Consider the following 144,179-nt stretch of genomic DNA (forward strand, 5'->3'; position numbering starts at 1 on the left):
ATATCCACTGCTTGTCACTTCTACTGTATTAGACTACCACTGCTTGTTACTTCCACAACTTCTGCAACTGTTACTCCTCCTACCTTAGCCTGTGGTGGTGCCTCTTCTTCTCTATCATTTTTCTCTGCTACTTTACACCTTACTTCCACAAATTATCCATTTCTTGTCGCTTCGACTGTATCAGACTATCACTGCTTGTTACTTCTACAACTTCTGCAAATGTTTCTCCTCTAAAGAGATCTTACCACTATTTTATTAGGGTAAGGCTCATGTGGTAGAGTCGACTCAGTTGGAGTTTGTTTTAGTCATAAATCGTAATATATCATGAGTACATTAGGTTTTATGGGTAGCAGAAGCTCACAAACTTAGCTCTCTGACTTGGCTTTATGTCATGAGGAGTGACTTCAATTCTCCTTAGGTCCATGAGGTTCAAGCTTGTGTGATGTTTGTCCCATCTAGAAATGTTAAGAATAAAAAATAGAATATATATATATATATATATATATATATATATATATATATATATATATATATATATATATAATGAATGCAATAAAAGTTATCTTCTAATTTAATCTCCCAGCCTCATCTTAAGAAAAAACATGCATGTTTTATAATAAAAGGCCTTTCTTCATATTTAAAAAGATTATTCCAATTATTTTATGTTATTATCATTAATAATTTTACATTATTAAAAATTATATTTGAATATATAAATTAATTTAATATGTTTGTAATTTTTTAAATATTTCAAGTATACAATATTAATAACTAAAATTTACAATTCCAAAATTTAAGACTACAATTTAAATAAAATTACAGACATAAAATGTTTCGAATTCTGTTATTATTGTTGTTCCTAGTAGGATATAACACATTCAATAATACATTTATCTTCAATTAAGTTTTATTTGACCAAAAATCATACGAAAAAATATAATGTTAACATTACATAAAAAAAACAATTTATTTATTTAATTATTTTTATTTTATTTTTATGGTTCTGATTGGTTAAAGAGGTTTGACTCTTATTGTGGATTGATGTTTCTATCGTCATTTGTTGTTGTACCATCATATTTTAGTACTGGTTGTTATTTGCGAATGCCATAAATGGATGTTCCATTTTTGTTCGATTGGGTAAACTTTAATGTGTTGAGGCAAGCGCGTGGTTAAATTTTTCTTTATCATTATGAGGGAATGATATATTGATGTAAATGCCTTCTTACGTCACACTCTGTTGACAAGGTTAATCCTCTCTGCAGACAAAGACGATCCCTCTAGTCCAATGGGTGGGTCTAGCAACTGAAGTGAAAATCAACTAGACATCTTCCTAGATTATAATTGAAAAGTGGAACAAGAGATATGGCCTACCTTGCTCTGATGCTATTCCAGTTTCCTTTGTTGAGATCCTCGAACCACTTTTGTCACAGACTTGTTCCTTCTTCTTTTAGCACTTATGTACCTGCACAAGTGACTAAGAGACAACAAAGCATGCCAAAACCAATAGCAAATCCAATAATAACCTACTTAGCTGATCAAGGAATGCGAAGCCAATACATACATGAACATATATATTTTGGGAAGATGAACTAGAAGTTGTATTATTATTTGAAGAATGAAGGGAAGCTTACAACCATAGACTTGATGTTGAAAGGCTCTCCTTGAGTGGTAATCCAAGTCCAAGCCAGGAAACTCTCCAAACACTCCTTCTCCAATTCTAATAAATAGCCTCTAAGCACAAGCTCAGTATAGGAGTGGAAATGGACATAGATCAACCATTTGGGAATGGGAGAGGAGGAATTTATAGGCTGGGAGAGGGAGCTAGGACTCCTCCAAAGATAGGATTAGGCCCACATCTCAAGGAGGTAGCTCATAGGGATGAGACCAAGAGGTGAAATTAAGAGGATTCAACCTCATCTATGTGAAACCACCAACAGCTCGCCGCTCTGGAAGCTTCTAGATCATGAAGCTTCTCATCCTCTTTGGGAAAACTTCCTTTTCAGTACCATTGCGAGTATGAAAGGGAACAGAGTGATGCCATTCTTGGCTTAGCACAGTGCAATAGGTGATCATCACATTTTGAGCTTCATAAGGGTGATGACCCTCATTTTAGGGTTTCAAGAGCCATTTCTTTAGGGAAAGCTCCAAAGGTTTTCCAAGCAAATTTAAAGGAGGCATATGAGCTGTATACATGGATCAGTATTATATATAATGATTATGTTTTGAGCACTTCAGGGTATGTCACAAGGAAGTGCAGGAGGCGTGACAAAATACTTTGTAACAAATGCCCCCTAAATCATGAAGGTAGAACGAGGAGTGATGGCTGAGATGATTTATGAGCTTTTGGAAAGGACGAGGACACACACTGTCAGGAGACCTACAAATCAAGGATGCATATACATATACATATCTGAGATCAAGACATGAATCCACGACATGGACGCAACCATCTGAATGATGAAGACTATATGAAAAGATCCATGGTATGGGCACAACCATCCAGATAACAAGGATCATCATAAATATTAAGTCTCACGGTAGGGTCACATCCATCCGTATAGTAGAAACATGTGTACAATCATGAATGATATATAATTCCATGCAGCCCGAGTCATAACAGACAAGACTTAGGGTTTTTCACTCCATCCCGACCTAATTAATGTACGAATCCTAGCATGCGAATAAATGTGTTGAAGTCAAACATGTAGAAAACCACATGATTACCAGTTGATGATGTGGACCATTAACATGTACGAGAGAAACCATCAATAATGAAAATGGATCTCAAGGTACAATAGTACAATCCGTGAATTTGATAATGAAGTTGAGGTCAAACACTCGTGGAATCACCTGATCGAAAGCCAATAATGAAGACCTGTCATTGGATGCGAAGAACTGGCAGTTAAGGCATGCCAACTCTGAGGTACTGAAAGGGAGTTCCTAAGTCATCTTCCTCGATAATGAGCTAAAGTCGATAGGAAGTGACCTGTCGAAGGAGGGCAATGATGAAACCCCCATCATAGACACGAAGTAAGGAATAAAGTGGAATAATATTCAGACCCATAGTAATGACTCAAACAATGTATAGGTAAATAACTACAGATTGGACTTCTCTTGAACATATTGGCGACACAACTCCAGAGTGTGACAACATCTGACTCATCATAGGACTAAAGTTCATGATGACAATGTAGAGTAGTCAAATGAGAGGCAAAATGGATCACCCAAACCTGGGAGGACAAGTGACTGAATGAGGATATCCCAAACCCGAAATGAAAGCAGAAGAGTGTCATGTTCAAGAGCGACATGTTGCCTATACAAAGGATGTCTCATATTCATTTTTCCTTGCTATTTCTAATGAGTACCCCAATTACTTTTATCATAAGCTTGAAGGAGATAGCATATGCTTGTCATGTAAGTTCATTCTTTGAATGAATCCATCCTAGTAAGTTTTATGAGCCCCAGGAAGGAGAAGCTTCGTCTCATCATGGTGACGAGCCATTCCTCGCAAAGTTTTAACGAGATCGACGTAAGAATAACTCGATATCTTTTTCATATTTAGAGAGTTTGAAAAAGAAACAAAAACAAAAAACTCCATCATGTCCCTTTTTGTAATTTGTCCCTATAATCCTAAATGATACAAAACAATATCGGAGGGAACCTCTTGATCATGTTGACCAAGGTGTACCTTTTCCTAAATAGTCAATCTCAGCCTGAACTGAGGTGATGTCGATTCATTTACTTTAACGAGTTCAAAACAACAAGTACTTGACAATCTTTTCAATTTTAGAGAGTTAAAAAAGAGTTGAAAGATGACTCCAGGGGGGTTCCTTTTTCATTTATTTAATGAGTCCGAAAAAGAGATAAAATAAAACTCCCAAAATCGATCAATAATAATCACAGTTCACATTGAAGGCACTTGTAACTGCACAAGAAAAACACCCATCATCGATATGGAGAGAAAATATTAAAATATTATGAAAATATTTGACAGAATGACTTTCAAAAATTATAAATAGGTAAAAGTAATTTCATTTTACCATTTTACCAAACTAGCTTTGAAAGTGCTTTTTGTGCCCTAATTCTCTTTATTTTCTAGTTTCTGCTGTGGGGGATCCAGGGTACCGTTTCATGATCCATCTATGACAGGTAAGAGCCTCATCCCTGCTCTTGCATTTCATTACTTTTTCGTGCATTTTAAACTATAAATTTTATGCTAGAAAGGAGGATTTCAAAATTTTAGGGCGCCAACGACCATCGCAGGTATGGTCATGAGACCCGTGATGGTTGCGCTCGAGCCTAAAGAGTTGCATGATGCCATCGCATTGTTTATAAAAATAGGCACGATGGCGTCGAGAGCGATTTTTTGAGATATAAAAAACTCTTTTAAGCAAAAAAAAGTTGATTTTGATTCATGTAAAAAGCATTAATAAGTGTTTAAATGTTGTTTTGTAGGAGAATATGGTATTGGAGTGGAAATAAAGAGGCCATGATGCCGAAGACTTACAAGCAGCTCAGGATCTGGCATTTATAAATGCTCTGAGGGATTGTGGACTACTAAAATTCTTCAAGACCACAGGGCTAAGGGATCAGATGGAGTTTTTTCCCTATCTGATCAACCTTTTGGATGTAGATCGAGAGATCTTCATCATAAAAGGGCAAGAACTGGAACTTGAGGAGATGGACATCTATTTCATCATGGGATTATCCTGTCAAGGGGAATCAGTTCAACTCTTTGGATCTCATGAAGGAGGTGAGAGTACTAGGAGTCTATTCCAAAGATATTGTCCTGGTGCCAAAATAACCAATGGGGGTAAGGTTAAGATATCAAAAACCACCAACAACCTCATCTTGAGAACAATTTTGTTCACCATGGCACGCGTACCTGGCACGCAATCCTTGCACGAGGCTTCAAAGTCTTAGTTCTAATATGCTATCGCATGTTTGATCCCCACCATCTTCAACTCGTGTGGAGGCCTTTTGGTGAACATGAAGCGACAACTGGAAAAGGGTAAGCATGGACACCTGAAGAAATTCGGGTTTGGTTGTACAATAGTGACCTTCTTTTTGGAGCGAGTGTCCCTCTTCTGGTATCAGTGGGTAGAAGTACCACATCCTTCCGCCCCAAAATCCGAGACTCATTAAATGGAGCCAACTCATGCCTCGAGGAGGCACAGGTCAGTGTATGCATTATCCACCACAGTTCTTCGTTTGGCTTCAATGCCAGCTACTTGTGGTAGATGACTATGCTTAAGCTGGCACAGATTTCAGGTGGGATCTAGATCTACCTCTGCCACTAGGTGCAAAGTGGACCGATGCAGGTAAAAACTTCTTTTTTGGATTTTTTCAAGTTTTATGATTTTTAAAAATTGTAAACTGAGACTCAACTTATGATAAATGCGTAGATGTGGGACCAGAAATACCACTAGGCATGGCGCCAATAACATGGCGAGCTGCGCATCCGATAGTGGGTGCAGACTACGAGGAAGGGGCTAACCACTTAGATGAGATGGAGCGCAATCTGGAGGAAATAACTCTAGGGGTTCCAGATTATGCTGCTATTAATGATGTTCCACTCCGTTGGTAGAGACATACTGTGGGAGTCTCTGCGAGACTGCGTCGGCTGCTAGGCTGAGTGATCAAGGCGGTCTCGTGCTATCATGAACACTGTGCAATTTGATATATATATATATATATATATATATATATATATATATATATATATATATATATATATATGATAGATATATGTTTTACTTCTACTTATGTGTTCATAACATGATTTAGTTTTATAAATGACGCAAATGTCTATCAAGAATAAAATTTGCTAATGCATCGGTTAATGTATTTAAATTACGTGGGATATGTTGATATGTAATGTAATCAAAATTTCTTTCCAGCAATCTAACATGTAGATACATATGCAATATTTGTGGATTTCTCACTGAGTAATGATTGTTAAATTGTAACACAATGAGCTACAAATCCAACTTGAAAACTAAATCACTAATGGCAAGAGCAAATGCTTCTGACAAGAGTTCAATAACTGCACTATATTCAACAATATTATTGGTTGTTTGGCCAAGGTAAATACCTTGTAAGTTAATCACCTCTCCATTAGGGTCATAGAGTACCCATGCTATAGAAGAGAGGTTCCATGGGCTACGACAAGCACCACCATAAAAATCAATGTAATGACCTAATGACATATGCAAATCGAGTGGAACACAAGGTAAGCAGAAAAACATATGTTTGCAAAGCAAACAAACACACAAAAAGTAAAAAACACACACTAATGAATTAACAAACTAATGTACAAAAGTAAATTTACAAGGATGACCTAGTGTAAAAGTTCAGATGGAATCCATTGTTGGACTCGGGTAATCAATCAACAGAGAATAAAACTAGAGTTTTAGGATTGACATGACGTGAAAGCATCGACTCAGCTAAACAATAGAGTAAAAATCATAAAAGTCTCTGATCCCATGCCCCCCGAGAAAGTGAGGGTTATGATTCATAAGATGAAAACCCCATTGCGATAATGGAAAAATGGTAAAGACTCATTGAAAAAATGTCATGGAATGAGGCATGAAAAACTTGATCTCATGACGAGGAAAAAGTGCCCCCAGTTGAAAGATTTGGACAATTTCAGGGTAAACTGAAATGTCAACAGGTAGGGTTGTAGTGATGTCTCCCATATTACCCTCTGATAAGACTTCATCTACTAGGATAGTTGTCTAAAATGGAGGTGTGGGAAAATGAGAAACAGATGCTTCAAGATAGGAAGGCATCTCATCAAGGCTAGGGAGAAAAGAAGAACGATGATGTAGACGGTTCCATGGAATTTCATCGAGAGACATGACCTCCACAATACTCTTGTCGGTGGGGAATGTCTCTTTCAAAGTATCCAAAAAATCCCAAGAACCCAGCCTGGGAGATGGCACGTAGGTGTCTAGGTTCATACTGAAGACAATATGACTTTTTGAAGTGGCCATTGAAGCTAGGACAATTTCTTGATAATTTATCTCCAATGGAATTAAAGGCATAGCATCGCTAAATGATTCAATTTGGTCATCGGTAGGGATAATCCAAGGATCCATAGAATCCGAGATCATATTAACCGAATGAACATTCGGATGTGGGAGAGAAAAAGTACCCATTAAAGAATAGTCTTTGAAGAGACCTTCTCCCATGCTCTCATAAGGAATCTCAGTATTTCCCACGTAAGGAACATTACCATTGGACGAACTAGGAGAAAATAAGAATAGTTGATCAATCATGACAATTCTTCGTTCATGAGGAAAACGAAGTACGTGGAACAAAGAAGACACCACACAAAAAATGGTGTGATTCCAACTTCGCCCGAGAAGAAGGTTGTAGTTGACATTGGCATCTAAAACTTCTACTTCTAATTCAACAATCTTTCCTTCTAATTTAATCGGCAAGTTCGTGAGAATACCATATGGTTTTGAACCTCTGCCATCAAAATCTTCCAATGTATTCGGAGACTGGTTAAGAAGAGGACAGCCAATGGCTTTCCAAGAGGAAACTGATGTCATGCAGGTAGAAGCACCTTCATCAATAATTGTTCGACATATCGTATTTCCTTCAATAAGGACCTGGATCAGAAATGCAATCTAATCAGGAAGACGAGGCACATGATTCTCCAGATCCAAAGTAATCAAATTCCAATCAGAAGGATTGATAGCACCTATAGCAAACAACAATGACTTCCGCTGCATTGGACTAGATTGAAGAACCTCCAAGGCAGACATCACCAAAGGTGCTTGAGCTAAATCCTCAACAATATTATAATGTTGCGCAGATCTAGCATTCAGATTAAAGGATGACTTCCGAAGAACACCTTTGGGAGGTGGTCGGATGACGGACTCACTGTTAAGGTGCTCAATATGGAGCGAACCAGAACTAGATGGAGTAGAAGTAGAAGGAGTATCAATGACTTCTTTCTCCATTGTCTGCTTAGATGTGTCTTGATAGTCCTTAGTTCAAGTACCGATCGACATAGGGGATGAACCTTGCATCATGAACACTTGGGAACCTGAGGAAGCAGAAGACTAAGGTTGTTCTACCCACTGGGTCTGCTGTGATGGAAAGGGCTCTTTTAAGACAACCGGAGTCCCTTTCAACAAGTGACTAACTTCATATCTTCGGGGACAATCCTTAGTGTAATGATCCTCCTCACATATGAGGCAAGGATATTTCGTCTTTCTTCGAGAAGAATCATCAACAGAATATTTAGGAGGGTCCTATTTTGGGGCATTGGCTTAAGCCTTACCTTTGCCCTTATTTTTACCTTGATAGGTCTTATCTACTGTGGTAGACTGGACAACATGTACCTCAGAGTTTTTACCAGGACTAGATGAATTTTTGGAGGGATTATTGGTACCAGTGTTGGAGAGAGATTTCTGCTTCAAGGAAGCTTTCGTGAGACTCTGAGACATGGAACCAATCACACCGTCAACAGGTGGTGTATCCGGGGACTTCGAAACTATCAGATCTTATGATGGTCTTAGAGCATTAGGTAACATCTCATACAAAGTGCCATATTGTGAATAGACCAATTGAGTACGAGTTTCATAGCAAACTAGAAATTGGAAATGAGTGAGGAAAGCCATAGTGAGAGAATTGAAGTCACTGTAGGTACCTCGAGGCAATTCGATGTACCATTTAGCGGCAACAATCATGAGATTTCTTTGAAAGATTCAAAGAAGGATAGAATCATCGACATAAAAACTAGAGGAGAACTAGAGGTAATATGTGATCACGTGGGCTTGTGGATCCTCCTTCACTTTTCCCTCGAATTTGGGGCAATTTCTTGGAATTTTCATTGGAACTAGAGGTGAGTAAGGTAAGTGAAAAATGGGATCATTCCTGAGCCTCAAGATATTGGGCAACTCCAGCGTAGCCAAGAAAGGAAATTAAATGTTAAAGGGCATATAGGGCCTTTGAGGAGACCCAAACTACAGATTCCATCCTTGTTGTTAAGGATTTCCCCCCCATAGTGGAGGAATTTGTCCATATGGAATCTGGTTTTGTCCCCACTGAGGGTTACCTTTCCTGTAAGGAGGATTCGGTGCAGAGTAGTTTTGATACTTCCCTGCCATAGGCCGCTGATAAGCATTGTACGCGGAATACAGGTTATAGGGATGTTGAACCTGTTGACCCTTGACGCAAGGAGAGTGACCCTTGTGATGAAAGGGTTGACCTTGACCTTACAAAGGTTTACCTTGTTGATACACATATAAATTTTGCTACTGCCAAGGATGACCTTGCTGCTATAAAGGCTGATTTCGCTGCTATAAAGGTTGACCTTGCTGTTGCAAAGGTTGGCCCTACGAGGACAAAGGTTACGAGGAATGTTGAACAAATTTATTTTGTGGATACAAAGGTTTCCGCGACTGTGGAAAAGGTTTCCCTTGCTGTTGTAGCAGTTGTCCTTGCTGTTGGAATGATTGCCCTTGCTATTGCAAAGATTTCCCTTGCTACTGCGAAGGTTTCCCTTGCTGCTGCAAAGGTTGTTCTTGTTGTTGCAAGGGTAGCTAGACAGTTCCTAGGGTTATGCCCTGAGGATATTGATAGTTCCCGAATTGGATCTAGCCATATCCACCAGGAATAACATATTGACCAAGCTGAACATAAGGTCCAACTTGAGGAATGTAAGGCGGATTAACCAAGGCTTGCGAACCATATGGTACATAAACCTGATGGAATGGGACCTAATCCATATATGGATGCTGGTATTAAACGTTACCTGACCTAAATGGACCAACAGGGTTAGGAATGATGCCATAAAAGGGTTGATTCATTCTAACCATGTGATTTTGTAATCCACTCACATTGGTTTCGCCTGACATGAGAGGAATATTCAGATCTTGCCCCCCAAGCGGTGGCATGGTCTGCCCACTCGATGGAGGGATAAAAGAACTTACCGAGACCTGACCTGAGATAGTCGATTGAACCAGAAGAGGCGGTTGAAATGATGAAACAGGTTGAGACAGAATGGTAAGTTGAACTGGAATTGAAACTACTATAGTTTGTACAATTGGTCGAGAGGTCGTGTTCGATATGAACAAACCTGATGTAGGCATAACATTGTAAGACCATATGGGGTTCTGATACAATGACGAGGCACTAGGAGTATCCTAGACTAATTGAGATAAAGTGGTATAACCATGTGGCAACATGGGTCCACTAGTTTCAGGATAGGAGAGAGATCAGACTCTTCCTATATAAGGAAAGCCTTCTAGAGGGCACTCATATCCTTGCTCATCATCTACGTGAGGAGTATGGGTAGTGGAAACTTCTGAATGACCCAGAGAGGAGACTGGGATCTTGCCTTCTAACTCCATAGATGGAAACAATTGGTGACAAGGAACCTGCAATTTACGAGGAGATAACTCCAAAGGAATACCAGGCCGATCATACAAATTGTAAGGACGCTGAGGAAATATCACAACAGGATCGAACAATGGGTCCGTTGGATAGACAACCAGCCTTTGTTGACTTCCAGGAGACTGTGGACTCTCGAGGGTCTGAATAGGATTATCAGAGGAATATGGATCAAATTCTTGAGGTGACCAAGAATCTAATGGAGGCAGACAAGAAGACAAATTTTGGATACTCATAACAATTCCAAGCTCAAAAACTTAATCCTCAAGCGACTGAGGAAGTTTCGGATGAACTCCTTGGGAGGATCCTTCAGTATAAGACAATGAAGGGGAACTATGAGATGGACTCAATGGTTCAACCATGATGGCTTCCCCTGAACTGCATGAAAGAAAAGGAAAGATTCATTTAGGGCTTTACCAATCTTGAAATTAAAAGGAAATTACTCAATTTGGTCCAAGAAGCAACTGCTTGGGATCGACATGTTTATCATGGGTAGTTATATTTTAGAAACAAAAACGTTTCCTTTTCATCTTTTAATAGCCGAGAAAAGGGCAAAAAGGTGACTCTAGTCAATTTCAATAGTTTTACGAGCTTGAAAGGACAATTTGCTCGATGATCTTTTCCAATTTAAAGAGTCAGAAAAGATCAAATGACTGCTCAGGTGAATCTAGGTAAAAGGAGTACCAAGTAACCGTGTTCTGTAATATACACCTCAACAAATAAATTTACCAAGGACTTGATGTACGTGCAGGAAATCTCCCTGAATGTTGTGTTTAGTGTATCACGTTTATAGGGCGCCATACTCAGCTTCCTATGGATAAAGGTTTGCAACCTATGGGGGTCTCTCTTTATATATGCGATGGTATGGGGAGCACAAGTCCTTGCTAGCGTTGTCTAATTCTGAAGAAAACGACAACTGCTAAGTTTTTAAGACGTCAGAACACGTCTCTAACCTAGAACAATAGATATGATCCTTAATGTTTCAAATGCTCCTTACGTTAATTGATAGATTTTGAAGTTGATCTTTTAACTATGTTTCAATTTCAAGGCCTTAACAATGTTACCTTTTCCTAAATGAAAACTAGACGATGAAAGGAAATCCTTCAATTCGAAGAAAGCTATCTATGTAGGGAAGAAGATCTCTCAAATAATGCATCAAACCAAACGAAAAAATGCATCCATAACAATCTTCAAATGCTAAATGAAAAATATGAAATCTAATCTTTCATATGATAAGGAAATACAATGCCAAAACAAATCTTAAAGAAAAATTTCCTTAAGATATGATGATGGTTTTTTCTCTTTTTCAAAATGCAACTAATGTAATCTAGTGCAAAGTAAAAGAGAATGCAAGAAAGCCAAGAAATATGGAAATCTCTTTCAAATCAATGATTTCAATGCAACTCAAAATGCTTCAAAAACTATGAAAAGAATATCACTTTCACTTTCACTTTGAAACATGAAAAACTTCAAAGCAAACACTTCCTCCGATTCCAATGAGACAATCGATTTACAATCTATCATTCGTCAAATGAAGTTTAAGTAAATTTCACGATATCCACTAATGAAAACAACTTAAGGCACAAGAACCAAAAAGTGATCTGCAAAGTATGTCTGAATACACAAAGACTCTTTAACACAGGCAATTGATCTCTGATTTCTGATGGGAAGACCAACAAGTGGACGAAGGTTGACCTAGAAGACCTAGAACCCTAAAAGGCTAATTAAACTTCAAGAACAATCAAGCCAAGTTAAAGGACAATTGCAATCAGACAATGAGAGAGTTAATGAAGAACACACTGGTAAATCACAAGAAGAAAGCAAATAGAACTGAAAATAAGAGAGAAACCCTAAACTTCTTAATTTTCTGCAATCATCACACCTTGAGGAGTAAAGTAGCGATCATCACTACTGCAACTAGAAAACGCGCGATATCATTGCAACTGTCAGGGTCAAATTGTGATGGTCGAGGAAAGCAAACAAGAAATCCAAAATCTTCAAAAACAACTCAAGTTAACAACCTTCAGGCATTTACCAAAAAGTGACACTGACTACAAATAAGCAATGAAGTCTAAAAGTCAATGGTTGATCAAACTCGTCAAAATACAAGGTGAAGGAAGGGAAGGAAAGGGTAATAGGTTCCCCAGCAGATTCACCATTTCGTTGACAAGGCTAGTCCTCTCTGTGAATAGAGACAATCCCTCTAGCCCAATGATTGTGTCTAACTACTGAAGTTACAATCAACTAGACATCTTCCTAGATTATAATTGAAAAGTGGAACAAGAGAGATGACCTACCTTGCTTTGATGTTATTCTGATTTCGTTTGTTGAGATCCTAGAACTGCTTATGTCAAGACTTGTTCCTGCTTCTTTCAGTGCTTACATATGTGCACAAGTGACCAAGAGACAACAAATCATGCCAAAACCAATAAAAAATCCATTAATAACCTACTTAGATGATCAAGGAATGCCAAGCCAACACATGAACATATATATTTTGGGAAGATGAACCAACAGTTGTATTATTATTTGAAGAATGAAAAGAAACTTACAACCATAGCCTTGATGTTGAAAGGCTCTCCTTGAGGGGTAATCCAAGTCCAAGCCAAGAAAGTCTCGAAACACTGTTTCTCCAAGTCTAATGAATAGCCTAAATGCATAAGCTCGGTATAGGGGTGAAAATGGGCATAGATAACTCATCTGGGAATGGGAGAGGAAGAATTTATAGGCTGGGAGAGGGAGTTAGGACTCCTCCAAAGATAGGATTAGGCCCACATATTAAGGAGGTAGCTCATAGGGGTGAGACCATGAGGTCAAATTTAGAGGATTCAACCTCATCTATGCGCAACCACCTCCAGCTCGCTGCTCTAGAAGCTTCTAGATCACAAAGGTTCTCATCCTCTTTGGGAAACTTCCTTTTCGAGACCATCGCAAGTATGAAAGGGAACAGAGCGATGCCATTGCTGGCTTAACATGGTGCAACAAGCGATCATCGCGGTTTTGAGATTCATAAGGGCGATGACCCTCATTTTAGGGTTTCAAGAGACATTTCTTCATGGAATGCTCGAGAGGTTTTCCAAGGAAAGTTATTAGGTGCCTAAGCTATATACATAGATGAGTATACTGTATAATGATCATGTTTCAGGAACTTCACGGTATGTCAAAGGGAAGTGCAGGATGCGTGACAAAATACTGTGTAACACACTCTCCCACATAATATCCATATGCATGATGATCTTTTTGAAAATGATGGTTTGAATATTGTTTATGTCAGGCTAACGTATAGACATAAATGGCAATTAGAAAAACATATTATTAATTGTATGATTTATTTCATTTTCTTGTAACATCACAAGAAACCTTCTCAATAATTATTGAGATTGTTCACCACAGACCTCTCTCCCTTGGATATGTTAAAGTTTACCAACCTAATTCGAATGGAAAGGAGTCAGTAGGTGTTGAATAATTTCTTTGTCGAGATATGTGAATAGTTGTACCATAGTTACATGGTTATAAGTGTTGTATTTAGGCCTTCATAAGTGTCAAACATCATGGTACTTTATTATTAATGCTGTGAACAAACTCTTCAACAATCACTCCATCCACTTAGAAGCTCGTTATAATAACATACAACAACACATAATTATGATCTACATTTTCTATTGTACTCATGTGAGATATTATTTTCCTTAATATATGTTATAAAATTAACATCTTTATATCATCCATTGTTACAAATGTTCACCTAGAGATGGAAAAATGACAATAGGCCCTTCTTTGTTGCCTTTATGTAGAAATAGTTTATTTATATCCTTTTATCACATGCCTTCGTGCTCCATTAACAACCCTTATTGAAAAATCACATTCTTGTTCATAATCCCTAGCCAGTCCAGTTTGATTTTTTTTCCATATCAATTAAAGGACCCTCATCCCTTCTCTCCTCTAGGTGTATGCACCAACCTATTGCCTTCCTATAAATGAGGGACTCCTTCCCCTATTAGCATGCAAAAATCCATTGAATATGATCTTCATCTCCTTTTATATTTTTTTTCCAGAGTTACATATAAATAAATCATGGCTCTCTGTAGCTTCCATACCACTAGATCCAATGTAATTATTCGTGGCCCTCTTGTTCCTTTTATAAAATATTCACAATGATTAAGTTTATGTGGGTATGATTTCTTACCAGAGCCAATCAAAGAAGTTGAAACTCTCATCATGGTTCCATTTTAATTTGGTGTCCAATGGTCTGACCTCTGACTACTCGGGTCGGGTTCCTCACTTATTGTTAGTCCACACACACGCTTCCTCACTGCCGACTAACCGTTGGGCCCACAATGTGAGGTCAGGAGGTCGACCCGACTAGAATTTGAGGTTCTTTCCTTACAGCTCTTTCCACACACCTGACTTCTCCTCAAGTCCGACAATGTCAATGATCGGGTCCAATTGGAATTGAGTCTCGGCGTTGTCACTAATTTTCCCTTTTGTTGATGTACTTACTATTTCAAAGCGCAAAGGGGACTTGAGATGTTTAACTAAAATTATTGAAATTTGTTGTTGAATCCCTATTCGAATGTGGAATAGGTTATAACACACAACTACAGTAGTATTACTCACTCTATTACACATACTTGATTTATTCATATTTTTCTTCAAGACGTAGGGACCTCATTCATAATAGAAAGTAGAGACTCAATCTAGGACAAAATTGAACTCTTCTCGACCCTCTCCGGATCTTCTAGAGAATTTCATTCCATGCTCTCTCTTTGACTTGTGCTCGGTCCTCGTATCTACTAAAATCCCCTTCTCTCTCTCCACTCACGACATACAGGCACTAGTGTAGAATGGCTGTCAAATTCTCGTACCTCTTCAAGGGTTTTCCTATGAGTACGTTTCGAGCCAATACTCTCTATAACTACTAATGAGACAAAACTAAGATTCCTCGATTCTATCTTTCTCATTTACAAGACTCCTTTCTAACTCGAGACCTTCTAATTTCTTCCCTCTACTTTTCTTACATACCTTCTATTGTGCTGAATAGTGGTGTGTGTAGGGGCAGTGGTGATTCCTACACAAACTTTCCTCAAATCGAGCCCTCTCTTCTAACCCTCCCCAGTTAATATTAACACAAACTATTCCTTCTCAGTTGCTATTGTCCCTCTCTGGAAATAACAGAGACATGTCCTTGCTCTGAAGAAGATTCTTTTTCTTCAATGCATGCAAATTCAAACACGTTATGGACCTAGAAAATCATCTCAATTTCATCAACATATAAGAGTTATTTACAAAAGAAGTGCCAAAGCTCATTTCCCAATCTTTCCTTTTCTTTTAGGCTTCTCTTCTCCGTCATCCCTTACTCTATATAGAAATCCTTCCTAGCACATACAATTGCATTGACATAAACAAATATCTACACAGTTACATAGAAATTAGACATATGTCCCACACTGCCTACCACCTAAGCTAGATACTAGTACATATTTACAAAAACCCACTTCAAAATATCCCAACATATTGATGATCCAGATTCCTCTAGAATAAAGACAGTTGGCTCCACAATAAAATCCCTTTAATTCTAATTTATACAAATAAATTGTAGAACATAAGCCTACATCTCAAATTTACATGATTCAATTAGAATCTTACACAAAGTAAATTTCCCTAAAATGATTTTTTAAAATCTTACACAAAGTAAATTTCCCTACAATGATTTTTTTTTATAGTATGTATATTATATATGGCAATAACCACAATATAAAATTCATACCATTAAGAACATTGTATTTAAATAAATAAAGTGGATATTATATATGATAATTATAATTATATCAAATTCATGTTTTAAAAAATATATTATAATTATATGAAATTCATATTTTTTAAAAGATTATATATGTTTAGAAAAATTAAAGAAATGATTTTTCTAATATTTAAATTTAAATAATTAGAACTTAAATTTATATTGTTAAATTGAATAATTTTATTTATAAATCTAATATTTTAGTGAATATTTTTTTTAAGTTAATGTGTGGAAATAGATGTTTTGATTTCTTTTCCATAGAGACAAATATTTATAAAAATGAAGATGCAAATAAAATTTTTGAATTAGTGAATTTAAATAATTATTTATTTATTTTGAAGTAAAATATTTTTCCTATATTAGGATTATTAAAATCCTTAATTTTTAGTGTCCTTTTATGTGCATTTCTTGATCTTTTAACCAAAAAATCAATACATTATAATCTATAATTCATAAAAATTAAACACCAATTAATACATAAACTTTATCTTCACAGTAAACAATAGAACATCCCTTCCAATCCATCGAAAATGAAAGGCAATCAATTTATTTCTTATGGCCCTGCGTAGCACTATCCTTACCTAAACTTGTTTATAAGCTGTTTTGAAACACTAGCATGAATTGTCCGAACCCATGATTCTTGAGGATAGATCAGGCCATTAAACTCAAGCGTACTCAAATATCATTGTTGTTAATTTATTATAATAATATATTTTTTTTAAATTATAAGTATAATGTTTTTATTTTTATTTGTAAGATAAATTTAATTAATATAATAAATTTATGAAAAATATTATATTTTATATAACAAATATATATGAGAATTTATTGAAATTTATTAATGCAAAATTATTATATTAAATTTTATTATATTATGAATAGTAAATCCATAAAAATTATTATATTTCTTATAATTCTGCGAACCCATGATTCTTGAGGATAGATCAGGCCATTAAACTCAACCGTACTCAAATATCACTGTTGTTAAATTATTATAATAATAATAACTTTTTAAAATTATAAATATAATGACTTTATTTTTATTTGTGAGATAAATTTAATTAATATAATAAATTTATAAAAAATATTATATTTTATATAAGAAATATATATGAGAATTTATTGAAATTTATTAATGAAAAATTATTATATTAAATTTTATTATATTATGAATAGTAAATCCAAAAAAAATATTATATTTTATATAAGAAATATATATGAAAATTATTGAAATTTATTAATGCAAAATTATTATATTAAATTTTATTATATTATGAATATTAAACTTAAAATTAATATAAAATATTTTAAATAGAAAATTATTTAAAATTTAACTTAAAAGTAATTGTATTTAAAATAATTAAATTGGTATGGTGTATATATATAGATGGATGGGAAAACAATCTTTGTTTCAATTTTTTTCTTTTTCAAATAATTTATATACTTTTATTTTTATAATATTATTTTTATATATCTTTATGCACGTGGAAAATGTATATGTTAAACTAAATTGATGATATATTATAACAACATAGTTTTATAAATTATACAACATTTAAAATATAATTATTGAAAATGAAAAGAAAACTAATTTTAATAACTTTACCAATAAATTATATAACATATCTCAATATAACATATCTCAATTCTATTTTTTTAATAATTTAGTAGTCAATTTTTACAAAAATATTTGAACATTTTCACTATAATTATTGAAAGTGAAAGATAAAATAATTTTAATAGTTGTTAATAAATTTCATGATTATATGAAAAAGAAATAACACGAAAATCTATTGAAAAATGGATATGTTATGATTATGGATGAAAATACCCTTTAATTCTCCCCTTGAATAATTTAGTAAGAAACTTTCATCACAAAATAAAATGAAGAAATATGATATCAAAGTTTATAAAAACAACCATCCACACATAGAGTTCTTATTATCTCTGCCTAGAAATAGTGCAATCATGAATTATCTTTCTATTTTAATTATATTTTTATCTTTTGAACATAAACGAGGACGACCTTCCATTATATCTAGGCTATACAATTGTCATATTTTTTTTTAATTCCATCGACATGACTTTTCATCTTCAACTCCAAATTATAATATGTGTTCATGCATATCACTAATACTAATTTTAAAGAGATTATTCTAAGGAGGCCACAATTTTGCTATGAAAATAATGGAAATTTCTGTAAGATTTTAACAAAATTTGGCTAAAAATTTTGGAGATTGGGGTTATAGGTGTCAATCTTAGGATTTTTTTTGCCTCAAGGTTCTTGATTTTTGTTGCCTCAAGGTTCTTAATGGTGCTGAATCCATTTCCACAATAGAAAAAATGATTCAAACACACAAGTAATCATATTTTTTGAAAATTTTATTTAAGAATTCTCACAAGAAATTATTGAGCTAAATTGTCGTAGTTTGGGTAGACAACATTTTCAATCTAATTATTTAAAATGAAAATCAAATTAATTTTAATAGCATTAGCAATAAATTATATAACATATATCAATACTCTTTTATAATAATTTAGTAGTCAACTCTCACAAAAATAATGGAACATTTTCACTATTATTATTGAAAGTGAAAGATAAAATAATTTCAATGGTTGTTAATAAATCTCAAGATTATCTGAAAAAGAATGACAAAAAATCTTAATGTATATTTAAAAATGGATATGTTATGATAAATGAATGACAATTCCCTTCACTTTCACCCTAAAATAATTTAGTAAGAAAATTTCATCACAAAATAAAATGAACAAATATGATATTAAAGTTGTTGGTATTCTTGCCCAATAAATAAATACATAAGAAAGAAATGCACATGAATTGGAAACTTAAATCACAGAAGAAAACACAAGAATTTACGTGGTAAAACCTGAGAGTTTGTCAAGGAAATCTCCATGGGGAAATGGATTGGAATTCTTATTGCGTCAGGTCCAAAAATGACTCTCCAAATGGACATCAAGCCTCTTGGGCAATCATCAATTTAATATGGACTATTTCATTACGTAACTTCCTATAGTTACAAAACTGATTAAACTGTAACTAAGTTTTACTAATTACATCGATACATTTAATGACAATTATTTTCATTCTAAACAATCTCCACATTGACAAAAATTTTCCTAATCCCTTACACTTGCCCATTCATCATCTCTTCCACAAGCCAAGAGAAGCCAAATGCCATCACAACTTCTCTACTAAAATCGGATTTGTGAATATGTCTACACAATTCTCCTATGTATCGACCTTCTTGAGAGCTAAACTGATTAAACTGTAACTAAGATTTACTAATTACATCGATACATTTAATGACAATTATTTTCATTCTGAACAAACTCCACATTGACAAAAATTTTCCTAATCCCTTACCCTTGCCCATTCATCATCTCTTCCACAAGCCAAGAGAAGCCAAACGCCATCACAACTTCTCTACTAAAATCGGATTTGTGAATATGTCTGCACAATTCTCCTATGTATGGACCTTCTTGAGAGCTACTTTACCACCATCGATCATATGTCTCACAAAATGATACCTTACATCAATGTTCTTAGTCTTGTTGTGATAAGTTGGATTTGTGGCGAAATGAATAAGACTCTGATTGTCACAAAATACATTCACTTTCTCCTACGTCCTCCCAAGATCATCAAGTAGAATTTTCAACCAGATTTCTTCTTTATAAACATCTGAAGCAACTATATATTGTGCTTTAGTAGTGGACAAAGTAATTGTTTCTTGAAGCTTTGACATCCAGTTAATTTCTCCAGCTACAGGAGTGAAGAAATATCATGTAGTGGATCTCCTCTTTTCCAAATCACCTACATAATCAACATCAACATATTCATAGACTACACCTTCACTACCATTAAAGATGATACAATCGTGACTTGTGTCTCTCAAATACTGAAGAACCCATTTCACTGCTCGCCAATGTTCTTCTCCTCGATTTGCCATGATCTTGCTGACAAATCCAAAGGCATATGAAATGCTAGGCCTTGGAGATGCCATTACATACATTAAGTTTCCTACCGCATTTTCATATGGTACACGAGACATATACTTCTTTTCTTCATCATTTCTAGGAATAAAACCCGAAGAAATCTTAAAATGGGAAGGTAATGGAACATTAATAGGTTTCCCATTGTTCATACCGAACTTTTCAAGTATTTTCCCACACTTTTGTTGTGATAACCAGAGCTTTCCATATTTCCTGTCTCTATGTATCTACATGCTGAAGATGTGTTTTCCAGCTCCAAGATCTATCATATCAAATGTCCTAGAAAGCTGAGCCTTTAACCTGTTTATTTCTTCCATGCTTATGCTTGCAATAATGATATCATAAACATATAAGACCAAGATATTGAATATGCTATTGAAACTTTTAAAATATACAAAATGATAATACTCACTTCTAGTAAAGTTTTGGATCACCATGAAGGAGTCAAACTTATTGTACCACTACATGAGAGGCTTCCTCAAGTCATATAATGATTTCTTGAGCTTACAAATTAATCTTATGTTGGGAACTTGTATAAAACCTTCTGGTTGTTCCATATAAATCTCTTCATCCAAATATCCATGAAGAAAAGTTGTTTTGACATCTAACTATTCTAACTGAAGGTCAAGTAATCTAGTTAGTGCTAACACAATTGGAATAGAAATAAGTTTTATGATTGGTGAAAAGATCTCATGAAAGTCAATACCTTCAACCTCAGAATATCATTTTGCTACCAGCCTCGCCTTGTACCTTTTGATACTTCCATCAACATTTCGCTTCAATTTGAAGACCCATTTGCATCCGACAACACTTCTCTCTTCAGGGATTTCTATAAGATCCTAGATTTTGTTCTTAGCTAAGTAATCCATTTATTTTTCCATAACAGTTTTCCATTTATGACTTCCATAGCTAAGTAAGTCTTTTGTCCTTTATCACTTCCATAAAAAGTTTGGGTCTCCAATTGAATTTGTTGATTTGGCAATACTTGTTCTTGTTCAACTTTTCCAACATCGGATTTTAGAAGATAAGATTGATTTTCCTATTTTATTTTCCACCATATCTTTAAACTATTTAAAAACATTAAATACATCAACTTTTCTTTTCAACATATAGACCCAGGCTTTCCTGGAGTAATCATCAATAAATGTTTCGAAGCATAATGCACCTAGTAGGAGATGGTCCACAAAGATCAAAATGAATATACTCCAAAATTCCTTTACTATTATGACTTCCAGTTTTAAATTTATGTTTACATTGTTTTTGATATACACAATGTTTGCAAAAATCCAAACTCAAAGATTTCAAATTAGGAAGTAATTTGTGATTCATCAATACTTGAAGCCTCTTCTCGCTCATGTGACCCAGTTATTGATGCTATAGGCGAGCATCTTCTTCTTCCTTCTCAGATACAATTTTTGCCTCACTGACCCAAGTACTTCCTTTGAGTCTGTAAATATTTCTAATCTTCTTTGCCTTCATAACAACCAGAACAACCTTTGAAACATTCAACACTCCATTTTGACCTATAAACTTGTAACCTTGTGATTCCAATACTCCCAAAGAAATCAAGTTCTTTCTTAACTCAGGTACATGTATAACATCAGTCAATGTTCTAATTGTATCCTCATACATTTTAATTCTGGCATTTCCCATCCAAATAGTTTGACAAGATACATTATTACCCATAAACAAAGAACTACCATTCATAACTTGATATGAAGTGAACCAATTTCTGTGCAAATTATTTCTTAACTCATGTACATGTCTTTGTATCATTATACATTTTAATTCTGACAATTCCCATCCTGACAATTGGACAAGATACATTATTACCCATAAACACAGAACTATCATTCACATTTTTATATGAAGTGAACCAATTTTTTTGTGCAGACTCGTGTGATGAGAAGCACCAGAATCTAATAACCAATTTTCATCATCTTGAGAAACATTGCAAACGGGAAAATATTAATCTACCATACCTAACTCAATAGATAAAACTTCATCAATCATACCTTACTCAACTTGATTTTCTTCCTTCTTTGGGTTTTCAATGGACTCCTTTCTTTTCCAACAATCTTTCTTGAGATTCCTTGTTTTGTTGTAATACCAAAATTTGACTTTATACTTCTTGCCTTTTGAATTTTATTTGGAAGTACTTATTTCTTTCTATCATCTTTCCTTGGACTCACCACTTGCTACCATGGCTTCTGGCGTGGAAGATTCAATGCTAGACTTCCTTCATACTTCTTTAGATAATAGAGCTCCCACAACACAATCAAATTCCAAAAATTCGGTTATGCTCAAACTGATGGAAGTCACAAAGTGATCCCAACACTCGGGCAAGGAACACAACAAGGTAAGCACATTATCTTCTTATTAAAACTTAACATTCATATCTAACAAATGGGAAATAAATGTATTAATTACATTTAAGTGTTATGTTATTTTAGTACCCTCCTTCATCTGGAAGCTATACAACTGCCTCTTCAAATAAATTTTGTTAGTTAAACATTTGGTCATATATAGTGTTTCCAATTTTACCCACAAACCTATTGTTGAGGTTTCTTCAACAATGTTGAAGAGAACTTCATCTGCCAGACACAACTTGATGGTACTGAGAGCTCGGGCATCCAAGTCCTCCCATTCCAAATCTGTCATGCCAACAAGTTTCTTTTTAACCCCATCCAATGCTTTGTGCAACCCTTGTTGCACAATCAAATCCTATACCTTTAGTTCCATAATGAAAAATTGTTCTTATCGGTGAAATTGTCCACCTCAAACTTAGTATTAGTCATTTTAACCATTTCTTCCTATGCAGGCTCTTTAAAAAGAAAATCCTTTATGAATGACTCAATTCTTTTAAAGAAATTTGCTTTCAAATTTTTTAGCTAGGGTTTATCTGTAAAAATTTCTAGATAGGGTTTCACCTTCTGCTTTCAACTAGGGTTCCTTCCGCTTGTTGATTAAAAAAAAAAATCCCTTTGTTTTACAGGAAAAAAATAGAGTTTTTATCTTTTATTTTATTTTTGAAACCCTACTTCAAACTTATTGTCAGAAAACTTTCCTCTGAAAAACGATCTTCATAAACCCCAGAAAATAATTTTCCAACTATTTCTTCCACAGTCAAAAATTTATTCTATAAATTACTGCAACAATTAAAAAAAAAAAATACACGGTGGATCTTTAGGTTTCGACCTTAGTCTGCATACCTAGCTTCAGAACTGCTTCCTCTCAAATTAGCGACTCTGTGTCTCTAGAGCGGCGGCTCCTAATGAACGTCCAACTAACCAAGGTGACTCTATGCCTTAGTGGGCAGACTCCTCCTTCAATGACTTCAATGGATTAAATAAAACCCTTGCATATTTGACTAGACAGTGGATTGGCCTGTTCGGTTCAGTGTAGAGACTTCATACATGTCGCTTTTCTTACTCGTGAACAGGTGGTTGTTCTACAGCTCTGACAATGACTTTTATTAGTCATGAACAAGTTGCGGCTCTACTAATTTGTCTCCATGTTCCAAACAAGACAAGGTCTATTGTTCCTTAAGGAATGTGGCCTCCTTTGTTTCAATCGGTCAACAAGTCAGCTTGTGCTCGACGAACTTCAAAAAAGAAAATTTGACCTCAACAAGTTTTAAAGAAATCGAACTTAGACTGTTGAACTTTTCGATGACTTACCAGTGACTCTCTAATCGCTCGATAACAGATAGGTTTATTGATCGCTTGATGGCAAACAAGCTTCTTACTTACTCAACATCTTACCGATGCTCACAACGCTCACAACTTTAAGCTCTGATACCACATGTTGGTATTCCAGGATGATAAATAAATAAATAAGAAAGAAATGCACAAGATTTGGAAATTTAAATCTCACAACAGAACACAAGGATTTATGTGGTCAAACCTTGACAGTGTGTCAAGGAAACCTCCACAGGACAAGGGATTGGAATTCTTATTGCTCCAGGTCAAAAACAGAGACTCCAAATGTGCATCAAGCCTCTCAAGCAATCACCAATTTAATATGGACTATTTCGTTACGTAACTTCCGATTGTTACAAAACTGAGTGAACAATAACTCGATTTTACTAATTACATCAATACATTTAATGATAATTATTATCATTTCTAACAAAAGTTTATAAAAATAACATTCACAAATAGAATTTTATTGTCTCTATTTAGTCATAAATAATACAATGATGAATTATCTTACTATTTTAGTTATATTTTCTATTAATATAAAATTATATATCTTTCTTACTTTTAAATTTTAATTTAATTATATTTAAATTAAAATAGAATAGTTACTCTATAGCTCTCGTTTAAATATAAAAATTTAATTAATTCATACTTTTCAAAATTAAATAATTAAACTACATGCTACAAGGAGTTATTTAAACCTATCTCGTTCATGCATATCGCCTTCATGAGTTTCCTTCCATCCACAGTTTGAAATGGAAAGCCACCGACAAATTAATATCTTATGTCTAGAAATGCACCGCTCTCGCTAATTGGGCAGAATAAGATGTTCATAGCCACGGCAGTTGCCTTCAAGTAGAGAGTCAACGTTTTGGAGAGCCACATCAATCGAATACTTTATCTTTCGCCTCACCCACTGCCCATCTTTTGATGCAAGTAGGTTTGCTTGTGAGAGGGGGCATATCATTTAATAAATCGGATGTTTTATTTTAAAAATAAATTATTTAATATGAAAAAAATTTTTTTTTTTTTAATAATATAATTTATAATAAATTATCACATAGAAGTTATTTTTAAATTGAGAATAAGTGTAATAAACTTACACGGAGTTTATGAATATTGAAAATAGATTATTTTATTTTCTCTTTACCCATGGTCCATCTATATCTATAGATGCAAATTTATTTGTGATGGGATATAAAGTTACATGTTATATATTAAATGAGATTTTTTATCAATAATTTATTGTAATACCAATTAAGAAAATTAGCAATATAATTTCTTAGTCGTTAAATTGATTTAAATTATTGTTTTCTATAAATTATTAAATGTTTTAGAGTTGTTTTTTAAGATTAAAAGTAAGTGTAATCGAATTGTGCGAGAATATTAATGCGAGGATTGTGAATATTAAAGATTAATTAGAAGAAAATTATTAGAATATAGGAGTTAAGGAAAATTATTAGATAGTTTTTATATATTTTTTAATATAAATTAATAATTTAGAGAGTTGTTGGGAAAAGATAGGTTGTATAAGTATTATAATTTGAATAATAATATATTATTATTATTATATTATTATAATTTTGAAGATATGGTTTTTATAGTAAGAGGTTATTATAATCTCGACAAACAATTAAAAAATGTCAAAGTATTTCTATTTTATCATGGATTTGATTATTAATGTAAGAAAAATAATCAAATATAAAATGGTCATTTATTAATTTTGTGTATGATAAAATAGTTGGGAAGAAGTGACTTCTTACACATATTTAAAAATTAATGTTTATTACAAGTTGCACTAGAATTATTGCATTTAGAAAATGATAAATAATTTGTCACCAACTTATTACGATATTGGAAACAATTGTAAATAATTGGAGCTTTGGCTCTAGGATAAGAAGAAACTCTCCTTTTGAGACACTTTCTACTCTTGTTATTCTATATGTTTTTGAAGTTTATTGTTGCAACATCTCTAAAAAATCACAAAGAATGATAGAATTAAATCAAAATCATTTATAATTTATAATTTATAATTTCAAAATTATAGACAATACACCTTATCATTTCCATCTCATATATAAGATTATTCCCTCATCCAAAATATGGCTATGCCAAGGTACCTAATTTATAAGAATAATATAAAAAACATAGAATATAAGAGGTTTCCTAAGATTATTTTAAAATCTAGCCAAAACCATTTAGAACATAAGTAGGATTCACATAAAGATGTCATATTTTAGCTAAATCATGGGGGAATCAATGAAGAGATCACTTTATAGAATAATCATTATATTTAAATATGATTCATTTAAATTTAAAATTTAAAGAGAAATTGTAGTATGATAAAGAATTATAGGATAAGAGAAAATCAAGATACTATAAGGTAATATAAAAAGTATTTGTTTATTTTAACATAGTCTAAAGAAGAAAACAAACATTCTTAAAGTGTCACAAGCTCCATAGTGAAAAAGGATAAGGGACAATTCTTAAAAAATTATAAGCCAATAGAATTTGTTAGATTTGTGGCACTAGGAAGGTTGAAAATGAAAAGCATGTTCTGTGTGCATTAAGAGGCTCATTCTACAACCTAGTATGAGAGAGATGTGTAATTTCTTCCATGCTCAACCTCAAGTTGACACGTGTCCCTTTTAAAATAAAAATAGATATTATTTAAATAAAAAATAATGTCGGCTATAATTAAAAAAATGAATATAAATGCTTTTTGGTTTTAATTCAAAGCATTATAAAACCTCAATAATCACACTCTCACGTGTGCTCTGTTCTTTTTTATATTACAACACAGTAAGAAGGAAATGTAGTAAAATGTTTCACTCTAAACTATTTTAATATAAATAAAGAGTAATTAAAAGTAGTAAAAAAATTTCATTTATTTCTTAAAAAGTGTCCTTATAGGAAGATGTGTACTTTATTCATTTTTTAATATAAAATAAAATTGTAACATTAAAAAAGAATAATAACAGTCATTCAATGTGGATCATAAATAGACTATTTTAATATGAAAATTTAATTAATATGGACATGTGTTTAAAAATATATTAATAAAATTTAGTAATTTTATCTCAAATCTAGCAAAGATTTGTTTAGTTAGTGAGCTTAAGTCGCTTAGTCTATATAATCCAAGTGGATTTGTTTGATTTATAAATTTAAGTTGTGCAATTTACATAATCCAGGTGTCTAAAAAGATTTTCAAGGCATTGAATCCCTTTATGCCTTTAAAAATTGCAATTTAAACAATGAAGAATTACACATGTTATATATAGATAATGAAAATTATACATGTTATGTATGTTAGATATATAAAGAATGAAATATATATTCATAGTTTAGATGACATGTTTAAACATATAAACGGATTTAATGCCATATGTTTGTGTGTGTGGGGTATTGAATCTATTTATATGTTTAAACATATATAGCTATCTTAACCACTTATTTATCAAAGGAGAGAAGGATCAAATCTTAGTGGTGCAAACCCCTTTTCAAGATTTACATTCTAAAAAAGGTTTGCACCTCGAAATATTTAATCCCTCTAGGAGTTTAATAGATCTATAGCTAGGATGGATCTATAGTCGTATAACATCATGTACACCAACACTAAATCTCAGTTTCAAAATATTTGTTATAATACTAACCTTCTTAATATTTGAACTAATCAAAATTATAGCCAATTTGGAATGATTCTCTTAAAACTTTCTAAACATAGAATAAATAAACAAAAACCTTAAGGAAAAAACAATTCCTTAATATTTCTAAAGTCTCTATTCGTAAACATTAATAAACAATATCATTATCATTATCGAGTTAAAAAGAAAAACACACACACACATCCATATATATAATTATTTTAAAAAATTGATAGAAAATTGAGAGAGATCAGAGAGTGATTGATTGCACACACAAAAGTCACACTTAGATACTTTTATTGATCACCAAAGGTACACATATAGGACATAAATTACTAACTTCGACACATGTAGATCATGACTATGACTCATACATTAGAAAAAACAACTTCTAGATTGACTCCTTATAAATCCTAATGACAACTACACATGACATGGAACCAGTACTTCCAACACTATCCCTTAATGCTTACATGGAAAAAACATATTACAACAGAAATATGATATTTTTCTGACTGGTCTTCATCAATAGTCACATACACTCTGGAATCTCGCAAACACCGCTATTTGTTCACCACATCTTTGAGCTTTCACTTGATATACATTTAAAACATAATTGCTTCAGACCATGTTTCACGTTCTTTGCATACTTTACACTTCTCAACCTCCGGGAGCATGATGGCTCAATATCGATACTAAACCATCCTATGTGTTATAGACATTTTTGGGCACTACAACCCCAAGCATGAAATGTCCATAAACCAAGGGCTCCTAAGTCCCTAAAAGTGTTGTTCTAACCCCTAAAGGAACAAGGTCAACTGATTACAGCTTCTCCCAGAAGTTCTCCATGGAAAACTGCTCAGAACTGGTCAAAACAGGATCATTTCAGCTGCTCCATAGGCAAAGTGCGTTGCATCTCACCTAAATACACTTTGTGGGTGCATTGCATTTCAAAAAGCCCCTTTATGGGGTGCGATGAGCGAGAAGTGACAAATGACAGTGTCATTCCGCGAGGTGGAGAGGCATGGAAACTTCCAGAAACTTCTCCTGTGACACTTGCCTCTCTGAATTTGACCAAGGATGAGTAAGAGATCATCAATCTCCAAGTGGAAGCAAGAAATATCAGATGGAAGACACTAATCAGATCATAGGCTGACTCATCTCCCTTACAGATATCTATATATGGATCCCTCATCCTAGAGATTCCAAGGCTGGAATTTTGCATATTGTAAGGAATTGTTGTTGGTTTCTTGAGACAACATTAGATTGTTGGGTGATCTAAGCTTTGTATGAGGTGAAGAGGGGCTTCCTTGCTGAGAGGATGATGCTGGGTCAGAACAACTGGTTGTAACTCCCTTGGCTCTTTCTTGTTTATCAATAAAAGCTATTCAAGTTTTCCTCCATACTCTTGTGTAATTTATGTTTTATGTATTTGTATGGTCAATTTACATCTGATCCTAGATTATTTATGATTATAGATCCATGTTCTTATATAGTGCTATGCTACTGTGATCTTACAAGTACTCTGTGAAGCTGGGCGTGCAAGGGAACAAGTAGCGAAAGACTATCTAGAGGGAGAGGAATCGAACTAGGAGATTAGCGCAAGACAGAGGTTGGTCTTCTTTGTTCTTCTCTCATCTATACCTCATAAAGGAAAAACGGAAGTAGCTTTACTTTGTTTGTTTCTAAGGTAGCTATCACACCTTAGTGGGATAAGCAGTTCTGTGTAGACACTTTTCCCTTTAACAAAATGGCGACACCACTGGGGACGAATTAGTTTGTTTGTTTATCTTCCTTGTTGTCTATTTTATAAACTTACAGATGGAGCCTGAAGTCGAGCCAGGTAGCTTTCGAACTGCATTTGCTATGCAAATGCAAAGTAGATAAATGCCGCTTCAATCAATCTCTGGGATTTGTTTATAAATTAAACAACTGATTTAAAATCTTTCTGATTGCCCCTTGTGGTAGCTCTTAGATCCTCTTTAGATCTACCCCTGATTGTTGCATTACTGATTACCTTTTGCTTGGCCAAAACCCATGAACTGAACTGAAAACTGTGACCCGGAACCCAAGCAAAGTCTCTTCTCTGGCCCAACGCAGGTACTGTTCTGTGAATCTGAAATTCAGCGCACTTCCTGAGTGTAGTAGGTGTACTGCATTTCAAATTCCCTGTGTTACAGGTGCGCTGATCAGACTAGGCATTGTTCAGTTTTGGTTTCTGTGATTCATTCTTTCCAGTTCTATTCATGAATTTTGCTGCCTGTGATCAGTATATCTCTGTTTGAAACCCCTTTTCCTTGCTGTTATTCCGCCTCCTTTGTACAAAATAACTGTAAATGTTTTTGTGTATTTGTTGAGTCATTTTCAGTTCTCCTTTGCAAAAGTAACGTAATCGTACTGTCGTCCTTTGATTTGAAAGCATCGCAAGTGTCGTTTTCAGCCATAGGAAAAAGTTTGGTTGCTGTAGATAATCGATTATCCTATTACTATTGTATTTGGTCTAAATTTATAATTTTTCTAGTGTCAAAAGCAAGTATTCATTTCCAAATCGTAAAGTGTTTTGATTGTCTCCATTTTTGATTTCGTAAAGAAACTTGTTGGTAATTGTTGCTTGAAAAGTAATTTAGATTTGTGCATTAGCTTTCTTTTTCCATTCACATACTAAGAAAGCCGAAAAGAAATACATGCATGTGCATTTTCATTTAGACTATTTGATTTGTTTGATTTAGGACAGTGCATCTAGAGTGTGCTCTTTGCTCTTTGTGAAAGAATACAGTCTCTCTTTCCTTAGTAGCTAGGATTTTCATTGCGCAAAGAAGATAAAGGACTGTTTATCATCTTAGATTGCATTTTAGGAATTACACATCTACATCTCGTGGTGAACCTGAAAGGCAAACTTCATAAACAAGATCAACTATAAAATAAATTCAATGAATCTAACAACGCTTTGGAACCTAACGCACAACATTTAGAAGTCTAGGCTAGAGACGTATTCTGGCGTCGTAAAGCCTGGTAACTATTTTTCTCACTAATGGTTGGGTGATTCCTCCACTTTGAGACGATAAGTGCCAGTACGGACTTGTGCTCCCACGTACCGTCGAGTATATTTTGGGAGACCACAATAGGCTTAATCCTTTATCCATAGGAAGCCGTGTCTGCCGCCCTATCGATCGCAATGCACTAAACACAACATTCGGGAAGACTGACTGACGTACCGTAAAAAGTATTCTACAGTTTTGCGATTGGTTTGGTAATCCCTCTACCTAGATTTCCAGAGCAGTCCCTTTCATTCCTTTTCAGCCTCCTTAACGGAAAAGGTCCATCTGAGCACTTGTCACTTCCGGCTCATTAAAAATCGAAGGCGACTAGAGTCATATTTTGTTTTTTCTCGACTCTTAAAAATTGAAAAAACAAGTTGTGTCAAAGGTCTAAAATTTATTTTAAACGGAATAATCATCACGCTTTCCTACATTGATCTTAGGATGAGAAAATGGAATCCACCAACCAAGGAATTCCCCTTGGAGGAAATCCTAGTCACTTCTCCTCTTGGGGAGATGTTGGTGCACCCCATATGGCCACATTGTTGCTTCCAGGATTGACAATCGGCTTGCCCGTATGGCTCTTCTCAACCTCTGTCATTCAGAACACTGCAATTCCTGAACAATCGAGTCAGCAACTAGACGAATCCAGAGTTACCCACCAACCTTCTACTTCCTCCAATTCTTCATCTCCTCCTTCTTCTTCGCTTGATGGGGTTGGTAAAGCCAAAAATCAAGTACCTGAGAAGAAGAAGGAAAAGAAGAAGAAAGAGAAGAAGAAGAAGGAGCGAAAAGCGAAAGGGGGCAACCAAGCGTCGTCTAGCGAAAATCCACACACTGCACCGACCAGGCCTAAATCACCATGTGTCATTTGCAAAGGAGACCACTATCATCGAGATTGTCCCTGCATCCCTCGGATCTTAAGGGACTGGTCTCCTCATTTGCACAACCCGGTGTCGTCAATCCCTGATGATCATGTTGAAAACACACCGTCGACTAGTGAAAGTGAAAACCCAGGACAAAAAGGAAAATATAGATTTCCTTGTAAACTATGCGAAGGTGACCATGCCGTCCACTGTTGTCCCTTCTTAGACGAGGCTAAAAGAGTTTTGGACGATCATCCGGTTTCACCGTTACGACTTCCTCCTGGATATAAAAAACTCTTGCCGAGTCCGTCACTAGTTGAAAAGCCGGCTGACTCGCCCAGGTGGTCGGCTGAAGTGTCTATCATTGAAGACAAACCATCTGAACCCATACCAGACGAAAGTCAAAAGGTCGAGGCGGCAGTTGACCTAGTCTTGCCTTCAGAGGTTCCATCTTCAGATGATACAGTCACAGAAGAGAATAAGGATGACACTGTCCAAATTCTTTTCGTAAGCACAGACTCCAATGAACATGGGGGCAATTTACCCATTCCTTTACCACAGGAAGGAAGTTCTTCAGAGTCATACCCGACCATCTATTCGGTCCCACCTCCAAGCAACCTAGTTGTCTCCTTCGACTAGAATCAACTAGGCAGACCCTGTTTACTAGCTAGTGTACCATTCCGAATTATTGCTCAAGTATATAGAATGGTTATGGTTGGTACCATCATAGATGAAGGGACTTCTGTGAGTATCCTTTCCTCGACTACTTGGAAAGCGCTTGGTTCACCATCGCTTTTGCCTGAGATGAGAAATCTAACAGGCTTTGACAAAGGAACCAGTCGACCGTTAGGGATCCTCCCAATGTGCCCATAACATTGAGGGGGAAAACCGTTCAAATGAATGTAATGGTAGTTCAAGGACCCCTGGATTATAATCTACTCCTTGGATGAGACTATATTTATTGCATCGAGCGATTGTCTCCTCACTCTTTAGAGTAATGTGTTTTCCGCACGAAGGAAGAGTGGTCAAGCTCGTAAACCAGCTTTCATTTCCCGGATCACACAGAGCAAATAGTCATATGCCATCCCTCAATGGTCTTTTCACACAAGGAATGTCTCATCAATCTCCAGTCCGTCTGCCTGATGAGCGCGAGTGATTCGGGGGACATGACTGAAACCCAGGGGGCATGCACCCTGGTCTTCTTCGGCAGGAAAACTTCGGGTATAGGATAGGTTTTTGCGAGAGATATATGACTGGTCTGTACTCCTGTCCTTGATTGGAAGAGGGAGTTATTCTAGAACAAGATTCTCTTGTCAAAGTTATGTGAGTGGAGGCGTCTGCACCGCTCACCTTTGTCTACTTCGGTAGACATCGCTGAAGAAATGTTTTGTTTGCGTTGTGAATAGAACAATCTTTGGTAACCTGAAAGAGGATTACCTTTCCTAATAAAACAAATGTTTTGTCGGTAAGAACAAAAGGTAACCTTGAAACTTTATTTTATACCTGGGGGCATGCAAGCCTTTTGGCGTGCAAGCAAAGAGCGATCATTTATCTGTTTTTTGGATTGGTCATTTCCTAACTTGCATAAAGAAAGGATGTGGGGCAAAACTCTAAAAATTTCCATTTTAAATGGGACATTCTTATTATACGACTGGATTAATCGAGCAGTGTTAGCGCAAGGTTCAAGCTCGTTAAAAAATAAACCCACATCGAGCAGTTTTAGTGCATAGTTCAAGCTCGTTAAAAAATAAACATAAGCCATGAGCAAATGTTTCTCCCCGCGTTTAAGCTCATTAAAAAATGAACTATTTCCCGGTAAATAACCATCGTGAATGTAGTACTTCAGCCTTTAAAGCCTTGGTCGTGTTCTCATCATCACCTCCACTCTGTATTGGCCGATCATTCACCTCCATTTGATTGTTTACCCATTTTGAGGAACAGCTGCAAAGAGTGATCTCACTAGCCATCCTTGTAACACTGCCGTGATTGGAACATTCCAAACCTTACCTGGAATCAGCTGCTACCCAATTTTATCACTCGTTCCTCAAAAGACGAGTCTCCTTTAAGCTCTTTTCAACTGACTCGTAAAATATGAAAATATTGCCGAGCCATTGGCCTCTCCAGCTCGTTAAAGGGACTGGAAGTGCTATCCCTCCTTTAGATTTTAATATTTTTGGACCTGAGGGATTATTACACAAAAAGATCGAGCGCTTGTTTTGTTCGGCTCGTTAAATGGATCGAAAATTCATCCCTTCTATATTGTTTTATACTTTTTCGGACTTAAGGGATTAGATGACGAAAAAGGAATTTTGGAGTTTCCTTTACGTTCCTTTTCAGACTCTCTAAAATTGAAAAGGATTGAGTTATCTTTGTCGTTAAACTCGTTAAAACTTAATAGTGACAAACTTGTTCGTGGCAGACAAGAACGAGTTTCACTATCGCTAGGCTCGTTAAAACATAGCGATGGGTTTGCCCGAAGGTAAAATTATAGAACAAGCATATGTTATCCTCCTCAAGATTGACAAAAATAAAGAGGTACTGGTCAGCAATGACTGGGGAAAATTGGGAAGAAAACTTGAAGAAACTTTATTTGTAGCAAGTCGCTCTTGAACATGACACTTTCACTCCGCATCCAAGTCAGGTTGGGTTGTTTCATTCACCGGTCACATCACCATGGTCCCATCACACCATCCACATTTGGGGTAATGCTACGAATCCATCATGTCAGTGTCGCCGATATGTTCAAGAGAAGTCATTCAGAGAATTCACCTGTGTCTCACCCGCTACAATACATTTACACTCCATTCTTTCATGACCGCCACCCTGAACCATATGTCATCAGATCGTTTTCACCTCCATTAAAATCATTTGCTCCGTTCCGTGTCATTGATGTGGGATTCATTAAGGCCCTCCTATGGCAGATCGCTTCTTGTCGACATTAGCTCATTATCCATGAAGTCGATCTAGGAACACCCCGTTCAGTACTTTGAAGCTTGCATGCCTCAATGGCAAGTTTCTCACTTCCGGCGACAGGTTTACATCAATGGCCTTCGACCGAAAGATTTTGCGTGGTGTTCGACGCCAAGTCCTTTATTCACACCACGTGAATTGTACTGCAGTACCTTGAGGGTCATTATCATTATCGGTGATTCCTCTCGCTCCTGTTAACAGCTTACACCATTGGCTGGTAATCAGGCGATGTCTTTCCATGTTCGACTCCAAAACATTTCTCACATGGATAGACTTGTACTTCGAGTGAAGATCGAACGAGATTGAAGACCCCAGATCTAGTTTCATCCATCCGGGCTGCGATATATATTCAGAGAAATAAAGACATCAAATGTACATCATTGCTGCACAGATAATCATCCAATCAAAGGGATGATGACTCTACAAGAATCATCAGTCTACACTCAGACGATTGTCTGTCCTATGTACATGAAAATGAATTTATAATGCTGAGCATGGGAATGCCCGCCTCAGCTAGATCATGAAAATATTATGAAGATAATGTATTGTATTGTATCTTATTACAGGTCTCCTCCTAGCTTGAAAGAACTTCGGATCCTCATAATAAAGCATTTCACCCGACATCAAAAGATTAACGACCTCTTGCTTTAGGGGGCAACTGTTATAGACATTTTTGGGCACTACAACCCCAAGCATGAAATGTCCATAAACCTAGGGCTCCTAAGTCCCTAAAAGTGTTGTTCTAACCCCTAAAGGAACAAGGTCAACTGATTACAGCTTCTCCCAGAAGTTCTCCATGAAAAACTGCTCAGAACTGGTCAAAACAGGATCATTTCGGCTGCTCCATAGGCAAAGTGCATTGCATCTCACCTAAATACACTCTGTGGGTGCATTGCATTTCAAAAAGCCCTTCTATGGGGTGGAATGAGTGAGAAGTGACAAATGGCAGTGTCATTCCGCGAGGTGGAGAGGCATGGAAACTTCCAGAAACTTCTCCTGTGACACTTGCCTCTCTGAATTCGACCAAGGATGAGTAAGAGATCATCAATCTCCAAGTGGAAGCAAGAACTATCAGAGGGAAGACACTAATCATATCACAGGCTGACTCATCTCCCTTACAGATATCTATATATGGATCCCTCATCCCAGAGATCCGGAGGCTGGAATTTTGCATATTGTAAGGAATTGATGTTGGTTTCTTGAGACAACATCAGATTGTTGGGTGATCTAAGCTTTGTATGAGGTGAGGAGGGGCTTCCTTGGTGAGAGGATGATGCTGGGTCAGAACAACTGGTTGTAACTCCCTTGGCTCTTTCTTGTTTATCAATAAAAGCTATTCAAGTTTTGCTCCATACTCTTGTGTAATTTATGTTTTATGTATTTGTATGGTCAATTTACATCTGATCCTAGATTGTTTATGTTTATAGATCCATGTTCTTGTATAGTGCTATGCTACTGTGATCTTAGAGGTACTCTGTGAAGCTGGGTGTGCAAGGGAACAAGTAGCGAAAGACTATCAAGAGGGAGAGGAATCGAACTAGGAGATTAGCGCAAGACAGAGGTTGGTCTTATTTGTTCTTCTCTCATCTATACTTCATAAAGGAAAAATGAAAGTAGCTTTACTTTGTTTGTTTCTAAGGTAGCTATCACACCTTAGTGGGATAAGCAGTTCTGTGTAGACACTTTTCCCTGTAACACTATGGACAGACCTCCATCTCTTGAACACACGGTCTTCCGTTGTATTCCCCAATTATCTAGGAAGGTGATCTGAGTACTGAATGTATTTAGAAGTCAATTATACAATATGACCTCTTAAACATATAATCAAATTAACCTGTAAGTTGATGTTTCTGGCCCCACACAATGCCACCAACTTATAAAAAATCATACATAGTCAAATTAGTGATATGTTCTCGTGTAACCGTATGCATCAAGAACCACCAATTTCAAAATATATTAATATGTTCTATAATTGGTTCTTCATGTGATTACACTTGAACAATAACACACTATACTATAATAAAACTGCAACATACACCACATAATACACTTCACACCTCTAAATATCAAACCCACATAAAATTATTAGTGCTAAGGAAATCAATATCTAAACACCAAATCATCTCCTCCACAGATCTGTTTAGGAAGGAAACAAAAAGTAGTTGGAGTAAGGAAGCAAGATCATCATCAAGGGGAATACAGTTCTAAGAAGTAGGCCCTCTTATTTGATTCTAGCTTAAGGAAGTTTTCCATAGATTGTTTGTTTGTGGCTAGACCCGCTCTCTTGGGCTACAGGAATTGTTTGTGTCTACACTAAGAATTTGCCTGCAGCACAAATTGACAACTTTGTTGGGGATCCAATCCTTATGTTTGATTGATTTTCATTTTATGGTTTTGTGTGAACATTTCTAGTATCACAATTTCCCTTTAGTTTTCTTTTCTTTTCCTGTTTACTGCTCTGAGTCTGAAATTTACAGTGGCAAGTCTCGTTTTAGCGTTTGAAATTTTTTATTTTTAACTTGAATCCTTGGTGAGCGTGTTTATTTTTCTGACAGTCACGTTGATCAGTGTGAGATTCATTAAAACATTTGCATCGACCCCCTTTTGGTTCTTGTTGTCAGTTAGGCAGCCACACTGATTCCTGTAGGTGAAGATCAAGGTTCCCCTATATCATAACCAGTGTCTCTTACCCTCTTGATTTCTGCCTCTTAGCTTGTTTTGACTATGTTCTCCCTGACTGGAAAGATTCATTGGCTTGGTTTATGTGCTTTTTTGGTTTACCTTTTCTTCACTTGGTTTCTTGAGTCCTTGGATGGTTTGTAGCACTAGGGCATCTAGGTCATCATCCGTTCACCTTTTTGTGTTCTCAGAAAGTCAAGTTGTCAGTTAAGTTGCTCCTTGCATTTTGTTTTTAGTCCTTTTGTTGCTTTGATTTCCATTTAAGAAGTCTGAAAAGTTTCTTTTGTTGATTAAGCGTCTCTTTTTAGGCATAGATCACATTGGTCATCTTGTTTTTGGTTGAGTATTTGCATCATTAGTTTTGAAGGAATTCTCTTTTGTGCTTTGCATTTGCTCAAGGTTGATTGTTTTGAAAAAATTTCATTGACATGTTTGTGAAAGATTCATTTTATCATTTCATTGAAAAATACATAATTCTAGTTTGTTGAATCAATGTGTTACAATTAGTTAGCATCATTGAAGACTAGAGTTGCATCGTCATTTGCATTGGAAAAGAAATGAATTCTCTTTACTAGTGAAAGGACTACTTGAAGTGTATTTGATAGGAAAGATAGGAATTGAAAAGCGTTTTTCATCATTTTGTTTTAAAAAGCGAAGTAGTGGAAAGGTTATTTTGCTTTGAATTTCTTGTTTGTTGGATTGAGTGTGTTTTCTACTCTCATTAGTCTAAACAATTCATCAAATTGAAAGGGTCTTGTCTCATTTAGCTGCATATAGGAGTTTTTCAAGACACATTAATAAGGCTTGAAAACCAAGACATAATTTCAAGATAAACTTTAAAATGTATTCAATTAACCTAAGGCACATTTGAAACCTAACGATCACATTTAGAAGGTCTAGGCTAGCGACGTGTTTTAGTGTCTTTAAACCTAGCAGTTGTTGTTCGCTTCGGCACTAGACAACGCTAGTATGGACTTGTACTCCCTAGACCATCGTGTATATAAAGGGATACCCCATTAGGTTTCAATCCGTTATCCATAGGAAGCGAGTCTGCCGCATTGTAAATGTGATACACCGAACAAAACATTCGGGGAGATTGCCTGCCCGTACATCTCGGTTCGACGGGAGGTATTCTGCAATTCACAGTTACCTGGTAATCCTTTTTGCCTAAATTATCCTCAGTAGTCATTTTGATGTTTTTGACTCCCTAAATATAAAATATCATCTGAGCGCTTGTCCTTTTGAGCTCATTTCAAACTGAAAATGATAGAGTCACATTTGCTTCTTTCTCGACTCTTAACACATGAAAGAGCACCAGGTTGTTTTTGTGTCTTAAAAAATTGTTTCCCACGATCATATAACATTCATGTTAGTCTTCTTCTAGAATACATCGTCAGTATACCCTTAAATACATTTTAAAAGCCTTGGAATCAATCTCTCTCTTCTGGTTAATTGAGACAAAGTCATCGTGGTTGAACCATCAGGTTCACCTAGTTCCTTTTCCTCTCCTATATCTGAAAAATCGTCTGAGGAGCTTTTTCCTGAATTACCATAGTCACTTGAGGACCAAGATGTTGAACTTGGAATTTTATGAGCATTCAACCTTTGTCATCTCATCCTCTCCCTCCTCCAGATGCTGGGTCACTTTCTAACATTAGCCCAGAATCTCTGGATAATCCTATCCAGACTCCCAAGAGATCGCTGACTTCAGAAGGTCAGCTTGGACTCATTATTTATCCTCTGAATCCTTTGTTCGATCCTCTTGTGATATCACCAAAGCGTTTGTAAAATCCGTACGATCAGCTGGGTATTCCTTTGGAATTATCCCCTCACACATCTTTGGTAGTTCATTGTCATTCATTTTCACCCATGGAATCTGAACATGAAACCCTAGTCTCCTCTCCAGCTCACTTAGAGGTTTCCACTCCATGCACTGTCAAGAAGCAGGAATATCCTTTCCTTCCTGAAGGTTTCCCTTACACGCGAAGAATTTCAACTAGTGTTCATCCTGAGTTACCACATAATTATGTGACTTTAGCTCAGTTGGTTTCAGGTACGCGTAGTGCCTCATCGCTATATCACCACCCTATCTAGTCGTTTGGCACTATTCCTACCTCAGGTCTGCTCATTCAAAACTTGGCCTCCCAATCGATGGTGCATTCTATAGTTACTTCAGTTCTGGTGCAACCCACCATTCTAAATCCTCTTTTTTTGTCGATCTAAGAGTCATATCTCTATCGGTTATTCGATCCCTCCAGTAAGTGGATAGGTTGTGCCACTGCTTGGGAGGAAAAATCTGAATATTTCTATGATGTCTGGTACAACCAATGTGAGTGGCTCACAAACTCACATGGTTGAGATGAACAGTCCCTCTTCAGGTGCCATTCTAAATCTTGTTAGTCCTGCTGGATCGAGTAATGTCCAGAACCAACAACCGAACCCTATTGGTCCATCTGGGTCAAGTAACCTCCAGTACCAGTAGCTTAATGTGGCTCAGGTTTAGTACCAGCCTCCTTATGTTCCATATGTTTCAAAATTTATGGTTAATCCACCTTACATCCCTCAACCTAGACCTTAGGTCTAGCCTGGTCTGTCCATCGTACCTCGTGGATATGGCCAGATATAGTTTGGGAACTTTCAAGGTGTCATTCCGGGAACTGTTCAAGTACGGTTGCAGACACAAGGACAACTTCTACTACAACAAGGGAAACCCTCGTTGCATCAAGGGCCATCCATACAGTAGCAAGGGCAGATATTGCCACAAAAAGTTCAATTTCAACAACCGCAGGGGAAACCCTTGCAACCATTGTAGCAAACCATGCAGCTGCAAATGCAATATGCTTAGCAAACCCCCCAGCCTATCCCCTTGCAAGGTCAACCTCTGCAGCTGTAGGGATAGCCTTTACAGAAACAAGGTCAGCCCTTGTAGCAACAAGGTCAACCTGGGCAACAACAACCCTTATAATCATTTCAACAGGGTCAACCTTTGCATGGGCAAGGCCGCCGTCAAGTCCTGCAGCAGCAGGCGCAAAATCCTTATGTCAAAAGGAAATAGGTTCAACATCGTTTTGTCCAAGGGCAGCAGGTCCAAAACCCTTTTGTCCAAGGGAAACAGGTTAAAAACCCTTATGCTCAGGGACATCAGGTGCAAAATCCATATGTCCAAGGTCAACAGGCTCAACAACCTTTTAACCCGAATGTTGCTTATCAACAGCCTATGGCTCAACAGTTTCAAGGCTTTCAGGGTCAAAATCCTCCCTATGGTCAAGGGAACCCATAGTGGGGGCAAAATCAAATGTCATATGGACAAAACCATCCACTATGGGGACAAAACCATTACCAGTAGGGATGTGTTCCTCTGGCTGGGTCTGCTTATCGACCTCAAATTCCTTTCAATACCCAATTGTTGTTCTTGGCTACACTGGAATTACCAGATGTTTCTAGGCTCACGAGTGACCCGATTCTTCATTTTCGAAACTGGTCTCCAGCTCCATCCAAGATCCCAAGCTTTTTTCCGAAGTTTGAATGAAAGGCAAAATAGGATCTAGAAGCCCATGTGATGACATATCACCTCTAATGCTCCTCGCATTCCTACATTGATGATTCCATTTGTTTTCGATTTGTTCAACGAACTCTTACAGGTGTTGCAACCAAGTGATATATTGAGCTGCCTTGAAATACCTATCATGACTTTAACTCTCTCGCCATGGCCTTTCTCACACATTTCTAGTTGTCGGTTTGCTATGAAACTAGCACCCATCTGCTAACGTCGCTCAAGAAAGACACTGCAACCCACATCTCTGTTCACATTCATGAATGGAGACATAGGTGTCACCTGATTAAGTTTGAGATTGTTGATTAGTTGTTGACCGAGTGGTTCATCAAATCATTCATCAGCAAAATTGCTGAGGACATATCTATGGCTGTATACGTCACTGAGGAATCTGATACACAACATTTTGTGACTGTCCCTGTACTCCCCATTCCACGATATTGGAGGACCTCTACAACGAACCCTACATGCTTTCATATCATGAAGGAAGTCCCATTATGTCCCTATTCATGAGCAGAATGATTCCCTTTTGCATCATTTCCCAAGAATCTTCCTTTTACCCCAGTTTACAAGACCGACGCTAATGAGCAGTTTCCTCCTCATGCCGATTTGCAGAGATTAAAACTAGGACTAGCGTCGTGAGGCACTAATGAGCCTTTTCTCATTCACACCGATCCTCTTTTGGATTTTTTTTTAAATATGGAGTTGAAGCTTCTAGGTCTAAAAACTTCCTAACGGATGTTTGGTAAATGGTTGGGCTGGATGGAGCTGAGGAAGTCAGTTTGGGCTTCTTTCCCCTATTAGGATGGAACCAATCCAAGAGATAAGTCCTTCTCCCATGATAAGAGGAACCATCTCCCCTCCATCCAAGCTATATAAACCCCTCATTTTACAAGCTACACTAGTTTTCAATCTTAGTATTTTTTGAGTTTGAATAATCAGCAAGACATCTATAGCTTGTAGCTCTCTAGTTTATGTTTGAGGGAGAATAGTGTGTTTGGTTTGGTTTGAGACTAAGGGGAAGAAGCCTTAAAACTTCCATTATTGGGGCTATCGATGAGATGCTAACAGAAGTGTGGGAACTCAGATACCTCTGAGGAGACCAGCAACGTCAAGGCATTGGTTGTAATATCTTTCTAAACTTATATGAATACAACTATTGATTGATTTCCTACATTGAAGTGTTATCTTACATTTGATGGCTTAATGTTACTTGACCTGTTAAGTACGTTGAATGAAATTTTTACGCTATCATGTTTGTTATAGTTTTTTGTTTGCTTGTTTCAAGTATTCAAAGGAAGGAAACGCAAAGTAGATGGAGTAAGGAAGCAGGATCATCATCAAGAGGAATAGAGTTCTAAGAAGTAGGCTCTCTTATTTGATTCTAGCTTAAGGAAGTTTTCCATAGATTGTTTGTTTGTGGCTAGACCTGCTCTCTCATGCTAGAGAAATTGTTTGTGTCCACACTAAGAATTTAACTGCACCACAAATTGGCGACTCCACTAGGGAGCCAATCCTTCTGTTTGATTGATTGTCATTTTATGGTTTTGTGTGAACATTTCTAGTATCACCATTTCCCTTTAGTTTTCTCTGCTTTGCCTGGTTTACTGCTCTAAGTCCGAAATTTATAGTGGCAAGTTTGGTTTTAGCGTTTGAAAAATTTTATTTTTTTTCTGGAATCCTCGATCATCGCGTTGATTTTTGTAACATTCGCATCGATCAGTGCAAGTTTCTTTAAAACAGTCGCGTCGACCACCTTCTAGTGCTTGTTCACTGTGTTCTCCCTGACCAGAAAGCTTCATTGGCTTGGTTTATGCACTTGTTCGGTTTTCCTTTTCTTCATTTGGTTTCTTGGGTCCTTGGATGTGTTTTATCCCTAGGGAATCTAGGTCGTTATCCATTCACCTATTTCTGTGCTCAACAAGTCAAGTTCTTAGTTAAGTTGCTCCTTGCATTTCATTTTTAGTCCTTTTGTTTCTTCGATTTCCATTTAACAAGTTTGAAAAGTTTCATTTGTTGAATGACCGTCTCTTTTCAGGCATATATCACATTTCTCATCGTGTTTTTGGTTGAGTCTTTGCATCATTAGTTTTGAATTCTCTTTTGTGCTTTGTATTTGCTTGAGGTTGATTGTTTGAAAAAATTTCATTGAAGTGTTTGTGAAAGATTCATTTTATCATTTCATTGAAAACTACATAATTCTAGTTTGCTGAATCAATATGTTACATGAGCTAGCATCATTGAAGACTAGAGTTACATCGTCATTTGCATCAGAAAATAAATGAATTCTCTTTACTAGTGAAACGACTACTTGAAGTGCATTTTATAGGAAAGATAGGAATTGGAAAGAGATTTTCATCATTTTGTTTTCAAAAAGCAAAATATTGAAAAGTTCATTTTTCTTTCAATTGCTTGTTTGTTGCATTGAGTGTGTTTTCTACTATCATTAGTGTAAACAATTCATCGAATTGAAAGGGTCTTGTTTCATTTAGCTGCATATAGGAGATTTTCGAGTCACATTTATAAGGCATGAAAACTGAGACATAATTTCAAGATAAACTTTAAAATGTATTCAATTAACCTAAGGCTCATTTGAAACCTAACAATCACATTTAGAAGGTCTAGGCTAGAGACATGTTCTGGCATCTTTGAACCTAGCATCTATCGTTCACCTCGGTAGTATAGAACACTAGTACGGACTTATTCTCCCTGTACCATCATTATATAAAAAAAGACCCCACTAGGTTGCAATCCTTTATCCATAGGAAGCCAACTCTGCTACCTTGTAAACATGATACACCAAACACAATATTTGGGGAGATTGACTGCCCGTCCTTCTCGGTTCGTCGGGAGGTATTATGTTGTTCACAGTTACCTGGTAATCCTTTTTCCCTAGATTATCTTGAGTAGTCATTTTGATCTTTTTGACTCCCTAAATATAAAATATCATTCGAGCATTTGTCCTTTCGAGCTCGTTTCAAACCAAAAGTGATAGATTAAACTTTGCTTCTTTCTCGAATCTTAAAACATGAAAGAGCACCAGTTTGTTTTTATGCCTTTAAAAATTATTTCCCACGATCATATTACATTCATGTTAGTATTTTTTTAGACCACATCGTGAGTATACCTTTAAATACATTTTAAAGCCTTGGAATCAATCTCTCCTTGTTAATTGAGACAAAGTCATCGTGGCTAAACCGTCAGGTTCGCCAAGTTCCTCTTCCTCTCCTCTATCTGAAAGATCATCTGAGGAGCCTTTTCTTGAATTATTGCAGTCACCTGAGGACTAAGGTGTTGAACTTGGAATTGTTTTGAACATTCAACCATTGTCATCTCATCCTCCCCCTCCCTCAGATACTGGGTCACTTCTTGACATTGGCCCAGAATCTCTGGATAATCCTATCCAGACTTCGGAGAGTCCACTAACATCTAAATGTCAGCTAGGACTGGTTGTTTATCATCTAAATCCTTTGTTCGATCATATTGTGATATCACCTCAGCGTTCGTACAATCCGTACGATCAGTCAAGTATTCCTTTGGAATTATATCCTCAAACATCTTCGGTAGTTTGTCATCGTTTGTTTCCACCAATGGAATCAGAAGGTGAAATCCCAGTCTCCTCTCTAGGTCACTAGGAGGTTTCCACTCCACGCACTATCGAGGAGAAGAAATATCATTTCCGTCCTGAAGGTTTCCCTTACACGGGAAGCATTCCGACCAATGTTCATCCTGAGTTACCATGTAATTACGTAACTTTAGCTCAGCTTGTTTCAGGTATGCCTACTACCTCATCACTATATCATAGCCCTATCTAGTGATCTGGCGCTATGCCTACCTCAGATCTATTCATTCAAAGACTGACCTCTGAATCTATGGTGCATTCTACAGTTACTTTAGTTCCGGTGCAACCCACCATTCTGAATCCTCCTATTTCATCGGTCGAAGTAACCCGTCTGCTTCAACCAACAGTCTGGAGTCATGTCTGTGTCAGTTCTTTGATCCCTCGAGTAAGTGGATAGGATATGCCACCACCTGGGTGGGAAATTCTGAATGTTTCTATGATGTTTGGTATAGCCAATGTGATTAGCTCACAAACTCACATGGTTGGGATGAACCAACCCTCTTCGGGTGCCATTCTAAACCCTGTTGGCCCTGTTGGATCGAGTAATGTGCAGTACCAAGAGCTGAACCATGTTGGGCCATATGAATCAAGTAATGTCTAGTTCTAGCAGGCTAATGTGGCTCAGGTTCAGTACCAACCTCCTTATGTTCCATATCATTCACAAGCGATGGTTAATCTGCCTTACATCCCTCAGCTTGAACCATATGTCTAGCCTAGTCCGTCTACCGCACCTGGTGGATATGGCCAGATACAGTTCGGGAACTTTCAAGGTGTCATTCTAGGAACTGTTCAAGCACCCTTACAAGGAACAAGGACAACTTCTGCAACAGAAAGGGAAACTCTCATTGTAGCAAGGGCCATCCATGTAGTAGCGAGGGTAGATAATGTCGCAGCAAGGAAAATTGCAATAACTACGGGGGAAACCCTTTTAACTGTTGCACCAAACCATGCAGCTGCAAATGCAGTATGCTCAGCAAACCTCCCGGCCTATGCCCTCGCAAGTTCAACCTATGCAGCCACAAGGATAGCCTTTAAAGATGCAAGGACAGCCCTTGCAGCAATAAGGTCAACTCGGGCAACAGAAAGCCTTATACTCATATCAACAGGGTCAACCTTTGCAAGGGAAAGGTCAGGGTCAAGTCCTATAGCAGTAGGCAGAAAATCCTTATGTCCAAGGGCAACAGGTTCAACATCCTTTTGTCTAAGGGAAACAGTTCCAAAACCCTTTTGTCTAAGGGCAACAGGTTCAAAACTGTTATGTTCAGGGACATCAGGTGAAAAATCCATATGTCCAAGGTCAATAGGCTCAACAACCTTTTAACCCATATGTTGCTTATCAACAGCCTGTGGCTGGATAGTTTCAAGGTTATAAATGTCACAATCCTCTCGATGGGAAAGGTAACCTACAATGGGGGAAAAATCAAATACCATATGGACAAGACCCTCCACTATGGAAACAAAATCCTTACCAGTAGGGATGGGTCCCACCAGCTGAGTCTGCTTATCAACCTCAAATGCCTTTCATTACCCAATTGTAATTCTTGGCTACACTAGAATTAGCAGATGTGTCTAGGCTCACAAATGACCCAATTCTTCATTCATCATACTGGCCTCTAGTTCCATCCAAGATCTCAAGCGATTGTCTGAAGTTTGAAGGAAAAGCGAAAGAAGATCCACAAGCCCATGTGATGACATATCACCTTTGGTGCTCCTCACATTCCTACGTTGATGATTCCATTTGTCTTCGGCTTTTCCAACAAACTCTTACAACTGTTGCAACCAAGTGGTATATCAAGTTGCCTTGAAATAACTATAATGACTTTAACACTCTCGGCATGGCCTTTCTCACATATTTCTAGTTGTTGGTTCGCTATGAAACTGGCACCCATCTTCTAACGTTGCTCAAGCAAGACACTATGACCCACATCTCCGATCACATTCATGAATGGAGATGTAGGCGTTGCCTAATTAAGTATGAGATTGTTGATCAATTGTTGACAGAGTGGTTCACCAAATCATTCGTCGGAAAAGTTGATGAGGACATTGTTATGGGTGGATGCGTCACTGAGGAACAAGCCATCGCGTGTGCCTAGTATTTAGACCTCATTTATTCATAATATGGCACATTATATGATATGTTACCTGATGCGCCTAGACCATCATCTAATCTGACAACATCTAAGTCTCCGGCTAAACCTCCTGTTCATGGAGTAATTGGTTCATTGACTCATACCCTTGCAAAATCTTCTTCCAAATAGAAGTCGGTCTCCAACAATATTTCTAATGATTCTTCTTGCAATTCATCTGGCCCTGGTAAAACCTCAGAGGTTCACACAATCTAGTCTACTACAGCAAAAAAATCCTCTAAAGGTAAGAAGAAATGCAAAGGCAAGGGTAAAGCCGATGCCCCGAAACAGGGCCCTCCTAATTCATCTGCTAGTGATGCTTCCCAATGGAAACCCAAATATCCATTCCTCATCTATGAGGAGCATCACCATACTAAGGATTGTCCCAGACAATCTGAAGTTAGTCATTTTCTCAAAGGAACCCTAATTATCTTGAAAGATCCATTTCTGTCCCAGCAGACCCAAATGGTAGACCAGTCTTAGTCATCCTCTTCCACAGGTTCACAAGTGTTCATGATGAATACACTGATTAATGTGGCTACCAAGTCAAAATATTATCAAACTCCTACCCCGACAACAAGGAAAGAGAAAGAAGGTACACCTTCATCTTCTACCTCGTCCAGTTCTGGTCCTCTCCATATAGAGCGACCTAATCCTGATTCGGTCATTCGACCACCTTCTCGAGGTGTGCTATGAAAGTTCTCGTACAATCCAAAAGCTCAATCTGATAAACATTATAACATTGTTGAAGATTTGGCTCAAGCGTCATCAGTTATGTCTACTCTCAAGGTCCTTCAAAGCTGTCCTTCTCAACGAAATCATTATTGTCAGCTATTGGGGGCATTGATCCAAATGAATCTAATCTCATTTGTTTTGATATGGAAAACTACGTTCCTTGTTTACCTCATTAGATTTCCTTTCTGATTGAGGTGATCATAAATGACAAAACCATTCATAGGACCATCAGCGATGTAGGTGCTTATACTTGCATCATGTCTATCGCTTTTTGGAAGGCAATTAGTTCTCTTACTCTAAACCAGTCTCCTAACACTTTGGAAGCTTTTAACGGATGCAATTGGAGACTGATTTCCTTCCCAACCTTTCCATTAATTTGGAGGGCAAGACAGTACATGTTGAAGCAGAGATCATTGATGCTAATCCTAACTATAATCTTCTACTCGAACAACGCTACACCCATGCCATGCATGTTGTAGCCTCCTCCCTTTTTCCGTGTGATTGATTTTCCCCATCAAGGGAAGATAGTCACAGTTGACGAACTATCCTTCTTTGCCTCTTCCTCCTTGAATGGTGATGTTCCTTATGTAAAGCACACTGGTGCTCCTTATGAGAGTGTGGGGGCATGACTCTTTAGAGGTCCTACCCTGATGGGTATTTTTCCACTCCCACCTCCTCATGTTTCCTCTTTCAACATGATCTCGGTCAAGTCTGATCCTTGGGTAATTCCTTCACCAAATCTTGTTGATACATGGGGCGAGGTTATGCTGCTAAGTCTTGCCGAAATTAATTATATGGATATTGTTTCGGCTTCACCTTCAGTACCCTCTGATCATTTTGTTTCGAGTTCATCTCTCAACGTGTCTTCTCATTCCCCGTGGCTTGGTTCTGGCCCAACAGTCATGTCTATGTTCCTTGAGAAGTTCTCTTCTCTACTGCCTATTGACATGTCAGTTTCTCCTGACTTTGTTAAGATCTTTCAACTGAGGACACCTTTATCTCTTCATATATTCAAGTTTTTTCTCCCTCCCCGAGGTTTTACCGATTGCCCATTATTGCATTGGGGTTTCCATCTTATGACTCATAACCCTCCCTTGCCTAAGGGGCATGGGGGCACAACCTTATATGAGTTCTACTCTATTATTTGGCCGAGTTGATGCTTACTTGTCATGTCAAAGGCAAAACTCTGGTTTTCATCTGTGTTGATAGATTACCCGAGTCTGCACATGGACTCTCTCACAAAGTACTATGACTAAGTCATCTTGCATGGCTACTTTTGTACAATAGTGTGTTATTCATTTTTGTGAAGTGTGGTTTGGTGTGTTGCTTTTCAAGCAGCTTTCCTGCATATTATGTTTCTACCTGCTTTGCAGATGTCTGTGTCTCCTCACATCGATTTCACTGATGGTGCTTGCCATAGTACCCAGAAGCTATCATTCGCGGCATAAGCCATTTATAACCCACATGGTGAGTTGATTGATCTTCAAGGTATTTCTTTAGGTCGAACAACTAATAACCTTGTTGAGTATAGTGCAATTATCGAATTGTTGTCAGAACCTATCGCTCTTGACATCCGAGAATTGGTTGTCACCCTTGATTCACAACTTGTTGTTCTTCAACTCAACGAGCAATAATCCATGAGAAACCCTCAGATATTGAGAATGTATTTGCGTATTAATCTATTGGAGAGAAATTTTGATTACATTACATATCATCATATTCCTATGAATATGAATACATTGACAGATGCATTAGCTAATTATGTGTTGGATAGACATTTGCAAAACATTTGTACCATAGTAAGCAAGGAAATATAGCATATATATATGTTGATAATGTTTTTCATACATCAAAACCCCAAAAGAAAAAATATGTGTTCAAATACATCCGTGGCTCGCAAGCCTTACACATCTGTGGCTCGCAGGCCTAAGAAGTTCAAAATGCTAGACCTATGAATTACTCGGCATGGTGCTCATGGTAGCATGTAATTGCTCAAACTACACAAGTCAGCAGTCGATGGATCCAGTCTGATACCCACACTATGTGCATCTGATACTGGCATGGGATGTCACCCACCCAGGCATACTCTGGGATACCATGGGTCAATCCCTCAAGGTTCCACATGATCTCCTCATTATCATTTCCTTCCTGATAAGGAGAGATATCGAACTAACGAGTGACGCACCTAGCAATCAGAGGCATCCCGGCAAGATGCTCTAGTCCCACACCTGCATTTACAAAATTGAAATGTCATGAATGCATGTATTTCAAAAACAATAAAAAATCAAAAAATAAAATTGTTTGTTTTTACATCCATCGTCATAATATTCCCCCTATGGAAGCGACATATCTGGATTGTCGTGGAAGTTAGTACCGCTATAGGGCCAATCCTCTATTATGATCATTTGTCATCGTAGCCACAAAAAGAAGGTGAGCTTATATGACATATGTTGGCCCTCGGTGATTCTGGGCATCAATGCACTCCAACAGACCATCCGTGGGTCTCATGGCAATCGCAGTTAAACCTCAGTAAGCTGGTAGTGAAATAGTAGGACCTACTCCAAGAAGAAGGTCACTAGAATGGAACTGTAGCAGATCTAATTCAGGTTTCTTGCCTTGGCTTTTGATAGCTCTCAGTTCATGTTTACCTTCATGGCTTCTGCCCAATTGAAGGTAGTCGGCGCCGTACAATCAATAGCATACTGAAACTTTGACTTGTTGGACTTATGCTATGTCTGAGCCCCAACCACTGTTGATGGTCAACAATAGCACTTTCAGCAAAAGATCATGAACACCCATGATCTTTATCTTTCCGCTCTTCGATTTTAGTGCTTCCGGGCAGTGTTCTGTGAGAAACATGTTCACACATGCCCCAATAGGACTGGACCCATACAAATTCACTGGTTCCCCTCTTTAGGATAGCCTTGTGATGAAATAAATTTCGAAAGTTTTCAACTCCAATTCTTGGTCCCGGATCATAAAGACTTCTAGATTGACATCCCAGAGACTGATCAAACACTGTAGCAATTCAGGTTGAGCCTACAGACTTGGTGTGAGGAAGAATTTTAGGATCCCACAGTTCCTTAGGGTATTCAAGAAATCTGGGTCTGCCATTTCTTGCGTATCAATGTCCTCATGATCACGTTCCCTCCAATCAACCATTTTTCGCAATGTTTTCCCTGCAAAAACCCTAAAATCAAGTCAATAATCATCCTTGGCTAGAGAAATTTTGATCAAATCAAAGAAATTTGGGAAAAACTTGAAACTTTTGTGATCATAGCGCCAGTGTCACTGTTCTAAAAACAGTAGTGCCGACGGTGTGCTTGACAGTGTTAATAAGCCCTGATCGACGCGATTATGTGCTCGAAATCGTGTCGACCAAGGGAAAAATCCTCCTCAAGAGATCCAAAAAATGGTTAAAAACTGGAAAAATGAGCATTAAAATTAAGTTAAAGGTCTTGGCTCTTACTTGCAACTGACGGATTGTTGAATGGCCTCCGGATCTCCAACAATCTGCTCCTAAAAATCTAGGGCACAAATGGGTGAAAAGTTCTCCACACAAGGTAAAATGGTAAAATGGTAAAAAATAATTACTTTTTCCTCCTTTTATTCATTTTTTATGAAATATTAGGGTTTTAAAAGTATTTTTGACCTATTTTTGCCTCAAAAATTGGATAATTCGTTTACCTTTTGTGCAGCGACAGGGGACGGATTACTGATGATGGTATAGGGGTCATGTTTAAGCTCTTTTCTCTACTCATAAAACTCAAATGAAAATATCGCCCAATATTTTTCCATTTTTGACTCGTAAAAGAGAATAAAAATGGGGGGTCCACTTTTAAGCTCTTTTTCGACTCTTTAACACACGAAAAGATTGCCGAGCTCTTGTCGTTTTGAACTCGTTAAAGGATGTGAAACATTGTTTATGCAATATATGTTTACCCCTTTTCAAGCTGGGATAAAATATTTACGCAAAAGGTACTCCTTGACGGTCAAGCGGTACTCTCAAGTATCATTTTCTACCTTTTTGGGCTTGTGAGACACAAATGTATGGAAAGGGACCATGTGGTGTTTTCTTTTCCATGTCTTTTTCAAACTCTCTAAATATGAAAAAGATACTGAGTTACACCTTTCGCAGGCTCGTTAAAACATTAAATGACATTGGATTTGTCACCATGACAGAGATGAGCTTCTCCTTCCTAGGGCTGATTAAACTTACTAGGACAAATTCGTCTGAAGGATGAACTTACATGCAAGAACATGCTATCCCCTTCAAGATTGCAATCAAAGATAATTGGGGTACCTGCCAGAAATGGTGAGGGGAAATGGGAAATTCTATCAGTTGTGTCGGCAGCTCACTCTTGAACATGACACTTTCTTCTTTGTGTTAGGTTGGGATATCCTCCTTTCATCATTGACCTTCTTGGGTTGGGCCATTCATTTTTTCCTTCCATTTGATCTCGCCATGTTATCATGACCACCGATCCTATGGATCCAAAAGCTGCCAAACAACAGAGTCGTGTTGTCGATATGTTGAAGAGTTAGTCCCTCTGCAGTAACAGTTACTCTTGATTCTCTATCTCATCTGAAATAATTACATCCCTTTGTCTCATGTCGATGATGTGGGATACATCATGGCACTCCTTTGACATGGTCACTTCCTATTGAATTCAGCTCATTATCCAGGAAGCTGTCCGAGAAACTCCCTTCTAATACCTTAGAGATTGCATGCCCAAATGGAAAGTTCTTCACACTCGACAACAATTCCAAAGCATTGGCTTTCGATCAGGTGATTTCACGGGTGTTCGACTTCAGTTCCTTTATTCACATTCTGTGAATTGTGCTACTAGTACCTTGAGGGCCATTGTCATTATTGATGGTTTCTCTTGCGCTTGTTAACAGTTCACGTCATTAACCATTAATAAAGTGACTTTCTAGCATGTTCGACTTCAACACATTCATTCAAATGTTAGGATTTGTACTTTGATTGAGTCATGTTGGAGCGCAAGACCCTGGGCTCAAATTACACAAGTCCAAGTTGCAAGGCGATGTGACATGATCATGTTGATATACATGTCTCTTTCAGATGGATGGCTGTGACCATACCATGAGTTGTTATATGTGATCCTTCTCATTATTGGATGGATGCAACAATACCTTGGTTTCGATATTGTTACATATCCATTTGGGCACATGAAATCCCAACATCTAGATCAATGTTTTAGGGCTCATCAAACCCTAAATTCACTTGCTTCATTCCCTAAACAAGTCATCGCTTTGAATGCCTCCTTCCCAGATAGTTTCATGACTTGAAGACATTCAAAAATAGCCTCTAGAGGGACCAGTGTAGGTAAGCCCTTATGAGGGTGCATTGCAGAGCAGTTGAGTCCATTTCCAGGGTGCTCTACAGAGCACTTAGGCTTCCTTTGACCTGCGTTGGGAGAGAATGAGCGAAATTCACATAGGGTTTAGGGGATATTCTTATCTTTTGGAGTCATCTAGAAGTTTCCCGCACTTATCAACTCCTATGAGCTCAAAAATAGATGAGGAATGAGTTAAGGTGCATCCTATCCTGTCATCCCTTCCTCCATGGAACTAATTCTAAGTATGGAAGGCCATTCAATGCCACCATTAATGACAAAAGTTCCTTCATCTTCCTATAAATTGACCACTCATCTAAGTGATCAGGGGCTAGACTATGTTGAATTGTAAGGAGATAATGCTACATGAGATTTGGCTTTGAAGCATGTATTGTGATGCTACAAGTTTGTCATGCTTTTGATGTGATGTGGATGGGATCCAAGCTGGAGGAATGGCTTTGAATCAGACACCAATGGTTGTAATTCCTTCTTCTATCTAATAAAGTGTTTGAACCTTTTTCCCATATGTTTGTATTGTTTCATAATGCTTATGTGTGTGAATTGTGTCTGATTCCTTTCACTTATATTCAATAGATCGTATGCTTTGATCGATTTTTTTCTTCTGTTGTGTTTACAGGGTACTTCTCAAGCGGATTAAGTATGGGAAGGAGCGATGGAATCGATACAAGGGAGACGAGAGGAAAGCGGAACTACAGGTAGGCCTTCTATCTTCTCATATTATCTATTTCTTATAGGAAAAGTCTAAAACACTTTAAACTATTGTTCTAGATACAACTACTTATCTAGGTTATTGGTATTTATCCATACATACTAAATTCTCCAAAACAAATTCGCAACCATACTGGGGAATAATCCTCTTTCCTAGTAGCTTATCCACCTTCTAAGACATCCTTGTAGACCTCATTTGTGTTCATATATTGTAATTCAGCTATTTAAATTGAAAAATTCGTCAAAAATGTGTTAAGTTGCCTCTTGAAATGGCTTACTCTCATGAGTGCAAGCTTGTGAGGGACACAGTGCGTTGCAGAGCACCCCTAGCTTAAGGATAGTGCTCTGAGGCACACTGTCTCCCACTCTGGGTTGTGTTGATCCTCCTAGGATAAGTTTCCTACTTTTGGAAAGAGTTTTTTGCTAAATTTTCTCTATGTGATTGTTTGCTGAATGATCAATGAATGTTATGTCTCAGAAAATCAGTTGTTATCTCCTGGTCTAGCCCAACTTTGATTGAATTGATTAATGTTTCTTCATGTTTTCTTTGTCATTATCAATCAATAATCAAAGTTAGGGTATAATTGATTGATCTTCATTTGAAAGAAAGTGTCGTAAAGTCTTCTCTTCCTTCGAATTAGAACTGTCATAAAAGTCTTCATTCTTATGAAAGATTGATTGATTGTATGTCCATATGTCCTTTTGTTTTTTTTCACATTAAGGGAATGGAAAAGAAATACATGAATGTTGCATTGAAAAAGTTTGCGTGTGCTCATAGGAATAGTGTAAGGAAATTGCATTTAGATTGTGCTCTTTGCTCTTTGATCAAAAGAAATCTGATTGCTCTATCCCTAAGTAGCTAGGATTTTCATCTTTAAATTGAATGGAAAGAATGCTTATCATGATAGTTGCATTCCTAGGCATTTCAGAATACATCACGTGGTGAACTTGAAAGGAAAATTTCTAAGCAAGATCAACTTAAAATTAACATCAATTTACCTAATGGATCATTGTCATTAATGAGAAAATTTAGTGGTTCTAGGCTAGAGACGTGTTCCGATGTCGTAAAACAAAGCAGTTGTCGCTAAATTGTCTACGACACATCCCCAGTGTGATACCTCATTCCACGTATGTGAGTATATCATAGCTCATCAACGTACCTTCAGGTATATAGGGAGATGTTACAGTACATAAAGTATATGGGAATTCTCTCACTGTGCAGTTTTGCATTAGACAACTCTTATACGGACTAGGCTTCCACTAACCTTTAGGTATATATGGGAGGACAACTTTAGGTTGCTATCCATCCTTAAGTAACCAAGTTGGTCACCTTGTAAACTACGATACACCGAACACAACATTCAGGGAGATTGCTTTCCCATACTTCTTGGTTTGCCAGGAGGTATTCTGCAGTTCATAGTTCCTTGGTAAACCTTTTGCCTAGTGTACCCTTTTTTGTTTATTTCTTTTTTGATAATAAAATTAATCAGAAATCATGGAGGAACATTAACCCTTACCCTGTCATTCACAGAGAAAAATGAGCAAACTGCCTTTGCCACCCTAAGTGACACCTATTCGGGCAAAGTGGTCTCGACTAATTGAGTCTAGTACATCAAGAACTCCTAGTTCTTCATCTAAATTACCTGAGTCATCTATTTCACTAAGTACTAAGACTCTAGTTACTCCAACCATTTCTAGTACATCTATTCCTGAAGAAGTTTCATAATTACCTGAGGACATTAGCACTGATCCTAGTGAAAAAGTAACTGAAGTTGTTCAACAACAAGTTCATCCTCAACTTGAAGTTGCTCAACAAGAAAGTACTTCTAAACGTGAATCAGTTCAACAAGAAGTTAATCCGGAACCTATCCTAGTTCAAACAAAAGTCACATCTGAACCTGAAGTTGTTTAGGAACCTCTTACTGAATCTGTTGTTCATTTACCTGAACATTTGGACTTCGAAATTGAACATTCAGAATATGTTACTTTACTGGAGGACGATCAACTGATTACCCCTCAAACATCAATAACTACTGAAACGTCAACTTTATCAACACCAAAAATCTTTTACGAACCTGTGGTGACGTTCTTCCACCAGGTCTGATTGCTATAGAGGAAGAATTGGAAGAATATTCTACACCAGGAACCCCTTTTCACTTTGGAGTTGGGCTTTATCTTTACCCTCATACTCCTCATTTTACTGCTTCGTTTGATCCTTCTTATTTTCAAGTCCCTATCGATTCTTTAGGACAACTCTTGGGTCAGTGAACTATAGTTGAACAACCATCAACATCTCAGACTGTATCATCTGATGCAACGATGACAGAATCTTCTGTTGCAACCTCCTCAATGTTTTCTACTACACCTGAGTCACACCTATATGGTGAACCATCCGTCTTGGTTGGTTACCAATATTTATCTGGAACCCACTCAGGGGTTGCTTCTACACCATGGTCATCACCCATGTCCTCAACCGAAATTTTACCTAGTTCTTCTCTAACAGGAACTCAACAGTTTGATCTTGCATATCAATATCAAGCTGGGCGGTCAACAAGGACCTATTTATCCATTAAATACTAGATTTCCACCATATGGAGAGAAATATGCTTATTCACCGTATCCTCCTTATTCTGGAGGACCACCATACGGTAATATCCCACACTATTCAAGTCAATCAGGAATTAGAGTTTGTCAACGGCAACCAACAATGCCAGTTCAACCTAGACTTGTGTATGCAACACAACCAATGCAAATTGTGTCAGCTATTCATACTACACCTATCATTACTACTGTACCACAGTCACAAGTTCAAACTGTTGTATCTCAATGGGTACAAACTAATCCTTCTACCTTGCAACCACAAGTTTCAGGTCAAGAAATTTAAATTCTCAAGTTGTCGTACAACAACCTCTTGTTTTCGAGGTTCAGTAGTAACCTCAGGTTAGTATACCCTTATTTGGACTAACCCAAGCTTACACTGGTATAGTTTATTGACAACCTAGCTAGCCTTTCATTGCAGGGAAACAACAACCATTAAATCAACAATAGTTGTATCTACAATAACAACAGTTGATTCAACAATCGTGGTAGCCTCAGTTTCAACAACCCCAGTTCCAGCAAATCCAACCCCAATTTGGACTTGCACAATAAGCTCAACCTGGGTTTGGTTAATATCAACCTTATCAAGGTCCTGGTCAACAAGGCTTTGCAGGTTATGGACAACCACACATTCAACCTGGTTATCAACAACCACCTTATGCAGGTTTTGTTCAACAACAAAATACCAAGGTTACCAAATGTAGATGCCCTATGTCGGTATGCAAAGACCTATTGCTCAAGAAATTCCATCATATCCTGGGTATTCTCAACCTGACTTGAATCAATAGTTTTCGTTTGTAGCAACTTTAGAATTAGTAGATTTAAATCAGCTCACTAATGATCCAATCTTATATGCACCTTGGTGGCCGATAATTCCGCATAAGTTACCATCTGACATTTCGAAATTTAACAGAAATCTTGAGAAGACCCATCAAATCATGTCATGACCTTTCATTTATGGTGTTCATCAAACTCCTTAAATGATGATTCGGTTAGACTTCGTCTTTTCCAAAGAACACTTACTAGTCTGGCTGCTAAGTGAAACATTGAGTTACCAAGAGCTTCTTTCAAAAATTTCACCATTTTAGCCACTACATTTTTGACCCACTTCTAGTTACCCATCAGATATGAGACTGGAACGGAACTCCTAACCAACTTTAAACAGATGACTGCTACTCATATATTAGATCATATTCATGAGTGGCGGCGTCATCGTCGAATGGTTAAGACATTCGTTCCGGATCAACTTTTAGCTGAGTGGCTCATAAAATACTTATTTCCATCAATCACCAAGGATGTGGAAAAAGGTTGAGTTGTCACAAAAGAGCAAGTAGCTGCTCGTGCCCAATACTTGGATTTGACTTACACACAATCCGACATGCTTTATGATAAAATTCCCAATGCACCCCGACCATCTTTCACTGTTCCTCCTCCTCCACAAGAATTTGAATAAGTGGAGAATATGAATTTTGAAGTGTCTATGTTTACTTAGTTTAGAAACCCTTCATGTAGTTTTTCTGATTTATTCCTACCTACTCGTTATTTTTCTTTACCAAGTTATTTACAAAGTAAATACTAAAAATAAACACCAGTGCATTCTCAACATATTATAGATCAGCAACTAAAAGAAACAAGAACAAACACACCATATGACATGATTATTTTTGGACCAATGTCCCCAGAATTGCGGGAAAACTGGTGCAGTTATATGAGGGTTTTCTTATTAAGCAATATCACAGTAAAATCTGGGTGTTGAAACTAGCCTACCCAATAAAGAATTTCCTTAGCATCTATACCTCATAGTTTGAGAGAAATCTCCTACCTAAAACACCGAAAAATCCTTCCAGCAGCTCTTCAACACAAAAGTGCTCCTGCAACCCCAGCGTCTACACAATCTGGACTACGTCAACCCCTCTTTGTCTCACGCTGGCACTGCGTCAGCCTTTCTAGGCCTACGTTAGCCCCGGGAGGCCCTGCATCAGCTCTCGTAGCCTCTGCTTTAGTTGCGCTGGCCCCTCTGGTGCTCTGTGCAGCACTTGGCTCCCTCTGCATGGCTCTGTGTGAGCCCTTGCTGGCTCTGCATCACCCTAATTAGCTGTTGCACTGCTCTCCCAGCGCAATCTCTACCTTCTCTATTTCTCTGTACTCAATGCCCCTCAGCTGCTCTCCCAATCACTGATTCTATCTCTCTTAGCAAACCCCACTCTAGATAATCCAGTGACTAATCATCTGGTGTACTCTCCAAGTGACCCTCAAGCCTCCTCTTATACTTTTCCTGTTGACATCTCAACAACCGAGATTAAGTCCCTAATCAATAGCTAAGATTAGATATGGGTTGATCCATGTATTTTTTACCATTCTAACACAGATTCATATCAATACACATTAATTTTTTATTTTCTCTAAGTTTAGACTTAGGGACTCCATTAAAAATATTAATTATTTTAATATCTCTTGATTTGGTTAGAATCTACCCAAATCCTTTCTAGGTATTCAAGATCTCATGTGCCCCAACCTCTCCACCAAATTTTGTGGCTAGAGCACATTTGATGGTACCCCAAATCAACACTCCCTCTTAGCGAGCATTGTGCTTTGGCAATACTCCTCACTGAGCATTACTCTGACCATCCGACATCGGTAGCTGTGCTGATGCTAGGCCTTCATACCCAACATCCTCTGCACTACTGCCTCCTGTACTGCTGCTCATGGTTCTGCCACTACCACTGCTGCATCTATACGACAGCTCCCTCTGCATCTGTGTTGTTACTGGTCCTTTCTCCCAACACTACATCCGCACTGCACCTTCTCTCATCATGTTGCATCATGCTGCCCACTGCTGCACTACAACCTAGTTACTAAGAAGTAAGTATCTGATCTCCCAACTGATCTTACAGTTGGGCTAGAAACACCCACTGATGTTGAAACTCCCTCTACCGCTGACAAGTGCTCCCTCTCTGACCTCTGTGATGTTGCAACAATTGCTTGCATCTCACACCGTTGCACACCTCTCTATACTATCTTGTCCCTCTCGCACTTCTGCAACCTGCTAGCTCTGTACTGTCCTAGGACTCTTGCACTATAGCTCTCTCTGCCACTCCATCCACATCTATCTCTACCCACTCAGCCAGTCCTGCTACTCCTTGTCGGGGCTCCCATAGCAAGGTCTAATCCAAGAGGCTAGGTACCTCAAGGATCCTACCCCTCATCGCCTGTAGTCTTCCTGACTATAGCTTGATGTCTCCCCACTTCTTATCAAGTGGTGCGTGTGCACTCATTGCACAATCATCATCTATCAAAACATCCTTCTCTTCCCGTGATGGCGCTACTTGATCCAGGTGGATCTTTAGATACAATGGCATGGAAAAAATCAGAAATCAAAGTGATCAGAATGAAATCAACCCAAGACCAGAGCAGAGATCTTGTCTTTTTGATTCCAACAGTGCAAATGGAGCTTGAATCCGAGTTCGGATGATGAAGTTATTTCAAAAAGAAGGGCTCTTCAATCCTTAAGAAGAAGAGGAATTTTATTTAGAAATGGGTCTTAAACCCTTAAAGGAAAATTGCAATTGGAGGTTGCATGAGGGTGGACTTAAGCATTGGACCATGGAACCCCCGATCACCGATCTCCGATCAGATTAGATCAGCGGACCGGAGGCAATCGCAATTGACAGACATCTATATATATATATATATATATATATATATATATATATATATATATATATATATATATATATATATATATATATATATATATATATATATATATATATATATATATATATATATATAGATATATATATATATATATATATATATATATATATATATATATATATATATATATATATATATATATATATATATATATATATATATATATATATATATATATATATATATATATATATATATATATATATATCGGCGATCGGGCAGTCGGATTGGCAATACACCGATCGAAAAAACCATTATCGAGGCGATATATGCCCGGGACCGACGCGATCGACCGACACTGATATCGGTGATCAGCGATTGGCAGTCGGCCCTTCCCCATGAATAGGACCTATGGACCAGCGAAATGCCGATTGCAACTTCAGTGTGGACCCAATACATGTTATATGCCTGATTTAATAATATTTGAAATCCATGTGAATGGTTTTTGGTCAATTTCTTAGTGTATTCGGGATTTTTGAAGTGTTATCATTTTAAATGATAAGAGGCCACTTTCAGGGGGTTGCCCCCACCAACACTTCCAATCTACCAACCTCCATTATTTACCAGGCAAGCCCCCATTTTAAATGGGATCTTGTCCGAAAATCCATTATAAATGAGGATCAAATGAAGAACATGGGAGGAGGCATTTTTATGGTTGCAGCACGCTATTTTGTAGAGGCCAAGAGCATATATTGAGCTTTTTTGAACATTTACACGACTCCAGCCCTCTTTTATTGCTACGGGAAGCTTTGGTGCTACACACCACTCCATCTCATGCATTCATTTCATAGCCATCAGGTAGATTAGAGTTATAAGCCTCTTTATGGATAGATTGATGAATGTAATTATGTTTATTCATGCCATTTAATAAGAAAGACCTCCCCATTATTGAGATGGGCCCGGAGACGTAGTCCAAATTGGACGAACTCCATTATCAAGCCTTGGTGTTCTCTTTTGTGCCTTTTATGTGTGGTTCTTCTTCTTTCATATGTGCACATTTATGTGTTAAGCTATAATTTTATATGCAATTCTTTTTTATACATCTATAAGCGAAAACATCTGGGATCAAGTGGTATCAAAGCAGGGCTTTTTAGATGTGAATTGCATGTTTGTATGCTAACAAGAGGTAGGCTTCAAAGAGGTGAATGGAATCTATAAAATTTCGATTGAGAGGCAGGGCGTGCACCTCGAAGAAGAAACATGGTTGAAGAGGAAGCTCGTATTGAAGAGGAGCGCAATTTCAGAAAGACTTTCTATTCAATGGCAAAAAATATCAGTCAACTGGTTATAAGACTGGAAAAAGATGAAAAGAGAAATCTAGAAGGACAAGGTTCAGCACATGGGAATGATGGAGAAGAACCCCCTCCTTCTTGTTCTGGTGGTGAGGGTTCTTCTTCCCCACACCACCATAATCAGAGAAATCCAAAGGATGCATCTAAGAAACCTTTTTTTAAATTAGATGTTAAATTTGATCTTCTTGTGTTTAATGGTGAAAGTAACGTAGAAAACCTTAACAATTGGATCAAGCAGATTGAGGTTTATTGTAGTATTCAGCAAATAATAGAGGATGAGGCAAAAATCTAGCTGGCCTCTCTACGACTGGGCAACACAACTCTCGTTTGGTGGGAGAGTAAATTGCAGAGCAGTAAAAATGTGGGTAAGCTCCTTCCCTCATGGTCTGCTTTTACTTCTGCATTAACGGAACAGTTTTAACCCTTAGGATACAAACATAAAGATTTGATGAATTGGCAATATTTAAGGCAAGGAAAAGGGAAGGATGTTCAAAGTTTTATAGAAGAATTTAGAAAGCAAGCACTGAATTTGGGTCTTGCACTAGATACACCTGAAGTTGTAACTAAGTATATTGGCTCACTGCATAGTTATATTCGGCATTCATTATTGTTGTTTGAACCAACCACTATTGATGCAACTAGTGTGAAAGCAATTCATATTGAGAACAGGGGCAAGAATGAAAGAGAGGACCAGTCCAGAAAGCCATCGTTCAAACCTCCCAATGGCAAATCCAAAGTGAAATGGAAAGGGAAGGAGAAGAAAATAGCAGTAGCCAAAGAGAGAGAGCAGCCTTATTGCAATCATTACAAGAAAGAAGGCCACGATGATGATCATTGTTGGAAGCAGCACCCAGAAAAACGCCCAAAGAAGTATGGAGGAAAAGGGAAGTAGAAAACAGTGGCAGCAGCACAGCAAGACCTTGGATCAGATTCAGGAGATGAAGCACTGGTCACAGCAGCGGGAACAAAAGGTACCTTTACACCTCCTGTTGACTCTAAATGACACGGAAGCACCAGTTCTGTAGATGAGTCCATTTCAAATGATAGAAAAAGGATTGAACTATTTCATATCAGAGTAGTAGTAAACCATACCAAAGTAGAAACTCTGTTTGATACGGGGTCCCAAGCAAATTTAATTGCAGAATCTCTGGTAAAGAAGCTAGGCTTAGAAACAAAACCGCACCCAAAGCCTTACCCACTGGGATGGATACATGATAAAGATAAATTGAATGTAACCTGGCAGTGCAAGGTAAAATTTGTGACTGCTTCTAAGCTGGTAGATCAAGTAGAGATGGATGTTATACCACTGGACATCTGTGGCATGGTATTGGGGAGACCCTACCTATATGACAGAAAAGATGTATTTTTCCGCCATGAAAATAAATACCACATCAATAAGGATGGGATAGAGTACACAGTGTGGGCTCATCAAAACAAAACTAATGCCAGCCTCATAAGCGTTGGGCAGATGAAACAGCTGGTGAACTCCAGCAAGGCATGCATGCTTATGGTCATCAGGGAAAAGGAAGCTGAATTCGCAGACGTGTTCCAAGGATTTGATTGTAAGCATAAATAGGAGTTGATGAATTTAATTGCTAATTATAATGTATTATTTCAGGAGCCACGTGGACTACCTCCACAGAGGGAGATCCAACACAAGATCCACCTATTGCATGATGCCCCTCTGCCGAATATCGGCATGTACAAAATGTCAGCAATCGAAATGGAGGAGATTAAGCGTCAAGTGCAGGAATTGCTGGACCAAGGCGTAATTAGACCAATCTCCTCTCCATGTGGTTTGCTAGTTGTTCTAGTGCCCAAGAAGGATGGCAGCTGGAGGATGTTCGTGGACTACCGCGCGCTCAACAAAATATTAGTAAAAAATCGCTATCTCCTCCCACGCATAGATGATTTATTGGATCAATTAAAAAGTGTTGTATATTTCACAAAATTGGATCTGCGCAGTGGAGGTCCAAATTGCGAAGCAGGATGTGTGGAAAATGGTTTTCAAAACCAAGCAGGGGCTGTTTGAATGGATGGTAATGCAATTTGGGCTTTGCAACACTCCAGCCACCTTTGTGCGGGTTATGAATAATATATTTCATCCCTTCATTGATGAGTTTGTTCTCGTATATTTAGATGATATCATAATTTTCAACAAGAGTTGGTTTGAACATGTGAGTCATGTAAAGAAAGTGCTTGATGTGCTGAAGAAAGAAAAACTCTTTGTAAAATTGTCAAAGTGTGAGTTCGGGAAAACCTCTTTGGATTACCTAGGTCATATTGTTGTTCATGGTCAGTTAAAAATTGATCCCACTAAAGTTGAATCGATTGTAAATTGAACTAAGCCTACTAGTGTAACTGAGGTCCATAGCTTTCTAGGTTCAGTCTAGTATTGGAGGAGATTTATTGCTAATTTCTCTATTATTGCAGCACTTTTGCACACATTGACAAGTGTGAAACAGGTCTTCCAATGGGGAGGAAGACAACAGAAGTCCTTCGAAACATTGAAGGAAAAAATTAGCACTGTTCCAGTCTTAACCTTACCCAATTTGTAACAGCCACTTGAGATCGAAACTGATGCCAGCGGTTATGCCATGGGAGCTGTACTGATGCAGCAAAAGAAGCCAATTTGTTACCATTCTGAGAAGTTTTCTCAAGCTGTGATAAACTATCCCACCTATGACAAGGAGCTTTATGCCTTGGTGCAGAGTGTGAAAAAGTGGAAACACTACCTAATCGGCAAGGAGACCATCATCCATACAGATCATCAGCTCTTGCAGTACCTTCAGTCACAAACCAAGTTGTAGCAAACTCGTCACTTCAAGTGGATGGGCTTTCTTCAACAGTTTCATCTGGTAATAAAGTATAAGAAGGGAACTAGCAATAAAGTGGCCGATATGCTATCTCGCACTCCTATTTCTGCTTCTATTATTTTGCATAATGCTTCATTGTCTTTTGAAAGTTATGCTGAACAATATGCTAACGATGATGACTTTAAGGAGGTTTATGCAAAACTAACCCATGGTTCATAGGTGGACAACTATCACTTGCAGGGGAAATTGTTGTATCACCTTGGTAAATTGTGTATTTCCACAGGAGAAAGAGTGCATGTAATTCGAGAGGCCCACACCTCTCTTGTGTCTGGACACTTTGGTGTCGAGAAGACTTTATGTCATGTACAAAGATTTTGTTTTTGGCCTCATTTGAAAAACATTGTGACTCGCTATGTAAAGGGTTGTGTGATGTGTTCTATTTCAAATCCCGCTAATAGAAAACTTGGGCTCTACACACCACTCCCTATTCCGATTCATCCGTGGGAAAGTGTGTCAATGGACTTTGTAGGAGGTCTACCTTTGTCTAGGAAGGATCATGACTATTTGTTTGTCGTCATTGACCGTTTTAGCAAAATGTGTATTCTTATGCCTTGTAAAAAGCAGATTACTGTAGAGCATATTGCTTCTCTTTTCTTTCAGTATGTTTGGGTCCACTTTTGATTACCCACGTAAATTGTGTCAGATTAGGACTTTTGTTTCCTTGGAGAGTTCTGGACCAGCTTGTGGAGGATGATGGACACCAAACTGAAAAGAAGCATGGCATTTCACCCACAAACCAACGAGCAGACATAGGTTGTTAACCATACCGTGGTACACTTATTACGAGGATATTGTGGGAAACATCCCAAGTTATGGGATGAACATCTCGCCTATATATAGCATTCCTATAACCGAGCAGTGCATTCATCAACACAATGTTCACCATTCGAGACATGCTTTGGTTACCTGCCAAAGGACTCTTTAGATATGGTCTTTGGAAGGTAAGATGGCTCCAGTGGACGTAATGATAAAGACAAAGCTCAGCAGTTCATTCAACAAATCCAAATGATTCACCAAGCAGTGCAAGATTAGTTGGAAAAAAGTCAAGCCCATTACAAGGCTCGACATGATAAACACCAAGTTGACCATCAATTCCAAGTGGGAGACAAGGTGTGGTTCCACATCAGCAAAGACAGGATGAAGGGAGAAGGAAAGAAATTGCAGCCAATCCATTATGGACCATTCAACATATTGGAGAAGATTGGGAACAATGCCTTTCATCTTGACTTTTCAGTATATATGAAGATGTACTTAGTAGTGAATGTGGAGAACCCGAAGCTGTATGAACCACCTTTGATCATGGACACTGATGAGGTGGGCACAGTTCCTACCATTGATGATTTTGCACCTGAATATCTCGATGAGTTGCCCGAAGACATCATCCTCGACAGAAGAACCAGGACTTCATGGTGAGGAGATGTAGAATACCTTCGAGTTGGATTCAAGCGAATGCATCCTAGCAAGGCCAAATGGCTAGAGAAATAGAAAGTGAGGGCACATTACCCTCACTTGCCAATTGACTAATGAAAAGATTTTGGCAGTCCAAAAGATCCTTAATGAGGAGGATTGATCTAGGTGGATCTTCAAATATAATGGCATGGAAAAACTCTACAATAAAAGTGATCATAATGAAGTCAACCTAGGACAAGAGCAGAGATCTCATCTTTCTTATTCCAACAGTGCAAACAGAACATCAATCTAAGTTCGGATGATGAAGTTATTGAAAAAAGAAGGGTTCTTCAATCCTTAAGAAAAAGAGGAATTTCCTTTAGAAATTGGTCTTAAAGCCTTAAAGGCAAATTGCAATTGGAACTCGCATGAGGCCGGACTTAAGCATTGGACCATGGAACCCCTGATCACCGATCTCTGATCAAATTGGATCGGCGAATCGGAGGCAATCGCAATCAACAGTCATATATATATATATATATATATATATATATATATATATGCTTATATCGGCAATCAGGCAGTCGGATCGGTGATACACCGATCGGCGGAACCATTATCGGGGTGATATATGAGCGGGAATGGCACGATTGGCTGATGCCGATATCGGCGATCGGTGATCCACGGTCAGTCCTTCCTCGTGAAGAGGAGCTATGGACCAGCGAAACGTCGATTACGACTTCAGCACAGACCCAATATAGGTTATATGCCTGATTTAATAATATTTGAAATATGGGTGAACGGTTTTTGGCGTATTTCTTAGTATATTCGATATTTTTCAAGTGTTATCGCTTTAAATGATAAGAGGCCATTTTCAAGGAACGGTTGCACCTGCCAATACTTCCAATCTACCAACCTCCATTATTTACCGAGCACGCCTCGTTTTAAATGGGATCTTGTCCAAAAATCCATTATAAAAGAGGATCAATGGAAGAGCACGGGAGGAGGCATTTTTATGGTTGTAGCACGCTATTTCGCAGAGGCCGAGAGCATCTATTGAGCTGTTTTGAACAGTTACACGACTCCAGCCCTCTTCTATTGCTGCGGGAAGCTTTGGTGCTGCACACCACTCCATCTCAGGCATTCATTTCATAGCCATTAGGCAGATTGGAGGTATAAGCCTCTTTATGGACAGATTGATGAATGTAATTCTGTTTATTCATGCCATTTAATAAGAAAGGCCTCCCCATTGTTGAGCTGGGCCCAGAGACGTAGTCCAAATTGGACGAACTCCGTTATCAAGCCTTGGTGTTCTCTTTTGTGCCTTATATGTGTTTTTCTTATTATTTTCATATGTGCACATTTATGTGTTAAGCTGCAATTTTATATGCAATTCTTTTCTATACATCTATAAGTGAAAACGTCTGGGATCACTGCCTTAGTCTCGGAAGACTCTCCCTTATTGTTCTTCCTTGGGCACTTGGTCGCATAATGACCCATCTCCCCACAGTGGAAGCACTTGATCTTGGACAGATCTTTCTTCTTTTGCTTCTCTTCCTTTCCCTTAGATGCTAAGGCCACATCCTCCTCCTCCTGCTTGACCTCGATCCCTTTGTTGCTGCTATCTGTCTTTGACTGTCGTCTGATCTCTCCCTGGTGAAGAGCTTCCCACATCTTGTCCCAAGGTAGGAGAGTCCCTCTGCCTAGAATGCTCTCGACAAGCACTTCCCACTCTTTTGAGACAACATTCAGGGTTGTCCCCACCATAAGCTCTTGATCTGGTATCGCTCCTATAGTAGTCAACTGATCTCGAATCTCATTCAGTCCTCCGAGGAAGGAGTCAATCATTTGACCCTTCTTCATCTGATACGACCTCATCTGGTTCTCGAGCAGCATTCTTCTCTACACAAAAGTATGCTGGTACAGGTTCTTGAGAGCCTCCCACATCTCAACTGTCATTTCCTTCTCAGCTATATGTGGTACCACATGATCCTTAACCCTGTCAAGGATAATGCACTTGGCCCTTGCCATCACCTCTTCGTACTTGTCATTATCATTTCGGTTGACTGGGATAGTTATCGTCTTCAAGGCAAAGTTCTTGACACGTTTCCTATCAAGCATTGATAAGATTCTGGAATTCCAGACTGCGAAGTTCGATGCTTCATCCAGTCTATCCTAGTCTCTTACCCTGTATCGTGCCATGACGCTCCTCTACTTCCCTCCTGGAAGTTCTCGGTTCGACTCCTCTGAGTCTCTACTTCCCATGCAGAAGTTCTCTTCTGGACTCCCTCAGTGTCTTGATTTCCCTCCTAGAAATCCTTCTACTGCTTGTCAAGATGTCCCTTACTCTGATTGTCTTGTGCAACTGCACTGTTGATCCAGGTTCCTCGGCTAGAAACCCTTGGTAACAACTCCTCTGGTCCTAATTTTTCAGGTATTTTTTTGACTACAGTACCTCACCAACTCCACTCTGCAATATTTTTGCAGCCTTCTAGAATCCAACAACTACGTCAGCCTCTCTCTACCCCACGCTAACTCTGCGTCACCCCAGATGGGTCTGCGTCAGCCCTAGGATGCCCTGCGTCAGCCCTCTAGCCTTCTGCATCATCAACACTGACCTCTCTCAGGCTCCGTGTAGTTCCCAGCTTCCTCTGCGTGGCTCTGGTTCGCTGTACGTCACACTTCCTTGGTTTCTGCGCTGCTAGAAACAACTTCTATCACCTCGAGACCACTTCTTTCTACTGCAATTACTCCACTTTGACTGATGTCTTTTAGTCTTCCTGTGATTTGCAATCACTCTTTCATACCATGTTGAAGTTTCTAAGTTTACTTAGTTTAGAAACCCTTCATGCACTTTTTCGGATTTATTCCTACCTACTTGTTATTTTTCTTTAACAAGTTATTTACAAAGTAAATACAGAAAATAAACACCAGTGCCTTCTCAACATATTACAAATCAGAAAATAAAAGAAACAAGAACAAACACACCAGATGACAACATTATTTTTGGACCAATGTCCCCGGAAAAACCCAATGAGGGAAAATTGGTGCAGCTATCTGAGGGTTTTCTTATTAAGAAATATCAGAGTACAATCTAGGTATCGAAACTGGCCTACCCAACAGAGAATTTCCTTAGTAGCTATACCTCACATTTTGAGAGAAATCTCCTGCCTGAAACCCTGGCAAATCCTTCTGGCAGCTCTTCAATACAAAACTTCTCCTGCAACTCCAGCGTCTGCCCAATCTGGACTGCATCAACCCCTCTCTGTCTCACGGTGGCCTTGCATCAGCCTTTCTAGCCCTGCGTCAGCTCTGGGAGCCTCTACGTCAGCTGCACTAGTATTTCTGGTGCTCTGTGCAGCACTTGGCTGCCTCTATGTGGCCCTGCGTGAGCCCTTGCTAGCTCTGCGTCACCCTCCTTGGCCGCTACGCTGCTCTCCCGGAACAATCTCTCCCTTCTTTATTTCTTTGTACTCAATGCCCTGAGTTGCTCTCCTGATCACTGATTCTATCTCTCTTAGCAAACCCCACTCTAGAGAATAGAATGACTGATCATCTGGTGTACTCTCCAAGTGACCCTCAAGCCTCCTCTTATACTTTTCCTGTAGACATCCCAAAGGGCGAGATTAAGTCCCTAATCAATAGCTAAGATTATATATGGCTCAATCCATGTCTTTTGGACCATTCTAACACAGATTCATATTAATACACATTAATATTTTATTTTTCCTAAGTTTAGACTTAGGGACTCCATTAAAAATATTAATTATTTTAATATCTCCTAATCTGTTTAGAATTTGCCCAAACCCTTTCCGGGTATTGGATATCTCATGTGCCTCAACCTCTCCACAAAATTTCATGGCTAGAGCACATCTAATGCTACCCCAAATGAACAATGAATCAGTTTCACAAAATGATGCGAAACAATCCATAGAAATAAGGGAAGCCGAAGTAGCACCACACCACTTCAACAAACAAGTACGAGCAACAAGAAACAATGTTTCTCCCACTTCTTTTTACCCCTATAGCACCAGACTCACACTTCTATTTGAATCGATAACTTGTTTCACCGACTATTCCAAAACATCCACAACTTGTTATATCCACTGCTTGTCGCTTCGACTATATTAGACTACCACTGCTTGTTACTTCCACAACTTCTGCAACTGTTGCTCCTCCTACCTTAGCCTGTGGTGGTGCCTCTTCTTCTCTATCATTTTTCTCTGCTACTTTACACCTTACTTCCACAAATTATCCATTGCTTGTCGCTTCGACTGTATCAGACTATCACTGCTTGTTACTTCTACAACTTCTGCAAATGTTTCTCCTGTAAAGAGATCTTACCACTATTATATTAGGGTAAGGCTCATGTGGTAGAGTCGACTCAGTTGGAGTTTGTTATAGTCATAAATCGTAATATATCATGAGTACATTAGGTTTTATGGGTAGCAGAAGCTCACAAACTTAGCTCTCTGACTTGGCTTTATGTCATGAGGAGTGACTTCAATTCTCCTTAGGTCCATGAGGTTCAAGTTCGTGTGATGTTTGTCCCATCTATAAATGTTAAGAATAAAAAATAGAATATATATATATATATATATATATATAATGAATGCAATAAAAGTTATCTTCTAATTTAATCTCCCAGCCTCATCTTAAGAAAAAAAATGCATGTTTTATAATAAAAGGCCTTTCTTCATATTTAAAAAGATTATTTCAATTATTTTATGTTATTATCATTAATAATTTTACATTATTAAAAATTATATTTGAATATATAAATTAATTTAATATGTTTTTAATTTTTTAAATATTTCAAGTATACAATATTAATAACTAAAATTTACAATTCCAACATTTAAGACTACAATTTAAATAAAATTATAAACATAAAATGTTTAGAATTCTGTTATTATTGTTGTTCCTAGTAGGATATAACACATTCAATAATACATTGATCTTCAATTAAGTTTTATTTGACCAAAAATCATACGAATAAATATAATGTTAACATTACATAAAAAACCAATTTAATTATTTAATTATTTTTATTTTATTTTTATGGTTCTGATTGGTTAAATAGGTTTGACTCTTATTGTGGATTGATGTTTCTATCGTCATTTGTTGTTGTACCATCATAATTTAGTACTGGCTGCTATTCGCGAATGCCATAAATGGATGTTCCATTTTTGTTCGATTGGGTAAACTTTAATGTGTTGAGGCAAGCGCATGGTTAAATTTTTCCTTATCATTATGAGGGAATGATATATTGATGTAAATGCCTTCTTACATCACACTCTGTTGACAAGGTTAATCCTCTCTGCGAACAAAGAGGATCCCTCTAGCCCAATGGGTGGGTCTAGCAACTGAAGTGAAAATCAACTAGACATCTTCCTAGATTATAATTGAAAAGTGGAACAAGAGATATGGCCTACCTTGCTCTGATGCTATTCTGGTTTCCTTTGTTGAGATCCTCGAACCACTTCTGTCATAGACTTGCTCCTTCTTCTTTTAGCACTTATGTACCTGCACAAATGACCAAGAGACAACAAAGCATGCCAAAACCAATAGCAAATCCAATAATAACCTACTTAGCTGATCAAGCAATGCGAAGCCAATACATACATGAACATATATATTTTAGGAAGATCAACTAGAAGTTGTATTATTATTTGAAGAATGAAGGGAAGCTTACAACCATAGAATTGATGTTGAAAGGCTCTCCTTGAGTGGTAATCCAAGTCCAAGCCAAGGAACTCTCCAAACACTCCTTCTCCAATTCTAATAAATAGCCTCTAAGCACAAGCTCAGTATAGGAGTGGAAATGGACATAGATCAACCATTTGGGAATGGGAGAGGAGGAATTTATAGGCTGGGAGAGGGAGATAGGACTCCTCCAAAGATAGGATTAGGCCCACATCTCAAGGAGGTAGCTAATAGGGATGAGACCAAGAGGTGAAATTAAGAGGATTCAACCTCATCTATGCGAAACCACCACCAGCTCGCCGCTATGGAAGCTTCTACATCATGAAGCTTCTCATCCTCTTTGGGAAAACTTCCTTTTCGGTACCATCGCGAGTATGAAAGGGAACAGAGTGATGCCATTGTTGGCTTAGCACGGTGCAATAGGTGATCATCACATTTTGAGCTTCATAAGGGTGATGACCCTCATTTTATGGTTTCAAGAGACATTTCTTCAGGGAAAGCTCCAAAGGTTTTCCAAGAAAATTTAAAGGAGGGATATGAGCTGTATACATGGATTAGTATTATATATAATGATTATGTTTTTAGCACTTCAGGGTATGTCACAAGGAAGTGTAGGAGGCATGACAAAATAGTTTGTAACAAATGCCCCCTAAATCATGAAGGCAGAAAGAGGAGTGATGGCTGAGATGATTTACGAGCTTTTGAAAAGGACGAGGACACACACTGTCAGGAGACCTAAAAATCAAGGATACATATACATATACATATCTGAGATCAAGACATGAATCCACGACATGGACGCAACCATCTTAATTATGAAGACTATATGAAAAGATCCATGGTATGGGCACAACCATCCAGATAACAAGGATCATCATAAACATTAAGTCTCACGGTAGGGTCACATCCATCCGTATAGTAGAAACATGTGTACAATCATGAATGATATATAATTCCATGCAGCCCGAGTCATAACAGACAAGACTTAGGGTTTTGCACTCCATCCCGACCTGATCAATGTACGAATCCTAACATGCAAATAAATGTGTTGAAGTCAAACATGTAGAAAACCACATGATTACCAATTGATGATGTGGACCATTAACATGTACGAGAGAAACCATCAATAATGAGAATGGATCTCAAGGTACAATAGTACAATCCGTGAATTTGATAATGAAGTTGAGGTCGAAAACTCATGGAATCACCTGATCGAAAGCCAATAATGAAGACCTGTCATTGGATGCGAAGAACTGGAAATTAAGGCATGCCAACTCTGAGGTACTGAAAGGGAGTTCCTAAGTCATCTTCCTAGATAATGAGCTAAAGTCGATAGGAAGTGACCTGTCGAAGGAGGGCAATGATGAAACCCCCATCATAGACACGAATCAAGGAATAAAGTGGAATAATATTCAGGCCCATAGTAATGACTCAAATAATGTATAGGTAAATAACTACAGATTGGACTTCTCTTGAACATATTGGCGACACAAATCCAGAGTGTGACAACATCTGACTCATCATAGGACTAAAGTTCATGATGACAATGTGGAGTAGTCAAATGAGAGGCAAAATGGATCACCCAAACCTGGGAGGAAAAGTGACTGAATGAGGATATCCCAAACCCAAAATGAGAGCAAAAGAGTGTCATGTTCAAGAGCGACATAGGATGTCTCATATTCATTTTTCCTTGCTATTTCTAACGAGTACCCCAATTACTTTTATCATAAGCTTGAAGGAGATAGCATATGCTTGTCATGTAAGTTCATTCTTCGAATGAATCCATCCTAGTAAGTTTTACGAGCCCCAGGAAGGAGAAGCTTGGTCTCATCATGGTGACGAGCCATTCCTCGCAAAGTTTTAACGAGCTCGACGTAAGAATAACTCGATATCTTTTTCATATTTAGAGAGTTTGAAAAAGAAACAGAAACAGAAAACTCCATCATGTCCCTTTCTGTAATTTGTCCATATAATCCTAAATGATGCAAAACAATATCGAAGGGAACCTCTTGATCATGTCGACCAAGGTGTACCTTTTCCTAAATAGTCAATCTCAGCCCGAACTGAGGTGATGTCGATTCATTTACTTTAACAAGTTCAAAACAACAAGTACTTGACAATCTTTTCAATTTTAGGGAGTTAAAAAAGAGCTGAAAGATGACTCCAGGGGGTTCCTTTTTCATTTATTTAATGAGTCCGAAAAGGAGATAGAATAAAACTCCCAAAATCGGTCAATAATAATCACAGTTCACATTGAAGGCACTTGTAACTGCACAAGAAAAACACCCATCATCGATATTGAGAGAAAATATTAAAATATTACGAAAATATTTGACAAAATGACTTTCAAAACTTATAAATAGGTAAAAGTAATTTCATTTTACCATTTTACCAAACTAGCTCTGAAAGTGCTTTTTGTGCCCTAATTCTCTTTATTTTCTAGTTTCTGTTGTGGGAGATCCAAGGTACCGTTTCACGATCCATCTACGACAGGTAAGAACCTCATCCATGCTCTTGCATTTCATTACTTTTTCGTGCATTTTAAACTGTAAATTTATGCTATAAAGGAGGATTTCAAAATTTTAGGGCGCCAACGACCATCGCAGGTATGGTCATGAGACCTGTGATGGTTGTGCTAGAGCCTAAAGAGTTGCGCAATGCCATCACACTGTTTATAAAAATAGGCACGATGGCGTCGTGAGCGATTTTTTGAGATATAAAAAACTCTTTTAAGCAAAAAAAAGTTGATTTTGATTCATGTAAAAAGCATTAATAAGTGTTTAAATGTTGTTTTGTAGGAGAATATGGTGTTGGAGTGGAAATAAAGATGCCATGAGGCTGAAGACTTACAAGAAGCTCAGGATCTGGCATTTATAAATACTCAAAGGGATTGTGGACTACTAAAATTCTTCAAGACCACAGGGTTAAGGGATCAGATGGAGTTTTTTCCCTATCTGATCAACCTTTTGGATGTAGATCGAGAGATCTTCATCATAAAAGGGCAAGAACTGGAAGTTGAGGAGATGGACATCTATTTCATCACAGGATTATCCTGTCAAGGGGAATCAGTTCAACTCTTTGGATCTCGTGAAGGAGGTGAGAGTACTAGGAGTCTATTCCAAAGATATTGTCCTAGTGCCAAAATAAACAATGGAGGTAAGGTTAAGATATCAAAAACAACCAACAACCTCGTCTTGAGAACAATTTTTTTCACCATGGCACGCATATCTGGCACGCAATCCTTGCATGAGGCTTCAAAGTCTTAGTTCTAATATGTTATCGCATGTTTGACCCCCACCATCTTCAACTCGTGTGGAGGCCTTTTGGTGAACATGAAGCGACAACTGGCAAAGGGTAAGCATGGACACCTGAAGAAATTCGAGTTTGGTTCTACAATAGTGACCTTCTTTTTGGAGCGAGTGCCCCTTTTCTGGTATCAGTGGGTAGAAGTACCACATCCTACCGCCCCAAAATCCGAGACTCATTAAATGGAGCCAACTCATGCCTCGAGGAGGCACAGGTCGACATATGCATTATCCACCACAGTTCTTCATTTGGCTTCAATGCAAACTACTTGTGGTAGATGACTATGCTTATGCTGGCACAGATTTCAGGTGGGATCTAGATCTACCTCTGCCACTAGGTGCAAAGTGGACCGATGCAGGTAAAAACTTGTTTTTTGGATTTTTTCAAGTTTTATGATTTTTAAAAATTGTAAACTGAGACTCAACTTATGATAAATGTGTAGATGTGGGACCAGAAATACCACTAGGCATGTCGCCAATAACATGGCGAGCTGCGCATCCGATAGTGGGTGCAGACTACGAGGAAGGGGCTAACCACTTAGATGAGATGGAGCGCAATATGGAGGAAATAACTCTAGGGGTCCTAGATTATGCTGCTATTGATGATGTTCCACTCCGTTGGTAGAGACATACTTTGGGAGTTTCTGCGAGACTGCGTCGGCTGCTAGGCTGAGTGATCAAGGCGGTCTCGTGCTATCATGAACACTGTGCAGTTTGATATATCTATATATATATATATATATATATATATATATATATATATATATATATATATATATATATATATATATATATATGTTTTATTTCTACTTATGTGTTCATAACATGATTTAGTTTTATAAATGACGCAAATGTCTATCAAGAACAAAATTTGCTAATGCATCGGTTAATGTATTTAAATTATGTGGAATATGTTGATATGTAATGTAATCAAAATTTCTTTCCAGCAATCTAACACGTAGATACATATGCAATATTTGTGGATTTCTCACTGAGTAATGATTGTTTAATTGTAACACAACGAGCTGCAAATCCAACTTGAAAACTAAATCCCTAATGCCAAGAGCAACTGCTTCTGACAAGAGTTCAATAACTGCACTATATTAAGAAATATTATTGGTTGTTTGGCCAAGGCAAATACCTTGTAAGTTAACCACCTCTCCATTAGGGTCATAGAGTACCCATGTTACAGAAGAGAGGTTCCATGGGCTACGACAAGCACCATCATAAAAATCAATGTAATGACCTAATGACATATGCAAACCGAGTGGAACACAAGGTAAGCAGAAAAACATATGTTTGCAAAGCAAACAAACACACAAAAAATAAAAAACACACGCTAATGAATTAACAAACTAATGTACAAAAGTAAATTTACAAGGATGACCTAGTGTAAAAGTTGAGATGGAATCCATTTTTGGACTCGGGTAATCAATCAACAGAGAATAAAACTAGAGTTTTAGCATTGACATGACGTGAAAGCATCGACTCGGCTAAACAATAGAGCAAAAATCATAAAAGTCTCTGGCCCCATGCCCCCCGAGAAAGTGAGGGTTATGATTCATAAGATGAAAACCCCATTGCGATAATGGAAAAATGGTAAAGACTCGTTGAAAAAATCTCATGGAATGAGGCATGAAAAACATGATCTCATGATGAGGAAAAAGTGCCCCCAGTTGAAAGATTTGGACAATTTCAGGGTAAACTAAAATGTCAATAGGTAGGGTTGTAGTGATGTTTCCCATATTACCCTCCGATAAGACTTCATCTACTAGGATAGTTGTCTAAAATGGAGGTGTGGGAAAATGAGAAACAAATGCTTCAAGATAGGAAGGCATCTCATCAAGGCTAGGGAGAAAAGAAGAACGATGATGTAGACGGTTCCATGGAATTTCATCGAGAGACATGACCTCCACAATACTCTTGTCGGTGGGGAATGTCTCGTTCAAAGGACCCAAAGAATCCCAAGAACCCAGCCTGGGAGATGGCACGTAGGTGTCTAGGTTCATACTGAAGATAGTATGACTTTTTGAAGTGGCCATTGAAGCTAGGACAATTTCTTGATAATTTATCTCCAATGGAATTGAAGGCATAGCATCACTAAATGATTCAATTTGGTCATCGGTAGGGATAATCCAAGGATCCATAGAATCCGAGATCATATTAACTGAATGAACATTCGGATGTGGGAGAGAAAAAGTACCCATTAAAGAATAGTCTTTGAAGAGACCTTCTCCCATGCTCTCATAAGGAATCTCTGTATTTCCCACGTAAGGAACATTACCATTGGATGAACTAGGAGAAAATAAGAACAGTTGATCAACCGTGACAATTTTTCGTTCACGAGGAAAACGACGTATGTGGAACAAAGAAGACACCACACAAAAAATGGTGTGATTCCAACTTCGCCCGAGAAGAAGGTTGTAGTTGAGATTGGCATCTACAACTTCTACTTCTAATTCAACAATCTTTCCTTCTAATTTAATCGGCAAGTTCGTGAGAATACCATATGGTTTTGAACCTCTGCCATCAAAATCTTCCAATGTGTTCGGAGACTGGTTAAGAAGAGGAGAGCCAATGGCTTTCCAACACGAAACTGACATGATGCAGGTAGAAGCACCTTCGTCAATAATTGTTCGATGTATCGTATTTCCTTCAATAAGGACCTGGATCAGAAATGCAATCTAATCAGGAAGACGAGGCACATGATTCTCCAGATCCAAAGTAATCAAATTCGAATCAGAAGCATCGATAGCACCTATAGCAGACAACAGTGACTTCCGCTGCATTGGACAAGATTGAAGAACCTCCAAGGCAGACATCACCAAAGGTGCCTGAGCTAAATCCTCAACAATATTATATTGTTGCACAGATCTAGCATTCATATTAAAGGATGAATTCCGAAGAACACCTTTGGGAGGTGGTCAGATGACAGACTCACTGTTAAGGTGCTCGATATGGAGCGAACCAGAACTATATGGAGTAGAAGTAGAAGGAGTATCAATGACTTCTTTCTCCATTGTCTGCTTAGATGTGGCTTAGTAGTCCTTAGTTCAAGTACTGATCGACATAGGGGATGAACCTTGCATCATGAACACTTGGGAACCTGAGGAAGCAGAAGACTAAGGTTGTTCTACCCACTGGGTCTGCTATGATGGAAAGGGCTCTTTTAAGACAACCGGAGTCCCTTTCAACAAGTGACTAACTTCATATCTTCGGGGACAATCCTTAGTGTAATGATCCTCCTCACATATGAGGCAAGGATATTTAAGCTTTCTTCAATAAGAATCATCAACAGAAGATTTAGGAGGGTCCTATTTTGGGGCATCGGCTTAAGCCTTACCTTTGCCCTTATTTTTACCTTGATAGGTCTTATCTACTGCGGTAGACTAGAAAACATGTACCTCAGAGTTTTTACCAGGACTAGATGAATTTTTGGAGGGATTATTGGTACCAGTGTTGGAGAGAGATTTCTGCTTCGAGGAAGCTTTCGCGAGACTCTGAGACATGGAACCAATCACACCGTCAATAGGTGGTGTATCCGAGGACTTCGACATTATCAAATCTTATGATGGTCTTAGAGCATCAGGTAACATCTCATACAAAGTGCCATATTGTGAATAGACCAAGTCTAAATGCTGGGCATGGGTGATATCTTGCTCTTTAGTAACACGTCCACCCATGGCTATGTCCTTAGAAATTTTGCTGACGAATTATTTTGTGAATCATTTTGTCAACAACTCATGAGGAATCTCAAACTTGATGAGGTGATGTCAACTTCTCCATTCATGGATATGATCAAAAATGTGGGTCGCGGTGTCTTTCTTAAGGATGCAAGCAATTGAGTGTGAGTTTCATAGCAAACTGGAAATTGGAAATGAGTGAGGAAAGCCATAGTGAGAGAATTGAAGTCACTGTAGGTACCTCGAGGCAATTCGATGTACCATTTAGTGGAAACACCTATGAGATTTCTTTGAAAGATTCAAAGAAGGATAGAATCATCGACATACAAACTAGAGGAGAACTAGAGGTGATATGTGATCACATGGGCTTGTGGATCCTCCTTCACTTTTCCCTCGAATTTGGGGCAATTTCTTGGAATTTTCATTGAAACTAGAGGTGAGTAAGGTAAATGAAAAATGGGATCATTCGTGAGCCTCAAGATATCGGGCAGCCCCAACATAGCCAAGAAAGGAAATTACATGTTAAAGGGCATATAGGGCCTTTGAGGAGACCCAAACTACAGATTCCATCCTTGTTGTTAAGGATTTCCCCCCCATAGTGGAGGATTTTGTCCATATGGAATCTGGTTTTGTCCCCACTGAGGGTTACCTTGCCTGTAAGGAGGATTCGGTGTAGGGTAGTTTTGATACTTCCCTGCCATAGGCTGCTGATAAGCATTGTACGCGGAATACAGGTTATAGGGATGTTGAACCTGTTGACCCTCAACGCAAGGAGAGTGACCCTTATGATGCAAGGGTTGACCTTGACCTTACAAAGGTTTACCTTGCTGATACACATATAAATTTTTCTACTGCCAAGGATGACCTTGCTGCTATAAAGGCTCACTTCGCTGCTATAAAGGTTGACCTTGCTGTTGAAAAGGTTGGCCCTATGAGGACAAAGGTTATGAGGACTGTTGAACAAATTTATTTTGTGGCTACAAAGGTTGCTGCGACTGTGGAAAAGGTTGCCCTTGTTGTTGTAGCAGTTGTCCTTGCTGCCGGAATGCTTTCCCTTGCTGTTGCAAAGATTTCCCTTGCTACTGCGAAGGTTTCCCTTGTTGATGCAAAGGTTGTTCTTGTTGTTGCAAGGGTAGCTGGACAGTTCCTAGGGTTATACCCTGAGGATATTGATAGTTCCCGAATTGGATGTAGCCATATCGACCAGGAATAACATATTGACCAAGCTGAACATAAGGTCTAACTTGAGGAATGTAAGGCAGATTAACCAAGGATTGCGAACCATATGGTACATAAACCTGATGGAATGGGACCTAAGCCATATATGGATGCTGGTATTAAACATTACCTGACCTAAATGGACCAACAGGGTTAGGAATGATGCCATAAAAGGGTTGATTCATTCTAACCATGTGATTTTGTAATCCACTCACATTGGTTTCGCCTGACATGAGAGGAATATTCAGATCTTGCCCCCCAAGCGGTGGCATGGTCTGCCCACTCGATGGAGGGATAAAAGAACTTACCGAGACCTAACCTGAGATAGTCGATTGAACCAGAAGAGTCGGTTGAAATGATGAAACAGGTTGAGACAGAATGGTAAGTTGAACTGGAATTGAAACTACTACAATTTGTACAATTGGTCGAGAGGTCGTGTTCGAGATGAACAAACCTGATGTAGGCATAACATTTTAAGACTAGATGGGGTTCTGATACAATGATGAGGCACTAGGAGTACCCTAGACTAACTGAGATAAAGTGGTATAACCATGTGGCAACATGGCTCCACTAGTTTCAGGATACGAGAGAGATCAGACTCTTCCTATATAAGGAAATCCTTCTAGAGGGCACTCATATCCTTGCTCATCATCTACGTGAGGAGTATGGGTAGTGGAAACTTCTGAATGACCCAGAGAGGAGACTGGGATCTTGCCTTCTAACTCCATAGATGGAAACAATTGGTGACAAGGAACCTGCGATTTACGAGGAGATAACTCCAAAGGAATACCAGGTCGATCATACAAACTGTAAGGACGCTGAGGAAATATCACAACAGGATTGAACAATGGGTCCGTTGGATAGACAACCAGCCTTTGTTGACTTCCAGGAGACTGTGGACTCTCGAGGGTCTGAATAGGATTACCAGAGGAATATGGATCAAATTCTTGAGGTGACCAAAAATCTGATGGAGGCGGACAAGAAGACAAATTTTGGATAATCATAACAATTCCAAGTTCAAAAACTTAATCCTCAAGCGACTAAGGAAGTTTCGGATTAACTCCTTGGGAGGATCCTTTAGTATAAGACAACGAAGGGGAACTATGAGATGGACTCAATGGTTCAACCATGATGGCTGCCCCTGAACTACAAGAAAGAAAAGGAAAGATTCATTTACGGCTTTACCAATCTTGAAATTAACAGGAAATTACTCAATTTGGTCCAAGAAGCAACTGCTTGGGATCGACATGTTTGTCATGGGTAGTTATATTTTAGAAACAAAAACGTTTCCTTTTCATCTTTTAATAGCCGAGAAAAGGGAAAAAAGGTGACTCTAGTCAATTTCAATAGTTTTGCGAGCTTGAAAGGACAATTTTCTCGATGATATTTTCAAATTTAAAGAGTCAGAAAAGATCAAATGACTGCTCAGGTGAATCTAGGTAAAAAGAGTACCAAGTAACCGTGTTCTGTAATATACACCTCAACAAATAAATTTACCAAGGACTTGATGTATGTGCAGGAAATCTCCCTGAATGTTGTGTTCAATGTATCACGTTTATAGGGCGCCATACTCAGCTTCCTATGGATAAAGGTTTGCAACCTATGGGGGTCTCTCTTTATATATGCGATGGTATGGGGAGCACAAGTCCTTGCTAGCGTTGTCTAATTCTGAAGCAAACGACAACTGCTAAGTTTTTAAGACATCGGAACACGTCTCTAACCTAGAACAATAGATATGATCCTTAACGTTTCAAATTCTTCTTACGTTAATTGATAGATTTTAAAGTTGATCTTTTAACTATGTTTCAATTTCAAGCCCTTAACAATGTTACCTTTTCCTAAATGAAAACTAGACGATGAAAGGAAATCCTTCAATTCGATGAAAGCTATCTATGTAGGGAAGAAGATCACTCAAATAATGCATCAAACCAAATGAAAAAATGCATCCATAACAATCTTCAAACGCTAAATGAAAAATATGAAATCTAATCTTTCATATGATAAGGAAATACAATACCAAAAAAAATCTTAAAGAAAACTTTCCTTAAGATATGATGATGATTTTTTCTCTTTTTCAAAATGCAACTAATGTAATCTAGTGCAAAGTAAAAGAGAATGCAATAAAGCCAAGAAATATGAAAATCTCTTTCAAATCAATGATTTCAATGCAACTCAAAATGCTTCAAAAACTCTGAAAAGAATATCACTTTCACTTTCACTTTGAAACATGAAAAAATTCAAATCAAACACTTCCTCTGATTCCAATGAGACAATCGATTTACAATCTATCGTTCATCAAATGAAGTTTAAGTAAATTTCACGATATCCACTAATGAAAACAACTTAAGGCACAAGAACCAAAAAGTGATCAGCAAAGTATGTCTGAATAGACAAAGACTCTTTAACACAGGCAATTGATCTCTGATTTCTGATGGGAATACCAACAAGTGGACAAAGGTTGACCTAGAAGACCTAGAACCCTAAAAGGCTAATTAAACTTCAAGAACACTCAATCCAAGTTAAAAGAAAATTGCAATCAGACAATGAGAGAGTTAATGAAGAACACACTGGTAAATCACAAGAAGGAAGCAAATAGAACTGAAAATAAGAGAGAAATGCTAAACTTCTTAATTTTCTGCAATCATCACACCTGTGAGGACTAAAGTAGCGATCATCACTACTGCAACTAGAAAACCCGCGATATCATTGCAACTGTCAGGGTCAAATCACGATGGTCGAGGAAAGCAAACAAGAAATCCAAAATCTTCAAAAACAACTCAAGTTAACAACCTTCAGGCATCTACCAAAAAGTGACACTGACTACAAACAAGCAATGAAGTCTAAAAATCAATGGTTGATCAAACTCGTCAAAATACAAGGTGAAGGAAGGGAAGGAAAGGGTAATAGGTTTCCCAGCGGATTCACCATTTCGTTGACAAGGCTAGTCCTCTCTATGAATAGAGACGATCCCTCTAGCCCAATGAGTGGGTCTAACTACTGAAGTTACAATCAACTAGGCATCTTCCTAGATTATAATTGAAAAGTGGAACAAGAGAGATGACCTACCTTGCTCTGATGTTATTCCGATTTCGTTTGTTGAGATCCTAGAACCGCTTATGTCACAGACTTGTTCCTGCTTCTTTTAGTGCTTACGTATGTGCACAAGTGACCAAGAGAAAACAAATCATGCCAAAACCAATAAAAAATCCATTAATAACCTACTTAGATGATCAAGGAATGCCAAGCCAATACATGAACATATATATTTTGGGAAGATGAACCAACAGTTGTATTATTATTTGAAGAATGAAAAGAAACTTACAACCATAGCCTCGATGTTGAAAGGCTCTCCTTGAGGGGTAATCCAAGTCCAAGCCAAGAAAGTATCCAAACACTGCTTCTCCAAGTCTAATGAATAGCCTAAATGCACAAGCTCGGTATAAGGGTGAAAATGGGCATAGATAACCCATCTGGGAATGGGAGAATAGGAATTTATAGGTTGGGAGAGGGAGTTAGGACTCCTCCAATGATAGGATTAGGCCCACATCTCAAGGAGGTAGCTCATAGGGGTGAGACCATGAGATCAAATTAATAGGATTCGACCTCATCTATGCAAAACCACCTCCAGCTCGCTGCTCTAGAAGCTTCTAGATCACGAAGATTCTCATCCTCTTTGGGAAACCTCCTTTTCGAGACCATTGCGAGTATGAAAGGGAACAGAGCGATGCCATTGCTGGCTTAACACGGTGCAACAAGTGATCATCGCGGTTTTGAGATTCATAAGGGCGATGACCCTCATTTTAGGGTTTCAAGAGAATTTCTTCGGGGAATGCTTGAGAGGTTTTCCAAGAAAAGTTATTGGGGGCCTAAGCTATATACATGGATGAGTATATTGTATAATGATCATGTTTCAGGAATTTCACGGTATGTCAAAGGGAAGTGCAGGATGCGTGACAAAATACTGTGTAACACACTCTCCCACATAATATCCATATGCATGATGATCTTATTGACAATGATGGTTTGAATATTGTTTATGTCAGGCTAACATATAGACATAAATGGCAATTAGAAAAACATATTATTAATTGTATGATTTATTTCATTTTCTTGTAACATCGCAAGAAGCCTTCTCAATAATTATTGAGATTGTTCACCACAGACCTCTCTCCCTTGGATATGTTAAAGTTTACCAACCTAATTCGAATGGAAAGGAGTCAGTAGGTGTTGAATAATTTCTTTGTCGAGATATGTGAATAGTTGTACCATAGTCACATGGTTATAAGTGTCGTATTTAGGCCTTCATAAGTGTCAAACATCATGGTACTTTATTATTAATGCTGTGAACAAACTCTTCAACACTCACTCCATCCACTTAGAAGCTCGTTATAATGACATACAACAACACATAATTATGATCTACATTTTTTATTGTACTCATGTGAGATATTCTTTTTCTTAATATATGTTATAAAATTACCATCTTTATATCATCGACTGTTACAAATGTTCACCAAGAGATGGACGAATGACAATAGGCCCTTCTAGTGGCCTACTATGTAGCTCAAGACCCTTCTCTATTGTCTTTATGTAGAAATAGTTTATTTATATCCTTTATCACATGCCTTCGTGCTCCATTAACAACCCTTATTGAAAAATCACATTCTTGTTCATAATCCCTAGCCGGTCTAGTTTGATTTTTTTTCCATTTCAATTAAAGGACCCTCATCCCTTCTCTCCTCTAGGTCTATGCACCAACCTATTGCCTTCCTATAAATCAGGGACTCCTTCCCCTATTAGCATGAGAAAATACATTGAATATGATCCTCATCTCCTTTTATCTTGTTTTTCCAGAGTTACATATAAATAAATCATGGCTCTCCATAGCTTCCATACCACTAGATCCAATGTAATTATTCGTGGCCCTCTTGTTCCTTTTATAAAATATTCACAATGATTAAAGTTTATGTGGGTATGATTTCTTACCAGAGCCAGTCAAAGAAGTTGAAACTCTCACCATGATTCCATTTTAATTTGGTGTCCAATGGTCTGACCTCTGACTACTCGGGTCGGGTTCCTCACTTATTGTCAGTCCACACACCCGCTTCCTCACTGTGGACTAACCGTTGGGCCCACATTGTGAGGTCAAGAGGTCGACCCGACTAGAATTTGAGGTTCTTTCCTTACAGCTCTTTCCACACACCAGACTTCTCCTCAAGTCCGACAATGTCAATGATCGGGTCCAATTGGAATTGAGTCTCGGCGTTGTCACTAATCTGCCCTTTTGTTGATGTACTTACTATTTCAAAGCGCAAAGGGGACTTGAGATGTTTAACTAAAATTATTGAAATTTGTTGTTGAATCCCTATTCGAATGTGGAATAGGTTATAACACACAACTACAGTAGTATTACTCACTCTATTACACATACTTGATTTATTCATATTTTTCTTCAAGAGTAGGGACCTCCTTCATAATAGAAAGTAGAGACTCAATCTAGGACAAAATTGAACTCTTCTCGACCCTCTCCGGATCTTCTAGATAATTTCCTTCTATGCTCTCTCTTTGACTTGTGCTCGGTCCTCGTATCTACTAAAATCCCCTTCTCTCTCTCCACTCATGACATACAGGCACTGGTGTAGAATGGCCGTCAAATTCTCGTACCTCTTCAAGGGATTTCCTATGAGTACGTTTCGAGCCAATACTCTCTATAACTACTAACAAGACAAAACTAAGATTCCTCGATTCTATCTTTGTTATTTACAAGACTCATTTCTAACACGAGACCTTCTAATTTATTCCCTCTACTTTTCTTACATAACTTCTGTTACACAAAAATATCGTCACTATGATTATTTACAGTCAGTATGGGTCTATCATCACTTGTACTGTCCTCCTAAGCAAGTCTAAGACCTCAGCTCTTCAAATCAAGCTTTGGAAATGGGAGAAAGACATTAAAAATCAATGTAACTCTGGTTCCGCACTTTCTCTCATGGTCACCTACGGTTCCGCACCTTATGTGTACAAAATCTGCGTACCTACCCACTCTGTCCCTAATGGTGTAGGTGTGGACCCCTGTGAAACTCAAAAGGCGCAAGTTTTATCTTAAAAAACTCACTTTGGGTTAATTCTAGAGTTTTCTAGAAGGAATTTTGACGTGGATTGTTCGCTCTGAGGTGGTTCATGCATCCCAAAAGAGAAGGAGCTAATCCCTTGACTAAAGGAGCTATCCCTTTGAAGGAGGGCTTTATCCCTTTGAAGGAGGACCTAGTAACTTCCCTCCATTGCACTATAAATATAGGCATTGGGGTGAGGACTAAGGAGGTTAGAAGCTGAACATTTTGAGGGTAAATGCTGGTGAGATTAAGACTTCCTAGTTGAGCTTAAGAGGAGAGATCACATACCTTTTTGGCTTCATTGGGGAGTGAGTGAAACTTGTCAAAGTAGAGGAGACTTCTTGTTGGACCCTGGGAGGAGCTTGTACAGTGTCAAGGCGAAGGTTGTAAGGTTCTTCTTCTTTTGAATTAATACAATCAAACTCATTTTTCTCAACAAGTATCTTATGTTATTTGTTTCATGGACTCCTTGACTTTCATGTTAAATATGTTTTATGCAATTGGTTTTTCAGGTGCTATTTAATTTGTTTGCCTTGTTTATGTTTGCAGATTCGCGAAAAGGAGCTCATTGGAATCAAAGGAGCGAGGGCATCCACAAGCTTCCGTTGGACCAAAGGTAGGCCCTAAAAACACTTGTTTGCTATTGTTTATTAAAGCCTATTTAGAGAAAGATAGTGTTTCGTTGGTTTGCTTGTCATTAGGTCTTCTTTAGATTCTAGGAAGGTCTATCTTGTCTGCAAGATCGACTTATTCTGTGCGACAAAATGGCGACTCCACTAGGGACTTGATTGTTTTCCTTGTTTATACTTTGACCTGAGAAACTGTATTTCTGTTTCTGTTTTTGACTTGATGATTGTGGGATTGGGTGAATTTAGTTAATTTCGAGTCAGTTTTTATTTTTCATAGCTTTGGGAGAAGTACGCACCCTCTGAGTTAAGCACAGTGCATACCTGTATGCACTTTTTCTTTGTACACAGAGCGTGAACGCACCTGTGTAAACAGGCTTCCTGCGTACCCTGTCAAAAATTTGAGAAATTTTAAATTTTTCTCTTTTTTATCAATTTAGAATTTGTTTATAGGTTTTAGCCATTGCCCAGACCTGCTTGTTCCCTGTCAAAAACTTTCCTTGGTTTAATTTCATTAGTGTTAGGGTTTTAGGTGGAATTCCTAGGAGTTTTGCTTGTTGGGCTTGTTTTTCATTTTTGGTTCTGTAGTGGCTCTGAGCTTAGAAGCTGTAGGGACCTCAGATTACCTTGGTGTCTACCAGCCTTCTTAGGAGTCTGACCATTTATGAAATCTCCCCTTGTTGAGGAATCCGCTTTGTATTTTCTCATTTCAAAACTTCGAAAAACTTGTGTTTGAGAGTTTGGATTTTCATTTTTAAAAAAAGAAAACGAAAGATTGGTTGTTTTTTGACTAATTGTGATTCTGCATAAATTAGTCCTTAGCTCACATTTAGCTAAGTAAAACATCCTCAAAAAGACACTTTGTAAGCTTTGACTTCAAATAGGTTTTTCTAGTTTGTAGAACTCAAGATTAGTCATTTTCATAGTTTTGAGTGTCTTATGAAAAATATTAAAAAAATCTCTTTTGGAAAAAGTTTGTTTTTGTAGTGGTTGAGTGCTTTGAAAAGAAAAGGGAAATTTTTGTGAAATAACTAGTTGTCTCGTTTTGAGTGCTTTGGAAAGGAAAAAGCTCTTCTTTTAATTTGTTTAATTGAGAAATATTTGTGTTTACAAAGTATTTGCATTCTCAAACTCTTTCTTAGTTTAGAATTTCATCGAAGAGAAAAAATTGTTTAAATCATCTTAGGTGCATCTTTTTAGTGATTTCGAGTCAAGTTTACACCACGAGTTTCATCTCCGCCATTGCTTGACTTAAACAACAACCACTAAAATTAACACTTAAAGTAAAATTCACCTAGTAACATTTTATTTCTAGGGCTCTGATACACCAACTTAGCTTAGGCTAGTGTCTTGGAGTAGGAGAGTAATTAACTCTCCAAGACAGTAAAAACAAACAAGTAGCTGTATCTTGTGGTAGGAAGAAATCCAATTGTTGCATTTATGCTCTGGGAAAGCTCCTCTTAAAGGAGAAGCACGAGATCATGTCTGAACTAGTGTGGGAATCAATCCTTCCTCATTGGGAACGACGCCAGATATTCACGTATTAAAAATGGTAAACCTCGGATTAACCATTGTCGAGGAACCTGGGGTCACTTGTTGGTAAACCTTGGATTATGTCAAGGAGCCTTCAAGGGGATTGAGCTTGCTACTCTGCCCTTGCATGCGTATCGGATCGTAGAATGTTCCCCCAGGTGTATTTGTCTCAGTTGGTAACCTTAGTGGCCATATTCTTTAGGATTCTTCCTAAGGTGACAGTGGTGGGAAGATCCCACTGTACCTGGAGCAGACGTCGGCTAGACTCACTTGGATTTTCTGGGGGGTTCACTTCACTCGAGATGGTTAAGTGGAGGAACTTGGTCCAGTCTATTCATTAAGCAGGTTGCCGGGGTAACTGTTCCAACTGCCATTTCTGTATTGAATTCTGCGACGTTGGATTTCATCACCAACTAGTGTTTTTGGTTCGAAAAGTTACTGTTTGTGTGTGTTTGATCTCTAGATTCTTTAGGCGTGTGATTCAAATTTGTTTGGTTCTTTAGAGGCTTTAGGTATTTTTCATTGAGATTTTACTTTGTTTGCGTGTGAAGTAGTTAAAAGTTTTTAACTGTGGCTGAATTACCAAGACAGTCTTGTAGACTTCGGGGCCAGTCTCCTGAGTTTGTAACTGTGGCTGATTTATTGAGGAAGTCCCGTAGACTTTGGGGCCAACCTCCTGAAGAAGTCCTGAGCCAGCTTGAAGGCTTGAAAGTCCTCGTAACTCTTAGTGGTAGTAAAGTTGGGTCACCTGAAGAAGGAGAGTCTTCATTGGTTGTACATCCTGATTACCAAACTCTAGTAACAGGTTACGATCTGCAATCGATTTCAGTTTCCGAACTTGCTGGTAGCTTTTCATCTACTAGTGATATAGGTGAAGAACCTGAGATATCTGAACCTGTTACTCCAACATCGGGGTTTGTCTCTCCAACTTCTAGTGGTCCTGATTCACCTAGGGTAGAAAGAGTAATTACCCAAGATCTTCCTTCTGGACTTATTGCTATTGAAGAACTTGCTCCGGAAGAAGAAGTAGGCATCCCTATCCCTGAAAATCAACCTGTTCTTGATCTAAGGGAGCGTGAACCAATTTTTTACAGTCCGCCTAGGAGTACTACTTGGTATCTTTCTTTGACTAATTATTTGGAAAACCCAGGGTTAAGTTTTTCACCACCTCATGCTCCTTATCATCCTAGAGGTTTTTATACTCCCGTAAATATGTCAGGTCAGTCGTCCATGTTTACTCAATCGCCTGAATCCTTTTTGTACGGCGGTCCTTCTGTTCCCTCTGGGTATAAGTCACTTTCTGGTACTTTTTCGGGAGCATCTCCTCAACCCATTGAGCAAGGGTTATTAACTGGAAACAATGGTACAAAGCCGTTGAGCGTAGAGGACATTCTTATGATGTCAGGTTCTATTCCCAATTCTCAACCTCAGGGTGGCCAGTTACCGCCTGGGGGGCAGCCTCAATTAACGCCTGGGGGGCAACCTCAAGGACAGTACGTACCTACGGTACAGTACGTTCCTCAAGGTCAACCCCAGACTCAATATGTACCCCAAGGTCAACCCCAGTATCAATTTATACCTCAAGGTCAACCCCAGTATCAGTACGTGCCTCAAGGGTATCTACCCCAGGGTCAGTACTCGAACCAAGGTTTCCAACCACCCCAAGGTCAATCTTATGTTCAAGGAACGGGAAATGTACCTTTCAATTATCAATCCTACCCTCAACCCGGTTATGGTCCTCAATATTCTCAACCTGTTATGGGTCAGTACCTCAGAATGAACATAGTGTGGGATCCATCGCAAACCCAACAGGTGTTGCAGCCAAGTGTACAGTTGTCATCTCAAACTGGACAACCCTTAGTTTCTGGTACACCCCAGCAACCAGTCCAGTCTAACATTCAAACTTCTGTACCTTCGGTAGTTTCTCAGTCTGGGCATAGTGCACCTCGTACTCCATCTCAAACGACCGCTGCAACTGTCGCAACATCTGTTCAATCTATCCCACCTAATTCTGGAGTATCGACAGCTCCGATTTCTACTGTTCCTGTATCTACTCCTCAGACATCTTTACCACGGTCTGGATCCATGATTCAAACTACGGTTCAGATGCCTGTAGGACAACCTGGTTTAAGTACGGTTGTCACAAGTCAACCACAATTCACCTATCAGCCGTACCAGGGACAGTACCAATTCGGTCCTGCTGTCCAGCAGCTAGTTTATCAGTATCAACTGTATCCTGGGTACACTTATCAACAACCTCAACAACCCCAGTACGGTCCGGTTAATCCTGGTTTTCCGGGAGGATACAATATCCCGAACGCGATTCCTATTCCTAGTTATCCCGGATATCCTCCTCCTGGGGCTGGTCTCATGACCCAGAGTTTTAGGGATCCTAATTTGCAGTTACCATTTATCGCAACTTTGGACTTACCAAACTTGTTGCGCCTAACGAACGATCCCATTAATTATCTTCCGTTTTGGCCGCAAATGCCGAATAAGTTGCCTAGTGACATTCCCAAGTTCGAAGGTAAATCAGGAGAGGACCCGTCGAACCATGTGATGACTTACCACCTCTGGTGTGCGTCTAACTCCATCACAGATGATTCGATCCATCTTAGACTTTTCCAGTTCACTCTAATTGGTCTCGCAGCCAAGTGGTACATTGAGTTACCGCGAGGCACTTTTTATAATTTTAGTCAGTTAGCTACCTCGTTTTTAACTCATTTCCAGTTGCCAGTCCGATATGACAATGGCACGGAATTGTTAACTTCGCTAAAACAGTCGACATCCACATACATTTCAGATCATATTCATGAGTGGAGACATCGACGTCGTTTAGTGAAGGTATTTATTCCGGATCAAATCTTGGCCGAGTGGTTTGTAAAATCTTTGTTGCCAAGGATCACTGAAGATGTTGCTAAAGCCGGAGTGGTTACTGAGGAGCAAGTCATTGCTCAAGCACAGTACCTTGACTTGGTTTATACTCAGTCAGGTACGTTACACGAAAAGATCCCCGATCTTCCCAAGTCAAATCAAATCGTTGTAGCTCCTTCGGGATCTCATGCCGCTGATGGTATGATTGGCACGGTTAACACTAAAGGTAAAAAGAAATCCTCCAAGAATTCTTCTCCTATTATAACCTTGCCTGATTCCCCAACAGGAGATTCTTCTGCAGAGATTTCCGCCGATATTCACGTTGTAGAGTCATCTACAGCTAAATCAAAATCCGTGGGAAGAAGAAAGGAAAGAAGAAGAATAAAACGGACAAAAGTTCAAAGGAGAAACCTGAAAAGGCGGAATCTAATGATGAAAAGCGCAAACCTCATTATCCATGTCTCATTTGTGACGATGAACATTTTACAAGAGACTGCCCTCATCGTGCAGAGGTTGTGAAGATCGTTAAAGGTTCCCAAACTCCTGCTGTTTTGAAGGATCCATTTCCAAGTCAAGACAGCAAGATGATAGGTTCTTCCTCGAGTGCCAATGAAGAACCCATATTAATGATGTCCCATGTTAGGATTGCGACTCGATCGCAAGATTATGGTAGTAAAAGTCCTGTTGATGGTAAAGAAGCAGAATCTTCTCATTCTAACTCATCAACCTCAGCTCCCGGTTTCGATCCACTACAGATCGAGAAACCTAACCTGGACTTGGTAATCAAACTGCCCGCCAAGGGTATACTTCGAAAGTTAGCTTTCAATCCACATGCGAGAGCGGCTCAGAACTATAACATTGTTGAGGATTTAGCTGTTTCACCCTCAGCAATGTCGGCTTTGGAAGTGCTGCAATCATGTCCAGCACAACGTAAATTACTTTTGTCGGCTATAGGAGCTGTTGACGTTCAGGACCCGAACCTAATAATTTTCGATCTAGAAAATAGTACACCGCGTCTCCCTCATCAAATGGCTTTCCAGATCCCAGTAATAGTAAAAAACAGGCCTATTCATCGGACTGTAATTAATGAGGGAGCCTCAACGTGTATTATGTCGATACAGTGTTGGAGATCGCTTGGTTCTCCTTCACTAAATCAATCCCCAACAATTCTTAAGGCCTTTGATGGCCGTGGGTTTCATCCTTTTGGCATTCTACAGGATTTGCCTATAGGGGTTGAAGGAAAAACCGTTAGTCTAGATGTGGAGGTGGTTGATGCCCCTCTAGACTACAACCTTCTCTTGGGTCGAAGTTGGTCTTACGCTATGACAGCGGTCGTTTCATCGGTCTTTCGAATAATAAAGTTTCCACATAATGGAAAGATCGTAACAATAGACCAGCTGGCTTACTTTTCATCCGACCCAGCCTCTTCGGAGAGTATTCAGCATGTTGGTAAAACGACTATCCCATATAAGGATGTTGGAGTAGAATTAGTTAAAGATGCCGGTTTACTGGGAACTTTTCCTTTTCCTCCAATCAACGCATCATCTTCATTTGCAACTATTCATATGATTACATCAGACACCATTATTTATGATGATCCTTGGATCATCCCTTCTGAATCTGAGATAGACTCATTTGGTAATTCCATGCCTTTGAGTCCATATGAAATTGCCTATGAAGCCGTGCAGTCTTTTGCCGACCTGGGTTGAACCGAAATTGACTTAATGAATGTGGTCCGTGAGGAATCACTTTTCACATCAACCTCAGATTTAACTACGTTTTCTGAACTTCTTCACTCTGATGAGCAAATTCGTGAAATCCTTTGTGTAGATGATTTGCCATGGGAAGATCTCCATCATAGATCTTCGTTTTTACCTGAGGATGATCGTTTTGAAAATGATTTCTCATCAATTTTTACAACTGAATATGTCAAGGAACCTCAGAATCCAATGAAACATCCCGATTCAGAGTTAAATTTGGGAAACATCTCTCGAACTATTCCTATTGACATTTCGGTTAAGCCCGGAATTGTTGAAAACATTCATATAGGTGCCTCGTGTACAGATGACGAAATACAATTATATAAGGCCCTATTTCAAGAATTCCGCGACGTGTTTGCCTGGTCCTATGAGGAAATGCCAGGAATTGATCATGCGATTGTTGTTCATGAGATCAAGACTTACCCGGATGCTAAACCCTTCCGGCAACGTTTGCGTTAGATTCACCCACGAAAAGCTGCTGCAATTAAAGCAGAAGTTGAAAAACTGTTGAAAGCAGGTTTCATTTATCCGATCCCGTTAACGGATTGGGTATCGAATATTGTTCCGGTTAACAAAAAGCAAGGAACAATAAGAATATGCATCGATTATAGGGACATTAATCGAGCCTGTCCAAAGGACAATTACCCAACTCCCTATATCGATCAAATCATTGATGATTGTGCCGGCAGCGAAATATTTTCCTTTATGGACGGTTTTTCCGGATACAATCAAATCAACATTCTACCTGTCGATCAACCAAAAACGGCTTTCATTTGTCCATGGGGGACATTTTCTTATTGCAAATTGCCTTTTGGGCTTAAGAATGCCGAAGAAACTTTTCAAAGGGCGATGTCTTATGCGTTTCATGACATCAAACACATTGTGCAACCGTATCTCGATGATTTGCCTGCTCACTCTTTACATCGAGCTGATCACCTTGTCCATTTACGAGCAATCTTTATGAGGTGTAGGCATTATCGTATTTGGTTGAACCCACACAAATGTGTCTTCTGTATAGAAACGGGTCGATTGCTGGGATTTGTAGTTTCGAAAGCCGGCATTCGCGTTGATCCCTCAAAGGTCGAAGCTATCATCAAATTGCCTCCTCCTTCGAGTCTTCGCCAACTCCAAAGTTTGCAGGGGAAAGCAAACTTTTTACGACGATTCATTCCTAACTACGCCGAGGTTACAAAGGGTTTTACCCTGTTGTTGAAGCAAAATACTCAATTCTATTGGGATGAGATAGCTCAGAGATCTTTTGATGCACTCAAACACGCGTTGACCCATGCACCGTTGTTGCATCCTCCCAACTACAACCGGGATTACTTCTTGTATCTCGCCGCCTCCCATTCCACCATTGGAATGGTATTAGTTCAGGAAGATGAATTCGGAACGGAACATGTGATATATTACCTTAGTCGAACGTTAAATCCAACTGAGCTAAAATACTCACATGTGGAGAAATTGGCATTGGCAGCTGTTCAAGCTGTCCAACGTTTTCGTCACTACATTTTACTACGTAAAACTATGGTAATTTTGGATTGCAACCCTATGATCTACATTTTGACCAAAGAATTGCTAGGGGGCAAGTACTCTAAATGGATCGTTATCCTGCAGGAGTTCGACTTGGAGTTTGAGAAATCTAAGTCTAAGAAATCTTTAGTTTTTGCGGAGTTAATGTGTGACTTCCCGCGTGCTGACACAGAAACCGTGGCAGAGGAGCCCATTGCTGACGAATCTTTGTTTCTAATCAGCACTTTAGATCCGTGGTATGGGGATATCATCGTCTATGTCTAGACCCAATCCTTTCGGCCAGAAATTTCAAGGTCGGAACGTCGGAAAATTCGATTCCAGTCCCAACAATTCAAAATTATTGGAGATACTCTTTATCGCCGTGGGGCAGACTCTATTTTTCGACGTTGCTTAACTCACGAAGAGGCTGAAAGGGTTCTAAATGACTATCACTCTGGAGCGTGTGGCGGTCATATGTCTGGGTATGCCACAGCCCAAAAGATATTGCGCGCTGGCTATTTCTGGCTGTCCTTGTTTAAAGATTGTATTACGGCGGTCCAAAAATGCCACAACTGCCAGATTTTTGATCGTAAGATGCGCGCTCCACCTGCTCCTCTCCACCCTATAATTGCCGTTGGTCCTTTTGCCAAATGGGGTATCGATTTTATTACATGTAACCCTCACTCGGCCGGGGGGCATGCGTATATCATCCTTGCGGTAGATTATTTTACTAAGTGGGCCGAGGCGATGCCTACATTCGAGGCAGACGGCAAAACAACTGCAATTTTCGTGTTCAATCATATAATTGCTAGGTTTTGTGTCCCACAAGCGATAATCACTGATCATGGGCATCATTTTTGAAACGTTATGATGACCGAACTTACAGGCCAGCTTGGTTTACGTCACGATAGTTCAACCCCTTATTATCCACAAGCGAATGGTCTGGTTGAATCCATCAACAAAGTTTTAGTTATCATGATCCGACGAATCATTGGGATTCATCGGTCGAATTGGCACAACATGTTATTTTCAACACTTTGGGCGTACTGAACTTCAGTAAAAACATCAACAGGGTTCACTCCTTTCCAACTAGTCTATGGTTTGGAAGCTGTGTTACCCATTGAATGCGAAATCCCGTCACTGCAAATGGCCATCGAGTTACTTCCAGCCACTTCCGAAGAGGAAAAGCGTTTGTTATACTTAGCTCAATTAGATGAGAATCGACGTGATGCTGCATTGGCGATCGAGACTCACGCAAAACGTATGAAAGCTCAGTATGATCGAGATGTGACCCCTCGAAATTTTTCGGAAGGAGACCTAATGTTATTATATGATCAAGCCAATGATAAATTAGGCACTGGAAAATTCGTTCCTATGTGGCATGGTCCCTATATTGTCAAGAAAAAGCTAGCAAAAGGGGCCTATGAATTGGTAGACTTTGACGGGGACTCTTTAGGTAAACCCAGAAATGGTCTTTACCTGAAGAGGTATTATGCTTAAAAGAATGGGTATGGAGATTTTTTAGTTAGATTAGTTTTTCTTTCTAGCTAGTGTGTTTTAGTTTAAAAAGTGTGCTTAGCTTAGAGAGTGTTTTTCCGTCATTATTCCTGCTTATCTTGGTGTTACTCTTGATATTGTAGATGTCGATGCCTCTCCAAACATACATTGGATTTGCTGATGGTGCTTGTCGTAATACACGGAACATCTCTTCCACAGCTTGGGTTATCTATTCGCCCTCTGACGAGTTAGTTTCTATGCATGGGGTAAGCCTCAGTCAAACAACAAACAACATTGCAGAGTATAGTGCAGTGATTGAGTTATTATCTGAATCTATTTCATTTGGGATTCGGAGTTTGATAGTGAGGTTAGATTCTGAACTCGTTGTATTACAGCTTAATAGAGTGTATGCCATTAGAGATCCAGTGTTATTGAGATTATTTTTGAGAGTGCGTCTCTTGGAACGTGAATTTGATTACATTGAATATCAGCATATTCCAAGGTCTTTAAATACATTAGCAGATGGAATTTCTTCTCGAATGTTAAATAGACATTTGCAATAATCATACATGTGAATTTAAAATCATTCCATAACATGATTTACAAGATAAGCCGGTAATAGTGATATATATATATATATATAAGAGTGTGTCAAAAAATACATCGTCCTCGATCATAGGTTGAAAAACACCTTATGATTGGCAAAAATGATAAGTACAAAAAACAAAATGTCACATGTGCCCACAATAGGCGATCATCCTATCACTGGTGATGATCTCTATAAGAAACCACTGCACAGGCCACCTTGCAAAGGAACCTCCTAAAAGGTCCTGGGACTCCAATCACATAGCGCTGAAGTCGACGAGGAATGTCGTCTATAGTGGTCTCAGGAATATCTCCTGTCAAGTGCTCGAGATGACCCTCCAACTTGGCCAAAACCTCTGCTGATTCATCCTGTGGGGCTGGCACGGGTGCACCCGGTTGCTTCCTATCAAAAGGCTGGAGAGCGGATGGTCGCTGTGGACCCACATCTGCATTTGAAATTTTTACTATCATTTTTGAGACAATGGAAAAATAAAATAAAAATTAAAATAGGAAAAAGTTGAAAAGGATTTTACCTGACTCGTCCCACTGCTCTCCTGGTGGAAGAGCCATGTCTGGGTCACCACGAAAATCTATCCCAGCATAAGGGAAGTCCTGAATGGAAAAGACCTGGTTTTCCAACCATTGGAAATACTCAGGTTTGAACCGAGCAACCTCTGTCCTCTCGTCCGGCTGACGGGCCATGACTGCGACCCATCGCATCAGTTTGGGCTCTCGAGGAAGCCCAGCTCCAACAGTAAGGTGCTGTGGGATCAGCATAGGAACCCTCTCCAGGCCAAAACTCACGACCAAAGCCCCATAACCAAAGGTCTTTAGTCGTCCGCTCTTGGCCCTGGTCAGTTGGCCTTTCACATTGGCCAGCACAGCATTGCACCAGTTGAAGATGGTGCCTCGAAAGCAATCAACTGCCATACGCATCTGGGATCCGGTGGCAATATGTAATGCGGCAGCTCCGCAAAGTCTGGTGATAGTAAACGCATTCACCATGAGTTCAGGACGGGATATGGTCTTTATGTCTATCCCTTTGTCTCTAGCCTGGCTATTGCAGTACTCTAGCTGGAGGCTATCGACAGACTGGCCACCTGGCCTAGTCCCGTGCAGAGTCAAGTCTTCACCTCTCTTAGGCAAACCAGTCAAGAAATAAATGTCCGCCAGCTCGATTTCGAGCTGGTGGCCGCCAATGAAAAAGCACTGGTCCTGTATGCTCCATCTGTCAACCAGCCACTGTAAGAAATCCGCCTGAGCCCTCATGCCAGGAATGGCCCAGAATTTGTATAGTCCGCATGCCCTCAAAGCATCAAGTGAAGGCTGATGATTCCATGCGGCAGCATCCACGTCCTCATGCTCTCGTTCATGCCAATCTAGCATGATGTACTCTCTGCATCATGTATAAAGATTAATTAAATTGCTAGAAAATATTTTGATTGGTCCATTTTTGAGAATTTTTGGGTTCAAAACCCTTGCGGCGGGGTACGCACCCTCCGAGTTAGACACAGTGCGTGGGTCCGCACTTTGTCTACATGGAAGGTGCGGACCCCGAGCTTTTTCCCAATGGAGAAAAAGTCGGGGTCCGTGGGTCCGCAATGGTAAACCTGCGGACCCCCGCGCACGGGTTTTGCGCCTAAAAACCCTCTCAAAAAATGAAATGAAGGACTAAAACAAAAAACTAAATGGTTGAAAATGAAGAGTAGGATGATGTGGATTACCTGGAGAAGACGGCGCTCGATTCCAACGGTTGGATTTTCCACAATCTTCACGGGAAGTTTTCTAAGCAAAAGCACTATTTTCTCACCCAAACTCAAATGGTAAAAATGAATCGACAAAGGCCCTTTTTATAAGTTTTTGAGTAAATAAATTGCAAATTTGTTTATGTTTCACTTTGAAAAGGTAATTTGCGATGCTTTTATCTATTTCAAACATGTATGAGTAATGTTTGTGTTTTTGTGCAGAATAAAGGATTATTCAGGCGAAATCTATCATTTTCGACAGAAAAACATGTAGAGTCATCTTTAAGCTCTTTTCTGACTCCTAAAACATGAAAAGATTGCCGAGTGTTTCTTTTAAACTCGTTAAAACGGAATTAAAAGACGGTCCACTTACAGCTCTTTTCTGGCCGTAAAAACATGAAAAGATCGCCGGATTTTTGTCGTTTCGAATTCGATATTGGTTATAAAACGACGTGTCATTGATCGCTTTTTTACTTTTTTAGGTCAAAGGCACTAATAACGAAAAGTACTCCTTGGTCGTAAAAGATCAAGCGGTTCTCTCAAGTATTATTTTATACCTTTTCGGGCTTGGGAGACACAAATTTACGAAAAAGGTCAACCCTGGAGTCTTCTTAAGTTTTTTCAGACTCTCTAAAATTGAAAAACACCGAGTTTCTCCTATACTGGACTCGTTAAAATTTCACAGTAAAGGACTTGTTCAATTACAAACAGGAACGAACCACTCCTTCTTAGGGTTCGAATTTAAACTAAGTTGGACTCATCTGAAGGATGAGCTTATAATCAAGCAAATGCTATCCTCCTCAAGCTTGTCAAAAATAAAGAGGTACTTGCCAGAAATGGTGGGGGAAAAGAGAGAAAAATGAGTCTGTTTGTCATACTTTGTAACCACTCTTGAACACAACACTTTTATTCACCTGGGTTGGGAAATCCTTTGCCTAACAGTTGATCAAACCACATTGAAAGTCTTCGGCCGGTTTCTGGGTATTAACTTTGGGTCAATTGTCACCAAGCCATCTGTCGTGTCGTTATGTGTTCAAGAGGTCACTGCCAATAAGCCATTCATCTGCAAAATATCTGTCATCCATCTTGACCATCCCTAAGTCAGTCCTTGCAACTAAATTTCTTCAACTTGATCTATGATTTCGTGTTGTTGGCTTGCCTACGACAGATCGCTTTCTATCGACATCAACTCATTATCTAGAAAGATGATCTAGGAATCATCAGTACCTTGAGATCTGCATGCCTCAATGGCAGGCTTCTCGCCTTTGACGACAGTTTACATCATTGACTTTCGATCGAAGGATTCCGTGATATGTTCGACATCAACACATTTATTCACATCTCATGGATTGTACTGGGTACTTTGAGAGCCATTGACATCACTGGTGGTTTCTCTCACACTTGTTAACAGTTTACATCATTGACTGGTAATCAAGTGGTTTCTACCATGTTCGACATCAACACATTTATTCGCATGGATAGAATCGTACTATTTCAGGAAGTAGAAATGAAGACCCTGGATCTAGTTTCCACCATCCAGGCTGCGAGGAATTTTGTATTCATTATATTGTGGACTATTCATAAACAGATGGCTGCGTCCATACTGTGTTCACATGAGTCTATACTTGTGATGTTTTACAAAATCATTCCTATATCAGAGCAGTCGATAGTTTTCTAGTTAGTTTTGATCTGAGTATGGGAATGCCTACCTCAGTGATGATATGATCTCATATATATATCTTGCATTGAATGTTTTTACAGGTTCCGACTGGGCTCTCCACAAGATGATCCTCGAAATGATAAAGTACTTCACTCTTCCTATATGATAAATGAAATCCTCATCTACTACAGACTTCGCACTTTAGGGGGCAATCTATTACACAAAAATATCGTCACTATGATTATTTACAGTCAGTATGGGTCTATCATCACTTGTACTGTCCTCCTAAGCAAGTCTAAGACCTCAGCTCTTCAAATCAAGCTTTGGAAATGGGAGAAAGACATTAAAAATCAATGTAACTCTGGTTCCGCACTTTCTCTCATGGTCACCTGCGGTTCCGCACCTTATGTGTACAAAAGCTGCGTACCTACCTGCTCTGTCCCTAACGGTGTAGGTGCGGACCCCTGTGAAAGTCAAAAGGCGCAAGTTTTATCTTAAAAAACTCACTTTGGGTTAATTCTAGAGTTTTCTAGAAGGAATTTTGACATGGATTGTTCGCTCTGAGGTGGTTCATTCATCCCAAAAGAGAAGGAGCTAATCCCTTGACTAAAGGAGCTATCCCTTTGAAGGAGGGCTTTATCCCTTTGAAGGAGGACCTAGTAACTTCCCTCCATTGCACTATAAATACAGGCATTGGGGTGAGGACTAAGGAGGTTAGAAGCTGAACATTTTGAGGGTAAATGCTGGTGAAATTAAGACTTCCTAGTTGAGCTTAAGAGGAGAGATCACATACCTTTTTGGCTTCATTGGGGAGTGAGTGAAACTTGTCAAAGTAGAGGAGACTTCTTGTTGGACCCTGGGAGGAGCTTGTACAGCGTCAAGGCGAAGGATGTAAGGTTCTTCTTCTTTTGAATTAATACAATCAAACCCATTTTTCTCAACAAGTATCTTATGTTATTTGTTTCATGGACTCCGTGACTTTCATGTTAAATATGTTTTATGAATTTGGTTTTTCAGGTGCTATTTAATTTGTTTGCCTTGTTTGCGTTTGCAGATTCGCGAAAAGGAGCTCATTGGAATCAAAGGAGCGAGGGCATCCACAAGCTTGCATTGGACCAAAGGTAGGCCCTAAAAACACTTGTTTGCTATTGTTTATTAAAGCATATTTAGAGAAAGATAGTGTCTGGTTGGTTTGCTTGTCATTAGGTCTTCTTTAGATTCTAGGAAGGTCTATCTTGTCCGCAAGATCGACTTATTCCGTGCGACACCTTCTATTGCGCTGAATAGTGGTGTGTGTAGGGGTAGTGGTGATTCCTACACAAAATTTCCTCAAATCGAGCCCTCTCTTCTAACCCTCCCCAATTAATATTAACACAAACTATTCCTTCTCAGTTGCTATTGTCCATCTCTGGAAATAACAGAGACATGTCCTTGATCTGAAAAAAGATTCTTTTCCTTCAATGCATGCAAATTCAAACACGTTATGGACCTGGAAAACCATCTCAATTTCATCAACATATAAGAGTTATTTACAAAAGAACTGCCAAAGCTCATTTCCCAATCTTTCCTTTTCTTTTGGGCTTCTCTTCTCCGTCATCTCTTACTCTATATAGAAATCCTTCCTAGCACATATAATTGCATTGACATAAACAAATATCTACACAGTTACACAGAAATTAGACATATGTGCCACACTGCCTACCACCTAAGCTAGACACTAGTACATATTTACAAAAACCCACTTCAAAATATCCCAACATATTGATGATCCAGATTCCTCTAGAATCAAGACAGTTGGCTCCACAGTAAAATCCCTTTAATTCTAATTTATACAAATAAATTGTAGAACATAAGCCTACATCTCAAATTTACATGATCCAATTAGAATCTTACACAAAGTAAATTTCCCTAAAATGATTTTTTAGAATCTTACACAAAGTAAATTTCCCTAAAATGATTTTTTTTTTATAGTATATATATTATATATGGCAATTACCACAATATAAAATTCATACCATTAAGAACATTGTATTTAAATTTTAAATATAGTGGATATTATATATGATAATTATAATTATATCAAATTCCTGTTTTAAAAAATATATTATAATTATATGAAATTCATATTTTTTAAAAGATTATATATGTTTAGAAAAATTAAAGAAATGATTTTTCTAATATTTAAATTTAAATAATTAGAACTTAAATTTATATTGTTAAATTGAATAATTTTATTTATAAATCTAATATTTTAGTGAATATTTTTTTTAAGTTAATGTGTTGAAATAGATGTTTTGATTATTTTTTTTAAGTTAATGTGTTGAAATAGATGTTTTGTTTTCTTTTCAATAGAGACAAATATTTATAAAAATGAAGATGCAAATAAAATTTTTGAATTAGTGAATTTAAATAATTATTTGTTTATTTTAAAATAAAATAATTTTTATATATTAGGATTATTAAAATCCTTAATTCTTAGTGTCCTTTTATGTGCATTTCTTGATCTTTTAACCAAAAAATGAATACATTATAATCTATAATTCATAAAAATTAAACACCAATTAATACATAAACTTTATCTTCACAGTAAACAATAGAACATCCCTTCCAATCCATCGAAAATGAAAGGCAATCAATTTAGTTCTTATGGCCCTGCGTAGCACTATCCTCACCTAAACTTGTTTATAAGCTGTTTTGAAACACTAGCATGAATTGTCCGAACCCATGATTCTTGAGGATCGATCAGGCCATTAAACTCAAGCGTACTCAAATATCATTGTTGTTAATTTATTATAATAATAATTTTTAAAAAAAAAAAAATTTCCGAAGGTGGTAAAATCTATAAGTATAATGTCTTTATTTTTATTTGTAAGATAAATTTAATTAATATAATAAATTTATGAAAAATATTATATTTTATATAAGAAATATATATGAGAATTTATTGAAATTTATTAATGCAAAATTATTATATTAAATTTTATTATATCATGAATAGTAAATCCATAAAAATTATTATATTTCTTATAATTCTGCGAACCCATGATTCTTGAGGATAGATCAGGCCATTAAACTCAACCGTAGTCAAATATCACTGTTGTTAAATTATTATAATAATAATAATTTTTTAAAATTATAAATATAATGACTTTATTTTTATTTGTAAGATAAATTTAATTAATATAATAAATTTATAAAAAATATTATATTTTATATAAGAAATATATATGAGAATTTATTGAAATTTATTAATGAAAAATTATTATATTAAATTTTATTATATTATGAATAGTAAATCCAAAACAAATATTATATTTTATATAAGAAATATATATGAAAATTATTGAAATTTATTAATGCAAAATTATTATATTAAATTTTATTATATTATGAATATTAAACTTAAAATTAATATAAAATATTTTAAATAGAAAATTATTTAAAATTTTACTTAAAAGTAATTGTATTTAAAATAATTAAATTGGTATGGTGTATATATATATATTGATGGGAAAACAATCTTTGTTTCAATTTTTTTCTTTTTCTAATAATTTATATACTTTTATTTTTATAATATTATTTTTATATATCTTCATGCACGTGGAAAATGTATATGTTAAACTAAATTGATGATATATTATAACAACATAGTTTTATAAATTATTCAACATTTAAAATATAATTATTGAAAATGAAAAGAAAACTAATTTTAATAACTTTACCAATAAATTATATAACATATCTCAATTCTCTTTTCTAATAATTTAGTAGTCAATTTTCACAAAAATATTGGAACATTTTCACTGTAATTATTGAAAGTGAAAGATAAAATAATTTCAATAGTTGTTAATAAATCTCATGATTATATGAAAAAGAAATAACACAAAAATCTATTGAAAAATGGATATGTTATGATTATGGATGAAAATACCCTTTAATTCTCCCCTTGAATAATTTAGTAAGAAACTTTCATCACAAAATAAAATGAAGAAATATGATATCAAAGTTTATAAAAAGAACCATCCACAAATAGAGTTCTTATTATCTCTGCCTAGAAATAGTGCAATCATGAATTATCTTTCTATTTTAATTATATTTTTATCTTTTGAACATAAACGAGGACGACCTTCCATTATATCTAGGCTATACAATTGTCATATTTTTTTTTTAATTCCATCGACATGACTTTTCATCTTCAACTCCAACTTATAATATGTGTTCATGCATATCACAAATACTAATTTTAAAGAGATTATTCTAAGGAGGCCACAATTTTGCTAAGAAAATAATGGAAATTTCTATAAGATTTTAACAAAATTTGGCTAAAAATTTTGGAGATTGGGGTTATAGGTGTCAATCTTAGGATTTTTGTTGCCTCAAGGTTCTTGATTTTTGTTGCCTCAAGGTTCTTAATGGTGCTGAATCCATTTCCACAATAGAAAAAATGATTCAAACACACAAGTAATTCTCACAAGAAATTATTGAGAAAAAAAATTATTTAAGAATTCTCACAAGAAATTATTGAGCTAAATTTTCGTAGTTTGGGTAGACAACATTTTCAATCTAATTATTTAAAATGAAAATCAAATTAATTTTAATAGAATTAGCAATAAATTATATAACATATATCAATACTCTTTTATAATAATTTAGTAGTCAACTCTCACAAAAATAATGGAACATTTTCACTATTATTATTGAAAGTGAAAGATAAAATAATTTCAATGGTTGTTAATAAATCTCAAGATTATCTGAAAAAGAATGACAAAAAATCTTAATGTATATTTAAAAATGGATATATTATGATAAATGAATGACAATTCCCTTCACTTTCACCCTAAAATAATTTAGTAAGAAAATTTCATCACAAAATAAAATGAACAAATATGATATTAAAGTTGTTGGTATTCTTGCCCAATAAATAAATACATAAGAAAGAAATGCACATGAATTGGAAACTTAAATCACAGAAGAGAACACAAGAATTTACGTGGTAAAACCTGAGAGTTTGTCAAGGAAATCTCCATGGGGAAATGGATTGGAATTCTTATTGTGTCAAGTCCAAAAATGACTCTCCAAATGGACATCAAGCCTCTTGGGCAATCATCAATTTAATATGGACTATTTCATTACGTAACTTGCTATAGTTACAAAACTGATTAAACTGTAACTAAGTTTTACTAATTACATCGATACATTTAATGACAATTATTTTCATTCTGAACAATCTCCACATTGACAAAATTTTTCCTAATCCCTTACACTTGCCCATTCATCATCACTTCCACAAGCCAAGAGAAGCCAAATGCCATCACAACTTCTCTACTAAAATCGGATTTGTGAATATGTCTGCACAATTCTCCTATGTATCACCTTATTGAGAGCTAAACTGATTAAACTGTAACTAAGTTTTACTAATTACATCGATACATTTAATGACAATTATTTTCATTCTGAACAATCTCCACATTGACAAAAATTTTCCTAATCCCTTACCCTTGCCCATTCATCATCTCTTCCACAAGCCAAGAGAAGCCAAATGCCATCACAACTTCTCTACTAAAATCGGATTTGTGAATATGTCTACACAATTCTCCTATGTATGGACCTTCTTAAGAGCTACTCTACCACCATCGATCACATGTCTCACAAAATGATACCTTACATCAATGTTCTTAGTCTTGTTGTGATAAGTTGGATTTGTGGCGAAATGAATAACACTCTGATCGTCACAAAATACATTCACTTTCTCCTACGTCCTCCCAAGATCATCAAGTAGAATTTTCAACCAGATTTCTTCTTTATAAACATCTGAAGCAACTATATATTGTGCTTCAGTAGTGGACAAAGTAATTGTTTCTTGAAGCTTTGACATCTAGTTAATTTCTCCAGCTACAAGAGTGAAGACATATCATGTAGTGGATCTCCTCTTTTCCAAATCACCTACATAATGAACATCAACATATTCATAGACTACACCTTCACTACCATTAAAGATGATACAATCGTGACTTGTGTCTCTCAAATACTGAAGAACCCATTTCACTGCTCGCCAATGTTCTTCTCCTCGATTTGCCATGATCTTGCTGACAAATCCAAATGCATATGAAATGCTAGGCCTTGGAGATGCCATTACATACATTAAGTTTCCTACCGCATTTTCATATGGTACACGAGACATATACTTCTTTTCTTCATCATTTCTAGGAATAAAACCCAAAGAAATCTTAAAATGGGAAGGTAATGGAACATTAATAGGTTTCCCATTGTTCATACCGAACTTTTCAAGTATTTTTCCACACTTTTGTTGTGATAACCAGAGCTTTCCATATTTCCTGTCTCTATGTATCTACATGCTGAAGATGTTTTTTCCAGCTCCAAGATCTATCATATCAAATATCCTAGAAAGCTGAGCCTTTAACCTGTTTATTTCTTCCATGCTTATGCTTGCAATAATGATATCATAAACATATAAGACCAAGATATTGAATATGCTATTGAAACTTTTAAAACATACAAAATGATAATACTCACTTCTAGTAAAGTTTTGGATCACCATGAAGGAGTCAAACTTATTGTACCACTACATGAGAGGCTTCCTCAAGCCATATAATGATTTCTTGAGCTTACAAATTAATCTTATGTTGGGAACTTGTATAAAACCTTCTGATTGTTCCATATAAATCTCTTCATCCAAATCTCCATGAAGAAAAGTTGTTTTGACATCTAACTATTCTAACTGAAGGTCAAGTAATCTAGTTAGTGCTAACACAATTGGAATAGAAATAAGTTTTATGATTGGTGAAAAGATCTCATGAAAGTCAATACCTTCAACCTCAGAATATCATTTTGCTACCAACGTCGCCTTGTACCTTTTGATACTTCCATCAACATTTCGCTTCAATTTGAAGACCCATTTGCATCCGACAACACTTCTCCCTTCAGGGATTTCTATAAGATCCTAGATTTTGTTCTTAGCTAAGTAATCCATTTATTTTTCCATAACCGTTTTCCATTTTTCACTATTCACATCATCCATTTCTTCCTGATAATAGGAAGGTTTCCCATATTCAGTAATGAATGCAATAGATGAAACAGAATCTTCATATCTTTTGGGTATTCTCTTTTCCCTTGTATACCTCATTAGAGTGACTAGCTGATGAAATGGTTTCTAAACTTCTATAGTTTCCTTTACATCTTATTTTTCTTCAGAAGTCTTTTCTCCTTTATGACTTCCATAAAAAGTTTGAGTCTCCAATTGAATTTGTTGATTTGGCAATACTTGTTCTTGTTCAACTTTTCCAACATCGGATTTTAGAAGATAAGATTGATTTTCCTGTTTTATTTTCCACCATATCTTTAAACTATTTAAAAACATTAAATACATCAACCTTTCTTTTCAACATATAGACCCAGGCTTTCCTAGAGTAATCATCAATAAATGTTACGAAGCATAATGCACCTCCATAAGATACAGTAGGAGATGGTCCACAAAGATCAAAATGAATATAGTCCAAAATTCCTTTACTATTATGACTTCCGGTTTTAAATTTATGTTTACATTGTTTTTGATATACAAAATGTTTGCAAAAATCCAAACTCAAAGATTTCAAATTAGGAAGTAATTTGTGATTCATCAATACTTGATGCCCCTTCTCGCTCATGTGACCCAGTTATTGATGCCATAGGCGAGCATCTTCTTCTTCCTTCTCAAATACAATTTTTGCCTCACTGACCCGAGTACTTCCTTTGAGTCTGTAAATATTTATAATCTTCTCTGCCTTCATAACAACCAGAACAACCTTTGAAACATTCAACACTCCATTTTGACCTATAAACTTGTAACCTTGTGATTCCAATACTCCCAAAGAAATCAAGTTCTTTCTTAACTCGGGTACATGTATAACATCAGTCAATGTTCTAATTGTATCCTCATACATTTTAATTCTGACATTTCCGATCCAAATAGTTTGACAAGATACATTATTACCCATAAACAAAGAACTACCATTCATAACTTGATATGAACTGAACCAATTTCTGTGCAAATTATTTCTTAACTCATGTACATGTCTAACATTAGTCAATGTTTTAATTGTATCATTATACATTTTAATTCTGACAATTCCCATCCCGACAATTGGACAAGATACATTATTACCGATAAACAAAGAACTATCATTCACGTTTTTTTTATGAAGTGAACCAATTTTTTGTGCAGACTCGTGTGATGAGAAGCACGAGAATCTAATAACCAATTTTCATCATCTTGAGAAACATTGCAAACGGGAAAATATTAATCTACCATACCTAACTCAATAGATAAAACTTCATCAATCATACCTTACTCAACTTGATTTTCTTCCTTCTTTGGGTTTTCAATGGACTCCATTCTTTTCCAACAATCTTTCTTGAGATTCCTTGTTTTGTTGTAATACCAAAATTTGACTTTATACTTCTTGCCTTTTGAATTTTATTTGGAAGTACTTATTTCTTTCTATCATCTTTCCTTGGACTCACCACTTGCTACCATGGCTTATGGCATGGAAGATTCAATGGTAGACTTCCTTCATACTTCTTTAGATAATAGAGCTCCCACAACACAATCAAATTCCAAAAATTCGGTTATGCTCAAACTGATGGAAGTCACAAAGTGATCCCAACACTCGGGCAAGGAACACAACAAGGTAAGCACATTATCTTCTTATTAAAACTTAACATTCATATCTAACAAATGGGAAATAAATGTATTAATTACATTTAAGTGTTATGTTATTTTAGTACCCTCCTTCATCTGGAAGCCATACAACTGCCTCTTCAAATGAATTTTGTTAGTTAAACATTTGGTCATATACAGTGTTTCCAATTTTACCCACAAACCTATTGTTGAGGTTTCTTCAACAATGTTGAATAGAACTTCATCTGCCAGACACAACTTGATGGTACTGAGAGCTCGGACATCCAAGTCCTCCCAATCCAAATCTGTCATGCCAACAAGTTTCTTTTTAACCCCATCCAATGCTTTGTGCAACCCTTGTTGCACCATCAAATCCTATACCTTTAGTTCCATAATGCAAAATTGTTCTTACCGGTGAAATTGTCCACCTCAAACTTAGTATTAGTCATTTTAACCATTTCTTCCTATGCAGGCTCTTTAAAAAGAAAATCCTTTATGAATGACTCGATTCTTTTAAAGAAATTTGCTTTCAAATTTTTTAGCTAGGGTTTATCTGTAAAAAATTTCTAGATAGGGTTTCACCTTCTGCTTTCAACTAGGGTTCCTTCCACTTGTTGATTAAAAAAAAAATCCCTTTGTTTTACAGAAAAAAAATAGAGTTTTTATCTTTTATTTTATTTTTGAAACCCTACTTCAAACTTATTGTCAGAAAACTTTCCTCTGAAAAACGATCTTCATAAACCCCAGAAAATAATTTTCCACCTATTTCTTCCACAGTCAAAAAATTATTCTATAAATTACTGCAACAATTTAAAAAAAAAAATACACGGTGGATCTTTAGGTTTTGACCTTAGTCTGCATATCTAGCTTCAGAACTGCTTCTTCTCAAATTAGCGACTCTGTGTCTCTAGAGCGGCAGCTCCTAATGAACGTCCAACTAACCAAGGTGACTCTATGCCTTAGTGGGCAGACTCCTCCTTCAATGACTTCAATAGATTAAATAAAACCCTTGCATATTTGACTGGACAGTGGATTGGCCTGTTCGGTTCAGTGTAGAGACTTCATACATGTCGCTTTTCTTACTCGTGAACATGTGGTTGTTCTGCAGCTCCGACAACGACTTTTATTAGTCGTGAACAAGTTGCGGCTCTACTAATTTGTCTCCAGGTTCCAAACAAGACAAGGTCTATTGTTCCTTAAGGAATGTGGCCTCCTTTGTTTCAATCGGTCAACAGGTCAGCTTGTGCTCGACGAACTTCAAAAAAAAAAAATTGACCTCAACAAGTTTTAAAAAAACCGAACTTAGACTATTGAACTTTTCGATGACTTACTAGTGACTCTCTAATCGCTCGATAACATATAGGTTTATTGATCGCTTGATGGCAAACAAGCTTCTTACCTACTCAACATCTTACCGACGCTCACAACGCTCACAACTTTAAGCTCTGATACCACATGTTGGTATTCCAGGACAATAAATAAATAAATAAGAAAGAAATGCATAAGATTTGGAAATTTAAATCTCACAACAGAACACAAGGATTTATGTGGTCAAACCTTGACAGTGTGTCAAGGAAACCTCCACGGGACAAGAGATTGGAATTCTTATTGCTCCAGGTCAAAAACAGAGACTCCAAATGTGCATCAAGCCTCTCAAGCAATCACCAATTTAATATGGACTATTTCGTTACGTAACTTCCGATTGTTACAAAAGTGTGTGAACAATAACTCAGTTTTACTAATTACATCAATACATTTAATGATAATTATTATCATTTCTAACAAAAGTTTATAAAAATAACATTTAGGAATAGAATTTTATTGTCTCTACTTAACCATAGATAATACAATGATGAATTATCTTACTATTTTAATTATATTTTCTATTAATATAAAATTATATATCTTTATTATTTTTAAATTCTAATTTAATTATATTTAAATTAAAATAAAATAGTTACTCTATAGCTCTCGTTTAAATATAAAAATTTAATTAATTCATACTTTTCAAAATTAAATAATTAAACTACATGCTACAAGGAGTTATTTAAACCTATCTCGTTCATGCATATCGCCTTCATGAGTTTCCTTCCATTCACAGTTTGAAATGGAAAGCCACCGACAAATTAATATCTTATGTCTAGAAATGCACCGCTCTTGCTAATTGGGCAGAATAAGATGTTCATAGCCACGGCAGTTGCCTTCAAGTAGAGAGTCAACGTTTTAGAGAGCCACATCAATCGAATACTTTATCTTTCGCCTCACCCACTGCCCATCTTTCGATGCAAGTAGGTTTGCTTGTGAGAGGGGGCATATCATTTAATAAATCGGATGTTTTATTTTATAAATAAATTATTTAATAGGAAAAAAATATTTTTTTTAATAATATAATTTATAATAAATTATCACATAGAAGTTATTTTTAAATTGAGAATAAGTGTAATAAACTTACACGGAGTTTATGAATATTGAAAATAGATTATTTTGTTTTCTCTTTACCCATTTTCCATCTATATCTATAGATGCAAATTTATTTGTGATGGGATATAAAGTTACATGTTATATATTAAATGAGATTTTTTATCAATAATTTATTTTAATACCAATTAAGAAAATTAGCAATATAATTTATTAGTCGTTAAATTGATTTAAATTATTGTTTTCTATAAATTATTAAATGTTTTAGAGTTGTTTTTTAAGATTAAAAGTAAGTGTAATCGAATTGTGCGAGAATATTAATGCGAGGATTGTGAATATTAAAGATTAATGAGAAGAAAATTATTAGAATATAGGAGTTAAGGAAAATTATTAGATAGTTTTTATATTTTTTTAATATAAATTAATAATTTAGAGAGTTGTTGGGAAAAGATAGGTTGTATAAGTATTATAATTTCAATAATAATATATTATTATTATTATATTATTATAATTTTGAAGATATGGTTTTTATAGTGAGAGGTTATTATAATCTCGACAAACAATTAAAAAATGTCAAGTATTTCTATTCTATCATGGATTTGATTATTAATGTAAGAAAAATAATCAAATATAAAATGGTCATTGTGTATGATAAAATAGTTGGGAAGAAGTGACTTCTTACACATATTTAAAAATTAATCTTTATTACAAGTTGCACTACAATTATTGCATTTAGAAAATGATAAATAATTTGTCACCAACTTATTACGATATTGGAAACAATTGTAAATAATTGGAGCTTTGGCTCTAGGATAAGAAGAAACTCTCCTTTTGAGACACTTTCTACTCTTGTTATTCTATATGTTTTTGAAGTTTATTGTTGCAACATCTCTAAAAAATCACAAAGAATGATAGAATTAAATCAAAATCATTTATAATTTATAATTTATAATTTCAAAATTATAGACAATACACCTTATCATTTCCATCTCATATATAAGATTATTCCCTCATCCAAAATATGGCTATTCCAAGGTACCTAATTTATAAGAATAATATAAAAAACATAGAACATAAGAGGTTTCCTAAGATTAGTTTAAAATCTAGCCAAAACCATTTATAACATAAGTAGGATTCACATAAAGATGTCATATTTTAGCTAAATCATGGGGGAATCAATGAAGAGATCACTTTATAGAATAATCATTATATTTAAATATTATTCATTTAAATTTAAAATTTAAAGAGAAATTGTAGTATGATAAAGAATTATAGGATAAGAGAAAATCAAGATACTATAAGGTAATATAAAAAGTATTTGTTTATTTTAACATAGTCTAAAGAAGAAAACAAACATTCTTGAAGTGTCACAAGCTCCACAGTGAAAAAGGATAAGGGACAATTCTTAAAAAATTATAAGCCAATAGAATTTGTCAAATTTGTGGCACTAGGAAGGTTGAAAATGAAAAGCGCGTTCTGTGTGCATTAAGAGGCTCATTCTATAACCTAGTATGAGAGAGATGTGTAATTTCTTCCATGCTGAACCTCAAGTTGACACGTGTCTGTTTTAAAATAAAAATAAATATTATTTAAATAAAAAATAATGTCAGCTATAATTAAAAAAATGAATATAAATGCTTTTTGGTTTTAATTCAAAGCATTATAAAACCTCAATAATCACACTCTCACGTGTGCTCTGTTCTTTTTTATATTACAACACAGTAAGAAGGAAATGTAGTAAAATGTTTCACTCTAAACTATTTTAATATAAATAAAGAGTAATTAAAAGTAGTAAAAAAATTTCATTTATTTCTTAAAAAGTGTCCTCATAGGAAGATCTGTACTTTATTCATTTTTTAATATAAAATAAAATTGTAACATTAAAAAGGAATAATAATAGTCATTCAATGTGGATCATAAATTAACTATTTTAATACGAAAATTTAATTAATATGGACATGTGTTTAAAAATATATTAATAAAATTTAGTAATTTTATCTCAAATCTAGCAAAGATTTGTTTAGTTAGTGAGCTTAAGTCACGTATTCTATATAATACAAGTGGATTTGTTTGATTTATAAATTTAAGTTGTGCAATTTACATAATCCAGGTGTCTAAAAAGATTTTCAAGGCATTGAATCCCTTTATGCCTTTAAAAATTGCAATTTAAACAATGAAGAATTACACATGTTATATATAGATAATGAAAATTATACATGTTATGTATGTTAGATATATAAAGAATGAAATATATATTCATAGTTTAGATGACATGTTTAAACATATAAACAGATTTAATGCCATATGTTTGTGTGTGTGGGGTATTGAATCTATTTATATGTTTAAACATATATATCTATCTTAACCACTTATTTATCGAGGGAGAGAAGGATCAAATTTTAGTGGTACAAACTCCTTTTCAAGATTTACATTCTAAAAAAGGTTTGCACCTCGAAATATTTAATCCCTCCAAGAGTTTAATAGATCTATAGCTAGGATGGATCTATAGTCGTATAACATCATGTACACCAACACTAAATCTCAGTTTCAAAATATTTGTTATAATACTAACCTTCCTAATATTTGAACATATCAAAATTATAGCCATTTTGGAATGATTCTCTTAAAACTTTCTAAACATAGAATAAATAAACAAAAATCTTAAGAAAAAAACAATTCCTTAATATTTCTAAAGTCTCTATTCGTAAACATCAATAAACAATATCATTATCATTATCGAATTAAAAAGAAAAACACACACACACATCCATATATATAATTATTTTAAAAAACTGATAGAAAATTGAGAGAGATCAGAGAGTGATTGATTGCACACAAAAAATCACACTTAGATACTTTTGTTGATCACCAAAGGTACAAATATAGGACATAAATTACTAACTTCGACACATGTAGATCATGACTATGACTCATACATTAGAAAAAACAACTTCTAGATTAACTCCTTATAAATCCTAATGACAACTACACATGACATGGAACCAGTACTTCCAACACTATCCCTTAATGCTTACATGGAAAAAACATATTACAACAAAAATATGATATTTTTCTGACTGGTCTTCATCAACAGTCACATACACTCTGGAATCTCGCAAACACCGCTATTTGTTCACCACATCTTTGAGTTTTCACTTGATATACATTTAAAACATAACCGCTTCAGACCATGTTTCACGTTCTTTGCATACTTTATGCTTCTCAACCTCCGGGAGCATGATGGGTCAATATCGATACTAAACCATCCTATGGACAGACCTCCATCTGTTGAACACACAGTCTTCCGTTGTATTCCCCAATTATCTGGGAAGGTGATGTGAGCACTGAATGTATTCAGAAGTCAATTATACAATATGACCTCTTAAACATATAATCAAATTAACCAGTGAGTTGATGTTTTTGGCCCCACACAATGCCACCAACTTATAAAATCATACATAGTCAAATTAGTGATATGTTCTCGTGTAACCGTATGCATCAAGAACCACCAATTTGAAAATATATTAATATGTTCTATAATTGGTTCTTCATTTCATTACACTTGAACAATAACACACTATACTATAATAAAACTGCAACATACACCACATAATACACTTCACACCTCTAAATATCAAACCCACATAAAATTATTAGTGCTAAGGAAATCAATATCTAAACACCAAATCATCTCCTCCACAGATCTGTTTACAAAAGTAGATCGATTGTGATTGGCCTCGTGTAGTAAGAGAGGCAGTGGAATTGATGGATGAATCTTCACTCCCCGGATAATTTTGAATCAAATAAATCTTTGGAAACCATAATTTTGTTCCCATGATCTCATTCAATGACATACCTACACGAGACGCTTGATCTGTGGCCTTTTAAGCCCTGATCCACGAAACTGTGTTTGAATTAGCTGGCTTATGAGTGATCCTCGACATATTCACATAGTATTCGAGATGATGAAATCAGTGAATGAATGTCCACTCGTTACATAATTGTGAGTCGAGAGAATATTTGACAGTCATAATTCTCTTCCTATGGATATGATGCTTGATTTTTTTATGGCATCAAGAATGACGCTCAACTCCCTTTTAATAGATTGTGTCAAAAAATAAGATGACGATTGTTTATATTTTAAACCCACAACTGAGTTGTAATAAAAAAATGATTTCAAGGAACATGACCTATCAATAATTTCAAAATTGGGCATGCCACTGGAAAACTTATGAAGATAGTCCCTCTCATCGTATTAAAAGAACAAATGTCACAATTAATGTCTGCACAGTGTTCAGATGTTGAACAGTCATAGCACGCGGTGGACATTTGTGGCTCCCATGCTAGAAATGGCTCCAATAATCCACTATCCACAAACCAACCAAGAAGAACGACAATATACTGACCTTTGCAAATGAGATCTCAGGTACAGGAACTGGGATTTCGTCCTTTTGTTCTTTAATCCTGGCATAAATGTGATTTCTTCAAAAAGGAAATGTATATGAATTTCTCACAGTAGATTTGGATTCGTTTCTTTAGCTAGCAGTGTTTTTTTTGGCACAGTCATATAGGAGCAATAGAATCAATTACCTCTTGAAAAATCAAGGTTATTCTCTCGAACTCTCTATTACAGCGTCAACCCAATAACAATTCATATCGATGGGATTATTTTTGTCCTTCTTTCAATTTCATTATGCAGCTTGAGGCCCATGTATTAAAAACTCAAAAAGCTGAATCCAATTGATTAGATATGAAGCTAAATGGATTTCAGCTGGTGTTGGAAATCCTCCGCTCTGTAAATTTCTGAGCAACACATATGGAGAGGAAAAAACCTACAAAGGAACAAGCATTTGAATGATATTCGTTATGTAGTTGGATCCTGGTGTGGAAACTATAAAACTGTTGCCTCTCACTTTGTTTTCACGCTAATGTGAAGAGTTTATCTGAGTGAAGAAATTAAACCTTGAAACAAGTCTTTGTACTACACTTCTTCTCAATAGATTGGCCTGCATCTATGCTCACTTTGGTAGCTTAACAATAATCTAAAGGATTAAGATGTTGCTCTAGACCAAAAAAGAATAAAAATCTCCACAACTTTGCTACCAATCAAACAAATCACAGTACCAATCAAACAAATCGCAGTACCTCAACACCAGGAAACTATTTATATCTACACATAGGCTCACAAAACAAAATCTCACACACTTCAAATAAACTATCACACACCTATAATTGTTGGGATAGGGTCCCTAGGGTCAAATTTTGAGTATAAATTAAAATCTTTTTGTGTAAAGTGTAAAGTCTCCGCGAAATATGGAAATGGAGCTATTACACAACATTTTGTCACTATCCCTGTACTCCCTATTCCAAGATCTTGGAGGACCTCTATAGTGTATCCTACATACTTTCCCATCGTGAAAGAACTCCCATTATGTCCCTCTTCATGAGCAGAATGATTCCCTTTTGCATCATTTCCTAAGAATCTTCCTTTTACCCCAGTTTACAAGACTGACGCTAATGACTAGTTTCCTCCTCGTGCCGATTTGCAGAGATTAAAGCCAGGACTAGCACTGTACGGTGCTATTGAGCCTTTTCTCAGTCACGTTGATCCTCTTTGCGCAAGTTTTTTAAATATGGAGTCGAAGCTTCCAGGTCTAGAAGCTTCATAACGGAAGTTTGGTAAATGGTTGGGCTCGATGGAGCCAAGGAAGTCAATTTGGGCTGTCCCCTATTAGGATGGAACCAATCGATAGATAAGGCCTTCTTCGATGATAAGAGGAACCATCACCCCTCCATCCAAGCTATACAAACATATCCTTTTACAAGCTACACTAGTTTTCAGTCTTATTATATTTGGAGCTTGAATAATCATGAAGAGATATGTAGCTTGTAGCCCTCTAGTTTATGTTTGAGGGATAATAGTGTGTTTGGTTTGGTTTGAGACTAAAGGGAAGAAGCCTTAAAAATTCCGTTATTGGGGCTATCCCTGAGATGTTAGTTGAAGTGTGGGAACCCAGATATGTTAGAGGAGACCAACAACATCAAGGCATTGGTTGTAATCTCTTTCTGAACTTATATGAATACAACTATTGATTGATTTCCTACATTGAAGTGTTATCTTACATTTCGTGGCTTAATGTTCCTTGACCTATTAAGTAGGTTGAATGAAATTTGTATCCTATCACATTTGTTGTTATTCTTTGTTTTCTTGTTTCAGGTATTCGAACGAAGGAAACAAAAGGTAGTTGGAGTAAGGAAGCAAGATCATCATCAAGAGGAATAGAGTTCTAAGAAGTAGGCCCTCTTATTTGATTCTAGCTTAAGGAAGTTTTCCATAGATTGTTTGTTTGTGGCTAGACCCACTCTCTTGGGCTAGAGGAATTGTTTGTGTCTGTACTAAGAATTTGCCTACAGCACAAATTGACAACTTTGTTGGGGATCCAATCCTTATGTTTGATTGATTTTCATTTTATGGTTTTGTGTGAACATTTCTAGTATCACAATTTCCCTTTAGTTTTCTTTTCTTTTCCTGTTTACTGCTCTGAGTCTGAAATTTACAGTGGCAAGTCTGGTTTTAGCGTTTGAAAATTTTTATTTTTAACTTGAATCCTTGGTGAGCGCGTTTATTTTTCTGACAGTCACGTTGATCAGTGTGAGATTCATTAAAACATTTGCATCGACCCCCTTCTGGTTCTTGTTGTCAGTTAGGCAGCCACACTGATTCTTGTAGGTGAAGATCAAGGTTTCCCCTATATCATAACCAGTGTCTCTTACCCTCTTGATTTCTGCCTCTTAGCTTGTTTTGACGATGTTCTCCCTGACTGGAAAGATTCATTGGCTTGGTTTATGCACTTGTTTGGTTTACCTTTTCTTCACTTGGTTTCTTGAGTCCTTGGATGGTTTGTAGCACTAGGGCATCTAGGTCATCATCCGTTCACCTTTTTTTGTTCTCAGCAAGTCAAGTTGTTAGTTAGGTTGCTCCTTGCATTTTGTTTTATTCCTTTTGTTGCCTTCATTTCCATTTAAGAAGTCTGAAGAGTTTCATTTGTTGATTAAGCATCTCTTTTTACGCATAGATCACATTGGTCATCTTGTTTTTGGTTGAGTCTTTGCATCATTAGTTTTGAAGGAATTCTCTTTTGTGCTTTGCATTTGCTCAAGGTTAATTGTTTTGAAAAAGTTTCATTGACGTGTTTGTGAAAGATTCGTTTTATCATTTCATTGAAAAAAAAAAAATTCTAGTTTGCTGAATCAATGTGTTACAATTAGTTAGCATCATTGAAGACTAGAGTTGCATCGTCATTTGCATTGGAAAAGAAATGAATTCTCTTTACTAGTGAAAGGACTACTTGAAGTGTATTTGATAAGAAAGATAGGAATTGAAAAGAGTTTTTCATCATTTTGTTTTAAAAAGCGAAGTAGTGAAAAGGTTATTTTGCTTTGAATTTCTTGTTTGTTGGATTGAGTGTGTTTTCTACTCTCATTAGTCTAAACAATTCATCAAATTGAAAGGGTCTTGTCTCATTTAGCTGCATATAGGAGTTTTTTAAGACACATTGATAAGGCCTGAAAACCAAGACATAATTTCAAGATAAACTTTAAAATGTATTCAATTAACCTAAGGCACATTTGAAACCTAACGATCACATTTAGAAGGTCTAGGCTAGCGATGTGTTTCAGTGTATTTAAACCTAGCAGTTGTTGTTCGCTTCGGCACTAGACAACGCTAGTATGGACTTGTACTCCCTAGACCATCGTGTATATAAAGGGATACCCCATTAGGTTTCAATCCGTTATCCATAGGACGCGAGTCTGCCACATTGTAAATGTGATACACCGAACACAACATTCCGGGAGATTGTCTGCCCGTACATCTCGGTTCGATGGGAGGTATTCTGCAATTCACAGTTACCTGGTAATCCTTTTTGCCTAAATTATCCTCAGTAGTCATTTTGATCTTTTTGACTCCCTAAATATAAAATATCATCTGAGCGCTTGTCCTTTCGAGCTCATTTCAAACTGAAAGTGATAGAGTCACATTTGCTTCTTTCTCAACTCTTAACACATGAAAGAGCACCAGGTTGTTTTTGCCTCTTAAAAAATTGTTGCCCATGATCATATAACATTCCTGTTATTCGTTTTCCAGAATACATCGTCAGTATACCCTTAAATACATTTTAAAAGCCTTGGAATCAATCTCTCTCTTCTGGTTAATTGAGACAAAGTCATCGTGGTTGAACCATCAGGTTCACCTAGTTCCTTTTCCTCTCCTATATCTGAAAAATCGTCTGAGGAGCCTTTTCCTGAATTACCGTAGTCACTTGAGGACCAAGATGTTGAACTTGGAATTTTATGAGCATTCAACCTTTGTCATCTCATCCTCCCCCTCCTCCAGATGCTGGGTCACTTTCTAACATTGGCCCAGAATCTCTGGATAATCCCATCCAGACTCCCAAGAGATCGCTAACTTTAGAAGGTCAGCTTGGACTCATTGTTTATCCTCTAAATCCTTTGTTCGATCCTCTTGTGATATCACCAAAGCGTCTGTAAAATCTGTACGATCAGCGGGGTATTCCTTTGGAATTATCCCCTCACACATCTTTGGTAGTTCATCGTCATTCATTTTCACCCATGGAATCTGAAGGTGAGACCCCAGTCTCCTCTCCAACTCACTTAGAGGTTTCCACTCCATGCACTGTCAAGAAGTAGGAATATCCTTTCCTTCCTGAAGGTTTCCCTTACACGGGAAGAATTCCGACTAGTGTTCATCCCGAGTTACCACGTAATTATGTGACTTTAGCTCAGTTGGTTTCAGGTACACGTAGTGCCTCATCGCTATATCACCACCCTATCTGGTTGTTTGGCACTATTCCTACCTCAGGTCTGCTCATTCAAAACTTGGCCTGCCAACCGATGGTGCATTCTACAGTTACTTCAATTCTGGTGCAACCCACCATTCTGAATCCTCTTTTTTCATCGGTCTAGGAGTCATGTCTCTATCGATTATTCGATCCCTCCAGTAAGTGGATAGGTTGTTGTTGGAATTCAGAGGCACAGGAAATCAAAATAAACACACAGCAGAATAAATCAAGCACATAAACACAGTTTTTAACGTGGTTCACCCAACCAATCTGGGCTACGTCCACCAAACATAGGCATCAGGAATTTATTAATCAAATTGGAGATTACATAGTGAAAACCTCATAAAACTCTCACCCTCTCAGCAAACCATCTGAATGGTTGCCTGTTATATAGCATAGAGAATCTAACAGCCTCATTAATTCCCTCACATCAAATATAGGAGGCGTTAACTCCCTCCCAACAAACTGGAGCTAATCTAGGAACTGAATTCCTATTGTTGTCACCTTCAGAGATTTTTGCCTATTTCATCCCAAACAGAAAATCTCAACAATCTCCACCTTGACAACAATTCGCCTGATGCCCTGTTATTATTATTTTATCTTTTCTGCAAGCCAAGAGAAGCCAAACACCAGCGTAGCTTCTCCAACAAAACTGGTTTCATGAACATGTCTGCACAGTTCTCCTTTGTATGCACCTTTTCAAGAGAGACTCCTCTTTCAGTGATAACCTGTCTTACAAAGTGGTACTTAATTGGAATATGATTTGATTTACTATGATAGGCCGGATTCTTAGCGAAATGTATTGCACTTTGACTATCACAAAGTAACCTGATGTTGTCCTGTAACCTACCAAACTCACCAAGCAAACCTTTCAACCAAACCGCCTCTTTGCAAGCATGCGAAGCAGCAATGTATTCTGCTTCAGTAGTGGATAAAGCAACAATGTTCTGTAGCTTTGACATCCAACTTATAGCTCCACCTGCAAGAGTAAAGACGTACCCTGAAGTTGATCTTCTCTTATCCAAATCACCTGCAAAATCGGAATCAACATATCCGCAAACAAATTCACTACTCTTATTGTAAGAAATACAATAACTACTTGTGCCTCTCAAGTACCGAAGCACCCATTTCACTGCTGACCAGTGTTCTTTACCCGGATTTGCCATGTACCTGCTGACAACCCCAACTGCATGTGAAATATCTGGTCTAGTACAGACCATCGCATACATTAAACATCCTACTACATTTGCATATGGAATTCGAGACATATAATCCTTTTCTTCATCTGTATTAGGACATAAACTCGAAGAAAGCTTAAAATGGGAAGCTAAAGGGACTGAAACAGGCTTCACATTATCCATATCAAATCTCAAAAGTATTTTGTCAATATACTTCTGTTGTGATAGCCACAGCTTGCCATTACTCCTGTCTCTGAAAATCTCCATGCCCAAAATCTGTCTTGCTGCTCCTAGATCTTTCATATCAAACGTCCTTGCCATCTGAGTCTTCAACCTGTTGATTTCTTCAATGCTTTTGCTTGCTAAAAGCATATCATCAACATACAACACTAAGATAATGAACATGCCATTATTTAATTGCTTAAAGTAAACACAATGATCATATTCACTTCTTACATATTTCTGACTCAACATGAAAGAATCAAACTTCTTATACCACTGCCGAGGCGACTGCTTCAGGCCATATAATGACTTCTTGAGCCTGCAGACAAATTTCTCATTGCGACGCTGAACAAACCCTTCCGGTTGTTCCATATATATTTCCTCATCTAAGTCTCCATGTAGAAATGCAGTCTTAACATCTAATTGCTGCAACTCTAAATCAAACAAAGCCACTAATGCTAACACAATTCTAATTGAAACAATTTTAACCACTGGTGAAAATATCTCATGAAAGTCTATGCCAGCTTTCTGAGAAAACCCTTTTGCAACCAGCCTCGCTTTGTACCTGTCTTCCGTATCATTCACACCCCGTTTCACCTTGAACACCCACTTGCATCCCACAGTTTTCCTGCCTTTGGGAAGTTCAACCAGATCCCACGTGCCATTCTTAACTAAGGCCATCATTTCTTCCTTCATGGCTGCTTTCCATTTGTCACTATTTGAACCTTCTACAACTTCCTGATAACACAAAGGTTCATCATCATTAGCGATCAAAGCAACTGAAGTAACATGATCATCATACCTTCTCGGAGGGCGTTTGATCCTTGTAGACCTCCTTAAGAATGTTTCTGGTGCTTCCACAATTGGCTGTCTATCAACTGTAGGAATTTCTTCATGATCGCCATCTGAGACCTGTTCATGTCCTCCATCCGAACCCTGTTCATAATCTGATTTTGAAACCTGTTCATGACTAGAATCTGAACTATGGTCATTATGACTATCATTCGAAATGTTGTCAAACTGAATATGCTGGAAATCAGATACATCATCCTGTTTCAATCTTCTATCTACATCTAACTGTACAAGAGAGGATTCATTAAACTTTACATCTCTGTTGATGATGATTTTGCGGGTAGTAGGATCCCACAATCTATACCCCTTTGTTCCATCACCATACCCAACAAAGATATACCTTTTAGACTTTGGATCTAATTTAGTTCGCTGATGTTTAGGCACTAGAGCATATGCATCACAACCAAACACTCTGAGTTTAGAATAGTCACAAGGGTGTCCTTTCCATACCTCTTGCGGAACCTTGCAGCCTATCGCCGTTGATGGAGATCGGTTTATCACATAACAAGCTGTTGCCACCGCTTCCATCCACAACTCCTTTTGCAACCCGACGTTACTCAGCATACACCTTGCTCTCTCTAGAAGAGTCCTGTTCATGCGTTCAGCAACTCCATTCTGCTGAGGAGTATAAACCGTGGTCTTATGTCTTTCAATCCCTGCATCCTTGCAATAGCTGTCAAACTCCTTGGAGGAAAACTCACCACCATTGTCAGTTCTTAAACATTTTATAGTTCTACCAGTGTTGTTTTCTGCCAATGCTCTAAACTGCTTGAAAACTGTAAAAACATCAGACTTCCGTTTCAACATGTAGACCCACACTTTTCTAGAAAAGTCATCAATGAATGATACAAAATATGATGAGCCACCATACGACGCTGTAGGGGCTAGACCCCAAACATCTAAATGAATATAATCAAGTATCCCTTTACTAGTATGTTTGCCTGTTTTAAACTTTTGTTTACTTTGTTTTCCAAACAAGCAATGTTTATAGAAATCTAACTTTCCAGATCTTAGATTAGGAAGTAACTTTCGGTCAGCCAAAATTTTCAATCCTCTTTCACTCATATGCCCCAATCTTTGATGCCATAAGTGAATGGAACTACTGTCATGTTCAGACACAGACACATGATCTGATCCAGTTCTTCCTTCTAATTGAAAAAGATTTCCTACCTTCTTAGCCTTCATCACTAGTAAGATACCTTTATAGATTTTCATAACTCCACCTTGAATTACAGTTTTATATCCATTTGAATCAAGTGCTCCTAATGAAATCAAATTTTTCCTTAGATCTGGTACATGTCTCACATCAGTTAACATTTTGGTTGTGCCATCAAACATTTGTAGTTGTATAGTTCCTATTCCAACAATACTGCATGTTACATCATTACCCATGTACACAACACCATCATCAATTGATTTATATGTTTTAAACCAATCTTTATGAATACACATGTGGTTAGATGCCCCAGAATCTAACAACCAATGTTGATCATGTTTTGAAATATTAACTGACAATACCTCATCACTCATACCTGAACCAGATACTGAACCTGTATCTGTGGTGTTGGCTTCCTTCTTTTCTGTCGAAGAGCCTTCTTTAGCAGCCTGCTTTCACTTCCAGCAATCCTTTTTCAGATGTCCAGCCTTGCCACAATGCCAGCACTTCACCTTTGGTTTCTTTCCTTTGGACTGTGAGCGAGAGTCGCTATGCTTTCCCCCGGAGTGTCTCTCTCGTTAGTGACCTCTGGCCATCATTACCTCTGATGTAGAGGTGTCTGCATTCAACCTCTTCCTCGTCTCCTCAGCCAACAAGGCTCCAACAACATCGTCAAACTCAAGGATGTCTGATGTACTAAAGCTTATGGAAGTAACAAAGTGATCCCAGGATTCAGGCAATGAACATAATAGAGTTATTGCCTTATCCTCTGAATCAAATTTCACATCTAGACTGTCTAATTGCACCAATAAGGTATTAAAAACATTCAGGTGTTCAGCAATTGAGGTACCTTCTTTCATCCGCAAACCGTAAAGCTGCCATTTCAGGAGAATCCGATTTGTCAAAGATTTCGTCATATAGAGCTTCTCAACCTTCGACCACAAGCCTGCGGTGGATTTCTCTGACACAATGTTGAACAGAACATCGTCCGCCAGACATAACCGAATTGCGCTCAGTGCTCTATCGTCCATCTCATCCCATTCATCCTCTGTCATGGAAGGAGGCCTTTTGTTTTTCCCCAACAGTGCTTTTGCCACACCTTGTTGAACCAGCAAATCGTGCATCTTTACCTTCCAGATCTCAAAATTATTCTTGCCATTAAATTTCTCAATTTCAAACCGGGCACTTTGAGTTTTCGCCATTTGTATCAAAAAACACAATAATCTCCAAAACTAACCAGCAATTAAAAAACAATTGTCTACGCCTTTCTGCCTTTGCCTTTTAAAAATTTGCATTTGCTGGGCAAGTTACATATATTCAAGATCACCACCAAAAAAAAAAAAAAAAAAAAAAAAAAATCGTTTTATTAGCTTCTGGCTCAAACAAATATTCATGCGCACAGGTAGAATGTTATCTGCCATAAACAAAAAAAAATAATACCAGGCTCCGCGCCACATAATATCTCCGCGCCAGCATTAAAATTAAGTCAGCTTTAGCTGGCCAGACAACATCCACCTTTTACCCCGCGGCTACGTACATTGCCTTTATTTAACTCACAGTATACCAATATTTAACGCGCATTTCTTGTAGAGCCCCACTCGCACAGCAATCTCCAGCAACGTGCTCTCCAATTTCTCCAGCGCTTTGGCGGTCCACCAGCACTCCGGCAACAGAAACCTCCATGCAACAGCACGCTGGTATAGAACTTGTCTCAGCGCTAATCCACGATCTACACGCAGCAGCAAACATCCACGCACCAGCGCTAATCCACGACCAGCGCTCAGCTGTGCTCCAACATCGCTCTGATACCAATTGTTGGAATTCAGAGGCACATGAAATCAAAATAAACACACAGCAGAATAAATCAAGCACATAAATACAGTTTTTAACGTGGTTCACCCAACCAATCTGGGCTACGTCCACCAAACATAGGCATCAGGAATTTATTAATCAAATTGGAGATTACATAGTGAAAACCTCATAAAACTCTCACCCTCTCAGCAAACCATCCGAATGGTTGCCTGTTATATAGCATAGAGAATCTAACAGCCTCATTAATTGCCTCACATCAAATATAGGAGGCATTAACTCCCTCCCAACAAACTGGAGCTAATCTAGGAACTGGATTCCTATTGTTGTCACCTTCAGAGATTTTTGCCTATTTCATCCCAAACAGAAAATCTCAACAGTTGTGCCACTGCTTGGGAGGAAAAGTCTGAATATTTCTATGATGTCTGGTACAACCAATGTGAGTGGCTCACAAACTCACATGGTTGGGATGAACAGTCCCTCTTCAGGTGCCATTCTAAATCTTGTTAGTCCTGCTGGATCGAGTAATGTCCAGAACCAACAACCGAACCCTATTGGTCCATCTGGGTCAAGTAACAACCAGTACCAGTAGCTTAATGTGGCTCAAGTTTAGTACCAGTCTCCTTATGTTCCACATGTTTCAAAATTGATGGTTAATCCACCTTACATCCCTCAACCTAGACCTTAGGTCTAGCCTGGTATGTCCGTCGTACCTGGTGGATATGGCCAGATATAGTTTGGGAACTTTCAAGGTGTCATTCCGGGAACTGTTCAAGTACCCTTGCAGAAGCTAGGACAACTTCTACTGCAACAAGGGAAACCCTCGTTGCATCAAGGGCCATCCATATAGTAGCAAGGGTAGATATTGCCACAAAAACTTCAATTTCAACAACCGCAAGGGAAACCCTTGCAACCATTGTAGCAAACCATGTAGCTACAAATGCAATATGCTCAGCAAACCCCCCAGTCTATGCCCTTGCAAGGTCAACCTCTGCAGTTGTAGGGATAGCCTTTACAAACGCAAGGTCAGCCCTTGTAGCAACAAGGTCAACCTGGGCAACAACAACCCTTATACTCATTTCAACAAGGTCAACCTTTGCATGGGCAATGCCACCGTCAAGTCCTGCAGCAGTAGGCACAAAATCCTTATGTCAAAGGGAAATAGTTTCAACATCGTTTTGTCCAAGGGCAGCAGGTCCAAAACCCTTTTGTCCAAGGGAAACAGGTTAAAAACCCTTATGCTCAGGGACATCAGGTGCAAAATTCATATGTCCAAGGTCAATAGGCTCAACAACCTTTTAACCTGGATGTTGCTTATCAGTAGCCTATGGCTCAACAGTTTCAAGGCTTTCAGGGTCAAAATCCTCCCTATGGGCAAGGGAACCCATAGTGGGGGCAAAATCAAATTCCATATGGAAAAAACGATCCACTATGGGGATGCGTTCCTCTTGCTGGGTCTGCTTATCGACCTCAAAAGCCTTTCAATACCCAATTGTTGTTCTTGGCTACACTGGAATTACCAGATGTGTCTAGGCTCATGAGTGACCCGATTCTTCATTTGCCATATTGGTCTCCAGCTCCATCCAAGATCCCAAGCATTTTTCCGAAGTTTGAATGAAAGGAAAAAGAGGATCCACAAGCCCATCTGATGACATATCACCTCTAGTGCTCCTCGCATTCCTACATTGATGATTCCATTTGTCTTCGGATTTTTCAACGAATTCTTACAGGTGTTGCAACCAAGTGGTATATCAAGCTGCCTCGAAATACCTATCATGACTTTAACTCTCTCGCCATGGCCTTTCTCACACATTTCCAGTTGTCGGTTTGCTATGAAACTGGCACCCATCTGCTAACGTCGCTCAAGAAAGACACTGCAACCCACATCTCTGTTCACATTCATGAATGGAGAAATAGGTGTCACCTGATTAAGTTTGAGATTGTTGATTAGTTGTTGACCAAGGGGTTCACCAAATCATTCATCAGCAAAATTGTTGAGGAGATATCTATGGGTGTATACGTCACTGAGGAATCTGATACACAACATTTTGTGACCGTCCCTGTACTCCCCATTACACGATATTGGAGGACCTCTACAATGAAACCTACATGCTTTCATATCATGAAGGAAGTCCCATTATGTCCCTATTCATGAGCAGAATGATTCCCTTTTGCATCATTTCCCAATAATCTTCCTTTTACCCCAGTTTACAAGACCGACGCTAATGAGTAGTTTCCTCCTCGTGCCGATTTGTAGAGATTAAAACTAGGACTAGCGTCGTGAGGCACTAATGAGCCTTTTCTCATTCACACTGATCCTCTTTTGGATTTTTTTTTAAATATGGAGTTGAAGCTTCTAGGTCTAAAAGCTTCCTAACGGATGTTTGGTAAATAGTTGGGCTGGATGGAGCTGAGGAAGTCAATTTGGGCTCCTCTCCCCTATTAGGATGGAACCAATCCAAGAGATAAGTCCTTTTCCCATGATAAGAGGAACCATCTCCCCTCCATCCAAGCTATATAAACCCCTCATTTTACAAGCTACACTAGTTTTCAATCTTAGTATTTTTTGAGTTTGAATAATCAGCAAGACATCTATAGCTTGTAGCTCTCTAGTTTATGTTTGAGGGAGAATAGTGTGTTTGGTTTGGTTTGAGACTAAAGGGAAGAAGCCTTAAAACTTCCATTATTGGGGCTATCGATGAGATGCTAACAGAAGTGTGGGAACTCGAATACCTCTGAGGAGACCAGATTGATTTCCTACATTGAAGTGTTATCTTACATTTGATGGCTTAATGTTACTTGACCTGTTAAGTACGTTGAATGAAATTTGTATGCTATCATGTTTGTTATAGTTTTTTGTTTGCTTGTTTCAGGTATTCAAAGGAAGGAAATGCAAAGTAGATGGAGTAAGGAAGCAGGATCATCATCAAGAGGAATAGAGTTCTATGAAGTAGGCCCTCTTATTTGATTCTAGCTTAAGGAAGTTTTCCATAGATTGTTTGTTTGTGGCTAGACCTGCTCTCTCATGCTAGAGAAATTGTTTGTGTCCACACTAAGAATTTAACTGCATCACAAATTGGCCACTCCACTAGGGAGCCAATCCTTCTGTTTGATTGATTGTCATTTTATGGTTTTGTGTGAACATTTCTAGTATCACCATTTCCCTTTAGTTTTCTCTGCTTTGCCTGGTTTACTACTCTGAGTCCGAAATTTATAGTGGCAAGTCTGGTTGTAGCCTTTGAAAATTTTTATTTTTTTCCTGGAATCCTCGATCACCGCATTGATTTTTCTAACATTCACATCAATCAGTGCAAGTTTCTTTAAAACAGTCGCGTCGACCACCTTCTAGTGCTAGTTGACTGTGTTCTCCCTGACCGGAAAGCTTCATTGGCTTGGTTTATGCACTTTTTTAGTTTTCCTTTTCTTCATTTGGTTTCTTGGGTCCTTGGATGTGTTTTATCCCTAGGGAATCTAGGTCGTTATCCATTCACCTATTTCTGTGCTCAACAAGTCAAGTTCTCAGTTAAGTTGCTCCTTGCATTTCATTTTTAGTCCTTTTGTTTCTTCGATTTCCGTTTAACAAGTTTGAAAAGTTTCATTTGTTGAATGATCGTCTCTTTTCAGGCATAGATCACATTTCTCATCGTGTTTTTGGTTGAGTCTTTGCATCATTAGTTTGGAATTCTCTTTTGTGCTTTGTATTTGCTTGAGGTTGATTGTTTGAAAAAATTTCATTGAAGTGTTTGTGAAAGATTCATTTTATCATTTCATTGAAAACTACATAATTCTAGTTTGCTGAATCAATATGTTACATGAGCTAGCATCATTGAAGACTAGAGTTACATCGTCGTTTGCATCAGAAAAGAAATGAATTCTCTTTACTAGTGAAACGACTACTTGAAGTGCATTTTATAGGAAAGATAGGAATTGGAAAGAGATTTTCATCATTTTGTTTTCAAAAAGCGAAATATTGAAAAGGTCATTTTTCTTTCAATTGCTTGTTTGTTGCATTGAGTGTGTTTTCTACTGTCATTAGTGTAAACAATTCATCGAATTGAAAGGGTCTTGTCTCATTTAGCTGCATATAGGAGATTTTCGAGTCACATTGATAAGGCATGAAAACCGATACATAATTTCAAGATAAACTTTGAAATGTATTCAATTAACCTAAGGCTCATTTGAAACCTAACAATCACATTTAGAAGGTCTAGGCTAGAGACATGTTCTGGCGTCTTTGAACCTAGCAGCTATCGTTCACCTCGGCAGTATAGAACACTAGTACGGACTTACTCTCCCAGTACCATCATTATATAAAGTGATACCCCACTAGGTTGCAATCCTTTATCCATAGGAAGCCGAGTCTGCTACCTTGTAAATGTGATACACTGAACACAATATTCGGGGAGATTGACTACCCGTCCTTCTCGGTTCTTCGAGAGGTATTATGTTGTTCACAGTTACTTGGTAATCCTTTTTCCCTAGATTATCTTGAGTAGTCATTTTGATCTTTTTGACTCCCTAAATATAAAAGATCATTTGAGCATTTGTCCTTCCGAGCTCTTTTCAAACCAAAAGTGATAGAGTCAACTTTGCTTCTTTCTCGAATCTTAAAACATGAAAGAGCACCAGTTTGTTTTTTATGCCTTAAAAAATTATTTCCCACGACCATATTACATTCATGTTAGTATTTTTTTAGACCACATCATGAGTATACCTTTAAATACATTTTAAAGCCTTGGAATCAATCTCTCCTTGTTAATTGAGACAAAGTCATCGTGGCTAAATCGTCACATTCGCTAAGTTCCTCTTCCTCTCCTCTACCTGAAAGATCATCTGAGGAGCCTTTTCTTGAATTATTGCAGTCACCTGAGGACCAAGGTGTTGAACTTGGAATTGTTTTGAACATTCAACATTTGTCATCTCATCCTCCCCCTCCCTCAGATACTGGGTCACTTCTTGACATTGGCCCGGAATCTCTGGATAATCCTATCCAGACTCCGGAGAGTCCACCGACATCTAAATGTCAGCTAGGACTAGTTGTTTATCATCTAAATCCTTTGTTCGATCATATTATGATATCACCTCAGCGTTCGTACAATCTGTACGATCAGTCAAGTATTCCTTTGGAATTATATCCTCAAACATCTTCGGTACTTTGTCGTCATTTGTTTCCACCAATGGAATCAAAAGGTGAAATGCCAGTCTCCTCTCTAGGTCACTCGGAGGTTTCCACTCCACGCACTATCAAGGAGAAGAAAAATCATTTCCGTCCTGAAGGTTTCCCTTACACGGGAAGCATTCCGACCAATGTTCATCCTGAGTTACCGCGTAATTACGTAACTTTAGCTCAGCTTGTTTCAGGTATGCCTACTACCTCATCACTATATCATAGCCCTATCTAGTCATTTGGCGCTATGCCTACCTCGGGTCTATTCATTCAAAGACTGACCTCTGAATCTATGGTGCATTCTACAGTTACTTTAGTTCCGGTGCAACCCACAATTCCGAATCCTCCTATTTCGTTGGTCGGAGTAACCCGTCTGGTTCAACCAACAGTCTGGATTCATGTCTGTGTCAGTTCTTTGATCCCTCGAGTAAGTGGACAGGATATGCCACCACCCGGGGGAAATTCTGAATGTTTCTATGATGTTTGGTACAGCCAATGTGATTTTCTCACAAACTCACATGGTTGGGATGAACCAACCCTCTTCGGGTGCCATTCTAAACCCTGTTGGCCCTGTTGGATCGAGTAATGTCCAGTACCAAGAGCTGAACCATGTTGGCCTATATGAATCAAGTAATATCCAGTTCCAGTAGGCTAATGTGGCTCAGGTTCAGTACCAACCTCCTTATGTTCCATATCATTCACAAGCGATGGTTAATCCACCTTACATCCCTCAGCTTGAACCATATGTCCAACCTAGTCCGTCTACTGCACCTGGTGGATATGGCCAGATATAGTTCGTGAACTTTCAAGGTGTCATTCCAGGAACTGTTCAAGCACCCTTGCAAGGAACAAGGACAACTTCTTCAACAGAAAGGGAAACTCTCATTGTAGCAAGGGCCATCCATGCAGTAGCAAGGGTAGATAATGTCGCAGCAAGGAAAATTGCAATAACTACGGGGGAAACCCTTTTAACTATTGCACCAAACCATGCAGCTGCAAATGCAGTATGCTCAGCAAACCTCCTGGCCTATGCCCTCGCAAGTTCAACCTATGCAGCCACAAGGATAGCCTTTAAAGATGCAAGGACAGCCCTTGCAGCAATAAGGTCAACCTGGGCAACAGAAAGCCTTATACTCATATCAACAGGGTCAACCTTTGCAAGGGAAAGGTCAGGGTCAAGTCCTATAGCAGTAGGCAGAAAATCCTTATGTCCAAGGGCAACAGGTTCAACATCCTTTTGTCTAAGGGCAACAGGTCCAAAACCCTTTTGTCCAAGGGAAACGAGTTCAAAACCCTTATGTTCAGGGACATCAGGTGAAAAATCCATATGTCCAAGGTCAATAGGCTCAACAACCTTTTAACCCATATGTTGCTTATCAATAGCCTGTGGCTGGATAGTTTCAAGGTTATAAATGTCACAATCCTCCCGACGGGAAAGGTTACCTACAATGGGGGAAGAATCAAATACCATATGGACAAGACCCTCCACTATGGAAACAAAATCCTTACCAGCAGGGATGGGTTCCACCGACTGAGTCTGCTTATCAACCTCAAATGCCTTTCATTACCCAATTGTAATTCTTGGCTACACTGGAATTAGCAGATGTGTCTAGGCTCATGAATGACCCAATTCTTCATTCATCATACTGGCCTCTAGTTCCATCCAAGATCTCGAGCGATTGTCTGAAGTTTGAAGGAAAAGCGAAAGAAGATCCACAAGCCCATGTGATGACATATCACCTCTGGTGCTCCTCGCATTCCTATGTTGATGATTCCATTTGTCTTCGGCTTTTCCAACAAACTCTTACAACTATTGCAACCAAGTGGTATATCAAGTTGCCTTGAAATACCTATCATGACTTTAACACTCTCGCCATGGCCTATCTCACATATTTCTAGTTGACGATTCGCTATGAAATTGGCACCTATCTTCTAACGTTGCTCGAGCAAGACACTATGACCCACATCTCCGATCACATTCATGAATGGAGATGTAGGCGTTGCCTAATTAAGTATGAGATTGTTGATCAATTGTTGACAGAGTGGTTCACCAAATCATTCGTCGAAAAAGTTGATGACGACATTGTTATGGGTGGATGCGCCAGTGAGGAACAAGCCATCGCGCGTGCCTAGTATTTAGACCTCATTTATTCATAATCTGGCACGTTATATGATATGTTACCTGATGCACCTAGACCATCATCTAATCTGTCAACATCTAAGTCTCCAGCTAAACCTCCTGTTGATGGAGTAATTGGTTCAGTGACTCATACCCTTGCAAAATCTTCTTCCAAATAGAAGTCAGTCTCCAACACTACTTCCAATGATTCTTCTTGCAATTCATCTGGCCCTAGTAAAAACTCAGAGCTTCACGCAATCCAGTCTACTACAGTAGAAAAATCCTCTAAAGGTAAGAAGAAATGCAAAGGCAAGGGTAAAGCCGATGCCCCGAAACAGGGCCCTCCTAATTCATCTGCTAGTGATGCTTCCCAATGGAAGCCAAAATATCCATTCCTCATCTATGAGGAGCATCGCCATACTAAGCATTGTTCCAGACAATTTGAAGTTAGTCATTTTCTCAAAGGAACCCTAACTATCTTGAAAGAGCCATTTCCGTCCCAGCAAACCCAAATGGTAGACTAGTCTTAGTCATCCTCTTCCACAGGTTCACAAGTGTTCATGATGAATACACTAATTAATGTGGCTACCAAGTCAAAATATTATCGAACTCCTACCCCGACAGCAAGGAAAGAGAAAGAAGGTACACCTTCATCTTCTACCTCGTCCAGTTCTGGTCCTCTCCATATAGAGCGACCTAATCTTAATTCGGTCATTCGACCACCTTCTCGAGGTGTGCTATGAAAGTTCTCGTACAATCCAAAAGCTCAATCTGATAAACATTATAACATTGTTGAAGATTTGGCTCAAGTGCCATCAGTTATGTCTACTCTCGAGGTCCTTCAAAGCTATCCTTCTCAACGAAATCATTATTGTCAGCTATTGGGGGCATTGATCCAAATGAATCTAATCTCATTTGTTTTGATCTGGAAAACCACGTTCCTTGTTTACCTCATTAGATTGCCGTTCTGATTGAGGTGATTATAAATGAAAAAACCATTCATAGGACCATCATCGATGCAGGTGCTTCTACTTGCATCATGTCTATCGCTTTTTGGAAGGCAATTCGTTCTCCTACTCTAAACCAGTCTCCTAACACTTTGGAAGCTTTTAACGGATGTAATTCAAGACTGGTGTCCTTCCCAACCTTTCCATTAATTTGGAGGGCAAGACAGTACATGTTGAAGTAGAGATCATTGATGCTAATCCTAACTATAATCTTCTACTCGAACAAAGCTACACCCATGCCATGCATGTTGTAGCCTCCTCCCTTTTTCCGTGTGATTCATTTTCCCCATCAAGGGAAGATAGTCACAGTTGACGAACTTTCCTTCTTTGCCTCTTCCTCCTCGAATGGCAATGTTCCTTATGTAAAGCACATTGGTGCTCCTTATGAGAGTGTGGGGGCATGACTATTTAAAGGTCCTACCTTGATGGGCATTTTTCCACTCCCACCTCCTCATGTTTCCTCCGTCAACATGATCTCGGTCAAGTCTGATCCTTGGGTAATTCCTTCACCAAATCTTGTTGATACATGGGGCGAGGTTATGCTGCTAAGTCATGCCAAAATTAATTATATGGATATTGTTTCGGCTTCACCTTCAGTACCCTCTGATCATTTTGTTTCGAGTTCATCTCTCAACGTGTCTTCTCATTCCCCGTGGCTTGGTTCTGGCCCAACAGTCATGTCTATGTGCCTTGAGAAGTTCTCTTCTGTGCTGCCTATTGACATGTTAGTTTCTCCTAACTTTGTTAAGATCTTTCAATTGAGGGCACCTTTATCTCTTCATAGATTCAAGTTTTTTCTCCCTCCCCGAGGTTTTACCGATTGCCCATTATTGCATTGGGGTTTCCATCTTATGACTCATAACCCTCCCTTGCCCAAGGGGCATGGGGGCACAACCTTATATGAGTTCTACTCTATTATTTGGCCAAGTCGATGCTTACTTGTCATGTCAAAGGCAAAACTCCGGTTTTCATCTGTGTTGATTGATTACCCGAGTCTGCGCATGGACTCTCTCACAAAGTACTATGACTAAGTCATCTTGCATGGCTACTTTTGTACAATAGTGTGTTATTCATTTTTGTGAAGTGTGGTTTGGTGTGTTGTTTTTCAAGCAGCTTTCCTGCCTATTATGTTTCTACCTGCTTTGCAGATGTCTGTGTCTCCTCACATCGATTTCACTGATGGTGCTTGCCATAGTACCCAAAAGCTATCATTCGTGGCATACGCCATTTATAACCCACATGGTGAGTTGATTGATCTTCAAGGTATTTCTTTAGGTCAAACAACTAATAACATTGTTGAGTATAGTGCAATTATCGAATTGTTGTCTGAACCTATCGCTCTTGACATCCGAGAATTGGTTGTCACCCTTGATTCACAACTTGTTGTTCTTCAACTCAACGAGCAATATTCCATGAGAAACCCTCAGATATTGAGAATGTATTTGAGTATTAATCTATTGGAGAGAAATTTTGATTACATTACATATCATCATATTCCTATGAATATGAATACATTGACAGATGCATTAGCTAATTATGTGTTGGATAGACATTTGCAAAACATGTAACAAAAACAAAACATTTGTACCATAGTAAGCAAGGAAATATAGCATATATTTATATGTTGATAATGTTTTTCATACATCAAAACCCCCAAAAAAATATATATGTGTTCAAATACATCCGTGGCTCGCAAGCCTTATACCTCTGTGGCTCGCAGGCCTAAGAAGTTCAAAATGCTAGACCTATGAATTACTCGGCATGGTGCTCATGGTAGCATGTAATTTCTCAAACTACACGAGTCAGCAGTTGATGGTTCCAGTCTGATACCCACACTATGTGCCTCTGATACTGGCATGGGATGTCACCCACCTAGGCATACTCTGGGATACCATGGGTCAATCCCTCAAGGTTCCACATGATCTCCTCATTATCGTTTCCTTCCTGATAAGGAGAGATATCAAACTAACGAGCGACGAGCCTGGCAATCAGAGGCATCCCGGCAAGATGCTCTAGTCCCACACCTGCATTTACAAAATTGAAATGTCATGAATGCATGTATTTAAAAAACAATCAAAAATCAAAAAATAAAATTGTTTGTTTTTACATCCATCGTCATAATATTCCCCCTATGGAAGCGGCATATCTGGATTGTCGTGGAAGTCAGTACTACTATAGGGTCAATCCTCTACTATGATCATCTGTCATTGTAGCCACAAAAAGAAGGTGAGCTTATATGACATATGTTGGCCCTCGGTGATTCTAGGCATCAATGCACTCCAACAGACCATCCGTGGGTCTCGTGGCAATGGCAGTTAAACCTCAGTAAGCTGGTAGTGAAATAGTAGGACCTGCTCCAAGAAGAAGGTCACTAGAATGGAACCATAGCAGAACTAATTCAGGTTTCTTGCATTGGCTTTTGATAGCTCGCACTTCATGTTTACCTTCATGGCTTCTGCCCAATTGAAGGTAGTCGGTGTCGTACAATCAATAGCATACTGAAACTTCGACTTGTTGGACTTATGCTATGCGTGAGCCCCAACCACTGTTGATGGTCAACAACAGCACTTTCAGCACAAGATCCTGAACACCCATGATCTTTATCTTTCCGCTCTTCGATTTTAGTGCTTCCGGTCAGTGTTCTATGAGAAACATGTTCACACATGCCCCAATAGCACTGGACCCATACAAATTGACTGGTTCCCCTCTTTAGGGTAGTCTTGTGATGAAATAAATTTTGGATGTTTCCAACTCCAATTCTTGGTCCAGATCATAAAAACTTCTAGATTGACATCCCAGAGACTGATCAAATACTGCAGCAATTCAGGTTGAGCCTGCAGACTTGGTGTGAGGAAGAATTTTAGGATCCCACAGTTCCTTAGGGCATTCAAGAAATCTGGGTCTGCCATTTCTTGCGTATCAATGTCCTCATGATCATGTTCCCTCCAATCAACCATTTTTCACAATGTTTTCCCTGCAAAAGCCCTAAAATCAAGTCAATAATCATCGTTGTCTAGAGAAATTTTGATCAAATCAAAGAAATTTGGGAAAAACTTGAAACGTTTGTGATCACAGCACCAGTGTGACTGTTTTAAAAATAGTAGTGCCAACGGCGTGCTTGACAGTGTTAATAACCCCTGATTGACGCGATTATGTGCTCGAAATTGTGTCGACCAAGGGCAACTTTGTTTTGCTAAATCCTCCTCATGAGATCCAAAAAATGGTTAAAAACTGGAAAAATGAGCATTAAAATTAAGCTAAAGGTCTTGGCTCTTACTTGCAACTGACGGATTGTTGAATGGCCTCCCGGATCTCCCACAATCTGCTCCTAAAAATCTAGGGCACAAATGGGTGAAAAGTTCTCCACACAAGGTAAAATGGTAAAATGGTAAAAATTAATTACTTTTTCCTCCTTTTATTCATTTTTTATGAAATATTAGGGTTTTAAAAGTATTTTTGACCTATTTTTTCCTCAAAAATTGGATAATTTGTTTACCTTTTGTGCAACGACAGGTGATGGATTACTGATGATGGTATAGGAGTCATGTTTAAGCTCTTTTCTCTACTCGTAAAACTCAAATGAAAAGATCGCCCAGTATTTTTCCATTTTTGATTCGTAAAAGAGAATAAAAATGGGGGGTCCAATTTTAAGCTCTTTTTCGACTCTTTAACACATGAAAAGATTTTCGAGCTCTTGTCGTTTTGAACTCGTTAAAGGATGTGAAACATTGTTTACGCAATATATGTTAACCCCTTTTCAGGCTGGGATAAATTATTTACGCAAAAGGTACTCCTTGACTAAAATGGTCAAGCGGTACTCTCAAGTATCGTTTTCTACCTTCTTGGGCTTGAGAGACACAAATGTATAGAAAGGGACCATGTGGTGTTTTCTTTTCCATGTCTTTTTCAAACTCTCTAAATATGAAAAAGATACTGAGTTACACCTTTGTCGGGCTCGTTAAAACATTAAATGACATTGGATTTGTCACCATGACAGAGATGAGCTTCTCCTTCCTAGGGCTCATTAAACTTACTAGGTCAAATTCGTCTGAAGGATGAACTTACATGCAAGCACAGGCTATCCCCTTCAAGATTGCAATCAAAGACAATTGGGGTACCTGCTAGAAATGGTGAGGGGAAATGGGAAATTCTGTCAGTTGTGTCGGCAGCTCACTCTTGAACATGACACTTTCTGCTTTGTGTCAGGTTGGGGTATCCTCCTTTCATCATTGACCTTCTTGGGTTGGGCCATTCATTTTTTCCTTCCATTTGATCTCCGCCATGTTATCATGACCACCGATCCTATGGATCCAAAAGCTGCCAAACAACGGAGTCGTGTTGTCGATATGTTGAAGAGTTAGTCCTTCTGCAGTAACAGTTACTCTTGATTCTCTGTATCATCTGAAATAATTACATCCATTTGTCTACTTGTCGATGATGTGGGATACATCATGGCACTCCTTCGACATGGTCACTTCCTGTTGAATTCAGCTCATTATCCAGGAAGATGTCCGAGAAACTCCCTTCTAATACCTTAGAGCTTGCATGCCCAAATGGCAAGTTCTTCACACTCGACGACAATTCCAAAGCATTGGCTTTCGATCGGGTGATTTCATGGGTGTTCGACTTCAGTTCCTTTATTCACATTCTGTGAACTGTGCTACTAGTACCTTGAGGGCCATTGTCATTATTGATGGTTTCTCTTGCGCTTGTTAATGGTTCACGTCATTAAACATTAATCAAGTGACTTTCTAGCATGTTCGACTTCAACACATTCATTCAAATGTTAGGATTTGTACTTTGATCGGGTCATGTTGGAGCGCAAGACCCTGGGCTCAGATTACACAAGTCCAAGTTGTAAGGCGATGTGACATGATCATGTTGATATACATGTCTCTTTCATATGGATGGCTGTGACCATACCATGAGTTGTTATATGTGATCCTTCTCATTATTGGATGGATGCAACAATACCTTGGTTTCGATATTGTTACAGATCTATTTGGGCACATGAAATCCCAACATCCAGATCAATGTTTTAGGGCTCATTAAACCCTAAATTCACTTGCTTCATTCCCTAAACAAGTCATCTCTTTGAATGCCTCCTTCCCAGACAGTTTCATGACTTGAAGACATTCAAAAATAGCCTCTAGAGGGACCAGTGCAGGTAAGCCCTTATGAGGGTGCGCTGCAGAGTAGTTGAGTCCATTGCCAGGGTGCTCTACAGAGCACTTAGGCTTCCTTTCACTTGCATTAGGTGAGAATGAGCGAAATTCACATAGGGTTTAGGGAATATTCTTATCTTTGGGAGTCATCTAGAAGTTTCCCTCACTTATCAACTCCTATGAGCTCAAAAATGGATGAGGAATGAGTTAAGGTGCATCCTATCCTCTCATCCCTTCCTCCATGGAACTAATTCTAAGTATGGAAGGCCATTCAATGTCACCATTAATGACAAAAGTTCCTTCATCTTCCTATAAATTGACCACTCATCTAAGTGATCAGGGGCTGGACTATGTTGAATTGTAAGGAGATAATGCTGCTATGAGATTTGGCTTTGAAGCAAGTATTGTGATGCTACAAGTTTTTCATGCTTTTGATGTGATGTGGATGGGATCCAAGCTGGAGGAATGGCTTTGAATCAGACACCAATGGTTGTAATTCCTTCTTCTATCTAATAAAGTGTTTGAACATTTTTCCCATATGTTTGTATTGTTTCATAATGCTTATGTGTGTGAATTGTATCTGATTCCTTTCACTTATATTCAATAGATCGTATGCTTTGATCGATTTTTTTTCTTCTGTTGTGTTTACAGGGTACTTCTCAAGCAGATTAAGTATGGGAAAGAGTGATGGAATGGATACAAGGGAGATGAGAGCAAAGCGGAACTACAGGTAGGCCTTCTATCTTCTCATCTTATCTATTGCTTATAGGAAAAGTCTAAAACACTTTAAACTATTGTTCTAGATACAACTACTTATCTAGGGAATTGGTATTTATCTGTACATACTAAATTCTCCAAAACAAATTGGCAACCATACTGGGGAAGAATCCTCTTTCCTAGTAGCTTATCCACCTCCTAAGACATCCTTGTAGACCTCATTTGTGTTCATATATTGTAATTCAGCTATTAACATTGAAAAATTGGTCAAAAATGTGTTAAGTTGCCTCTTGAAATGGATTACTCTCATGAGTGCAAGCTTGTGAGGGACACAGTGCACTATAGAGCACCCCTGGCTTAAGGATAGTGCTCTGAAGCACACTGTTTCCCACTTTGGTTTGTGCTGATCCTCCTAGGATAAGTTTCCTACTTTTGGAAAGAGTTTTTTGCTAAATTTTCTCTATGTGATTGTTTGCTGAATGATCAATGAATGCTATGTCTCAGAAAATAAGTTGTTATCTCTTGGTCTAGCCCAACTTTGATTGAATTGATTAATTTTTCCTCATGTTTTCTTTGTCATTATCAATCAATAATCAAAGTTAGGGTATAATTGATTGATCTTCATTCGAAATAAAGTGTCGTAAAGTCTTCTCTTCCTTCGAATTAGAACTGTCATAAAAGTCTTCATTATTATGAAAGATTGATTGATTGTATGTCCATATGTCCTTTTGTTCATTTTCACATTAAGGGAATGGAAAAGAAATACATGCAGGTTGCATTGAAAAAGTTTGTGTGTGCTCATAGGAATAGTGTAAGGAAATTGCATTTAGATTGTGCTCTTTGCTCTTTGATCAAAAGAAATCTAATTGCTCTATCCCTAAGTAGCTAGGATTTTCATCTTTAAATTGAATGGAAAGAATGCTTATCATGATAGTTGCATTCTTAGGGATTTCAGAATACATCACGTGGTGAACTTGAAAGGAAAATTTCTAAGCAAGATCAAGTTAAAATTAACATGAATTTACCTAATGGATCATTGTCATCAATGAGAAAATTTAGTGGTTCTAGGCTAGAGACGTGTTCCGACATCGTAAAACAAAGCAGTTGTCGCTAACTTGTCTACAACACATCCCCAGTGTGATACCTCATTCCACGTACGTGAGTATATCATAGATCATCAACGTACCTTCGGGTATATAGGGAGATGTTACAATACGTAAAGTATATGGGAATTCTCTCACTGTGCAGTTTTGCATTAGACAACTCTTATACGCACTGGGTTTCCACTAACCTTTAGGTATATATGGGAGGACAACTTTAGGTTGCTATCCATCCTTAAGTAACCAAGTCGGTCACCTTGTAAACTACGATACATCGAACACAATGTTCAGGGAGATTGCTTTCCCATACTTCTTGGTTCGCCAGGAGGTATTCTGCAGTTCATAGTTCCTTGGTAAACCTTTTGCCTAGTGTACCCTTTTTTGTTTATTTCTTTTTTGATAATAAAATTAATCAGAAATCATGGAGGAACGTCAACCCTTACCCCGTCGTTCACAGAGAACAACGAGCAAACTGCCTTTGCCACCCGAAGTGACACCTATTAGAGCAAAGTGGTCTCGATTAACTGAGTCTAGTACATCAAGAACTCCTAGTTCTTCATCTCAATTACCTGAGTCATCTACTTCACTAAGTACTAAGACTCTAGTTACTCCAACCATTTCTGGTACATCTATTCCTAAAGAAGTTTCATAATTACTTGAGGAAATTAGCACTGATCCTAGTGAAACAGTAACCGAAGTTGTTCAACAACAAATTCATCCTCAACTTGAAGTTGCTCAACAAGAAAGTACTTCTGAACTTGAATCAGTTCAACAAGAAGTTAATCTGGAACCTATCCCAGTTCAAACAAAAGTTACATCTGAACCTGAAGTTGTTTAGGAACCTCTTACTGAATGTGTTGTTCATTTACCTGAACATTTGGACTTCGAAATTGAACATTCAGAATATGTTACTTTGTTGGAGGACGATCAACCAGTTACCCCTCAAACATCAATAACTACTGAAACCTCAACTTTATCAACACCAAAAATCTTTTACGAACCTGTGGTGACGTTCTTCCACTAGGTCTGATTGCTATAGAGGAAGAATTAGAAGAATATTCTACACCAGGAACCCCTTTTCACTTTGGAGTTGGGCTTTATCTTTACCCTCATACTCCTCATTTTACTGCTTCGTTTGATCCTGCTTATTTTCAAGTCGCTGTCGATTCTTTAGGACAACTTTTGGGTCAGTTAACTATAGTTGAACAACCATCAACATCTCAGACTGTATCATCTAATGCAACGACGACAGAATCTTCTGTTGCAACCTCCTCAATGTTTTCTACTACACCTGAGTCACACCTACATGGTGAACCATCCATCTCGGTTGGTTACCAATATTTATCTGGAACCCACTCAGGGGTTTCTTCTACACCATGGTCATCACCCATGTCCTCAACCGAAATTTTACCTGGTTCTTCTCTAACAGGAACTCAACAGTTTGATCTTGCATATCAATATCAAGATGGGCGGTCAACAAGGACCTATTTATCCATTAAATACTAGATTTCCAACATATGGAGAGAAATATGCTTATTCACTGTATCCTCCTTATTCCGGAGGACCACCATATGGTAATATCCCACAATATTCAAGTCAATCTAGAATTAGAGTTTGTCAACGGCAACCAACAATGCCAGTTCAACCCAGACTTGTGTATGCAACACAACCAATGCAAATTGTGTCAGCTATTCATACTACACCTATCGTTACTACCGTACCACAGTCACAAGTTCAAACTGTTGTATCTCAACAGGTACAAACTAATCCTTCTACCTTGCAACCACAAGTTTCAGGTCAAGAAGTTTAAATTTTCAAGTTGTCATACAACAACCTCTTGTTTTCAAGGTCCAGCAGCAACCTCAGGTTAGTATACCATTATCTGGACTAACCCAAGCTTACACTGGTATAGTTTATTGACAACCTAGCTAGCCTTTCATTGCAGGGAAACAACAACCATTAAATCAATAATAGTTGTATCTACAACAACAACAGTTGATTCAACAACCGTGGTAGCCTCAATTTCAACAACCCCAATTCTAGCAAATCCAACCCCAATTTGGACTTGCACAATAAGCTCAACCTCGGTTTGGTTAATATCAAGCTTATCAAGGTCCTGGTCAACAAGGCTTTGCAGGTTATGGACAACCACACATTCAACCTGGTTATCAACAACCACCTTATGCAGGTTTTGTTCAACAACAACCATACCAAGGTTACCAAATGTAGATGCCCTATGTCGGTATGCAAAGACCTATTGCTCAAGAAATTCCATCATATCGTGGGTATTCTCAACCTGACTTGAATCAATAGTTTTCATTTGTAGCAACTTTAGAATTAGTAGATTTAAATCAGCTCACTAATGATCCAATCTTATATGCACCTTGGTGGTCGATAAGTCCGCATAAGCTACCATCTAACATTCCGAAATTTAACAGAAATCCTGGAGAAGACCCATCAAATCATGTCATGACCTTTCATTTATGGTGTTCATCAAACTCCTTAAATGATGATTCGATTAGACTTCATCTTTTCCAAAGAACAATTACTAGTCTGGCGGCTAAGTGGTACATTGAGTTACCAAGAGCTTCTTTCAAAAATTTCACCATTTTAGCCACTACATTTTTGACCCACTTCTAGTTACCCATCAGATACGAGAATGGAACAGAACTCCTAACCAACTTTAAACAGATGACTGCTACTCATATATTAGATCATATTCATGAGTGGTGGCGTCGTCGTCGAATGGTTAAGACATTCATTCCGGATCAGCTTTTAGCTTAGGGGCTCATAAAATCCTTGTTGCCATCAATCACCAAGGATGTGGCAAAAGGTGGAGTTTACACAAAAGAGCAAGTAATTTCTCGTGCCCAATACTTGGACTTGATTTACACACAATCCGACACGCTTTATGATAAAATTCCCAATGCACCCCGACCATCTTTCACTGTTCCTCCTCCTCCACAATCGAGTAGGGACTCTCATGCCAGCGATGGTATGATCGGTTCTTTGAGCACACAAACAGTGAGAAGGCCATCTAGTCAAACCCTTGCTGTTACCAATCAAACTACCAATGCATCAGAAAATACTCTTGCTTCCGAAAATAATGCCGTGTCATCTGACAAAGGTAAAAATTCAAAGCAACCAAGAAGCAAGAAAAGGGGGGAAACAAGAAGAAACAAGATAACTCCCCTCTAGAGAAATCATCTTATTCTTCTTCTTCAGCAAGGAAACCTCATTATCCATGTCTAATCTGTAATGACGAGAATTTTACAAGAGATTGTCCACACCCCTCCAAGGTCTCTAAACTTTTAAGATTTCAAATGCATCGGCAGTGTTGACTGATCTGTTTCCAAACCTAAAGACTCATTTGGTTACAACAGACCATGCATCCACATCCCAAGTACTCATCTTATCCATTGCAAAGCCATAAAATGAAGTTTTGGTTTCAACGAGAAACAAAGATTATGGAAATCCACCATCATCGTCGAATAATCAGGCCACTGATCAACCTCATCCTTTGACTTTGACTTCATCTGAAAATGTTCCACCTATTGTACCAGAATTGACGATAAAACCACCAATGGGAGTTGTGCATAAATCGACATTTAACCCTCGGGCTCGAGCAACTTAGAATTATAACATAGTCGAAGATCTTGCTCAATCACCTTCTGCTATGTCGACACTCGAGGTGTTACAAAATTGTCCCTCCCAGAAGCAGGCTTTACTATCAGCAGTAAGTGGAATAGATCCTACGGATTCTAATCTTGTGGTTTTTAACCATGTGGGATATACACCACAGTTACTGGCGCAAGTAGCCTTCCTAATTCAAGTAAATCTCTCAATAAGAATGTTCATCGAACTATTATTGATGAGGGGGCATCTACTTGCATTATGGCAATGAGCTGCTAGAAAATACTTGATTCACTACCGTTTTCATGATCACCAACCACGTTGAAAGCTTTTGATGGAAGAAAATCTACTCCTTGTGGGATTTTGAGTAACCTACAAATCAAAATAGGGGGCAAAACAATTACTATTGAAGTTGAGGTAGTTGACGGAACCCTCAATTACAACATTTTACTGGGAAGGCCGTGGGTATACCATATGGCTGTTGTGGTTTCCACGTACTTTTGTACTATCGTATTCCCTTTTAAGGGTGGAATCACGGTCATTGATCAGCTAGCCTTCTTTGCCAATAGTTCACAGGCTACGAGAAGCATTCCATTGGTACACGGACCCCCCTTGTCACTTCAAAGTGTTGGTGTAGGTCTCTTTAAAGATCCTTTCCTAATGGGTACTTTTACCCTACTGTCACCATTTGATTTGGTGGAAGTGGCAAGAGTAGAGACTTGTAATATGATTTCCTCAACCTCATCTGATTTAAGGAGGATTACCAACAAGGTTGAAGTTGATAATAATTTTGAGGTGATGTCATTAAGCCCCAATGAATCATCATAGCAATCAATTTTTCGAGCTTGTGCGGCAAACCCAAATCCGCACTCAACAATTGTATGGGTAGACTATTCGTTAGAATATGGTACTTCTTCGGATCCTTTTTCACGTATACATTCTACGGATGAAGGAATCGTCCAATCAATGATGATAGGAGAGGGACCATGGGAAGATTATCATCATCGTTCCCATCTTCTAGATGACATCGAAGATTATTCGAATGAACTATATCACCCATCAGTCGTTGATTTCCTATTGAATTCAGTTTTCATAGACATAATAGAATCTGAGCAAAACCTGTCAGATATTGAAGAAACAATTTCTATTAATATTTAAACCA

Source organism: Pinus tabuliformis, chromosome 4_1, assembly GCF_031772625.1.
Source record: "Pinus tabuliformis cultivar Carrire ecotype Pingquan chromosome 4_1, CPIR1, whole genome shotgun sequence".
Taxonomy (NCBI): domain Eukaryota; kingdom Viridiplantae; phylum Streptophyta; class Pinopsida; order Pinales; family Pinaceae; genus Pinus; species Pinus tabuliformis.